We start from the raw sequence: 131,342 nt of genomic DNA on the forward strand, positions 1-131,342 counted from the left end.
AATATTAATATGTATGTGTATATGAGTATATTATAATAATAATATATGTGTATCTATCTATATGTATTTATATATTATATATGTATATATGTGTTTATATATATATGTATATACGTGTATATATGTACATTAATATATAATATAATATATATTACATATATACATGTATGCTATTATTATAATATTAATATGTATGTGTATATGAGTATATTATAATAATAATATATGTGTATATATCTATATGTATTTATATATATATTATATATGTATATATGTGTTTATATATATATATATATTTATGTATATACATGTATATGTGTATATTCATGTATATATGTACATTATAGTATATGTGTATGTAATAATAATAATAATAATAATAATAATAATAATAATAATAATAATAATAATAATAATAGTAATATATGTTATTAGTATTACAATATAATATATGCATCTTATACATTGGTGAACATAGGACTAGCTAATCCTCCCTTTCTATATGGGCTTAGTAGTCCCCTCCTAATGAGGTGTTTTTGGTGGGCCCGGTATTAGCAATCTCATCTAAGACTAGAATTAAATGAAACAAACATGGTACTAAATTTAGTCCAAGCCAGTCCAAGCCAAGCCTGTGTACCAAACGACCCCTTTGTGGTTTATTTCTATGTTCTTTTGGTTTCTTGCTGTTTTGTATGTTTTCTTGGTTTATTTTGTATTTTAATTTGTGTTGGGTTGTTTTAGCCGGTTTTCTTTACTTCTCTAATTTGCAGTTTTTCTTTTCTTTTTCTTGTCCATATATGATTGTGTTATTTTACTATCTCTTTGTTTTTTGAAAGTTTTTTCTTAATTTTTTTGTTCTTCTTGACAATTTCTGTTGCTGGCAAAGCCACTTTGGGTGTGCAACATGTAGGGGTGTTCTGGTTTCCTTTTTCTTTTTTCTTTTCTTTGTTTTTTCGTAATTAGTTCAGGGCGCGAATCTTTTTTCAGATTACGCTTTTGTTCATGGCTCTTACGTTGGGTTTCATCCTATCATTTGTGTAAGTGCTTCTCAATGGCGGACCTAGGAATTTTTTTAGGGGTGGGGTAATTTTTTTTTTTTTTTTTTTGGGGAAGATCTTTTATAACCAAGAATTTTTGGAATAATTAATATTATATGTTAGGATTATATATGTAATAACCCAAAACAAAATATCTAAAAAGAAAGAAAATATCTAAAAAGTAAGGAAAATCTCTTTTAGCAAAAAGACAAGTTTGCCCTTGCATATTTTAATGGGGGAAAATTTGACTTTTTAATGAAGAAAGAATTTGGGAATTCCGCTTACGTCATTGCGTAGAGCGCGGCGAAACGAGTTCGTAGACACGGAGTAGACCCGAATCGGAGCTGTAACGAAGAAGTTATGGTCTAAAAACCGCGAAGGGCAAAACGGTAATTTGGTCAAAAAGTCAGATTTTTTTTTTCTCTCTCTCTCCTCTCCCCCGTCAGTTCCCTCTCTCTCCTCCCGAAGCCACCCCGCCCGCGACCTCCGCCCCTTTAAGTCGTTGCCCCGGCTACCACAGGCAGTCTTGATCTCCGCCGTGGGTACCGTTGGAATCGTGACACACCCGCTGTTCTTTTCCGACCAACACCAGCCGGGGGGGCGCTGGAATCTGCCATTGTTGCCGACTTTCGTGTTCGAACTTCCAGCTCGAATTTCTCCTTCAATTCTCCACCAAATCGATCGAGTAAGGTATGGTTTCTCAGCTATTTTTCGTGTTCTAGCTGATGGATGTATGGGTTTCGATCGATTTTAGCTCTAAAGCGATCAATTTTCGACTTGAATTCTGGCTGAAACTTAGGCCATCAAAAACTACTATTTCGGGTCACTTTTTGGGGTTTGTCCAAGAACAAAAGTGACTCCAAATGGGGTGTTTTACCTAGGATAGGAGTTTGGAGTTTTGGTTCCGAGATTTTTCGGCCACCCGGAATCGCTCAAGACACCCAAATTTGACCGCGCATGCTGGGACGCGTGGGCGAGGGTAGTGAAGTAATTCTGTACAGTTTAGTGACCCTCGTGTCGTCACGAGTGCGTAGGATTTCGCGGATCTCAATTTGGAGTCCGTTTAAGCCCCGAACGGATTTTCCATATCGCGCGATCCGTGGGTGCAGTGTCGTCAAATCATTGGATCACGCTGAATTTCGGAAATATCGGTCTACATGATGTCAGGATCGTGTAGGATTTGGCGGATTGCGAATCGGAGTCCCGGATACTCCGGAATCGCGAACCCTGGGGCTAGGGTTTGGATTTTAAGTGATAACGCGATTTTGGCTAATCCGACCGTCCGTTTCGGACCAAATTCGCGGAACATGGTTCCTTCTCTATGAGGAACATTTAGAGAAGCCCAGATTGGCCATCGGAGGCCGTGGACCCGTGGGGTCCCGAATCGGCCGATCTGGCAGTTTATCGCTTAATAAGGCTTCGAGTCTTTTAAGGGCGGAATAATTGACTAAAAAGCTAATATGGGCATAAGAGTAACTCTAAAATGAATGCACGTATTTCTAGGAGCCGGGGGCAGGGTGTTTAATTTAATTCTTTTATTCAGCGGTTTATTAATTTATTATTTATGGATAATCAGGCATCAGAGGTCCGGTTGACCCGCAGCCGGGACCTTCGAAGGGTCCAATTAGCTCGGACCATCTGTGAGTGGACTTTCTTTCATGAATGATTTTAAATAAATGCGTTATATAGAGGATTTCTATAAATAAGATTTCATAAGTGATTTTATATTGATTTTATATAAATAAGTTTATATAAATGAGTTTATTTGAATAAATTTCTTTATTTGATCTTGAGTAAGTTTTATTATGGTTCCGAACATGATTAGTACAGTAATAGTTCTATAAGTCTGTGCTGCTTATTTACAAGTTATAGAAACAGAGTTTGAGGTTGGAATCAGATGAGACAGCAGCACAATTTGAGCTTTATAGTTATTAATCAGATATTTTTCTAAAGGAATTTATTTCAAAACCACCACGTACCCATTTTTATTTGGTGATTACCCTCAGACGGACCGATGTCTACGGACATCTAGTCTGTTTACAGTTCAGTCAGTGCATTTGACTTTGCCTCACAAGTTTCGGGGACGCTCGGACCGTGAGTGCCAGGATTTTCGGCTCGGCAAACTTGGTGTCCCGAGACCTGCCAGGATTGCGGCTCAGCTGACTCTGTGTCCCCGAGACCTGCCAGGATTGCGGATCAGGCTGACTACGGTCCCCTGCATCTTGCCTGAGCGACTCGAGCTGACTTGGTGTCATCGAGGACCTGCCGGCAGATCAGGCTGATCATAGTCCCCTGATTTCGCCAGTTTGCGGCTCGGGTAGACTGCGTGGCACCCGAGACCTGCCAAGGGAATTGACGGATATGACAAGGGTACAAATAGGTGGTATTTTCAAAGGATTTTGAGTTTCTTTATTTAATTATGATTTTCAGTTATTTTATATCAGCTTCTCTGATTTTTCAGGCATTGATACCTTTATATTGATTTTTCAGGCATAGATACCTTTATATATTTGTTCAGTTATGCAAGGTTTGAGTACAGAGCTTTTATACAAGTTTGATTTCAGTGTTTTATGCAAGCTTTGATTTCAGTGCTTTTATGCGAAACTTTTCGAGCTTGAATATGATTTATATAGAATGCCTTGAGTGTAATATGCTTTAAACGGAGAATACGTACTTAGTTCAATTTAACTATTTTTACAATGGGAGTTATTATGGTTATAAAGTTGTTTCTAAGAACCTTACTTTTGTCCACTCACATTTTTCAACCTGTTTTTCGCCCCCAGGCCCTAGAAGTGCACGGGATCCACCACCGGGCCATTCAAAGTTTCCGCGCCACCACGTAAGGTAGAGTTTCCTAGAAAACCCTTGAAACCCTAAAAAACTTATAAAAATGCTCTGATATCTAGTTGAAACTGAGAAACTAGAGTTAAGATTGGTTATTTGAGATATTCTGGCAGTTGGTGTGAATTTATTGATTGTTTAACAGGTGAAAAATTTTTCGGATTGGTCAAAATACAGGGGAGACTCTGCCGAAATTTCGGCAGAAGTCTAAGGAAAATCTGGAAAGAATTTAAGACGAGAAGGGTAAAAAGGTCTTTTGTGCCCGACATTCGCCAGATGTCGGACACGCACAGGATTCGACTCGAATTCCAAAGCGAAAATTGGGTCGGGTCCTGTCAATTTGGTATCAGAGCATAGGTTTATACTTCCTGTAGACTTCGCACCTTGTGCACCCCGGTTTTCCTTTCGAGTTGGGCCCAAATGGTGGTGGTATCCGTAGGGAACTTAGACAGAATTCCCGATGTAAGGGGATGAGATTCCCAAGTCAGACAGGAACTGCACCGGTATCTGAACCGGCAGAGAAATCTTTTGTAAGAGGCTTGTCAGGAGCCGTACCTACTGTACTTAGTAGGCAGGGAGATCCTAACACTCAGTAGACCCTGGAGGTGTTAGCTCAAGCTTTAGTCAGCTAGAGATCCATCAGTGAGATGGGTGGATCCAGTTAAAAGGATTGAGAGTTATAAATTGGAATAATGGTGGTACCGAGTAGTAAAAAGAGGATTAAATTAAAGGAGTAGAGTAGATTTGGGAAGTTCTGGTTGTTTCACAAAAGAGTAGAGTATTGATGGAATTTGGCTAAGAACGATACTAGAACTCTTTGACTCGTATGAGACAAGCATTTCAGAGCGGGATGCGATAGTCAGTCCTATCTACAAGTCTACAGACGGTGTGAATGCAGTAGTTTTTGCAGCAGAATAGAGGATAATGACTGGATCAGAATATGAGAAAAAGATTTTACGTATGGTTTTCTACTCATAGAGAGTGGAAAGTAAGAGGCAGTACCTAGTTGTGATAAGGCTAAAAGCCTCCATACAAGGTATTGTATTCAGTTAGTAGCTAGACAATTTTGGTGCCATGGTGAGGTCTGCTCCAGCCAAATAATGGGCAGACCATGGGGTGCACTTTGTGCACAGTATTTGGAAATAGGTAATCTGAATCAGAAAGAGTTTAAGAAAGGTATCTACAGTAGTGAATAAAGAGGAGAAGAATATTTATATTATATATATAGGAAAGTTATTGGCACCCATAAAAAGTTAGGGTTAATCTCTCAAACGTTAGTGTCATTTTAAATTAGCAAATCATAAAGAATTTAACTATTTTATTATCATCTTGAATATTTTCATTATCTATTAAAAAAAAAATTGTGTTTGTGTTTATTTGATCACACCTAAATGACAAAATGTTGTCTAATTTGGCGAACTTTTTACAAAGGTGATCTTTGAATGATGAACTAAAAATCGGTTTGGATCATGAGATGATGTTGTGGAGTAAGCCCAAATGAATGATTAGCATCATCTTATCTTACCAACCAATTAGCGCTTGAGCACTCATATATATAAAAAGAAAAAGAAAATGATAGGGAGACCAAGTTTAAATACCAACTTGTGTACCATCTCTCTAATAGAGGTGTGACCTATTGTATTGGTAGGCTCCAGCTCTATTAGAAAATAGTACACTAATTGGTATCTAAAGTTGGTCTCCTTAGTATGTCTCGAAAATAAAATAGAGATATTTAGTCATATACTTTCTTAGCACTAAAGCTATAAATAAACTCTACACTATTTAATTTCTATAAACAAACCCAAAAAATGACAACTGACCCTATTGAATTTAATTTTGATTATTAAATTAATTTGATTCCCTATTGAGTGTTTTGGGCTTTTTTATGAGGTTTTGGAGTTAAGTTTGTTAAGAAATCAATGACAGTTTTGTAATTATAAAAGCTTTTTTGTTATGTTATAAATAAACTTTGGGTATATTTCTAAAGTCCATTTCATATAAGATGTTTTTATAATTTAAGCTCTTATATTGAATATAATAATGAATCTCGTAATAAAATATACATATACACATAGAGTTTTTGTATGTTAAGGATGTCATAATTTTAACAAAAGTGCACACATCCTTCCTTTGGCTACTTATATATAAGCTATTTATACGTACTACTTTAGCAAGGATTTCAAGAAAGTGCTCCAGTGCTGCATAAAGTATTGGGCCGTGAGCTTCTGTGAAGTCTGATTGATGAGAGGCTTTCCAATTTGCAATCCAGTAAAAGGTTGCAATTTTGTTTCCATGACAGGACCCAGTTTATCCTCAACCTTGACTCGAAGATATATGAACAAGAACTTTGTGCTACTAAAATTCAACAATACAATATTTTTACGAAATCATCGACAGCTTTGCAAAGTCATCAATTGCCGCCAAAACTAACCTCCAAACTAACTATTAAGCAATCCCTAATCATATCAAACAGACTAACAGCCATATCATCACATGACACATGGACCGAGTACAATCGAACACTTGTACAAATTTCTATCACTCTCTATCTATAAATCAACCACGCATAGAGAGTTTTTGTTATATACTTTTATTGAATGCAAACTTCAATTCAATGGAACACAGTAAGTAAAAAAGAAACTTTAAATTTATTTATTTACAAGGATAGATTCCAAAGTTCAACAGTACACTTTTGACACAACTTCAACTCAGCAAATCAAAGCGCATTGTAGCAAATCTAAGGCGAGGATCAATAAACCCTAAAAACCAGCTGTGATTGGGAGTTATGGATCTACTCAACCAAATTAATGCTGCTTTATTGACAAACAAAGATTTATTTATGAACCTTATAACATGCCTGCAACATATACTACCACAGGCAAATTATAGGTTTATATCTAATTCTCTATTTCACTCTCAGCAGCACCATGTCCCCATTTTCCGTGGCAGCCATGGCCACAATGCTCCCAGTGTCCGTGGCAATGGCCATGCTCCCAAAGTCCATGCTCGTGGCAGTGAAAATGGTCACCATAGTTATCCTTCTCTACATTTTCCTCTGAAAGAAAAAAAAAGAAAAAAAGAAAGAAAAGGAAAATAACATAAAAAGAAAAACGTTATATATGTCGAAAAGTTGCAAATTAAGCCATGCAGGCACATCATTTAGCTAAAGAAATCTTAACCATTCATTTCTTTACAAGTCACATATATAAATACGAATTAATTCGTATCATTAAAAATTGTCATGATCTATCCTGCACCACATATAGAATGTGCCTCGAAAAGTTTACGAATTCATACTAGAATAAAAGAAACAAAAGATTTATTTGAGAAAGAAAGAAACTGACGAGTTTGAGCAGTAGTCGGAACCAGCTCGCGAGCTGAGACGATCTCAGAGGAGACGAGGACAACAGCAAAGACAAGACCAAGAAGAAGAAAAGTTTTCGAAGATGCCATATGGTAATCAGCACAAGGTGAACACAAATAATGTACGAAGGGTAGATGATTTCTGCTGAGTGAACATAATGTGGCACTTGGCTCTCTATTTATAGACCTTTAAGATTTTTTTTTTCTCACCAAAAGAAAAAGGCAGAACCTAGTTTAAATCAAGATGCTTTGTTTGATTTTGATAGGTTGATAAGACTGCGTATTTAAGTTAGTGATCAGCAAAATTTCATTTGAGTTTTGTTTGTGTGCAAGATGTGATTAGTAATGTGGTCAGATTGGTGTAGATGGCTCTTTCCTTATGCGCAAAATGTAAGGAGCAATAACTAAAGTCAACAGAGTTTGGTTTGAGTGTGGTTATACGATTGATTATGAAAATGACGAATAGCTAAGTCAAAAGTTGGTTAGATAGCGTGATTGATAGCTAGCATCTTAAGATGCATATCAAATTGTTGGGTGATTATGAAAGATAATATTTCAATTGATTAGATATTAAAGATAATATTTCATACATTTGGGCTGAGAAAGAGGAGTCATAAATGAGATTGTATTACAAACAAACAAATGGTAAACATTATCTCTCTGTTTGACTCGGGGGATTGTATCACTTAACCCATGACACTAGTTTACAATTCTTCAGGTCCACATTTCAATATCATTTGCATTAGAATATAGTTGAATTTTTTCGGCTGTACTATCCTTACAACATTTGCTCTCAAAAATTTGGAAACTCCAAATCCCACCCAAAGTCAAAATAAAATTAGTAATTAGGTGGAAGGGGTAAATTTAAATGCTGATAAGATAGACCATAGATTAGACGTATCAACAAAGTAATCCTAGAAAATATATGACTATTCAACAACTAGTCATAGATCTAAGAACACATAACAGAAGATACACATTCACTTATCAATCAATATTCAAATCCATGCAAACTTAGAAGATGATTAAAGTGAGAGGTCTTATCAATCTAGGCACTCAGAAGGACCTGTCAATTTAGACATCTCTTGTGTTAGCAACAACTAAAGTGAGAGGTGTGTGAAGATTCTTCAACATTACAGAGATAACATATATAGTATGACTAGTCATAGTAATTAGATCAACACACAAGAAATGTTCACCCAAAAACCCATCATTTGAAAAAAAAAAAACTGGAGGTTATCCCTCCAAATCAAGAGGATTCTTACAAGTAAAAGTAATCACCAGCTCAAATAATGCCCATGCAAATCTAATGTGTGCGGTGAAACATCATTTAAACACTAGAACATACTAAAGTGTCTTCTTACCCTATGCAAATCTAATGTGTGCTTTACGTGAGACAAAAACTGAATCTTTCAACCCTCTTCATAAATTGTTGTTGATGTCCAAAATTGGATGCAACTCTAAAGGGAGCTGATCTTCAAAACTTTGCCTCATGCAGCCTTCGGCAAGTGTAGGATGACCTGTGAGGAAGATAATTGGTGAAATATTAACACCAGTCTAGCATCGACCGAAGGCTCTCTGATACTTAAATTAGCTAAATGTAAAGTTTGAAATGACTTTGACAGAGTAATGGTAGCATTGATTAATTATCTTCCATTTTGGGAATAGTGTATAGACAAATGGGTAGGGGATATTTGCACATTTTCTTCAATGTGGGACTTCCTGTCAATTGTTGTGGTAATGGCATGTGTCCTAAAGCTGACATGACAGCCTTGTTTGGATCCTTCTTCGGCAAGCAGGATACCTAGTGGTTGAGAAGCACACAGGGACGGATCCAGGAATTTTCCTTGCAGGGGTCAACGTCTAAAAGGGTAAAAACTTTCTATACAAAATAAACCCATAAAAATGAAACGATAATTTATAATTCATAATTAATAGAAAAAACCACATTACAATTGTCCACGACGAGTTTTCATATTCTGAAAACGTCCCATTATAGTTTCATTATCAATACAAACAAACACGTCTTTCTCAATATAAACAAGTAAGCTATCACTCAACCATTGATCTCCCATTCGGTTGTGAAGTGGACCTTTGATAACATTCATAGCAGAAAATGCTCTCTCCACTGAAGCAGTTGCAACTGGTAAAGTTAAGGCTAATGTCAGAAGCAAATAGACATAATTAAATGTTCTATGCAACCCTTTCTCCACCATTTTTCTTGCAAGGGCACCAATCCCTTTCAATTGAGAAAATTCGCTTCTCGTACGCATATGATGAATATAAATCCCAAGTTGATCTTCAAGTGCCAAGAGGTCTCGGGGTGTAAATTCTTGAGGATAAAATTCAGCAAAACGAAGAAGCTTTTGTTTGTCAAAAGCTATGAATGAATCATTCGGACTCAAACATGCCAAACAAATAAGCAACTCAGTATTTACCTCACTAAAGCGATGATTTAATTCTGCAAGTTGCCACTCAATGATTTGAATGAAGATGTCCACACGATAATGATGGATTTGTGTTATTCTAGGAGCTCTGCGATGTGATCTCCACTGAGCTACATATGCATCATCCATACTTGGAACCTCAATATCATGTTTGCCACAAAAGGAAAATACTTGATCAAGCAAGGCTTCAAATCCATTATCTCTCATATCTTTAGTGTGTCCTTGCAATCTTTGACTAAAGACATTGCATTCCCAATATCTTGGTCTTTTCTTTGTAATGCTTGTGACAAATCATTTGTGGCTCCCAATAAAGATCTCATAAAAAATAGGTGAAATACAAACTCAAAAGATTGTATTTCTCTCAAAGACCTATTTGCTTCACCTATATTATCAGTGGAGCCATCCTCAATAATCAATTTAAGCACTTTCACCACAGATTTGAACATGGAAATGATACTAAGTAATGTACCATAATGTGAGTTCCAACGTGTATCACCGGCACGCTTGAGAGAAGTTTCTTGATTTAAGCCTCGCCCTGTTGGAAGATCATCATTTTCAAGAGCTTCTGTAATATTCTTCTGTAGTTGATCTCTAAGCATGTCACGTCGCCTACACGATGCTCCAACAATATTAACCAAGCTATTGCAAGATGTGAAGAAAGTTGCAACATCAGCATTTCCCTTTGCCACAGCCACAAGAGCTAATTGAAGTTGATGTGCAAAACAATGAATATAATAGGCATAAGGATTTTCTCTCAAAATCTGTGTTTTAAGACCATTGAACTCACCCTTCATATTACTAGCTCCATCATATCCTTGTCCTCTTAGCATGGAAATGCTCAATTCTTCTCTTGAAAACAATGTGTCAATAGCCTCTTTTAGTGAGTTTGATGTAGTGTCACTAACATGTTGAATGCCCACAAACCTTTCAATTACATACCCTCTTTTGTCCACATAACGAAACACCACCGCCATTTGTTCTTTGACTGATATATCACGTGATTCATCAACTAATAAGGAGAAGAAGGCACCATCCATATCCTTAATGATTTTCTTAATAGTTTCAGTTGCACAAGCATTCACAAGATCTTTTTGAATTGTTGGAGCTATGAGCTTGAGATTCCCTGGAGCATTTTCTAACACAACAGCCTTAACTTTCTCATCATGATCAGCAAGAAATTGTAAGAGTTCTACATAATTCCCCTTGTTGTTTGAAGTGTCACTCTCATCATTGCCACGAAAAGGAAGACCTTGCTTCAACAAAAATCTCACACAATCAAGAGAAGCTGTCAAGCAAATACGATAATCAATGCGAGCTTGGTCTGATTGCTTTATCAAAACTGTTTGGATGTGTTGCTTTTGATTCATAAGATCCACACAATATTGTCTAGATTGATTATGAACACTCCCAACACCTCCAACATGTTGCCTAATTTTATCTTTCTTCTTCCAATTTGTAAAACCCACCTCGGTGAAGACATCGCTACAGCCTTGACCAATTTTGAAATTGGATTTGAAGAGATAACAATAAAGGCAAAATGCAGCATCTTTACTAATACTGTACTCCAACCAGTCAAACTCATCAAACCACTTGACATTAAAGCGTCGATCATACCCTGAAAGATCGGTTTGTGGAAATGTGTGATCCTTAGGTTGACATGGACCCTTCTGTAGATATGCTCTTCGAACTTCGTCTCGAATGTTAGGATCATAATCCAACATTTGAGGTCGAAGTCCAGGGTCTGCAGGAAGATTAGCCAATACATCTTGCAACTCACTTTCTTTCGAACTACCCACCACATCTCTTGAAATACCCACATCTCTTACACTTGAACTACCCACATTATCTGAACTAGAGGTAGTTGATGAAAACTTTCTCTTAAAATATCGTTCCATAACCTGTTTGGGTAGAAATAATCAATAAAGCATACAATCTAACTAACAAATACAAATAAAATCTATTTAAAAAAAATCCCTAATTTATTCAAACAACCAAAATAAAATCACAACAACCAATAAAACAAAAATATACAAGAATCTTCAGTAATTAACAAACACAAAAACTAATCCAATATACCAAGATATAATCTAACTAAAGCATATACAATCTAATTACATAAAAAAAATAACCCTAATTTATTCAAATTAACTAACCAAAATAAAACCTCAACAAAATAACTAATCAAGAGAATATCAAACATATAAGAATATTTATTAATTTGTTAAAGCATAAAGAGATTAGAAATTAGGATAACATACTTTCAAATTTGAGAGACAATGAAAAATCCACCTTTGAAATCAAATTGAATTTGGGGCTGATTTTTTTGCTTTGTTGTTGCCACCACTATGAGGTTGGTGTTGCTGCTGGCAGATGGAGATGGAGTGGTTGGATTGGATTAGTTGAAGTTGAAGGTTGGTTCAATATGATTTGGGGTTTGAACTTTGAGGATATAGGGTTTGGCAATTGAAAAAAAAGACATGAAACTGATTTGGGAGAGAGGAGAGCAGCGGGCTCTCTGTTTTAGAGTCTGTCCCGTTTTTTTTTTTTTTTTTTCCCAGGTTTAAAAAAAAAAAAAAAAAACCCTTTAGTAGAACGACGTCGTTTTGACGTCGGGGGGAGAAAAAAAAACACAGAAGCGCGCAGGCGCTGCGCGCAAGGCGCTGTGCACAAGCAGCTGGAGCAAGCCTCTTTGGGGACTTTTATCAAACACTTTGCAGGGGTCAATTTTCTCCTCTTTAATGGCAGATTTCAGAGGTTGCAGGGGTCAATTGACCACCCTTGCTCCTCTGTAGATCCGTCCCTGTGGAAGATACTAATGAAAATAATTCAGATTTATTTTTTTAATCCTCAAGTAGAGGATCAACATGTATCAAAAATTGTTCACGAGTTTGAATCACTTGAGGATGCCTATAACTTATATAACAACTATGCAAAACAAGCGGGATTTAGTGTTCAAAGTTATTGTCAGCAAAGGAGTAAAACTTCTATAATGAGATATTAAGAAAAGGATATGTGTGCTACAAAGAGGGAGTATATTCCAAAGAAGTTTCTAATGGAAGTGAAAGGCGGTGAGGTGTATTACGAAGTGGGTGTAAGACTAAGATTGCGTTTCTAAAGGTAAGAGAAGGAACAAAATACATAATTTCTAACTTTGTGGAGGGCAACAATCATGCATTGACAGCCCCTCAAATGGTACATTTGTTGAGATCGCATCGCAAAATTTCTGAAGTTAATAAAGCATACAACAAATTTGGTGATGTTAATATCCCAACACATCAACAATTTAGTCTTCTTGAAGTGCAAGCAAGAGGGATGCAAAACATTGGATATACAAAGAAAGATTTATATAACTACAAAAGACAATTGCAGAGAAAGATGAAGGGGCATGATGCACAAATGTTGAATGAGCATTTTATTGGTGAGCAAGCAAAAAATGAATCTTTCTTTTTTATGATAGAGGCTGACGATGATGATAGGCTTAAACATTGTTTTTGGGCTGATCCAACATCTAGAAGAGCTCATAAGTTTTATGGTGATGTGGTTGTATTTGATACCACTTACAATACTAATCGGTATGGTATGGTATAGTATTTGCCCCATTGGTAGGGGTTAATAACCATGGTCAAACTATTCTTTTTGGTTGTGGGTTCTTGAGCAATGAGACCACTGAGTCTTTTCTTTTGTTGTTTGAGCAGTTTAAGAAAGCTATGCCTGCTGGTCCACCCAAAATAATTATTATAGATCAAGATCCAGCGATGGGAAATGCTATTTCACAAGCTTTTCCAGGTGTATTTTATAGATATTGCATTTGGCACATTCTGGATAAGTTTTCTCAAAAGATAAACACGTGCATTTATAAAGATGTGTTGGGTTTTAGAGAACAAAAAAGTGATTTTATTTATTCAACAATAGATGGGTACAAGGCTTTAGAGCATTTCCGACAAGGGGACCAAGAGGGGGGAAAGGGGGGGGGGGGGGGTGGTGCAAGCCCAAAATGCTGTTTCTAACAACAAAAGTGGCCCGGGCAAGGAGTGGGACCCAACGAACTGGGCTAGCCCCAGGGGAAGGCTGGCCCGAGCGCCAACCAGCGTTTTGGAGATGACTTCAGTGAGTTGACGTCACAATGATGCGCCCGCTACAGTCCCCCAAAGGCTAACTTCCACGTGGCGCGCTGGGCTCTCCGATAAGACTTTTTCCAGCAATCCAAAGGCAGCCAATTTTTGTGCAATTAAAAAATGAAAAAAAAAAAAAACCAAAAAATTACTGATTTTTTTTTTCTTTATACCTTATTTCCATTTTCAACATTTAAGTAAATGTCGAAAGTACCCCCCATTTGGATTCAAATAAAAATACTAGAAAATCAAAATATGAAAAATCCGTTTTAGTGCAAAATACGATTTAGGCTAAAAATGATGGCTTTAAAAAGTCAATATATACTTCATATTAAAATCCCATAAAATCAAGTTTTCTTATTTGATGTGTAAAGAATAAAAGCCGCCAAAAATTATCTTGAGAAAATGATTATTCCGAAAAACCATTTTTCATACTTAGTCAATATTGCACCTCCGCTAAAAAAATTCTGGGTTCGCCAGTGTAAATACCAACCAATACTATTCACTTTTAACACCAAATCCTCATAGTTTTTTTTTTCTTCTATAAATACCAACCAATACAACTAATAAAATAAAATCTTATCCGAAAATATTATCCGATATGAATAGTATTGACACGTAGGAACCCAAAAATCTTATCCGAAGATATTATCCAAATTAATAATTTAAGAAAAAAAGTTGTGAAAAAAAATAAAATAAAATGAATAGTATTTGCCATGGCAAAGGGTAATTGCTGGAAACACATTTTGGTTTGGAGGGGGCGGGAGGGCTAGGGCAGTCACTATTCATATGAATAGTAGCTGCCCTAGGACTCCCCTTGCCATGACAAGAGGCAAACTACTAAAAATGCTCTTATAGAGGACCAGGCTTATTGGTAGAAAGGGCTTCTTGATAGTCTTCGGACATACCACATATGCCTCAATAAAGCCAAACATGCTATCTAAGTCCTTGCCTTCCAGATTTCCATGCCAACAACTAGAAACTGTTTGCTAGGCTTATTGGCCTTCAACAACTAGAAAGAAACTATTTGCTAGGCTTATTGGCCTTTTGGCTTATTGGCCTATTCTCTCTCTTTTTGCTGGCTATTTGGCCTGTTCTCACTCTCTTTGCTCGCTATTTGGCCTGTTCTTACTCTCTTGGCTTTGTACAAGAGACAACAACATCTATTTATACACTAAAGCTGCCGCCATTCTCCAAGTCGGTGGACTTGGCTTCTTCACCTAGCCACTACGTTATAATATAATATTACCTTATCACAAGATTTTTATTAGGACTTTTCTAGAGTTTACAATAATCCTCTCTAAAAACTTGATTTTGTCAAAGTTAGTAAACTTCCTTGAGTTTTCTAATTTCTTCTAGATTTTTCTATATTCTTCAAGTGTGTATTAAATTTAACAAGATGAAAATAGAGAACTTCAAAATTGTGTGTGGGTATCAGACGCAAAGGAAGAATTTGAGTCAAAGTGGATGGATGTGGTCCACAAAGGTAAACTAAATGATGATGAGTAGCTATCTTCAATCTATAGAATACGTTCAAGATGGGTGCCAGCATATGTGGAAGATATTTTTTCAGCAGGAATATGTCAAGTAGCCAACGAGTAGAGGGTGTTCATGCATTTTTCAAGCTCTATATTTCAAAAAGAAATTCTTTAATGGATTTCATACTACGGTTTAATAGAGCGCTTGCCCAGCAACGTCATGAAGAGATAATTGATGATCGTGTTGATATCAATGAGCAGCCTATGTTGAAATCCCCATTGATAATGGAGAAGCAAATGGTTGTCATTTATACTCGTAAAATTTTCTACAAGTTTCAAAAAGAGTTGTGGAAATGTTTGGCATGTGTACTTCAACTTGCGAGAGAGGATGACAATTTATGCTTTTATACGGTAATGGAGAGGAAAAAAGACGGTAGCTTCAAGTTGAAAGTGCGAGAAGTCATGGTTGACAAAGTTGCAGACTATGCTCCATGTATATGTAAGAAATTTGAATTTGAAGGAATACATGAAAATGAAACAAATTGAGTATTTGTCAAATAAATATATATTAAAGAGGTGGACATGAGCCGCAAAATTTGACATAGTTGTGGAAGAGGGTGAAAGGCAAGTAACTGAAAGTTGTGATAATTCATTATTAATGAGGCAAACAAGATTGTCTAAACTTTCTTTTGAGCTTATTGATGGTGCCTTGGTATCTCAAGAGGCAAGTAAAGTTCTACTAGAAAGTTTTGAAGGTATGCGAGAAAAGATAAATTTTGTGGTGCATAGTAGTAACAATATATGTGGAGGCAATAATGAAAATGCAACTAGTAGTTATATGTCACCACATTTGAATGACCCTCTTCAAGTAAGGGCGAAGGGCTGCTGTAAAAGATTGAAGGGAGGAAAAGAGAAAGCAATGAATAAGAGTAAACATCATTGCCATGGGTGTGGACAAATAGGACACGACAGAAGAACTTGTACAACTCACATTAATCAATAAGAAACTAGGTTGAATTTTTTATTTCAATTTATTCGATCATTTTATTTTAAATATGTAATTTCTTATTTCTTATGCAGGTCCTCTTTGTGCAAGGATGCAGAAAATATTTCACCCAATATCAATAATCGTTCTGTGAAGTAATAGTCGATGCTCGTGGAAATTGAACTTTGAATATAGTTGTGGCTGGATTAGTTCATTATTGTTCAAGCTATAATTTTGTATGAAGCTGAAATTTTGTACTTGTACCCACAACGTCAATTATGTTTGTAGCTTCAATTCCTTTCTCTTGTAATGGACCATTCAATCATTTATCTGTTTATATCTTTTCTAAACTTTTGAAGATATCCTGTATACAAACTATGCAAATCATCCGAAGAAGGCATGACTCTTCGAATCATATCAGGAGATCATAGGTAGCTTCAATATCCCCATCTGCAAATGAAATATAGTTAGTAATTGTAAACATCAGATAAATACATAGTATAATTAAACAACAGATCAGCCAAGGTCAATAAAACAATCCCACCTAGCAGTACAACACCTCACCAATCTCAAAACAAAACAAAAGTGAGCCAAGTTCATACGAAGACCAAGTAAAACCCAAAGCCAAATCAGCGAGGATATCGTTATAAAAAGAAACAGAAAATCAATGTAGAGAAGAAGGGAAATGACGTATTGCATATACAGAGTCACAAATAGCAATTGATGAAAGCATCAGATGAAGGCACAGGGAAGAGAAGGTGTTGTGGTGGAAGAAAGAAACAGAGGTTAGTAGATTGGAGGTGTAAGCGCGGGAAATTTTGGCTCTTACCAAAAGACTGAAAAGCTCTTATAGAAATAGTTCTCGATGATGTTTTAAATCTACAGCATACAAGGAATTTGATGGTCACAAATAGAAGTCCGCATCCACTCCGCACGCTTGCACTTCGCAATAGAGAAAGTCCCTACTATTTAAATATTCTGATATATGTAAAAAGGGTAGCCGCTCGGCTATTCATAAAAAGAAAAATAAAAAAATAGTATAGTCGTATGGCTATACTATACTTTAAAATAAAAAATAGTATAGCAGTTCGGCTATACTATTTAAATGTTCGAATATATTTAAAACGCATCAGAGCCTCCCCTTGCTTTTGTTTGCGTTTGCTCTCTCCCATGGCGCCCCAAACCGTGGCCAGCCTTGCAGAAAAATTTCATGCGTTCCAAGACAAAGTTTCTGACGATATCACTGGCATAGAAACCCAACTCTCCAAACTCAGCGTTGACCTCAAAGACGAGTTGGTACAGGCTCCCACACATCGTGCAAAGACGGACTTGGCCATCACCAAACTCCAAGACTCCGTTCAGTTGCTTATCAATCACTTTCGGGCTGGACATGCTGAACCTTCTTCTACCTCCGCATTGCTCTCAAGTTCCTCTACGCCAACACCAAAAAGTGGCCTTCTGCCCAATCCACCCGTGGATCAAAAACTCAAGGCCGTGCCATACGGCATGCCTCATAGCTCCACTGGGCTCTCGCTTGATGATCCCAAGGCTCAATTGGAGCCCCCCTTTTCTTTTGGGTCTCTGCCACCGCCCCATTATACCCAACACACAACGGGCCCTTCTACAGTTCCACATGATCATGGCACTCATCCCCCTCGCCAATTTGACAATGATGTCATCCGCCACATCAAGCCTACCGCTCCTACTTTTGATGGTCGTGGGGATCCTACGATGTTTCTTGACTGGGTTCAAGCCATGGAAGATTATTTTGCCTGGTACAACTTGACAGATGCTCATAAACTTCGCATTGGTAAGATGACGCTACAGGGAGCCGCTAGACAATATTGGAATTCGGTGGAGGAGCAACTATATCAATTTGGACAGCCGCCTGTGACTCTATGGGACGAGATGAAATTAAAGCTTCGCGAACAATATCTTCCCACCTTTTATCGCCATCAATTGTATGATCAATTATGGACCCTTTCACAAGGAAGTTTGACTGTTACTGAATTCCACGCTCGTTTTATTGAACACAAGATACGTGCAGGGATTCGTGAAGAACCCGACATCACTATGTCTCGCTTTATCCATGGTCTTCGTGACGATATCAAGCGTGAAGTTCGTCGATTCCGTCCGCATATCTTGGAAGATGCATATTGCCATGCACTGGAAGTTGAAACTTTTTTGGGCCCACAACGTAGATATACTGGGTATTCCGGGCTCTCTTCCATTCCTACTCCAAATCGTAGTACTCCTAGCTCCACATATGGCGTTGCCGGTCCACCTGCTCCTACGGTACCCACAATAGAAAAAGGACCAGCCCCATACACAGCTGCTCACATCGAATGCTATCGTTGCCATGCTAAGGGTCACATCGCCTCCCGTTGTCCACACCGAACTTTAACCATTAGCTCCCTCAATGAGGACTCTTGTGTGGACGTGTATGTGGAGCCCCTTGAACCTATTTATGATCCAGAACTTGATAATTGCTGTGAGGAGGTGTTTCACCAAGTGAGTGTCATGCGTTGTATTTATTCAACATCTACACCTCCACCTCCTGATTCATGGAAACGCACAAGTATTTTTCAAACCTATGTCCCTTGCGGTACCAATAGATGCCAACTAGTTATTGATGGGGGAAGTACACTGAATGTTATCTCTAAAGCTGCTGTCGATCGCCTTCACCTTCAGGCCGAGCCCCATCCCCATCCTTTTCATGTTTGCTGGGTAGATAACACCAAGTTACCTGTTACCGAAAGATGTCTTGTTCCTCTTCAATTGGGTCCCTGTCATGAGCGACTTTATTGTGATATCCTACCCATGAGTGTCGCACATGTGCTACTAGGCCGACCATGGCTTTACGACCACTGTGTGAGAAGTTGCGGTAGAGAGAACACATATACTTTTCAACATGAGGGAAAGAACATAACGCTAACACCTTCCAATCCTGCCGTCAAACCAACTAAGGATGTTCAACCAACTCTGTTACTTAGAGAGAAGGCTTCGGAGCATCGATTGAGTAGTTTATCATCTATAGACTTTGCACACGACTTGCAAGACACTGGTGTGTCCTTTGCTCTATTGCTTAAATCGGAATCTGACAGCAACCCCACACCACTTGCCAAACCCATACATCAGTTCCTCCCTGAATTCTCTAATATCATACCTGATGACTTACCAGATGAACTACCTCCAACAAGAGAGATTCAGCTTGCCATTGACCTTATTCCTGGTTTCATTCCTCCTCCGATGCTGCGTAGTCCCTCTCCTAGTTCTGACCCTACATATCAAATTGAGGACATCTCAGATCATGAAGTTTTGGCCTCGTCTCCTGGAGATTCTACCCGCTCTCTGGTTCATTGGGTTGGAAGGCTTGCTACTGCGAATACTTGGATTACAGAAGTTGAATTTCGCCAGTTGGATTCCACTCTTCTACACAATTATCAGGATTCTCTTCATGGTCTTGATTTGGCTGCCTCCCGTCCTCCCATCATCCATACTTACAAACATCGTCGTCATCCTTAATCTTGGTTTACTCGCCGGTGTCGAGTTCTTTTTCAATGGGGGAGAATGATGCAGAATGCATATTATTAGTTTTCCTAATTCTACTTGGATTAGTTTTCCTATCTCTTATTAGTTTAATTTGTTTTCCTAATTCTTAAAGATTCCTTCTTGTTAAAAGGATCTCTTATTAGTTAATTTGCTTTCCTATTTCTTAAAGTTTACTTTTCCTTTTCCTAGATTAAAAAGGGTTTTACCTCTATAAATAGAGTTGTTTGTAATCTTTTAAGGGAGACTTGATTAATGATAAACTTCCTTGCTTTAAACTCTCTGATTCCTTCCCTTTCCCTTCGTCTCTTCGATCTCTAATTCTTCTCCTCGATCCCTTATTTCTTCTCTGTTCTATTGCTCAAGCGTTTACTCTAACCTCAAGGGCTGTTTACTCTAAACCTACGGGCTGTTCTACATCAATTGGTGCGTTACGTTTAAAAAAAGGTAGTATAGCCGCACGGCTATACTATACTTATAAATTAATAATTAATTCAAGAGTGTTGTTATTTCTATCCCCTTGTCCTATTTCTCCACTCACCTTATCTTCCCACCTATCCTATAAATTTGAATAAACACAAACCTATCTTTCCACCCACCATTATTCCTAAAATACCCTTTAATTGTATTTCCATATTTGCTATTGCTATTACAATTAAAAAAAATTTCTATAAAAAATTCTATAAAAAAAAATTATTCAATTAGCCTATCCCCACCCCACCTTACAAACATTTAACTCTCCTTCTTCAACCAAAGAAAAACTCTCCTTCTACTGCCAACAAAAAAATAAACCACTCCCCTTCCTATCACCCACAAAAATAAAACTCACAATGATTACTCTATCTGTTCCAGAAAATGAAAACACATTTGCTTAATTTTATTTTTAATTTCAGACTGCAATAGAGGTGTTATTTGAGTTTGAAATTAAAAGGAAAGAAAGAGACAAAGGAAGAAAAGGAAATGGCTATGGGTTTCTGTCAGTTTTAGAGTTGCCCAAAAGCTCAAAGTCGATGTAATTATAGGACTACTTGAGCTTTAGAGTTAGAGAAGAAAGAAAAACGATTGGATTATGTGTGACTGAAAATAAAATTGGGGTTATGAATTTGTAAGTTTAGGTTTTCTTCTGGTTCCTAATTTCTGAAGAACAAAGGGAGAGAAAGATGTTGATTTTGTTTTTTTTGGTGGGTTGGGTATGAAGATGGGTGTGGATTTCGATCAAAAAGAAAAAGAAAAGGAAAATATGGGTGTGGGTGCGTGTGTGAGAGATTGAGAATTGTTCTCATAAGTCATTTTACAAAGGAGTAAATTTATTTTTAACATTTTGAAAATAAGGTGGGTGCGAAAATAGAATAGGTGGGTAGAAATAGCAGCACTCTTAATTCAAACAAAGAATTTATGAATTCAATGAATCTAGCCAAGATCAATGGAGGGGTGCCTAGTCAAGTACTTACATTCTGATATCCAATTATGGATGAGCCACTTATGGATTCAAAGAATTACTGCACAATTGGGAAGGCCTGATAAGCAATTTACTTCAAAAATTGCAACCTGTAACTGAGTAGTTGACCATTTTAATAGAACAACCTCTAGTAGATGCATCTTAAAGCATTTAGTGCAAACTAAAAGCTACTAGTAATTGGAATCATGACGGAATATCGGTATTAGTAGAGGTGCTGGCTGGGGCTGCCATATTTCTTCCATGACTTGACCGAAAATTTATGACGAACATTTACCGAAAAATTGGAATCATGACGAACATTTACCGAAAAATGACTTGACATGAAGTGCCATTAACGACAGTCTACATATGCATCTTTGTCATGTCAAAAGCACACATGTTCTAAAAGAAAATCTCTCCATCCTCACTGGTTTACACAAGTTATGAAATATATGATCATTGATGCATAAATGTGCTCCAACTACTACAGTTTGTTTTGGAAATTTTGAGTTCGATTATTCACATAGGTGCAGTCATTAAGTTATCAGCCCTAATTTTACATTATGTGGCGCTTCTGTAGTTTAGCCTTTGCTTCATTTTTTTAAACATGATACGAAGGGAACTAAATTTTCATGGCTGTTGTGAAGGTTTCTGAAAATGGTATTAAGGTAGAAGAATTTGATTACAAAACATTTCCTTTGTTGATATATTTTCTTGTTTTTCAAGATTACTGTAGTTAGAGATATGCTTTTCAAATATAAGTTGGCAAGTGTTGGCGAAGTTTGTAAGATTATTAATTGTAGAAGTTAATAGGAAGCAATGCATTTCCTGTAAAGAATAAACAGGACTAGTTCAAATGCTAGTGGACCTGTAACAACTGATATAGCATGGAATTGTGGGTATAGCTCAATCTTGAGTTTGATAAAATATCTATATCATTGAGTGTTAATATCAAACTTTTTTTGTTACAAAAAGTATAATATCAGCTGTTCCTGTTCCTTGTTAAATTCTCTCTCTCTCTCTCTCTCTCTCTCTGAGGCACTAAATTAAAATTGGTTACTAGTTTAATGAATGAACCTTTCTAGCTATCATTTGACCAAAAAAAGTTAAAACAAACAGATGATGATGATCCATATAGTTGGATAGGGTTAGCCATTGGCTTGAGTGAGTGAGTCGATCAGTCCACTACAACCAGAGATTGATAGGCTAGGGGGGAGATTCCTGCTTCCATGGTCTGTTCGGGATCCCTTTCCAGGATTTCCCCATCAGTGTCCAAGAACCACTTGACCAACTTGCGGTTCTCGGAGTAGGAGGAGTCGATCACATCCAAATACTCTTATCTGTGGTACCACATCCCCTTACCCTTTTTCCTTGAACTTGCTCTGTATTGCCTCATAATCACTCTCCCATGGATGTGCCCAAGCCTCGTCTTCCTTCTGTAACTCCCTCTGTAATATTCTCTTAACTTGAAGCCATGATAGTAGATAAGATGCTTGGAAAATATCTTATTGCACCACTTAAGAATCTTCCCTTTACATGTTCAATGAAATCCAATGGGGGATATGATTTTGGGCTACAAGTTCTCGGATTTTCATGTTCTCGGATCTAAAGTTCAATTTGAGATTGTCCCACCCATCATGGAACCCGTTAAAATGAGAATACTTCTCTCATCAGGTCTCTTGTTACATATTACAATATAAGTTGGTTCAAATCGAATTTTGGTTGGATCGTTTATAAAGTTGGAAGCCAAGCTATTGAATTGCCAAAACGACTCCATTTTTTATCAGGTTCGATCCAAAAGTATCAAACTCAAGAAGTTCTGAGTTAGTGAAAAATATTCCCTTAGTCCAAATAAAGGTTAAGACAACTTATTCTTTTTCTAAGAGAATTGGAAGGAGAGTTGCAGAGGAGAAAAATGACTTGCTTCAATGAAGAAGACAGATCTTGGCCAAAAAAAACAAAAAACAAAAAACAAAAAAGAAACAAAAATTGAGCTTAGACCCTTAAAATTCAATTTAAATCACTTCCCTTTATTTTTCTATTTAAAATACAACATTAACATATTAGTAATCTATAGGTAATTAACGTTTTGGTTTATTTAATAAAAAATTATGTTGTTTTCCTTTTATGAATTATACAACTTTTAATCTATTTTATTATAGTTTTATGAATAATAATGTATATTCTAATTATGTTGAAAAATAATTTGATAATCTATTTATTGTTTGTTTTTTGAAAATAAAGAATTCAGAAAATCTAATACTAATAAAATAAAAAAAGAAGAAGGAATCGCTGAAATGTTGCTTGATCTTCTTTGGGAACTTGAGGCTGCAATCACAAGCAAGTTATTGAATGGGTGGGGGGCTCCGAAAGCACATGCGGGATAAGCAGGTGTTTCAAGAGACGGTCTAGGAGCCCCTTTTCTTTCATCGGAACTAGTAGTTGGGTCTGGCTTTTCTCAATATGCGAAATCGAAGGAAGGGGCTCATATTTATATAAACCTATGTTTTCTCTAAATAAAGCATCTATTACTTGTTTTATGAAAAGTGTTATCTACTATAGACGTCCCTGAACTTGGTCCCCAATTGCAATTGGATCCGTGAACTTTTGTTTGTGTCAATAACATCCTTTAATTGGACAAATAGTGCCAATTAGGTCCTACCGTCCAACTCTGTCAATTTGTCTGTCAAAATAAGGGGGTAAAAACGTCCTTTCGGGCTCTTCATCTAGCATTGAACCCAACTCCACATTCTTCTTCCATCATCAACCCAACAACCCCACCTCAAGAATCTGACTATTTTGGACAAATAGTTCTTGTGGTTTTCACCTTTTCTTTTGCTTTCATTTGTGTTCATCAGTCTCCCTCTCTGTCTCTCCCTCTCTCTCCTGCAACCTATTCCCCCCTCCTCCTTCAAAACCCAGATCCCAACCCAACCTGCAAAAACTTCTTTGCCAAAAACCATAGTTTGGGTACCTCAAGGAGATGCTTTTCTGGTCAAGAAGAAGACACAAAACACAACACTCTATTTCACATAATGTACAAAACCCAAAATCCCAAGTAGACAACTTCAATATGTCTTAACGTAAGGACTGTGGAGGGCATGGTAGAGTACGTTCTTTGGCTTTTTCTCATTGGTTTTAAGGGGGTTGGGTTGGGATCTGGGTTTTGAGTGGGTGGGATAAGGAGGAGGGGTAATGGTTACGGGAGAGAGAGAGAGAGAGAGAGAGAGAGAGACAAAGAGGGAGAGCTGAGAGAGAGCGGAAGAGAGAGAGAGAGAGAGAGAGAGAGAGAGATGGATTTGGGTTTGGATTTTTTATTTTTAAGTTTATTTATTTAATTAAATACAATTTAATTATTCAATTTTTAAAATATAAAAATATTTTAATTTAGATGGACGGTTTTAGCCCTCAAATTAACGGCTAAATTGATGGAAGGACTCAATTAGAATGGATGAGAGAGTTGGATGACCTAATTGCCTAAATAAAAAAGTTCACAGACCCAATTGCAATTGGGGGCCAAGTTCTGGGACGTCTACAGTAGATAACCCTTTATGAAAAATAATTTGATCATCTTTTTATTGTTTGTTTTATGAAAACAAATTTTTTTTTTTTAAATGAACCTATTTTTTCTCTCCAAATAATGTCTTTTTTTTTTTCTCTCTAAAATGTACCTAGTAAAACAATTTACCTAGAATAATGAACCTATTTTTTTGGCTAAATTTTGTATCTATTTTTTTTCTCTAAATAATGTACCTATTACTTGTTTTATGAAAAATAATTTGATAATCTATTTATTTTTTGTTTGATGAATTTTGTTTTTAAATGAGCCTATTTTTTCCTCTAAATAATGTATCTATTTTTTTCTCTAATAATATATACCTAGTATAATGAACTTATTTTTTTCTTCTAAATAATGTACTTATTTTTAATTTATAAAAAAATGTGCATAAATTTCAATTATACAACGTAACTATTTTCTATAAATTACTGTGTACCTATTTTTAATTTATGAAAAATGTACGAAAATTTCAATTACAAAGTAACTAACCTAGTCTTTTTTAAAAAAAAAATGGTAAATAATGTACCTATATTTTTATGTTTATATTTGTCATATGTAAATCATTGGATATGTAATTTATGTATATATATATTTTTGGATATGTACAATTATGACAGTTAATGAAATGCTTGGAATAAATTATAAACAAAATATGAAGTTTGATAGCAACGATGTTTAAACATAGGAATACTATGACCTCTGATATCCTACTGTTCATTTAAGTTTGAAATTAGGTTTTACACATAGATTTATAGAATGATGGGTATATGTCTAGAAAACAGAATTGTAGGGACCTATATTGGACAAGCCAAAAAAAAAAAAATTGAAGTAGAGGGAAATGGAAAATCAAAAGAGGAGAGAGAGAAGTTTTGAGAACATAAATTCATCTTCCCGAAAAAGGAGTAGTAGTATTTTGTTTTATATTTTTTTTAAGTAAAAAAGTTATGTCAGCATTCATCCCCAATCGTTGAAAGTGGTCAGATCTAAGAGTTTTAAAAGTGTGTTAAATTGTGTGCTTTTCATGTGTCTCTCTATCCTGACCTTACACATTTTTACACGACACACATTTTTAACCATTAGATTGAAGAGCTTTAAATGGCTAAGATTGCATAAAAGAACCATTAATACACATTGGAAATAACAGCAGACTTATTATTATTATTTTTAAAAATATTTTTATATTTTCTCTCTCCTCTCTTACACAAAGGAAATAAAAATAAAAGAAGTGCTCTCTCTCTCTCTCTCTCTCTCTCTCTCTCTCTCTCTCTCTCTCTCTCTCTCTCCATTTTCTTCCACGAACACGACCACCACAATCCCTTTAAAGAAATAGTATAGCAGATCGGCTATGCTTAAAAATAAAAATAAAACAATAGTATATCCGCAAAAAAAATTAAAAAAATAGTATAGCTGCGCGGCTATACTATTTAAATGTTTGAAAATATTTAAAACGCATCGCAGCGCCGCCATCCTTAAAACTAAAAAAAAATTAAATCAGTATAGCCACGAGGCTATACGTAAAAATAAAAATAAAAATAAAAAATTAGTACAACCCGGCTATACTTAAAATGCATAGCCTCGCCATGCAGCTATACGTAAAAATAAAAGTTAATAATAGTATAGCCAAGCAGCTATACTTGATTTTTAACATTTTTTTTCCTTACTTCATCTTTTGGCCTTTCTTGAGATGAAGTTTGTTCTATATGAAGGAAAATAAGATTGTTTTATAAAACTAATAGACTAGTTTAAAGGATTGTTGTGGCTTTACTCATTAAGTAATACTAAGAGTAATTTATAAAACGTAATCATCTTTCAATTTGATTTTAGAAGTCGACAAGGAAATTCGAATGGTGGGAAAAAAAAAAAAAAAAGTCCAACTGAACTATATATTTAATTAGTTGAGGCTTAAACTAGCAATTAGTTCTCGTTTGATGACTAATATTGTATTGGATTGGATAACTCCTTATATTTAAAGCATATGTTTACGGAACTATTGGAAGTTTGAATGAAGTTCACAAACTTTTGTCCCACATTGGTAGAAAGAAGAAAAATTGAAGTCTTTATAAGTGCAGTAGTCCCACTTAACAATTGGAGGTTGGTCCAAGCAGAAACCAATTGGACTTCAAATTCGATAAGTCCATTAAATATTAATTGGAGGTTGATCCATTATCTAAATTTTCTTTTAATTTTAATTTTTTTAAATATGAAAAACTGTGAATTTATCATATTATCCTCATTTAATTAATAATTTCAATTCTTAAATTTTCCATTAACCAAATGCATTTTCTGGTATTTGGAATGTTTTACCATTCTTTGTCTTTTACTTTATATATATAGATAATATTTAATATTTAATTATCAAAAAGATAGGCCTTGGGCCTTGGGGTGCTTGAGCACTTCAGATTTAAATTGTATAAGATGGATACTCATGAAGAAAACTTATCCCATATAATGCCCACAAAATGCTAGGATAGCAACACTTTATAATTAATTCCTCCTAATCCCCCCAAAATGGAAAATCATTCACATCTACCTTCATTTCCTCCTTCACAAAAGTGGGGAATTTAAGATGAGAAATTGACAATTCCCTTGTTTGGCAACTTAAGCACATAATTTATTAAATGACATGAGGAAAAAATCATGGAAATTTGGCCATCAAACTGAGTTTAATTTCCCCCAAAATAGGCATCATTTCACAATTCTCATCGTGCCATTTATAAAATTCTGTCGTTTACAAAATTTGACATACATAAATCGAAACACTGAAATTTTCAATTGCCATAAATTGAAATGATGTAATTTTTGATTCTTTATCCAAATGGAAGGTAGTATACCAAGGATTGAACGTAAAAATTCATTAGTTTTCGTTGGAATATCAAACATCCACAATAAATCCCAACTCATCTTTTCAAGAAAACTCTTGGTTTTTATACTCTGATGCAAGAGCAAAATCATGAATTTTTCAACAGGTAAGCTAGCTAAAGTTATTGGCTTAAAATCTAATCATAATTTTTCTTGTACTTAAAGCATATGAATGACGTTAGTTTATAACTCCATTGACTAATTTTCAATAAGCATTAACATAAAATAAATACATGCAAAATGCACCCAAAAACACACATAGTATCAAATGAAAATATGTTCAACATAATTGAAATTATATATATATATATGTTCACGTGGAGGGGTAATTTAGTATTGACAAGACCCACCCCGAATTCCTCAGAATCCGAGACGAATCTTGTGGAAATTTTGACATCAAACCGATGTCGGGCCCACTTACTAAAAATCGAGACTTTCTACCAAAATTTTGGCAGAGTCTCCCATGTAAATTAAACAATCCCAACATAGTCACTAAACTCAAATAACGGTCATTCTAGTACTCTTCAAAGGCGAAACTACCTCAAAAGACTCACGGTCAATCGAGGGGTCAAACTATTCAAACTTGGTGAAACGGGCCCATGGAACCCACGACCTCCGTTTTACGATTCGAAGTTCCTATGAGTTCCACAAGGATTAGGATGCACGTCTTGCAAGACTGGTCCGAATCGGACGGTCGGATCACTCGTGACGTACATAGGATGATTATTGTAGACCACCAACTTTAAGTTATTAAATCGGAACATCCGGGCTCCGATCCACGATTCGTGAATTCCAACACGATCCTAGGAATGCCTAGATTAACATATATTAAATTCAAGACTATCCAACGGTTCAAACCTATTGAACCTGGATAACGCACAATAGGTGAAATCCGTTCGGGACTCATACGGTATCCAAATTGAAATCCGAGCACCCCTACACACTCATGAGGACCAGAAGGTCACATCGGGACACACTGCACTTTTTCTATAGTGCCCACGCGCCGCCACACGTGCCGGTAGCGCGGAGGTGTCCAAAGCAATAACACATCGCCGGAAAAACTTCAAATCACGGCTCAAGACTCCTACCCTAGGTGTAACATCCTATTTGGAGTCACTTTTGTTCTCGGGCCTACCCCAAAAAGTGACCGTAAGTGGCCGGAATTGCGATCCCAAAATTTGCCGAATTTCAATTTGAAATCGAACTATCAACACTCAAAATTAATGAAATCCTACCCAACCATCAGCTAGATCATGAAAAATAGGTGAGAAAGCATGCCTCATTTGCCGGAATTGGTGGCCGGATGATGGCGAACGAAGCCAACGAAAATCCAGCGAAAACCTGTCGTTTCTCAGCTTTTTCCGGTGACTACAGCTGCGGACCGAGGCGGTGAAGGGCTGGGGCTAGAAGAGGACGGTGGCCCTGTCATTTTGGTACCGGCCCCGTCAGCTTTGGTGGCCGGACGAGAGAACGGCCAACCAAAACGTGGCCGGCTGTGCGCTGCTGTCGCGAGAGAAGAGAGAGAGAGAGAGAGAGAGAGAGAGAGAGAGAGAGAGAGAAATTAGATTTTATCAAACCCTTCTTGCAAAAATTGTGATGATGCCACTGGTGATGTTTTGCTCGTAACTTCTTCGTTACAACTCCGATTTGAGCCCACTACATGTCTACGGACTCATCTCAATACGATCCACGTAATGGTACCAGCCACTGCCCATAAATCCTTTCGGATTAAAAATGACCCAATTACCCCTACTCTCGAGGGCAAAATTGGAATTTCCAATTTAAATTAATTTAATAATTTAGTTGGATAAATAAATCAGGGTCGGGGTGTTACAACTATAATAATCATGCCATGCTTAGGAGTATTCCAAGGTGGCTCTCCTTTCATTCTAAATTAAAATTGATTTTGGGGATTTCCTTTGGTTAGGGTTCTTGAAATAAATAAATAAAAGATTTCTGATTTGGTTCAAAGGGTGCAAATTGAGGGCAAAGAGAGGATGAGAAATTCTTCATGCAGAAGTTGAAGGAGTGGTTGTGCCGGAAATAACAAAGTAAAGCTTACCAGCATTACCATGCATATCAAATTCACATCTCCAGCCAGGTAAGTGCCCTTCCACATTACCCACCATGCTTCTTCAAATCCAGGAAGCTCATCTACAAGAAGACTAGCAGCATCAGTTTATTTATTTATTTTTTTGTTGTTGTCAAACTGTTTTAATTTTCTCACATGTGAGACATAATGCATAGAACTACCATGCATATCAAGAAGTGCTTGTGCGGACCCAAATGAAGAAATTTATATATATAAAGCAAAAGGCAGAGAATGATGAAACATTCAAAATACTAGAAAATGCTATTGGTTAATTCAAACATTAAGAATTAAAATTATTAATTAAATGAGGATAGTATGGTAAATTCACATCTTTATATTAAAAAATTAAAATTAAAAACAAAATCAGATAATATGTCATACTTTTATGGAATATAACCACCCATATTATCTTTTCTTAATTCTAAAAATAAAATAAAATAGAAAAAAGAAAACCAATTGGCACATTCGTGAGCTTGTGCCAAGGGGCTAGTGGTTAATAGTAAGCATATTTGCCATTGAATGAAGAATTTCTCACCCTCTCATTGCCCTCACTTTGAAACCTCTATTGAGTCAAATCAAAACCCAGAAATCAAATTTTTTCAAGAACCCTAACCACAAAAAATCCCCAAAATCGATTTTAATTAGGAACGTAGGAGAGCCAGCTCGGCATATCCCTAAACATGGCATGATTTGATGGAATTGTCCCTCCATGTGAGGGGCACGTAACCAAAAAAGTAACGGAAATTAGAGACATTTGACAAAAATTGACGATTGTCCTTCAATTACAAGAAATTAAAAATTATGTGGACAAGATTGATCAAATTGAAACAACAGGGACCAAAATAATAAAAGTGACAAATTATATGGACCAACTCCCTAAAAAAACGAAAAATAAAAATAAAAATAAAAAACCGACCGGTCGCTTAAAAACGAAGATTCAAAAGAAACCACCAGTCATAAATAAACATTTTTAAACCATCAAAATAATTTCCCTCCACTCTCTCTCTCCCGCTCCACACTCACAATGACTGACGCATACAGCACTGCTCCGTACTCAAATCCAAACTGCAAACCCAGCAAACCCTAATTTGTTCAATCAATCTCTCTTCGATTCCTCCATTGTCGATGGCCTCCAATGTCCCCGAGGATCCGCCCTGCAACTCCGAGAGCGAAGCCGAGACCATAGCCCTCAGAATCAAGCAGAAGCGCTCTCGGCGCGTGAGCTTCGCCGACACCGAGATCACCTCCGTTCACATCTTCAACCGCGACGAGGACTACGACACCCCTCCCGACCCTAAGCCCCAAGACAGCTCTCAAAACGAATCCGCTGGTCCCGAGAACGAGGTCATAGGGTTTTTTAGGGACTTGGGCGGTGACAGCTACGATTTCAAGGACTCCGATGACGATGATGAAGACGACGATGGGAGGAAGTCATTTTTTAGGCCAATTGGGTCGCCCTCTCCTGGGAGTAGTGTTCCAGGCTCTGCTACCTCCAATGACGGTAAGCTATAGATTACTTGTATTTTTCTATTAATTAATTGTTTTAGCTTATTGTTTGGTTATTGGGAAAATAAATTGTACACATATCAAAGAATGGAAAGTTCTCGAGAGGATGCTAATTCTTCATGGCTTATGTAATTGTTGCATTACCGGCTTACTTGATGTGTGCTTTAAAATACTCTAATAGGATTCCTGTAATTCAGTTTGTTAACCGTCTAGTTGAGCTTGTTGAATGTGTTAATTTCACGTGTCTGAGCCAACAAAATTTAGCGCTTTTTCTGATTTCTTTTTGCAGAAGACAATTTCTTTGGCCCTGTTTCGGCCAATTTCATTAGACCAGGACGGTTATCTGATTCCGCAGCCTCGGATCACATTCATGAAGCTACATTGGATACTACAGCATTTTCAATGCATTACCGTAGCCTTGCAAGGTCAGACACTGGAGGAGATCTCAAGACCCCAACTGCAGTTCGCCTTGCCTTTGAAGAGAAGACGCCAACCCATAATACCAACCCAACTGATTCTGGAAGCCTCATGTCTCTAACAAAACCAAAGATGCTTAGTCCTCAGTCTTTAGCGTCTGTTGATAAGGTCAGAAGTGGTGAAGATTCGAATGACATGAGTATTGTAGAAGAAAACCCTCATAAGTATGATTATGGAAGACTGTCTCCCACACTAGATGCAATTTTGGCAGAAGGCAGCAAGGATCTGCATGCTGACTCTGTTAGTGCCCTTGCCAATTCAATGCCATCAAAGGGGGTTGAGGTTTCTGCATTAGAAGAAAATGGGATTGGCCACATGGATCCAAGACCAAGAAATGGTAGAATTACCGAACTGGGCAATTTTGGCACTCATGATATGCCCGCTGAGGCAGATTCTGTTTCTCGTTTCAAGTTGAATATGGGAAATGATGGTGACATCTCATCTAAAAGAAGTCATTATCCATCTGTTGGTGACTCCGTTGATGGCCAAGTCCAGATCCCAAATCAGTTAAGCAAAGTAAGAATATCTGTTTGAATTAAGATTTTGATAGTACTGTTGCCACTTTGGTGCTGTCTCATCCATTTGTTATGTTAAATGAATGTTTTGATATGTTTTCTATATGTTTTGATATGTTATTAATAGCATCAGCTTAGAGTTATCATGCTTGAAAATTCATGACTGTTCCTATTCCTACCGACTGTTTAGTTGCATAATAAGGCAATTTTTGTGCTTGCATTCTAGTATAATATTCTTCTATTATCTTACCTGTTTATTAACAGTACCGAAATGCTAAAATTAAATAATCGTGGGTGTTTTAAGGGTGAACTGAAGCACAGATTTATTTGTTTTTGCAGGTGAATAAGGAATCTTCTGAAGATGCATTTCCAAAGGGTACGGAAAAATTGGAGTTAGCTGCTGTTAATGGCAATGCCCTACCAAATACCAATAGCAAAGCACATCAGTTTGGTGTGTTTGCCCAGAATGAACCTGCTTATCAACAGTCAAGTCAACCCTTGGTACAGGAACATTCTTCTAATGAGAACATATACAAGTTTAATAGTGATCAGCATTCTGAACAACAATATGGATCACCAATCGAGGGGTCCATGTTCTTGTTATCTGGTAGACGGCAACAATCGGTTTTGAGTACTCCTAATTTAGCAAGAGATTCGGGGATGGTGACTCCTTCCTCAAAACAACCAGGTTCTCTACTAAATAAGGAACACACAAAACATGATGAGTGGGTTTCATCAATTCAGAAAAACATTTCCAGGTTCACGATTCCTGAGCCTTCTCCCTGTGCTTCTAGTCTCAAAGAGGGAATTGACAAATTAAAATGTAGATTATTGAGTTACTCATCTGTGAATTCTCCCTTAAAAAAACCTGTTCTGGCTGATGTTAGCGAAGATCTTGAATGCAAATTTTCCAATTCTCCTACTACTTGTTTAGAGAAGGAATTAGCTACACCTGATCTGAACAGTGGACATAAAATTTTGTTTAACATAGATAGCAATGGAAATGAGAACCCAGTAGATATCAGTAAGTTGGGGCAGGGTAAAGAGACCACAGACCTTGCTAAAGATGAAGAGTCTCTGCATAACATGCTTACAGACACTCTTTCGAAGGATAAATTTTGTAAACCAAGAAAAGCAGTGGCTTCACAGTCTCAGCTGTCATCATCAGCAAGTGAAAGGATACAGCATCTCTTGATGTCAGAAAATCCCACAGATGGAACATTGGTTTCTTCTGAAAGTGATTCCCTATTGGCAGATGAGCGAGAAGATAATGTTCCCCATCTGCAAATTGAATCTGAAAAGAAATTCCAATCCCCTTCAAGGGGTGCAGTCATTCTGAAAAGCCCAGATAAAAAATTTCAAGCTGGACCTGAAACACCACATTTTAAACCATATGTCTGCAGAAGTATGAGTCAACCATCCCTTCAGGTCAGTCTCTGTATATTTCCTCACTTCTTAACAGACATGGGCATTGCGCCTACATTTTATACTACCCAGCTTTGCTTGGGATTGTGCATGGACTGGTCATGTGAAGCATTCCATGCTAATTCCAATCCTAGTAGGCTGGGCGATGGGCTAAGTTTCACTCAAATTTGACAATTGCTTTGTTACAGTTTCCCATGCATCAGTTAGCTGCAGTTAATACTAGGCTGTTCGATATAAAAATATCATTATTAGTTGTTCTGTTGGTGTTTAGAAATTTGACATTTTGTTTGGCAAATGGTTAATGTAGAGCCCTTCGAGTAAAGAGTCAGCCCAGAACTCCTCCATGAAGGGGACAACTCAGAGTCCACCCCGGGAAAATCCAATTCGAAGTCCTTCCTGGAGAAAGGCAATTCAGAGGCCCTCCATGAAAGTGCCAAGTCAGAGTCTCTGCAGGCGAGAACCAACTCAGAGTCCTTCCAGGAAAGAGCTTACTCAGAGTCCTAGAAGAGAACCAATTCGTAGTCCCCTCGTGAAAGAGCCAATTCAAAGTCCCATCTCGAGAGAGGCAGTTCGAAGTTCCATTGCAAGAGAGCCAATTGGTAGTCCTGCCATGAAAGAGCCAACTCGAAGTCCTTCAAGAAAAGAGCCATCTCAGAGTCCCTCAAGAAAAGAGCCAACCTGGAGTCCCTCAAGAAAAGAGCCAACCTGGAGTCCCTCAAGAAAAGAGCCAACACAGAGCCCCTTCAGGCTGGTTTCATCTTATGCAGTAGACACTGAGAATATGCAACGCTTTGTTGGGAAAGACCTAGTATCTCATGGGTCAAATTCAAATGGGCATGATGATTGTTATAGGGGACTACATATTTCGCAAAGTCCATTTTCTGAACAAGATGCAGAGAATTCTGTTGGACGGAAACGAAAAAACCTAGGAATAATTCTTGATGATGGAGACTCTATATATAAGACCCCCAGAATCCAGAGTCCGAAAGTTCACAGAAATGAGAACTATGATCCAGAGTTCATGTTGGGTCAGTCAAATATAGATCACAATGACAGAGAGAAGTTTGGGGCAGATACAACATGGAAGTGCTGGACTGATGTGTGTGTACTATTTCCTGATTTGCGCTAGTCTGCTTGAATAGCCAGGTTTTCTGGTAGAGATATATAAAACCATTTATTTTCATTTTATATTTTTGACTTCTGAGTTTATCTTGCAGATTTTGGTAAAATTCTCCGGAGATACAGAGCAACTTCTTTCTCCATTGACAAGCAAACTAAGTTTAAGAGCAGTATGTGCCTTCTTTTTTTATACATTACTTCCTTCCAAGCAAGATTTAAACTAGGTGATAGAGTTAGCCATCGCATGCTCAATTTTCCCTATGTTTTCTTGTAGTCTCATTATTGTTTTATCATTATCAATGTAGATTGGTGTGCTTGAAGATATGTTGGTTCAGCTACTGAAGGCTAACAAATATGAGGCACTTTGTTCTAAAGTCCAGTCTCAGGTTTGCTGAACTAAATGATAAATGAGGTTCTGCCATGAACATATTTAGATATTATACTTGGAACACTGCATCCTATAAAGCTAATATAACTTCTAATTTTTCCCTTTTCTGCTAACACTGATATTTTATATCTGTGTACAGAAGGTCGACTACATCAGTGTTGGACATAAAAGGTGGTGTCGTTTATCCATGAATGTTTTGACTACATAGTTTGGGTTTTCACCTGTCCTGGGATATTGTCTAGCTTAATAAGCATTGACATTAACCTTTGCAGGGCAGCTGAAGCAAGATTACTGCTTTCTAAATTAGTGTATGAAAAGGCAAAGTTGCAGTTAATGCACGTGAAGCGCGATAAGTTACAGGTTAACAAAACAAATTAAGTTGGTTCTCTAATGTTTTTCATATCTACATATGCATACAGCTTGTCACATGGCCTCATACTTTCCTGCAGAGTAGAGTTCAGCTCTTAAGCTCTGCAGTTCAGAAGTGTCAAATGCTGAAATTGAGTTACACCCAGTGTCAGTCTAAACCTGGTAAACCGGAGACTCATGTTGATGGTAGTCATCGTCAATCCTCTTTAGTTAGTTCTGAGGGTGAACAAGAGGTAACCATCAATTTTGAGATTCTGGATCTCTTTTCTGTTTCCATTGCTCTGGAAATTTTTTGTCTGGTATAATTTTTTAACAAGAGGGATATTAAATACGTTGAGAAAACTGTTGCAAAGATTATAACTAAGAATAAAAGCTAGGGATCTTATTATAACTAAGAATAAAAGCAAGTTTGCTTCCCATGTTGGGGAATTTGAAGCTTTGAAGCAAGGACATAGGGCACACAAAATGACAGAATCCTAAACAAATTGTCCTGAACATTGTGAGAAGATGAGAGTAAATGAATTTTTTAAGTATTTTTAACTATCACTCGTAATATTGTTTTTCTGTTGTAGAAATTTGATTTTAGTAATTTGTATACAGATCCTACTTTATTGGGAATAAATCAACGGTGTTACAAGTACTGTTGTTTTAAGTTTTCTTGTGAACCAAACAGAGCATATTCACTAAGATGCATAAACAAATTTTACGAAAGATGCAGTAAATAAAACTATTAGTGGAATTTGAAGAAAGTAACATGTTTCTGCTATAAATAGTTCCAGAAAATTAAATAAGATGAATACAGCCTAAGAGAATGATAATATAATAGGCTGTGGATGCTCTCCTTCCTTTGTTTTTGTCAAACAACGAGTTCAGCTTATAGATGCCATAAAAAATTTATGTGAAGATAACCTAGTTATTTCAAGTTATGAATTTTTGTTTGTGTATATCTTTTATTTGTCAGGGCTTCTGTAATAATGTGAGCACAATGAGGCAGGAAATTAAAGCTTTAGATAGACAAATAAAGAGCTTAATCAATTTCTTTCACACCCATATCAAGTTGAAAGGAGAACCAAGTTGTGCCGATACTATTGCTTTAGTTAATCATCATCTCGAGACAAGAACGTGTTGCAGGTTTATACATCAGGATTTGCAGGTATTTCTTATTCATGCTAGGATTTTCTTGAGACCAAAATAAATGTCTTATCTCACTAAGAGACACCTGTTATTTCAACAGCTATGGAATGTTGATCATTTTGAGGTTAAGAATGGCCATTACAACATTCATCTCAGCTATCATGGTTACATCAACCAAAGGTCTTTTCTTTGTTCCTTTTTCTTGGTTTTCTTTTCTTTATTCTATTATATTCATTCTTGAGGCTAAGTTACTTTTTATTTATTTATTACCAAATTCAAGTATTACTTGTGTTTTCATCTGTAAATAGGTTTATGGGTACAGTGGGTCCAGCACCAAACATAGTCCTCTCAAACAAATTGAATGATGTAAAAATCAGAAAGGTAATGAAGTCAACAAGTTCTCTCTTCTTCTTTTTTCTTTCTTTTCTTAAGGGTTTAATTTTTCTTTTCTTTTGTACATCAGAACTTCCCAAACATGGATGCTCAAGTTGCATTTGCTTTTGTACTAAATTCTGAGGCCACCAAGAAAAGTGTTGATTCGAGATATTTGGCACAAGAAACACAAGTATGTTGTCATTTAGTGAATGGAATTTTAGGTGCATTAATTTATAGGAGATTGTTATGCTGCATTTTTGTTCCTATAGGTTGTGGACTATGTATGGCTGTCAAATTGGATAATATGTGTCTAACTCCACATTCTAGGCTGCTCTTTACTTCACTCTATTCTGTAATGCAGGTAACCCGTTCATTGCTATGTAATTTGCTAGATGTGGTTGAGGAAGTGGACCTGGCACGATCTGAGATTTATAATTTGATCCAGACAAGTTTTCAAACTCCATCCGGTAACAAATATGTTCTCATTATGAATGATAATCAATTTGTTTATCTGAACTTTCATCATCATTCACTGAATTAGTTTTAACCCACCTTAAATACTTAAATTTTAGTATACATTCTTGTTTTGTAGCTGAGCAGCTTGATATGCAGCTTTGTTTCCTTAACTGTAAGAGCGGTAGAAAGGAGACACTGACTCTTGACATGACATGTTTGAATAGGTACAGTCCTGTCCAACTTCATTAATTATCTTTGTTGCTTATTTAATTTGGCAATTTATGCCATTTAAATTGTCTTGATATCTTACTTGGTGAATGGTTCGTATAATAAGCAATGCATGTCGCTGCTGCAAATTTCTATTGGCCTTTTAGTTTTTGGGCCCATATATCTTTTGTTTGTCACCTGTATACATTTTTACTTGGTCCAACAAAGACATTCAAATTCTATACAACACTATTCTCTGCTGGTTTTTGTTAAGTTTTTTACATGGCGACTTGTTGGTATCATCATGTATATGTGTCTGCTTCCTAGGCCCTCAATGTGATGGAGAACTCTCTGCTTCTGTAGAAACCAATGTGAAACTACTTATGATTGTATACAAATGTTTGTTGTTGCTTTGAGCCTTGTTTATTGTCGGTTGAAAAAACAGCTTGCTGGGATTGAGTCTGTCAACATTCTCTATGCCATTCGTACCTCGATGTGCTTTATATGTCGATATATGTGTTACATTGTTTCGAATACATAGTGACATGTTTGTCGGTGTCTGGACAGTGGGATTTATCCTTCGGAGATCCTTCCGCATCAGATACAGCCTTCCGTATCTGCAGCAAAAGTGGTGCTTCCACAGCCACTTTTAGCTGAAATACGAGCTGCAGCTGAGAGCCTTGAATCTGGACATATGAGGATAATGAGGCTCTGTAAGTGTATTTCCCAAGTGGTGGAACTTCACACAGACGATAATTCCCGATAGAGGTCAAAGGTGGCACCAACACATCGCTGGATTTTTTGCATGCCTGGACTATGATTTGTTTGTTTTCTCTTTAGATATTATGTTGAGGTGACCCTGTATATTTTAGCTGAAGATAGTTTCCATTACTTTTATTATCCACAGAAGCTTAAGAGGCTTTCACGTTTCAATGAGACTCAAATAGGTAAATGTATGCACAACCATCCTGATGTGCTTCTCCTATCAAGCATTTACAAGTAGAATTAAGATTCATAAGGTATAACAATTATAAATAAACCAAAAACTCCAAAAGTATTTACCCCAAACGCATAATTAGAATAGGGAAATGAAAAAGTATAGGTTCCGTGTTGAGTTAGCTGCCCTGACCAGAGGCATACAAATTGTACAGTTGAAGGAACCATCTGTTTAAGTTGGTGCATGGCATGATCCCTCGCCTCTTCTTCCTCCTTGACATCTTTAATTTTCCGATTAAAACTGGTAGGATAATGACACCAACACCTTACAGGATCAATAACAAGTTTCTCGAGTGCAACAACATTTTCTATGTAATGACACCAACACCTTACAGGATCAATAACAAGTTTCTCGAGTGCAACAACATTTTCTAACATTTTCTATCAAGTACATGACATGCTCAACAACATTTATACGACCACGATACCCTACTATTTCTAATATCTTGAGGTTACGATGCGGGCATTCAGGAGCTTTTAACATCTTCGGTGGCTCAAATAGTAAGATTCTCAACTCCTCCCGTAACTCGCATGATAATAATTGCAACTTCTCCTCCAGTGGCTTGCATGGTGGTGGTGGTGGTGGTGGTGAGAATTCCAACTGCATCGACAAATAAAACAATTTATTAATCAAGGCATATATCAAACGTACAACAAACGTTCATCAACAAATTCATAAACCCTTCAAGGAATATCTAGCTACCTTAAGCACAAGTCTCTGCAAGGTAGGAGATGCTTTCAAGAAAGAATTTAAATTATTAAGAGCCCATTGATCATCGGCTGGGACTATTAGCTCCAAATGCTTCAGATTTGGTAATGTAGGAACAGAGAACGCGCAGCTATACTGAAAGAAAGCCAAACACAGGGTAATTAAAAGGGACACATAATCCAACAAAAAGAAAAGAAAACAACACATCATAATTAAAAAATACTACATCTCCATTGATATTCAACATGAGGGTCTCTAGTTGAGAAAGAAAGCATGAAAGTTGGGTGAAGGCAAGACTCAGAAAATCAGCACCACTGGAACATTCCGAAAACTCATAAAGGGATACCTCAACAAGCAAGGGCATGTTACTGAGAAGCACGTTTATCTTGAGTCCAACATAGACAAATGACACAAGGTTTGCGTCATAAATCTCAATGCTATCAAGGCGAAGACAATGTTTTATCGATAAGAACTTCAATGAAATTGATGGACGGACAACTCTTAAATCAACCAAGTTTGTGGCACTATGTATTGATAATCGTTCGAGAGTTGGACAATTGGACATGAAGTACTCAACAACAAATGAAGAACCCCGAGGAGCTCGAAACCACCGTATCCGCAACGAAATGGCGTCAAGGAGGACCCCTTTTCCTTTTCATCAAGACCTAACAGTGTGCATGGAAAAGCATAGGAATCCTCGTACAAAACACCATACAGTATCAAAAAGTCCAACACAAACACTCGAACTCTCTTTTTCATTGCAAATTGAATCCATTTATCAATGGAACTTGCAAAACGACTATCTAGATCAAAGCAAACTCTGAATTGTTCAATATTTGAGCCTCTATGTTGTTTCAACACATGGTCGACCCAATTGACGTATCTACAACTTTTTTGGTTTTTAAATTCCCGTTTGAGGGCACGGAAGTCGCGCAATGTATCATCACTATCAAAATAGAGATTTGTAGTAAAGCACCACTCATAACGCCATCGCTTAGAAAGAATACCAGTAGCTGCAGCTTCCTTCAGAGGCAACATAGATAATATGCTACCACCAAGGATGTCATGTGGCAATTCACTGATTCTATCGGTTAGGTTGGACGCATCCTGGACAAGAAAACATTAATAAAAAAATACTAGTAATTTTCATGGTTACATTAAATTAGTAATTATTATTTTACAAAAACCAAAGAAAAAAAAACTAACCAAACCAAATTTTGCACCAGTTAGATATCTAGAAATTATATATATTTATATAAGAAAAAATTGGAATTAGCTATCTTGGGAAATTAAAAAGAAAACAAAAGTTGAATAACAGTTTTTCATACGTACTTTACGTGTTAGATTATATATATACACACACGTAAATATGGGTAAAATAATTTGTTCTTATTATAAAGACAATACCTCCATTGCAATTTTGCAATCTGCAAATGGGTGATGGCTGGCTTTGGCTTTCTGGGGAGCGAGGAGACGAAGGCCGCGTCGAGGCGTGGCGTGTGAGAGTGAAAAACTGTTTGTTGTGAGCCAATCGAATAGTTTGCATCCATCTATTGTGTCTTGCGTTTTTGTCTCTTTATATATATATCGGTCGGTCGTCTCTTGACCCACAGGAGTCCAAGAGATTGTGGTCACTCACCGTTGAATATTAATCCAATGGTTCAAAATGATATATATAAATGCAATATGACATAAATGATTATTACCCGATTCAAGTCAACCGTTGAATTTACATCCAACGGTGAGTGACCATAAATCTCTTGAACTACAGGGGTCCAAGAGATCAGGAATTATATATATCTCATCAATATATATATATATATATATGAGTAATGCTATTTAGACACACAATATTGACCACCTTAGCTGACCCCTTTATGTGGCAGTTGATGTGTCTTGCCATGTCAATTAATGAATGTTGCCATGTGTATTCTATTTTTTCTTTTTCTTTTTTCAATAATTCTTAAAAAAACAAAAACATTAAAAATTAAAAATCAAATTAAAAAACCCTAACGTCCCTGGCAAGTGGCCTCACGTCGTTCTCAATTCTTCCTCGTGTCTCCATAGCACTCCGTTCCTCCATTGTTGCTGCACTCTGATAAGAGTATCACTAGAACGTGGCTGAGAGTTGGTGCCCCCTCAATTACCGTATTCTCTACCCTGCTTCTCTCATTCTGCTTCTCATTATCTACTATCTTTTCTCAATAAGAATGAAATTTGCAGTCCTAGGCAATTGGGTGGGTTGAAGAATGGAGAGGTTCACTGGTCTATTCTTCTCCAAAAGCCTGTCTGACAGAGAGGTTGAAGATTGAGGTACATACCCAATGTTTAGTGTAATTTTGTTGTAAAAATTGTTGTACAGGTTCTTAACTTTGTGCTCCCTGCTGTTATTAATAACAGATGCCTATAATGCCTTGAATAATCAGCCTTATAGACGCCAAAAGGACAAGGAATTTACAGGTACCTTACGAACAAGGAATTTTAGCTACCTCAAGATTTTTATCTTAAAAATTGTCATCTACAGTAAAATTCATGTTTGCTTGTCTTCTTTATTTTCCTTTTTCCTGTTGAAGAAACATGCATGGAATGAACAAGTATTTATACTTTGTGAATGAATGAGGTTTTGTTATTCTTAGTCTGTATTTTATTTTCTGGTTATTATTTAGATACCATAAAGACGACTCTACGATCTGATGAAATTTTGAGTCACTGAGTTTAGATACTATTGCAAATTACTGTTGCTGAACAATCACTTACTAGGTATGTTTGCTGAATGTGTATTATTGCAATTTGTTGGGGTCTAGCTAGCGTGTAGTTCATGGGTACTGGTTACTATAATGTCAACTGAATGTGTATTATTGCATATGTATTATAGGAAGTTTATATTAATATTTGGAATCTTCAAGAAGCCATTCAAATTTGGAGATGAGTGAAGAAAATGATGAGGTTGAGATTGGTGAGACTGGACTGAAAAATACAATGAGCCCGGAAGAAACAACACAAGAACCTAAGGTAAATATGATTTTTAACACAGCTGATGAGGTGCTTGATTTTTATAAAAAAATATGCAAATCGAGTAGGTTTCCCAATGAAGAAGAGATCATCGAAGAAAGGAGATTGTGGGGAGTTGAAATATGTTACTTTATCATGTTCTCGATCAGGGATCCCGCAAAGTACTGCAAGCAATGTCTTAAAGCCATATCCAAGCATAAAAGGCAATTGCAAGGCTCAAAATGCACAGGATAGTCATGGTGGTATGGATGATGATTAATACCCCTACATTTCCCATTCAAAATGTGAGTTGTGAAAAGATTCATCTGATGTTGTTCTATTACTTTTGTATTTAATTGTTTGATTTTTAAATTAGTGATGTATTTGAAATTATTTGGTTACTGGATTTGTTTATGGAGTTTGCTCAAGCAGATCGTCCACATCACTTGAATGGAGAGTATATGATAGAAAGCACACGACACTCTCCTGTTGTTTATTTACAACCTCACGAACACATGAAATAAGGAAGTGCTCAAGTCCCATTTTGGTGTCCAGAAGTAATGGAGTTGATCTTGTACTCAACCACAAAATTAGTTTTTTTTTTCTTTTTCCTTTTCATTCATATATATCACTATTGTAGCAATTTAATCTACATGGTACTGTTAATCATGTCCATTCGTGGATTGGAAATATCATTATTAATTTCTATAGTTATTCTTCCAATATTAGTGTTGTCTAATTACTTCCAGCATTTCTATTAAGAGTTACTTGGGCCTCCCTGCATTGTTGCCTAAGAGTAGGATGGTTATCATCCAGTCAAAAAGAACCTCATTCAAAGAAACGCCAATACTGATCCAAAAAACCAAAACATATAATTCAATGAATTTCCTTACAAAAATATATGAGTATAGCCACTTATTCATCAGTGAGCATTTACAATCAAGACAGAGAAACCTATCTGCAATTGTAGGAAAAAAAACAAAAAAACAAAACTTGGGGTTGCAGAATTTGGACTTGTAAAATCACTCAATTTCCTTGTCATTGTAGACCAAGCTATGCAACGTTCAGATTACAGAATGTAAATATACTGCTTCAGAATCCAGTGTCACCTGAGCGACCCCTTGTGTGTAAATATACTGCTACAGAATCCAGTGTCACCTGGATTGAAGTAGAACTTTTCCTGGTAGCCTGCAGCAGAAAAATAGTGGCTTTTATCATAATCAAAAGATGAGATCAAATAAGAGGAACATTATGCAACTTGAAAGAAACTAACTGAGTTGTAATGGGCATTATTTGCCTCTTCAAAGAAACTAACTGGTATTACCACACCCAACTCTTTTGCAAGTTTTTGCATCCTACAGAGCAAGCAATAAAATACATAAGTATTACTGCCAAAAAAGTGTTCCCAAGTCAATTAAGAACCTAATTTTTTTTCCTCCATTTTTCTTTCTAAAGGTTCTCCTGGTATGTTACTAGCACGATGAAGAATCCAGGATGAGGACAGCTAGGAAGATCAAACCAAAATTGAAAAGCTATTGCCCAATGCTTTCACCTAAGAATTGTTGGATGATCTTTGTAAGGCTTTGCTCGCTGAAAGAAGTCCTCCCTTTGTGCCTGACAGAAGTAATGTCCCTCAAAAAGTTCCTGCAACAATCCAGCACCAATAAAAAGAAAAGACCACATATAAACTATCACAATTTGCATTCAATCACAAGTGTTATGATCTTTATAATTCAAATATTATCACATTCAGTGACATTATAGCCACCCAGTACCCACGAACTACATGCTAGCAAGACCCAACTAATTACACTAATCAATTTTTACAACAAATTGCAGATTCAAGAAACAAAAACTAAGAACCTGTACAACAATTTTTACAACAAAATTACTCTAAAAATTGGGTATGCTCCTCAATCTTCAACCTCTCTGTCAGATAGGCTTTTGGAGAAGAATAGACAAGTGAACCTCTCCATTCTTCAACCCACCCAATCGCCCAGGACTGCAAATTTCATTCTTTTTTAGAAAACTCTTAACTCTCACCAACAACAGTGGAGGATGGGGATGGATAAATTTGGTGGAGGAAGGGAGGCAATGAGAGAAGCAAAGTAGAGAATACGGGGGGACTCCAACTCTCAGCCACGTTTTAGTGATTCTCTTATTAGAGTGCAGCAACAATGGAGGAAGGGAGTGCTGTAGAGACGCGATGAAGAATTGAGAACGACGTGAGGCCACTTGCAAGGGACGTTAGGGTTTTTTAACTTGATTTTTAATTTTTAATGTTTTTGTTTTTTTAAGGATTATTGAAAAAAGAAAAATAAAAAATAATTTCATATTGCATTTATATATATCATTTTGAATCATTGGATTAATATCCAACGGTGGGTGACCACAATCTCTTGGACTCCTGTGGTCCAAGAGATCGGGACTGTATATATATATATATATATATATATTTTTTTTTCTATGTGGGCTTCTAGTCCTACGCCGTGGTTTTAGAGCCGTGGGCCCATCCTTCTTTGTTTCTTTCTTTATGTTGGGTTCTGAGGTCTTACATGACATTGCATGGCATACTACCGTACGCACCCAAAGAAAAGAAAAAGAAAAAGAAAAAAGTTCCTGGTTTTTAATATGCAGCAACTTGGAAGCCAAATGGGAAATTATGGATAACACTCGAACTAGTGGGTGTTTTGCAAATTGTTTCATGTTTGAGGCTCTATGTTGTTTCACTGCATGATTGGTCCAATTGATATATCTATGATTTTTCTAGTCTTTTAAATGTTGTCATTAAAGCTGCCACATGACAGAATTCCCTAGAAAGAAAAAAATAATACTAGTATATATGCTGTTAACAAGATCGGTGTTCTCAGGGATTAATGTTTGATTGGATGCAGCTTGCTTCTTTCTCCAATCAGTGTCCTTGTGAGAGGTTGGATTTCCTACGCTTGTGAGATACAAGAGAGGTATTGCACTTTTCTCCCCTATTTACATTCGGAATTTCAAATGCAAATATGTAAGAATGAGATGCTACTTCTCATCCAACACATGTTTTTTGAAATCTTATTTAGAATAGTTCGTATATCAATGCCATATGACCTATGATGTCTTCAATTTATTTCAGAACAGAGCTGCAAACTTCTCTTCGTTGTCTCATTAGAAGGGACTCAATTAGCACTAGTAATATAGGGATTACGAGACTTAGGGGACAAGGTAAAGAAAAGATTAGAGTCCAAAGTCATATGATCAGTTGCACCAGTATTAATTATCCATGTAGTGAAGCGTCTACTCGAGTTCGGGTTGGAGTCATAGAGGAAATTATGAGATGAGGAAACATTAGAAGTCACAATACAAGCAGCTTTGGGAGCCAAGTTGTGGGTCTTGAGTGCATACCACCACTCGGGATAACAATGGAGCTTAAAAGCACTTCTCAACAAGGTGATCACCATCATAATGGGTGAAGTTTCGAGTCCCCTTTGCATCATCAGGTTTGGGACCACGAGTAGTCAAGCTGGAGGACACACAATGGGGAGCCATGATGGGGCTTGACTGCCATGGCACTTCCATAGAGGATTAGTGATGATCTTCCTTAACCACAAGTGCATAAGCTTCAAGGACAGGTGGAGCCGGGTTCATAGCAAGAATCCGACTACAAACTGGATGGGGATCGAGTCCCCCTAAGAAATCGTCCACACGATCAACATCAAGTGCTTGTTGGTGAAGAGCCATACCATCAAGATTGGTGTGCTTTCAGGGACAAAGGTTATCTATTTCCTACCATACTAAATGCATTTTTTTTCATAGAAAACATTCACATGCTCACCATTCTGAGAGGTGGTAACAAACTAACGACGGAGTTGGTACAACTTGGAGCTATTCTGAGTGACAATATAGGTCTTCCAAGTTGTTTTCCACACCGCATAAGCCTTCGGGCAGTGATCAAATAAGGCACGTACATTCCTAGCCATGGAGTTGAGAAGCCAGGACTGCATAAAACAATTGTCTTCTTCCCAAGAATCATAGTCGAAGTCATCAACGACAGGGGTAAGTTTTTTGCAATTAATGAAACCAGCCATGCGACACCCAGTGATGGCCAAACAAACACTACGAGACTATGCAGGGTAGTTTGACCAATCCAACTTATTTGGGGTAATTTGAGAGGAGTAGTCGTGAGGGGAACGAGCTAGTGGAATTGTGGTATTAGTCTTGGTGGAGTTGGTGGCGTCACCCATGGGAGATGTAGGAGTAATGCAGCGGAGGTATTATAGCAACAAAAATATAAGAAACAACAAGGCAAGCAAAAACACAATAAGGATAATATCACAGCAAAGACAAGGGCATAGTTGTGGACAATATAAGAGTAAAGCAAGGGCAAGGTTAAGTAGAGACAACGCAAGTAAAGTAAGGTCAAGGATAAGTAGAGACAAGGCAAAAACAAGGTTATGCAGAGGCAACCAAAATCGATTGCTCTGATTCCATTGAGAGTATGAGAGAGTATTTTGGTTTCAATTGATGTGATTTCTTTGTAATACTAACATTAGAATTTATGCAAGTAGAGAAGGCTTGCTAACCAATCTCAATATTAATTAAAATAATTAGCTGGTGACAGGTGACAGCTGATGCCATTAATGTCATTTTGGGTTCTAAGCAGTCTCTTAAAGTCAGCAGCTTTTAATGCATTAACAAGATTTTTACAAGCCAACATATTAGTGAATTTAAGTCATTTTAAGAGAGGTGATATGTCAATAAAATCAATTTTTTTTTCCTTTAAGTTCAAGTGTCCAAAAAAGTTCATACGTAACAAAATGGGGGTCATGGAAGAGTAATGGTTGCAGCACAGCTCATCAACTATTCTTCAAATGTCACTGAAATCAATAGATTGTGTAAACTTTAAATGAGTATTAGTATACATAAACACAAAATCTCTGCAAAATTCAATTATTGTTTGTCTGACTTCAAAAACAAAACCAAGGAACAAAGCAACATAGACAAACAATGGGGAAAAAAAAAAAAAATAACAAAATAAATTGTGAGAGATTATTTGATGAGGCACTTTTTTCCTCAAAACCAATTCGTACACTAAAAAGATCATGACATTGAACTTATTAATCGCAAAAGTTTCGAACATGCTAAAAGAAACAGAATTTTCAACACACAAAAACAAAAATTTTGCCTTAGAGATATCTAAGCAGTCACTGCTTGCTTGTTAGCAAATGCAATACCATTCTCAATGCTTGATTTCAGTTCTCGCTTAAGTGCTTCCAAAGCTTTTTGTTCATACTTTTTCAAACCTTGGAGGTCATATATGTTACCAAAGCTTCAACCCCATTCCTTCCAAGCTTAACCCTCGATGCAAAGAATGTAAGTTCAATCAGATCAGACTCCACATAAGAGTATTCATAGATATCTCCATCTCCATCCAGAGCCCGCAGAGATGACTCGATGAATCTAGCTGCTGCATATACCATGGACAATGTAGCAGACCCAACACCACCCTTCTCCTCTACAACCTCAGTTCCAGCATTTTGAATCTTCACGGTCAGATTTTCAACTTTTCATCATTGAGGCTGCCCGAGGGTTTTTTCTTTGATAGAAGGGATGGTTATCTTAGCATGTCCACCAACAACCGGGACGTCAACATTAATGGGTTTCAGATTATTCTCCTGAGCAACAAAAGTGTTTGCCCTCACAATATCCAAGGTAGTAACACTAAACAACTTCTTTGGTTATAAACACCCTTCTATTTCAGAACTTTCACAACAAATGACACTGTGGAGTTCATCGAATTACTAATAATGTGGATGAGGGCCTTAGGACAGTTATCCGCCACAGCCTCGACAAATTTCTTCACAATGTTGGCGTTGATGTTGAAGAGGTCATCACAAGTCATCATCGGGAGCATCACAATATTTGGAACCTGTGCAGCTATGACCACCACATCCACACATTTCAATGAATTGGCTAGCTAAGAAGCTCCAGCAAAATCCAGAACCTGAGCGGGAATGTCGCAGTGACTGAGATTAACAACAACACCCGTCACATTTTTCACGTCATATAAATGGAGGGCAGAGACATCTTGATCAAAAGCGCCAGAAGTTCACGTATCTCACTAGCAGCTGTAAGAAGAGCTACTTTATAAGATGGGGCCTAGGAAAAGGTAGCTGCTGCTGATGTTGTCCCTATATCACAGTCTTTGTGTCAATCAATCAAAGATTATACAATGATAAAAGCATAATTGAAAATATAGAATCCCAACCCCAAAATCAATCCCTGATCTCCAAACTCAATGACAAAAGCACAAACAAACATCTTAATCAACGTGTACTTTCCAAATTCACCCAATCAAAGATTATACAAAGAATGATGTTGGTGCTGTCACTAACCGAGCAATTAGCTAAGCAAGATCAGCCACATGCCATGATTTAAGAGGTTATCACCTTAGCCAAAGAAGTCTTACCAAAATTCACAACTCTAAGCAAGGGAAGGAGTACCACATTGGAAGACTACAAAAGATGGAGACTCCCCTTCACTTATAAACAAAGACCACTCTCCACTTAGAAAAGGGTCTTGCTCCTTAGGTCTTGGATATTGGATCATCATCTTAGGCCTTAGACTCTCTCTCATCTTCCCTTTATCTTTGGGTCATGCCACTTGTACAAATGTAAACACATGTTATTATAATGACAACATCCTTCTCCGTAGACGTAGCCCATCATTCGGGTGACCACATACATATGTCTCATGCATGCTTACTTACCTTACTTATACTGACAGTCACAACTTGCCGAAGACCTTCACTACCACTAACATGCCGAAGGTCTTCACCTTCACTCAACTTGCATAAGGTAGTTTCTTACCTTGCCTCCTAAAGGCACATATTCCTACTGAAAGCCCAAGCCTTCACACATCATCCATGACACATCTATCTAAGTTGAACCTAATTTTAGACATCAATAGTTTGGCTCCGTCTGTAAGAATCGACACAAAAAACTTTTATCGTTCTCCCCTTCTTCCTTTCCCTTTGTCACTCTCTCAATCAGCATCTCATAATTGTCATTTGATTCCCTTATTTAATTCCCTTTGATCATGTTATGTTGTCAAATGGATTTAAGATCAATGAGAGTGACAAATACGTATATGTGAAGAGTTTTAAGAACTCATGTGTCATAGTATGTTTATACATTGATGACATGCAGATAATGGGAACTAACAAAGATGTTATCAATTCTACAAAGAAAATATTGTGTTCCAGTTTTGACATGAAGGACCTAGGACTTGCATATATCATACTTGGAATTAGAGTTCAAAGAACTAAACACAATTATTTTTTTACTCAGTCCCATTATCCATAAAAAGTACTTAGAAAATTTGGTCATTTTGATTACCCGTCTGTTGTGACCCTTTTTGATCCATCAGTTCATATAGCTAAAAATAGTGGAGATGCAGTATCTCAGCTAGAATATTCACAAGTAATTGGGAGCTTAATGTATATGATGAATAGTACAAGGTCGGATTCATATGATGTATGCATGCTTAGCATTATACTAGCAACCCATCTGATGATCATTGGAAAGCTTTGATTAGAGTGTTACAATTTATAAAAGGCACAATGAATCATGGATTGCATTACACAAGTTATCTACCAGTTTTAGAAGGATATATTGATGCAAATTGGATTTATGGTGAAAGTGAAACAAAATCCACTAGTGGCTATGTTTTTGTGTGTGGAGGGGCAGTAGTAGCTTGGAAATCAACCAAGAAAACATGTACAGCACAGTCAACTATGGAATCTGAATTCATAACTTTGGGCAAGGCTGCTGAAGAAGCAAAATGGCTTCAAAACTTTATGGAAGATATACCATTATTGTCTAACCAATAACTACAACATGTATTCATTGTGATAACATGACAGCTATTGCAAGAGCCAAAAATAAGATATACAATGGCACATCAAGGCATATAAGGCGAAGACATAGCACTATTAGACATTTGCTCAAAGATGGAATAATCTCATTAGATTATGTAAAGTCAAAGGAAAACATAGCTAATCTTTTGACAAAGGCCTACCTAGAGAGCAAATTAAATATATGCATAGAGGGGAATGGGTTTAATGTCAATTTCACAATGAGCTAAATTGATGGAACCCTAACCTAGCTGATTGGAGATCCCATGGTCTAGGTTCAATAGACAAACTAGTTGAGAACGGCTCAAGGTATGAACACACTATTTACTCATTCCTATGATCAAAGTGTGTTGTTTGCAAAAGTTTATAGGGTATGTTTTGTACAAACATTTAATGACGTTAATATTTTGATATTCAAAAGAAGTATGGCAGAATACTTTTAATTAACGTTACCTATATAGGAGTAAATGTGGGGTCGCATTTATGAGAATTGCATGGCTACATTCTCTAAAGCTCCTATGAAATCGGGATTTGTTCAGGACCAAAATGAACACAATCGCATGAACTTAAGTGTGTATACATTTAATACATGTCTGACGTATTGTCTCGATTTACTACAAAACAATGAACAGTTCAAGGTTATGAATTCCACTGATTCATAAAGTAGATCCTATACGTCTACACTAGGGAAAGTTCAAGTTCAAAAGACACTTATCTTGATGTATATTTTATCTAATTTCTTCTCCAGTTTTTGAGTCTGCATATATTTTTAAAAATTTGCATTTCAATTGTGGGGTATAATTGTTGGAAGTTTGAAAGCAAATTATCCCACATCAGAGGAAACAAATGGTTTAACATGCTTTATGAGCATGATACTTTGACACCAATTAAATAAGATTGGTGGGCTAATGGCTTGGTAGTGAAAGCTATACATGGTTAACTTGATTAATAATATTTAATTAATCAAGACTTGGGCCTCGGCTCTTAGGGCTCTTGGGCTCTTTGGAAAAACTACTAAAGACATCCAGCCTGAAAATAAAATTATTTTATTTTATTTTATAGGGTTTTTTATAGCAAAAGTTAAATTCAAACCAAAAGTCTTATTCTTTTGTTTGAATTTGAACATGTATAACTGATAATAACTCTATTTTGAAGGGGTGCAATTGTGTTATAAAACTATAAGTCCTAAGCCATTAAAAATCATCTTTTTTCAAACTATTCATACTCCTTTATAAAGTTACATACTATATTGGAGAGAGAAGCACACCAACATTCACAAGAGTTCAAGGATTCGGTGTTGGATCCTTGAGTTATAGATAGTTGAATTCTGGGAGATAGACGCCTATTGAACTTCAAGCACTTAGGAGGGGCGAAATTCTATCTTTAGGACATTGCAAATCCGCAAGCCTCTATCTTCAATAAAATTCAATGTTCTGCACTTAATTTCTACTTACACATTTATGCAAGTTTGTATTTTTGTTTCTGTCTACACTTATTGCTTCGTGTATTAATATAGTGATCAATATTATAAATCATTACTGATTTTTTCCTAACAAGTTGTTTGCAAATTGTTTGATGTTTGAGGCTCTATGTTGTTTCACTGCATGACAGAATTCCCTAGAAAAAAAAAAAATATACTAGTATATATGTTGCTAACAAGATCTGCGTTCTCAAGGATTAATGTATGAATGGATGTTGCTTGCTTCTTTATCAAATCGACTTCCTCATGAAAGGTTGGATCTCATACGCTTGTAAGATACAAGAGAGGTATTGCACTTTTCTCAACAAAATATTTAAACGTACAAGTGCATTTGCGTGGTATTTTGTAGTAATCCTCTTCAGAATTTAGAGAGAATACTAGCTAATTTCACAGAGAGGAGAAACCATAGAAAAGCAGAACGCAGTGATGACTTTGATTGCACACTATTCTTGAAATTACTATATGAACCTGTCACAACTCCTTGTGGTTATGGGCATTCTTTTTGTCATTCATGCCTATTTCAGTCAATGGATCGAGGTGATTGTTTTGCTGTTACTGATTCTATTTAATCTTCTAATCCCTTTTTTGTCCTTTACTTTTGTTAATTTTCCTAGGTAACGAATGTCCTTTGTGCCCAACAGTTCTTTTCATTAGTCCTTAGAACATGTGCAATAATATTTTGGCTTCAATGTTGAAATGGTCCCTGTGTTTTACCTTATCGGCTAATTTAGTTCTTGTGTTATTAATTTAGCCAATTTAGTTCCTGTGTTTGTATCTGTTAACAAATTTGATCCTTTACGTCAAAATTATGTTAAAACCTAAAAAAAGAACATTTAAAATTAATTTAAAAATTTGTAATTAATTATAAAGATTTAAACTCAAATAATAATAATGCTAAAATGATTAAAACCCACACAACCTCAACCTCCAATGGTCTCGATTCCTGTAGAAAAAAAAAAGGGTTCTTAGTAGAATTGATGCCTACTCTTTTCTTGCTGCAAATTTTCTTCTATTTTATGTTTAAGATTTTCTCATACTCTACCCTTGATCTCTCTCTCCTCTCCGATCCATTGGTTGAATGTCGTTGGCTTTTGCTGCAGCCAAGATGATCAATTGGCGGTAGAGCCGTCAAGCTTACGGTGACCAGCTATGATGATCTTCAAGATTTGTTAGAGAGAGAGAGAGAGGTTGTAGTTTAGGTGGGGTTGGAATGGTGGTGAGGGTGGCTATGGTTTTGGAGTTGGAGTGGTGCTGGTGAGGGTGGCTGGGTTTGGGAGGTGGTTGAGGCGTGTGCGCGAAATTGGGAAAGGTGAAATTTAAAAGAAATATATTCCATTTTCAGTTTGAATTTAAAATTTTATAATCAATTATAGCTTTTTTTTATAATTAATTTTATATTTTTAAAGGAATGGATCACATTGACTAATATATACAAACACAATGACCAAATTGGCCAAATTGATTACACATGGACTAAATTGACCTATGAGATAAAACACAGGGACCATTTTAACATTTAAGCCTAATATTTATAGGTTTGTCAGCATGATATGTGCTTTCTAATTTTTTGTGCTTAATTAGTGTTATAGCTTTCAGAGTTTACCAAGATTGTTTGCTTCAATTCTGTGGTCTACCTTCAATATCTTCGTTTCGTTTTTACCAGTGTGACACTTCCCAGAGGAATTTGCCGAAAGGAAGTTGGAGAATGATACAATGACAAACTTTGGTGTTGATTTGATGTCACTCTTTGTAATGGATGTTGTCCTCCCATTTCAGAAGTTTCCGCTACACATTTTTTAACCTCTCGGTATAGACTTATGGTAAGTTAATTGGTTAGCAGTTTATATTTTTGACAGATGACATTCATAAAATATTTAAACGTACAAGTGCATTTGCTGCAAAAGAACTATGTTGACATACTTATCTGGCAAGTTTTGTATACCTACTTGGTACATTCCTGCAGTCCATGTGATCCATTTCCCGTTGAGAGCAGTCTGAGGGAACAGTTGCACAATCTTACCTGGACATATTTATTCCGTAGACTGGTATGGTTTTGATCACATGACTACATCATTGAGGACTCAAACCTTCTACAAAACCACAAATAAGAAAATTCCAGGTGTTAATATCATTGAGGATCTGCAGCCTTTTCCACCATCGAAATGAAATTAAAACTTCAGCAAAAGGACAGCGGAAAGTCTCGCTCTTTAGACATCAAACTGGTGTAGACCAATTTCAGGCAAAACAAATCAAGAGCGTTTACACCGCGTTTCGCTAAGGTAAAAACTTCTTCTTGTTCTAAACTAGTAATGGGAAACCAAACTAAGCTTCAGATTCTCTTTTACAGGTGAAAAACGAAGCATGGTGGTTGGTCCTTGGGAACACCTCAACATGGGAATTATGAGAGTATCTTTCTCTGATCACTTGGTTACTCACATGGAGTTGACCATCAGCTCCTAATACTCTCCAGGTACTATGTGGCTTTTTCTTGCTTTGCTTGCTAACATTTGTTTTACCGTGCTTTACAGGCGATGAAATTGACTTTAATTTCAGATTGTTATCCGGGCTTCGAGCAAGAGCACTTTATTTCACAACTTATTGAACGGCATGCAGTAACCAAAGCAGGATATATTATCAGTAGATGCATTGGACCTTAAGGTGTATATTTATACATAGTTTTAAAAAAGTTATCTATACATTGGACCTTAGGTTTAAAATATTCGAATATATGACTATACTCTTTAAATATATCGCAGTCACGGCTATTTCGCTTCTCTATAAGTGCTTCCAAGCATCGAAGGCTTGGTATTGAGCCTCTCTATCAACTCAAGCTTCAAATTATTATTTTTTACTCAATGTTGGTCGAGGCAGAGCCTTCGTCCTCCGGGTTCGGCACCTACGTTCCTGGTGACGTGGACGACTACATTTCGGTGAGTGTGGTTTCTCTTGTTTGGCTGCTGAGAAAATGTGGGGAAACCAGGAAGAAATTGAGTATTATATATAGGCGTACACATGTTGGTTGGTCTAGTCTTATCAACATCTGGCTTTCTGGTTGTTATTCTGACTAGAGAGTTGTAGTGTGATGGCGAGCTAGGGGAGATCTCTGATTCCAAACATATATGTTAATATTGACTTTATGGATGGAGCTATTATAGGCTTTGTTCTTCTCAGCATGAAAATTTGTGCTGATTTTTGTGAAAAGTTGTACGTGAAATGGCTGAAGAACCACAGGAATCAAACACCACCTGTCACCTGCCCTCCCTCTTAAGACATTATTGATAATAAATAAAGCCCCATAAATAAATGTAACATAAAACAAGGAACAAGATTCTATCATATATTGTTGGGAGTTCCATTTCATCCAATTTTGGCTGTTTGAACATAAAAAATCACTTAGGGAAAATTGAGCGGCATTGAATGCATATCTTTTATGATCATTTTGTCTCCATTAACAACACAAAATTACAATAAATGTAATTTTTTAAGATTAAAATAAAATTCATATGAGTATAATTGGAAAATTAAACAACTTTGTTTTACATTCTTAAGCAAACCAAATATGAGAAAAGAAATAAAGTGGTATTTCCTGGTTACTTTCTTAGCAATACCAAACATGGGAAAGAGATATTTCATTTCTCATCCCTTAGAAAAAAAAAAACATGGAAAATTATTTCCCAAAAAAAAAAAAAATTCATGAACCAAATGAGGCCTTAAGTTACAACAGATTTTTATTTTGTGCTAGGTAATGCACGAAAAGCTTTCTAGATGCAAGAATTGTTATAGTTTAAGTATACCCCTTATAAATCGGAAGGGAGATATTGAATTGGAATGAGTACAATCTAAATTCTTTAGGTCCTGTTTGGTTCACAAAACATATTTCAGGGAAAATCACTTCTCATGTTATTTTTCAAGGGATGGAAAATGGAGATTCTTTTTTCATTTTTGGTAATCCTCGGAAAGTAACCAAGAAATACCACTTTATTTCCTTTCACATGTTTGGTTTGTGTAAGAATGTAAAACTGTTGAGGCCCAAAAAATCCAAGGCTGGGCCCAAATATATTTCTAGCCCAATACGACATATAACTTGGGAAGAAACCCAACTTTGATACTGTAAGAACCCAAAACAAAATATCAAAAAAAGAAAGAAATATCTAGAAAGGTAAGGAAAATATCTTTTAGCAAAATGACCAAATTGCCCTCGCATATTTTAATGGGGGAAAATTTGACTTTTTGATCGAGAAAGAATTTGGGAATTTCGCTTACGCCATTGCGTAGAGCGCGGCGAAAGGAGTTCGTAGACACGGAGTAGGCCCGAATCGGAGCCGTAACGAAGAAGTTATGGTCTAAAAACCGCGAAGGGTAAAATGGTAATTTGGCCAAAAAGTCAGATTTTATACCCCCTCTCTCTCTTCTCCCCGTCACTTTCTCTCTCCTCCCTCTCTCTCCTTCGCGCGATTTGGGGTCGTGCGACCCTTCGCCTTCCAAGGGACGGCCCGGCCACCACAGGCCGAGCCGATCTCCGCCGTTGGTACCTACGGGTCCACCTTCGTGTCGTCGTCACAACCTGACCGATCTCAACCCCGGGGATGCCCTGAGTTGGCCGGAAAACCATGTTTTCCGACGGAGGTTCCTGCAAAGCCACCGGAACTTCCAGCTCGAAATTCTTCTTCGTTTCCCCACCAAATCGATCGAGTAAGGTATGGTTTCTCATCTATTTTTCGTGCTCTAGCTGATGGGTATATGGGCTTCGATCGATTTTAGCGATAAGAGGTTCGATTTTCGACTTGAAGTTTGGCCGAAACTTCGGCCCTTCGAAACTACGGTTTCTGGTCACTTTTTTGGGGTGGTCCAAGAACAAAAGTGACTCCAAATGGGGTGTTTTACCTAGGGTAGGAGTTTGGAGTCTTGGTTCCGAGATTTTTCGGCCACTCGGTATCGCTTTGGACACCCAAAGCTGCCCGCGCGTGCTGGAGCGCGTGTGCGAGGGTAATGGTATAATTATGTGCAGATTTGTGACCCTCGTGTCGTCACGAGCGTGTGGAATTTCGCGGATCTCGATTCGAAGTCCGTTTGAGCCCCGAACGGATTTTCCATATCGCGCGATAAGTGAGTGCTGTGTCGTTAAATAGTCGGATCGAGCTGAATTTCGGATATGTCGGTGTACGTGATTTCAGAATCGTGTAGGATTCGACGGATTGCGAATCGGAGTCCCGGATACTCCAGAATCGCGAACCCTGGGGCTAGGGTTAGGGTTTTAAGAGATAACGCGATTTTGGCCGATCCGACCGTCCGATTCGGACCAAATTCGCAGAATATGGTTCCCGCTGTATGAGAAACCTTCAGGGAAGCCCAGATTGGCCATCGGAGGCCGTGGACCCGCGGGGTCCCGGGTCGGCCGGTCGGATAGCTTATCGCTTCAGTAAGCGTCGGGTCTTCCAAATCTGGCCTAAGAGTCTAAAAAGCTAAGGTGGGCATAGGAGTAACCTGAAACGAGTGAACGTATTTCTAGGAGCCGGGGGCAGGGTGTTTAGTTGAAATTCTTTTTATTCAGCAGTTTATTAATTTAATCTTTATGGATAATCAGGCATCAGGGCCGCCGATGCAGGAAGCTTCAAAGGGTCAAATTAGCTTGGACCATCTGTGAGTGGACCTTCTTTCATAAATCAGATTTCATGAATGAATTGATGTGCTTTTATATGAATTGATGTGCTTTTATATAAAATAGATTTTATAAATGATTTTATATAAATGAGTTTTATATTTGAGTTTATTTGAGTAAGTTTCTTCATTCAGTCTTTGAGTAAGTTTTAATACGATTTTGAATATGAGCAGTACAGTAATAATTCTATAAGTCGGTGCTGCTTATTTACCAGTTACAGAAACAGAGTTTGAGTTTTGAATCAGTTAAGACCGCAGCACGACTTGAGTTTTACAGTTATTATTCAGATATTTCTTTTTACAAGGACTTTATTTTAAAACCACCTCGTACCCGTTTTTCTTTATGGTGATTACCCAGAGTCGGACCGATGTCTACGGACATCCAGTCTGATTATAGTTCAGTCAGTGCACTTGACTTGCCTCACGAGTTTCGGGGACGCTCGGACCGTGAGTGCCAGGATTTGCGGCTCGGCAGACTTTGGTGTCCCGAGACCTGCCAGGATTGCGGCTCGGCTGACTTTATGTCCCCGAGACCTGCCAGGATTGCGGATCAGGCTGACTACGGTCCCCTGCATCCTGCCAGAGCGACTCGAGTTGACTTGGTGTCATCGAGGAATCTGCCGGCGGGACAGGCTGATCATAGTCCCCTGATTTCGCCAGTTTGCGGCTCGGGTAAGTCTGTGTGACGCCCGAGACCTGCCAGGGAATTGACGGAAATGACAGGGGTACATACCGGTGGTATTTTCAAAGGATTCTGAGTTTCTTTATTAAATGTTGATTTTCAGCTATTATAAATCAGTTTTTCTGATTTTTCGGATATAGATCCCTTTATATTTGTTCAGTTATGAAAGATCTGAGTACAGAGTTTTTATACGCGTTGGATTTCAGTACTTTTATGAAAGCTTTGAATTCAGTGGTTTGTATGAAACTTTCAAGTTTGACTATGACTGATATAGAATGCCTTGAATTGACTACGCGTGATATAATAAGTAAGTATTCAGTTTTATTTAGCTAAATTTATTTTACCATGGGGGATATTATGTTTATGAGAATTGTTTTGAAGAACATTATTGTTGCTTTGGTCCACTCACATTTTCAACCTGTTTTTCGCCCCCAGGCCGTAGAAGGACGCGGGATCCACCACCGGGCCAATCATAGTTTCCGCGCCAAGGTAAAGTTTTGCAGAATCCTTGCAACCTTGAAAACCCTAGAAAATGCTCTGATATCATGTTGAACATAAGGAACTGAGGTTGGAATCTGTTTGTTGACTTAGTCTGGCTGTTGGTAGGGTTTCTGAGATTGTTTGACAGGTGAAAAGTTTTGGGGTTGGTCAAAATACAGGGGAGACTCTGCCGAATTTTCGGCAGAAGTCTAAGGAAAATTTAAAGAAAAATTGAAGTAAGAAGGGTAAAAAGGTCATTTGTGCCCGACATTCGCCAGGTGTCGGACACGCACAGGACTTGGCTCGAATTCCAAAGTGGAAATTGGGTCGGGTCCTGTCGATACACAAGAGTTCGTCATATATTCTTGCACACGTGCCACGCCAAGCAAATAAGCAACACGCCACGCTACAAGCTTAAGTAGGCCCAAGCCACACGAATCTCTGGGGCTTGTTGAACGGGTTGTGGTATGGATGGTTACGAGTATTTGATAAGACCATCTATTTCCTTAGGTTTTGTAGGAGAATTAGATTTAAAAATGGCTTATTACTTTACTTTTCTGATTTTAACTTTTCTACGTTCTTAGAAGGTTTTTAAGGGAAAATCAACTTTTCGGAGGAATTTTAGTGCAAGGCTAATTGGAGATGAAAGCTAACATCTTGAAGTTAAATCTATGATTTTTCTAGAATTTTCTACTGAGCCAATTGGTACAGTATTACAAGTAAATTTAGCCCACATGCAGACAGGACAGTTTCGTACATGTTACGTGAATGTAAAGAAACGAAAGCCTTCCCGAATTTTTCAAGTTGCATGCTATATATGGTTGGAAAGATAAGACATTTATCTTTCTAAAATATATTTTTATTGATTTTTCTAGAAGGCTGATGATCCCCAAATCGTGTGACAATTGGGCTGAGCTGTATTTCCTTGTGGAGTTAGGAATTGTGATTTTTACTTTCCTATTTGGATTCCTTGTTTACCAAGACTTCTTGGACGACTTTTCAGACAATTTTAGGGTTTAGAACTCCGATATAAGTCATATAAAAGGCCAGCCAAGGCCCCGCAAAACAGGCATTCACGTCCTAAGGAGATAAACCTTGCAAGAGGAGAAAGCTGCCAACGAGTTCTTTCTTTTCCTTCCTTCTTTTAATTTTCAGTTCTTATGTATTTATTTTTGATTTCATCCAAGAACATGAGTAACTAATTTCTTGTTAGTTAGGGCTTAATCTTGAAGCCCTAAACATGATTTCAATTTTATAAACAAGTTTGAATGGATTTTCAGTTTCTACAAGCGTGATGATTTCGGTTTCTCTATGTTATGTGAATTCTGATATTTTGTTTCTTTGAGTAGCTAACTTAGAAGCATGTATTGGAATTAAATTGTTGTAGAACATAGGTCAATTGCCATATTGAATGTGTTCTTGTTTGCAACGAATAATTGGGTTAAGAACTAGTTATGAGAAATCGATTCTTGAATTCCTAATAACAAATGCCATGTTTTAGGTTTTTTGTGACACTCATATTCTCTTTGATCTTAATGGATTCTTGATTGTTAATTTGAGTAAATGCCATACTAGATTTCAATTAAGAATACATGTATTGATGTAAATGCCATACACTTTACATACACTTAAGAGAGAATCATACAACTCGAGTCAAATGCCATGATCTTGTTGTGAGTGTCGTCATCATATGCTTGCTAGAAATTGATTATCTATTGTTGTTTATGGATTGATTGATTGTTTGGAGGTGGATAGTAAGTCCTAGCTATTGTTCTTGATTGATTTTAAACCAATTTCTCTTAAACTCTAATTTAAATTCTGTTTTGTTTTCTTTTCCTTATTTTGTTTTATTCACAAAATGAAATCAAAACCCCCCTTGGTGTTGGCGTGTGTGTGGAAGTCCTTGTGGTTTCAATCTTTATTTTGTTTTCGTGTTTAATTGTATTTTAGTTTTCATTGTGTGACATTGATAAACATCATTTTAGATCACAATCTCTGTGGGATCGACCCTTGCTTGCTTACTATATTATCATTTGATTTATGCACTTACAAGGTTTTAATATTGTTGTTAAAATTACCAACAGTATTTATGAGACCTATTGATGCGCTGAGAAATTGAAGTTTTGGGCTGCTTAGGAGCCTCAAAACTCAAACCCATTTCTTGAGCCCAAATATATGGATAAGCATAAAGAAGAGAAAATAGCCCAATACTCTAGGAAATTAGCCCATTCCCTTAATGGGTTAACCCATCACCTTAGAATGGCCCAAATGACCTATACAATATCTGAAAGTCTCCAGCACATGGCTGGAAACAAAACAACTACAAAAGCCAAAGGTTACCTATGTATGCAGGCTGCTGGGAATCTCCAGCACATGGCCAAAGACAAATCCCAAAAAAATCAATGGATACTTGAGCAAAACACCTTTTAGACCACTGCCATTACCCACTCATTTCTCCTACCAACTCTTGCCATGAAATAAGGGAGGAAAGAAGGCGAGATAGTAGCCAAAAATAGGAGTTTAACATTGAAGTAGCTGCGGGAAGGCCTTAGGCTCCCAAAAATCTTGTCTTTATGTTTTTGGATAGAGGAAGGTTTCATAAAATAGGTTGAATCGAAGGAAGAGAAGAGAAATGGAGGAGAAGACTTAGTAAAATTGGAGATAACCAACTAGGATTTTCTTGGGAAAAATGAGCTTCTAGCACCTATAAAAGGGATGCACCTTCTACCCAACAAAACAACTCAAAAAAGGGCAAGCAACCCACATCCTGAGAGCAAGCTTCATCTCTCATCCCTTAAACCTATGCAATTTCGAGCCTCATTTCTCTATCTTCTCCCATTTTCTCCTCTGGTAAATCATTCCAGGGCTTGACAGAGCTTTCGTCAAGCTGCCGGAAACTACTCAACACACCCATTGTTATTCCCTCATCTCTCTTTCTCTCTCTCTTCAACAAACCCTCTTGGAATCTCTTCCCCCTTGCCTTAAAAACTCTGTTTCTCATAGGAAAGCGCAGCTCTTTCTCTCTCTCATGCTAAACTCATGAATGTTCAGCTTCCATACCACAAGCTATTCATGCCAAGCCAAGAATTTATCTGTAAGTGACTGTTGCTTTTTGTAGGTGAAGATAACCAGGGTGCTTCCTAATGCTTCACTACCCTTTCGAAGCATTCTTGGGGTTTGATTCTCGAACTCAGACACTGGGGGTAATTTCACTCATTTGGTCCTTACAGTAGTCCAGCCCATTTGTAGCTTTCGGAACGAAAAAACCCCTACAAAAATAAAGTTTGTTTAATTTTCTAATTCTACTCATATGAAATCAAATAAAAAAAGAATGCATTTAATGCTATATTGTAATTTTAAATTGTTAATGGGAATGTTAGCTCCCAAACTTTCTCATGAGGAGGAAAACTAAAATTCAAAGGGGGAGGAGGGCTTCACTTTCCCCCTACTTACACATGTGCAAGGCAACGATTTCTCATGATTGGAGTTACCAAACATGAGAAAGCAATTGATTTCTCATCCCCAAGCCTCATTTCCAATGAACCAAATGAGGCCTTAGAGCAGTTCCACCGGTCCCTTTTGCCAAAGGGCGCTGCCTTGAAAAAAATGCCCACACCAAGCACAAATGGTTCGAGTAGCAGTGGGCCCTACCCAAGCCTGGGCGAGCCCAAAGGCAAGATTTGCATTGGTTGTTACCTGGGCAAGCTGACCTCATGATTATGTCATTGTGACGTTAGCGGCCAATTTAAATACCAAAATTTTAAATTTAAAAATACAAAGAAATTCAAAACCTTTTTTTATAAATACCTAACCATGTTTTTCACTTCTCATACCAAAACTCCATATAAATTCCTCTCCTCATATCTCATGTGAATAGTTGTTGACATGGCAATAGGTGGCAATGCATCAAAAAATTACTAAGGCATGTATTATTTGTGTGAACAGTAATTGCCCCTTGCCTTCCCTTGTCTTTTGAGCATGACAAATGAGTGGAAGTGCTCTTAATAAAAAAGAGATATTGTTTTAGACTAAAATAAAATAAAAATTTTATGTGAAAATCAAGTTTTGGAAGTGAGACTTTTTTTAAGAGCAAAAATAATATTTTTACTACCTTTTTCTCTATCAGATTTTTTTTTTTTTTTTGGCTGGATCTGTCAGAATTTTGGTGGTGCAAAGTCGACTAGATATTTCTAAAAATACAAATTGACAGTTAATCTGTCTTGGCAGCTTACTAAAAGCTACAAGATATTTTCTTGGTCTATCTCAGAAATATCTTGGTTGATTAGTCAATGGCTCTCCACCTGTTTCAATCTGTAGTTGCCTCAGTGGACCATTTACTCTTATTTGATGGGAAATTCTATTTACGGGTCACTACAAAGTGCCTTGGGCAGAGATCTTTTCAAGGATCTAGTTGAAATTTCCACTTTGCCAAATCCCAAACTGCAGGATTTTTGTTCTTTTTTCTTTTTTCCATTGGATAACTCATAACTGTCAACGAGCCCCATCTTCATTTTCCCTCAATACTGTTCGTGCATGACAAAAATATATTTGTTTTCATTCGCTTTTTCACAAAATAAAATAGTAAATTTGAGTTTTGTGTTAAAGATTAGCATGTAATTGCTAATCGGATCTAGTTCAATAGAAAATGACTTTGATTTGCAGGTGAGTGATTTTATGTTCGAATCTTCATAACACTTTAATAATGTATGTGAGAAAAACTTTTATCCCCTTTATATCTTTTTTTATTATTTTTTTATTTTTTAAAGTTATGGAATGTGAATTTAGGTCAACTGTTTTATTTTCTCTTTGCTAGACTTCAATGCCATGCTGGCTGTCTTTTGACCTTTATCTATGGCATGACTGGGAGATAGTCCAGGGAGGGAGGAAGGGAAGGGAAGGGAAGGGAAGGGAAGGAGGATATTATCCTATTATGGGGGACCACGTGGCAGGAGGTGAGGGAGTCAATTAAGCAAGAGGAAGGGTAGTTGGGTAAATATCCCAACATAATATTAAGATAGGAAAAAGGGTAGCACTTTTTGTGAAAGTGGGGTTGAATCTCACAGGTCCTTTCTTTGTCCATTCAAGTGGGCTTTTGATTACGTACACAAAGCCATTTTCACAGCCTTATCTGTCCACATAGTATATTGCTTCATAGCATCTCTCCTTCCTTCATCATATCCTTCTATACTCTCCTCCTCCTCCACTATGCATTATTATTACTCAACTTCCTAAACACTGCCATCTGCCATTTTTCTTGTTGCTTCCAACTTCTTTGGGATTTGCCCATTTGTAAGAAAACAATTGGGGATGAGAAGACGAAAGCTAATAGATGCATGCTCTCTTCAATTTCCATCTTTATATTAATCAATTGATAATGACGGACAACTCTAATTCAACCATTATATACGTGAGATTTGAATATCATTAATAGTCAGAAATGATTCATAATCTTAGAAAATTTTCATAACGTCATATCGAGAAAAGGATATATAATTTACACACCAAGTTATATAAACCCACAAATAACCTTAAGAGTACCATCCAATTCATCATGTACGACTTGTTTCTTGAGATTTTTTTTTAAAACTATAATTAGCATGTTTAATATGCAATACATGGCAAGCAATGTGATAGTGATGCACCAAAGTTATGGTACAAGTAAAAGTGTATTATTTGTAGGGTATTTTTGTGGGTTCTTATATTATGTCATGGAGTTATGACGGGATGATAATCATTATCCACCTATTATTGTTGAATGCCATATGAGACTTTATTTTCACTTTTTGAGAGTCTTGTTGGTGCCATGTTGCCTCATCGACACTCATTGAGGTTTCTAGAGCTTTAAGGATCGGATTTATGGGATGTTAGCATTAAGAGAGTACGAAAGAAAAGTACCCATTTGGATATGGGATTGGATGGGCGCCTATCAAATGGATACCTTAAAAGGAAAAGAAAAAAAAGAGATGAAAAAAATAAACATAAACAAAGAAAACATCAAAAGCAAACGATAAACAAAAAATTAAGACCAAAGGAAAAACCAAAAACAAAAGACTATGGAGGGACAGATGTAAAAGAAGGGATTGGGACACATGACAAACCACTTAATGAGAATTAGGCCACATATTTTTTTTATAATGAGGAATTAGGCCACATATTTTTTTTATAATGAGGAATTAGGCCAATAGATTTTTTATATGATGAGGAATTAGGCAATGGATTTTATTTTGTTTTAGATGAGGAATTAGGCAATAGATTTGTTGTTTTCTTTTTTATGAGGAATTAGGCAATATATTTTTTTTATAAACAGGAAATAGGCAATAGATTTTGATTTAATTTAATTTTAGATGAGGAATTAGGCAATAGATTTTCATTTTTTATTTTCTTTTTAATGAGGAATTAGGCCAATAGATTGGAAAGACCATGTGGATGTACCTTTTAACAGCTTCACCTTATTTCTATTCCCAAATGGAAAAAAATAATGTCAAAAATAGAAAACAGAGAATCAGAGAGATATGAGAGTAGCTTGCAAAATTTAATATGATTTATAATGATGGACATGGAGGGACCTGGAAAAGGGAAAGGCCTAACTTTTCCTTTCACTGGGAAAAGGACATGGACCCACATAAGTAATGCACTTTTTATCAACTTTGCTGAAGTCACCATCTTTGGCCTCTGACAAAAAACATTATGCTTATGCTCACACCCACCCCTCAACCCAAACCATATCCAGTCTTTCTATCTTTTCCATCTCACATAGAAATTTTTGGAAAAAACCTCCTATCCTAGGGTTCCTTTGCCCTGTAGAGTTTTTATTAAATCTCCAACTCTTAATTAGTGAGTTAAAAGAAAAATCGAAAGCTGTCTACCGATCTTATCCTCCCTCTCATGCCACGGTAAAGTTTCCTGAATGCACTCTGTGTCTGTTAAATTTTCTGTTGCTACTTTTCAGGCTTATTTCTAGTTCAAAGCTTTTCTGGGTTCTGTAATAGATTTCTTCTGAGTTTTTCCTATGTTGGTGGGTCTGTTGATATGCTAGACATGGCGAGAGATTGGTCCTTAAATTACCCTTTTCTTCATTTTGGTTCCATGAGAAGTATGAAGCTAATCTTTGTGATTTAGTCCTTCAATTCTGTTTTCTTTTTGTGGGGCTGGAAACTTGTTATTCTGTTCGCTAAAAAGCTCATCTCTTTTGTTTCTGGGTGATGCAAAGTTGTCAAATTTGTTCACTTTTTTTTACTTGCTGCTTTCATTTCTTTGTTTTCCAATATCTGCAAATTTTGTTTGTTTTATTTTTTCGATGAAAATTTCTTTGCTTATCTTTATTACTAAAAATAAACTTATTTGTGAAGCTGTTTTTTGAAATCATGTTTTTTGTTTCCTTCACATAATTTTTTTTTGTGTTATCATTTCATATGCTGAAGCTGAAATAATTTTGGATCCTTATTCACTGTGTTTGGCAAAATCATTTTTCTTTTTTTAAATTCATTTTCAAGTTTTCAGATTAGTACTCGAACCATCTCTTAGACGAGAAAAAGTTGATCTGGAAAGTTTTATGCGCGGCCATGAGGTCTAGAATTGACATAGTAACCTCCTTGTTTCAATTTCAATAGGAAACAGGAAAAAGAACATTTTTGTTGTTTAAATTTCCTTTTCCACAAAAAACTTATTCGTCTTCTTCCTCTAAGATATTTTGACAGTAATAATACTGAATATCTCTCTATGACGTTGTTTGAAGGTTGCACTAAGACACACTCAGCAGAATTGTGGTCTTTCTGAAAAGCTGGTTTCAGTTAGATTGATAAATTGTTTGGACAAAACTGGACAAGTTTTGATTAGAAGAGGAGAGAAAGAGTCAGTCGAAACATGGGTTACATATGCGATTTTTGTGGGGATCAAAGGTCCATGGTGTATTGCCGGTCTGATGCGGCGTGCTTATGTTTATCATGTGACCGAAATGTCCACTCTGCAAATGCCCTGTCTAGGCGTCATTCAAGAACACTTCTTTGTGAAAGATGCAATTCACAACCCGCATTAGTAAGATGCACAGAAGAAAGAGTGTCTCTTTGTCAGAATTGTGATTGGATGGGTCATGGAACATCTACCTCAGCTTCAGCACATAAGAGGCAAACGCTCAATTGTTACTCTGGCTGCCCATCAGCTTCTGAACTGTCTTCTATCTGGTCATTCGTTTTAGATTTACCTGCTGCAGGCGAATCTGCTTGCGAGCAGGAAATGGGATTGATGAGCATCGCAGAGAACAGCACTGGAAGTGCTTGGAGCCCTCCAGAAAGTAACACTAAACAAAATGCATCTGGTATAGTTGAAGTGAATGGTGTACGTTCCGTTGATAAGTCCGGTGTTCTTGTTGGTTCCTCTTCGGTGCCTGAACTTAACCCTGCTACTCATGTTGTTGGCCAGCAGGCCGGATCTGAAAATGCAACCTTGCCTAAGGTAATTATGAGTCTCAAAATTATTATCTTAATGCAACATTGGCTATAAAAAAAATTCTTCTCTAAGTCTGTGTGTGATTTGTTCTAAGTTTGATAGTGTTTTCATCAATGACCTTTATTTCATGTTATTAATATACAGTTATTCTGTCATGGGACCAAAGGTCCTGCAATCCCTGAAGATGATGACCTTTATGATGATTTCGATATGGATGAAATGGATTTGAATCTTGAAAATTATGAAGAATTATTTGGTGTATCTCTGAATCACTCTGAAGAGCTTTTTAAGAATGGTGGGATTGATAGCTTGTTTGGGGCAAAGAACATGTCCAGGGGTAATTCCAATTATCAGGATGTGGGTGCTGCTGAGGTAATTTCATCTCATTTTTATTGCTTTATGTTACTTGGACTTTCTTGAACTGCTTTTGTTTATTGCTTAGGCCCTTGTCCTGAACTTTGTTACTGTATAACTGGAAATTGCTCTCTTATGTAGCTAGAAAACTAACTATGCCATATTACTTTGAAATAATCAACTACAGAACTACATTATGTCAAACAAAAAATAGTGATTATTGGTAGAGTCCATTGATGTTTCTAATTCTCACAGCAGCCTCATTACGTATGCTATTTTTTTATCTGCAGAACTTTGGACTGGCTTAAGTATAAAGTATGTGTGGCTTTTCCATTAGTAAAGTAGGCTTTTTACCATTTTTTAAATGTGTATGTGAGTATACTGGAGAAGAAGTGTAATTCTTTAGTCTGAACAAAGCCATACTGTCAGTTGCTCTTCCAACTGATGCCGGAAAATGCATTTGGAAAACTATTGTATCAATAATGGTTTGATGAAATGAGGAAAAATAATCTTGTGATGGCAGTTGGAATTTACTATTAGAAATCATTTCATCAAACTATTGTTTATTGTACTTGTCAAAAGAGAAAAAGTGTATTTTTAAACTAGTCGTGTATAAAATGAGTGCTTTGGCTACCAAAGTTTTGTCTTTTAAGGCAAGTGGCCATACTAAACTTTGTTGTTTTTTCCTTCTTTCCTTTTTTTATTAATAAATACTTCCTACTGTTGAACTGTTGTTATTAAAGCATGTCTAAAATGGAGTTTATGAAATGTACTTGTGGTTAACTATTAGTGCTTTTTTCCAGGGGTCTTCAGTTGGACTGGTAAATGCTTTACAGCCAGCATGCAGTAATGCTGCATCTGCTGATTCTGTAATGAGTACGAAAACTGACCCAATTATTTGTTTTCCGGCAAAACAAGCACAATCAAACCTTTCATTTTCGGGTGTTACTGGAGAGAGTAGTGCTGGAGATTGTCAAGACTGTGGGGCTTCCTCAATGCTTCTCATGGGAGAGCCGCCATGGTGTCCTCCATGCCCTGAGAGTTCCATGCAATCAGCTAACCGTAGTAATGCTGTTATGCGTTACAAGGAAAAGAAGAAGGCACGCAAGTAAGTGTACTTCCAGAAGTTAGATATATTAATGTGCAAGCATGCACATACACACACTATATGCCCGTGTGTAATGATTCTTTATTCATTTATTACCAAGTTGCATTGTTTTTCTAGTCTCTTTGTATGACCACTACCCGGGGTAGACTTGTATGTTTGTTTCTAATTATTTCCCATTTATGGTAGATTGAATGATACAGTGTATCTTGATTTTCTTCTGCACTCTCCTCTGGCTGAAGTCGTTGCACTTTCACAGAATTCTTATCTGGTCATGAAATACTTTTGCTTGCTGTTCTGTCTTTTAAACATCTGTTTTTTTTGGTTTGTCTTTTCAATAGGTTTGACAAAAGGGTGAGGTATGCTTCTCGCAAAGCAAGGGCTGATGTAAGAAAGCGTGTGAAAGGGCGCTTCATTAAAGCTGGTGAAGCTTATGATTATGACCCCTTGAACCAGGCCAGAACCAGAAGCTACTGAGTACAATTTTTAACTATGTTTTATAAAGCAAAAGAAACACTTGCCTGTTTGATTGGAAAGACTTACTTATTGTCACTTAATAATGAATGAAATTAATGCGTCTTTTCCTTGTGCAGTGATAAGCTGTATGATTGTATCACAGGGCCTTGGTTTCCATCGGGAGAAGAGGGTTGATGCAAAAAGCCAGGTTCTGGTGCTTCACTAATGAAGTGGAGGAGCAGATTTCTGACTCCACATCACCATAACAGATTGACAGATAATGACATTATCCGGATCGCAAAAGCCTGCCCTGTCCTTTAAGCTATGAGCTTTCCTCACCTGTTCTGTTTCTCTGGGCAAAGTTCATCTGTTCAATCATTCTCCAGGGAGGATTCATGTTGGTCTTCCAGCCATAATATGCTTCGTGTTGATTATCTCAGTTATTATATTTTTGTCCTGCTGGTCTGATGACCTCTATAAAAAATGCCTGCCATGACATCTTGGGTGGCCAAACTTGTAATTGCCTTGTCAGTAGAATAGCCTGCAATTATTTCCTTCGCTTTTTCTGTTCATTTGACATGCACAGGATCTGTATGTATGCCAGTTGAGTGTTATGAGATCTGACCTAAAACCATTGTTGGGCAGACTTTAAACTTGAAGTTGTAAATTGCAGTTTCTTTTTTGTGGACCTGGTTACACAGGAACAGAGGATGGTTACTCATGCAGTTAGGGGAGAATAGTTTGTAATATCTTTATACCAATAGGGGAGGGGGTGTTATTTGTTTTTGTTGCCATCAATGTAAAAGGTTTTTTCAATTGGAATACAGTTCACCTTGTAACTCTAGTGGTTATAGCTGCTTTATTGTCGGGATCCAGATCCTCTGTTTTGTTTTTTCTGTGTCATTACATGCTTGATCCGGATCCCTGATCAAATATACTAGAAATTGTCAATTTTGCGTTTTGCTAAGGTTGTAGGCCACAGATGCCTAGGACATGATAATTTTTCATCATCCAGCTCTATGACTGACAGGCTTACTAGTCTCGATTGTTACAAAGGTCGATGCTACCACATCGAGCCCGTTGTTGTATCCAAGAGCCCAACCCTTAGACCAGGTGTGATGGTAGAAATGCCTAAAAATGTGTAAAATTAAAATACCGATTCGCTGTTCCTGTAAGTTGCTGGGCCAAAAAATTCTAAAGGTAAAAGGTAAACTAGCACAAATGAAAAGAAGCCAGAAAAAGAAACTGAAACAGGAGAAGAGAGTGATCATGTACATACTTTGGCCATCGCATCTTGAAGCAGTGATTCATAACAATTAATAAAAATGGAAAACAAAATTCCTATGCAGTAGCAACAAGGAAAACATATTAAGTGGACAAAAATTCCGCCTAACAAACAATAGGCATGTAGCTGTTTGAGCAGTTCCACAGCATTAATCATCATCAGAACTATCTTCAGATACTCTTCCAATGTCATCTCCCACAACTGTGTCCTGTACATAGATTGCAGAGCAAATGTCACTGGAAACAATAATACCTAATAGATGCCCATGCACCCTTAGTGTGTGTGTGAGGGAGAGAGAGAGAGAGAGAGAGCCCTTGACAAGAGTAACATTTAACAAGATGCGATTAAAGATCCTTACCGGCATCTTATCCCAGTCCTTCAACTTGGAATTTGTGAGCATGTAATTATCTTGTAATGGAGCCCAGGCAGGCCCTTCACCATCCACCGGGCCTTTAGATGTATGAGACTGCATGTTAAATCATTCTCATATATAAAACCCACAAGAAAGATGATTGAAAAATATATTGGCAATTTGGCACTACCGAAGATGTTTGCATCTTAGTTTAGGTCTACCATCACAATTTCACAGAACCATGGGGTAGGAATATAATTATATTTCAGATTATTCCACCAAACAAATTACGGAGCAACAATATATGATGGTTAAAATATTTGAATGTAAGAAACAAGAATGTCTACAAGCATTCCTTCCACCTGTAAGAAACGTCAAGATGCTAAAAAGCTGTGGCATAATGCAAGAAACTGATAAAGGAAAAAGGAACCAACCTTTGCAGAAGCACTAGCACCTCGGGAGGACGTTTTGCCCAACTCTGAAAAGAAGGCTTCTTTTCTCCGCTTTTTTATCACTGGAAACATTTAGACAACAATGACTAGATTAAACACACAAGTGGAACCAAGGTTTCCACATTATAAACTCAAACATAGCCACTGACTAGCAAAACATGTGTTCAACGAGTCTCCCAAACAAATATGGGACTAATCAACTTGTCCCAAAATGGGACTAAGATGCATGGGAATAAGGAAATATTTCATATACAAAAATGATGATAAGCTAGATTCATGCCATCCTAGTTTCAAGGCTTGTAGGTACATATGACAAGGCATTGCAATTTTTGTCTCAGGTGAGATAAGTCAAAAGATGGACATGATGACATGGCACTTCAAAATAAGCAGAACATAACTTGCCATAATATGGATTATTTACAGATGTTGAGTGCTTATGGTGATTTTGTGTGCACCTGGTATCCTGAATTCAAACCAACATTTTTAAAGGCAACCAAGATATGAGAAACAATAGAATACCTCAAGAAAAAGTAACAAATCCGACAATGATATGAAGTATGAGATGTGTTTGTGTGTGGGTGTGTGGGTGTGTGTGTGTGTGTGTGTGTGTGTGTGTGTGTGCGTGTGAGAGAGAGAGAGAGGGATGGGAGGGGGGTCGAGGAGAAAAGTTTATATTGATATGATGACAAGTATGCTTCCAATCTCACATTAGACTGTAATACCAACATATTACTTTCAATTTCAGTTAAAAATTTAAAACCAACTTAAGTCCATAGTTGATATCTGAAAACCTAACAACGTAAACTGGCAAGAAGAATGAGGGTTCTCAAATTGTAGCTGCAGTACTAAAAGCACACCTTTTGCATCTTTAAACTTGGAAGGATTCAGTCCTTTCTGAGCATTTTGTGCCTTGTTGACCTGCATTAGACACCAATAGGAACTCACGATTCAATGTGGCAGCAGAATACAATCTTATCAAAACAAAATTTAAGTTTTGAAAACAAGCAAACAAGATTAGATTCTCATAAAGCAACTTACAGCATTGAACAACTTGACCACTGAGCGTCCAGCATTGCACATGGTAAATGTGAACTAAGTCAGTATGAGAAAGAAATTTGATAATGCCCATAAGAGAAATAACCTCTGATCACATATATCTTAACCAAGCGGATAAAAATGGGGTACCTCCTTTCGTAGCAACACCAATTAGAAACTTTTCATGCGAGTCCAAATAGTTGGCAGGCTTCACATGCCCCTTTTCTATTACCTATTAAATTAAAAGGAACTAACAATTAAGCATTAAACCATAAACATACAGTTGCAGATACATTCATACACATTACAATAAAAACATATTGAAGATATGAATTACCAATTGTTTTTCCTTCTTAGCCTCACCCTTGACGTTGCGCTCATTCTCCTCTTCAGCAAGCTTCTCTGCAACAAGTTTCTTTTGCCCCGACAACACCGGCCCCTGCGAAGCACTCGAAAGTTCGTTACTTTAAACACACACAAAAATCCCAAAACCTAAACAATTAGACATTAGAGTTCAATTCTATTACTCACCAATACATCTTCAGGAACAGTCTTCTTTATTATACTCCTGAATGCCAACCTAAACGCATTGCTACCCTCCGTAAATCTCATGATTCCGGGCAGAATCTCACCGTGCTCCTCATCATCTGAGAACCCATTATCCACATTCCTTTCACTGTGGTCGTCACCTTTCTCTGCTTCTTCTCCTGAAGAAGACCCACCAATCAGCTCGTCCTCATTGTTGCCCAAAGGTGTAGCGTTGTCTTGTTCGGACTCGTCCTCTGAATTGTAGTCTCGGGCTCGTTTCCGATACAGTTTCTGCATTTTCTTGTCAATCTTCTTAGGCTTCATGGCTCTAATGCCTTCCGCTGACTGTAACATCTTTGCTTTCTTCTTAGCCTTGGAGCCCTTCTTCTTCCCAATTTTCCTCTTCCTTGGTTCTCTAGCTGCTTCTGCCATATGGGTTTCTTCGGCCATGGCTTTTTGTGCTTCAAACCGAATCAAGGTTTAATCTTTTGGCTGCTGCTAATGGGGGAGAGTTCAAAATTTGATTGCTTGTGACAATTAATTGCAGAGCCTCAGAGACTTTTGGACAAGGAATGAAAACCGGAAACGATGGAGATAGTGCTAGGGTTTTACCTGGCCGGTTGGGCTGCAAAGAGTAAAAGCTTTGCTAGGTTAGCGAGGTTTTACGAAAAAACCCCTTTCTTTCTTTCTTCTTCTTTTTTCACCAAAATATCTGTAGAAATCCTTATTTATCAATTTAAAAATAAAAAAGGCTGTCACAAGTTTAAAAACAATTGAAAAATATACTTTTCTTTTTGGTAATTAGTGACAAATAGCGATAATTATGGTAGGCATACAAGACAGCACAAGTGTGACGTATTTTAAGAAAGAAGGTTTAAGTATTTTTTATTTTTTATTATTAATTTTCAGTCTACTTGGATGCTACGTCAACACAAAAATTGAGATTCACTATTAAGTTGGGGTATCAGTCAAACGGGTCTATAAAAATTGAGTATGAATTTTTATTAACTCCATAATTTGGAGATAAACTGTAGTTGATCCAAATAAGCAGTGGCAGACGCACGTTGGGACAAGACGGGTCACACGACCCTTTGGGATGCCGAAAATCTAGTCGTGGACTCCACCGGCGACCCCTTGGCCGTTATCTAAGCAACCCCTTGTGTGCATGATGTTGATCCAAATAAGCAGTGGCAGACGCACGTTGGGACAACGGGTCACACGACCCTTTTGGATGCCGAAAATCTAGTCGTGGACTCAACCGGCGACCCCTTGGCCGTTATCTAAGCAACCCCTTGTATGCATGATGCTCAATGAAAGTCCCTTGTTGGCTTGCCTTGTGCTGTTCTCTAAACTTCTTCTAGACGCATCTGCTCTACTCTGGTAGCACCACGACTTGATTTTATTTATTTTTGGTTGTAGAGGCAGCCAAGATGATGATGTTGGTGATTTTGCCTAGTTTATGCCTCATTTTAGTTGAAACTCACCGTTTCACTAGTTGTAGGTTTTTTTAAAATGTATGTGCCATGTATAAGTATGGCCCAAAGTTTTATTAATAACTTGTATGTCTTCTTAAAAAGTCTGGGCCAAATGTTTATTAATAAAACCCCTTTAACCTTTTAGTCCATACTCAGTGATATATTTAACTAATATATTAATACAATAATAATTTCTAAGAATTAATAAATCTATTATTTTAATTTTGGTATAGGTGTCGTACTTATATCATAATTTTTGGAGAATTGAATAAATGTCTTATCTTTATGCTTTTTAGTGTTATTTTTTATTTTTTATTTAAAAAATTTCAACATTTTTACACTGTAACCCTTTGAACTCAGAATCTTGAATCTGCCACTGCAAATAAGTATTAGAAAACTGAGGAAAAAGACCAGAATTTAAGAAAAGTATGCATTTGTTGCGTGTCACTCTGTCTAACATTTTTCTTTTTCTTTTGATACGGTCATTTTTAACTATTATATTTTTAGTTACGAACGAGATGGAAAAGAAGGAAATATTCAATTTGTAGTAATCAATATAAAGATTAATGCTCAATGCTCGTGTCATGCCACTCTCTCAGCTTAAGTGCTCAAACACTATTACCAATGCTAACCTTTGACACTTGGATTTAGTGGTCATATATTAGTCATGGATGTAAATATGAAATGCTCTGCCTATGCAGTTAGGGCCTAACTAATAGAACTTATTAGGAAAATGTGTTTCAACCATATCTTACTCTTAGAATAAATCAACATCTTTGTCAATGAAGTCTAATTTAGTAAAAAAAGACCTTGATTTGTATATCAGTGGTCTCAATTTCGAATTCCCGAGACACCTTAGCTCGTGTGCGTATGTGAGTAACCCCTCATTTAGACTATCACATATATATATATATATATATATATATATATATATATATAAAGACTTGGGATATAACCTTCTTAAAGATCTCCCCTTATGTTATCTTTGTTAAACTTTAAAGAGACCGGTCAACGGTCCACTATTAGCACCAATGTTATTATCCCTAATTTAATCACTTACAAATCTCAGTAGGTGTGGGGTTTTCTCATAAAAGGCATCGGTGATATTAGTAATGGAACTATTTATTATATGTTATATTTTATTTAGTCAAGTTTCCGAAGTGGAACTTACATTCTTCAACACACCCCTTTATGTGGGACCACCACTTAGTGTGCCACACATAGAGCCAAGTCTACATCGGAATTAAACATTAAACCCAACATGTGAGCACTGCGTATTGGGTAAGGGATAAGAGTAAACATTCAAGCCTAACATGTGAACACCACATGTTGGGTAAGGGTAAAGTCCCAGTCAATCAACTTGCTTTGATACCATGTTAAATTTCAAAGAGACGGACCATCAATCCACTACTAGCAACATCGATATTGTCCCCAACTTAACCACCTACAAAGCCTAGTATGTATGGGGTTTTATCACAAAAGGTTCGGGTGATATTAGTAGTGAAACCATTTATTATAGGTTGTATTTTATTTAGTTAAGTTTTCAATGCGGGACTTATACATGGCACCATGTTATTCGTAATGGGTATTTGAGCCCTTGTTTGAATTCATACAATGAGTTTCAGCTCTCTTATCAAAAAGAAAAATTTAGGAAACATCTAGGAGTTTCTAAGTATAAGGAGATAGAGAGTAGTTCTAACCACATTAGAGTGAACTAGTGTTTGGGCCAAAATTTTGCGCACCCAGCCCAAACGCTACAGAGCCCACAATAACAAAGACAACAACGTTGGGCCCAAGAAGTCTGGACTCTGAAAATAAACATGAACCAAAGGTCCAAAATCCAACAAAATCCCGGCCCAGAACCTATCTCAGACTTGGGCTTCGAAGAAACTAAATTGGGCTTGGCATGATTAAAGTAAAAAGTAGAAACCTAAAAGGAAACAAACCCACGTGATTGTTTTTCTCTGACTTAGAAAAGTCAAACAAAATCAACTAGGTTGATAAGAAAGTTGACAGAGGCAGGCAGAAAGAAAAGGACATCTCTAAAATCTCTACCACTACAAAGATCAAAACCCTTTTATATATTTAGAGATATTGTTTCTACTCCAAAGAAAGCACCATCTTTCAAGGGATACACAGGCTAAAGTTCTCAAAAAAAAATATAAGCAGGAAAACAGGGAGTTGTCCAAACCGGAAAAGGGGCAGTTGGAATTAAAGAGGGGTTAGGTTCTCTTTCAAAAAAAAATAGAGAAGTGATTGGTCTTAAAAAGAACTGACTATCGAAAGCCTATCTGCCAGAAATTAATAAAAACTTATTCTTCTTTGTATAGAAAAATGAAAGATCTTTTTGAGAATTTTTTGCCGCCCATTATTAAAAGAAAGAAACCCTACTTCAAAGCACTTCTTATAAATATAGGAGAAGTTGAACACTTAAGAGGGCAATCAATTCAACAATCAATCAAACAATAAAAAATAAAAAAAAATCAACCAGAGGCAAAAAAAAACTCAAAATGATCACTTGATCATTGAGAACCTTCAAAACGAACTGGAGCAACCAAAAGCTCATTTGAGCCACAAAAGAAGCCAGCTGTAGATCAAAACTTCCAAGTTCAAACTCATAGAAATAAGTCATTCGAAACGAGACTCCTCTCGTTACAAATTTGGTTCAGCAAAAGCCAAGATAAGTAGAGCTTGAGTTTTCATAAATATGAAAACCTGAACAAATTTTACAGTGTAGTTTCAGCTCATTTAGTCCTCAAGTTCAACCACTTCTACCTCTTCAGACTAAAGAAACTGCAGTTCTACCCGCTTAAAAGCCTCCCAAGGCTTTAAGTAGATTAAAACTCTGCCAAAATTGAATTTTGGTATCGCTTTACAGTTGAAGCTAAGCTGTCGAAATTGTTAATAGCTCAGTCCAGCCTAGATGAGAAGTTTCTACCCAGGCAGAAATGGGATTCCAGCCATATTTTTTTTTGTCTTTTTAGAGTTGGTTTTTCCTTCTTAACTTTGTAAAAGGCAGTTCTGCCTAAAACAGTCCACTTTATTATCATCTATTCTGCCCAGAACTGCCAATTTTATACTGTGATAAATTATGAAGTCATCGCCAGCCTGAGGCAGGAAAAGAACTTACTTGGGAGATATTTCTCATCCAAATTCATAATCGCTTGTTTAGAAATTAGTAATTTGGGGCGCAAGTTATCTATTTCAAAGAAGTTTGCTAGGATTTTTCATTGCTAGCAGTGGCACGCTTGCACACCAAAAAAAGTTGGCTTGCTGACCAATCAATGATTTTCAAGGCAATGGGGAACTTTGCCCTTCCATCACAGGAATAAAAACAAAATGGATGAACAACTAGCTATCTTACTCCTATAATAGTAACAACTAGGAGTTCCTAAATTTAAGAAGATAATAGCACCTTGTTAAGTACTTGTTTGGGCCTAAATTTGGCACACCCAAAAGAAATCCAAGAAGAAGGCCCGTGGTAAGAAACACATACCCAAAACCCAAAAAGCCCAAAGCATGGAAAGCCGACATTTGGGCTTTAAAAAGATCAGCCCACAAAATTTGTTTGGATTCAAGCCCAAGAAACTAAACAAATATATCTCCCACGTGGCTACCTCAGCTATTGAGAGGGTCAACATTTTCAACTAGAATTTTTATGGGAAGGGACGTCTCCGGAGAACTGCTGACAGGAAATCAAGAAGCCCACCTGTTTTCAGAGATTTGTTTTGCCCCGAAGACAATAGTCCATCTTTTTCAAAAGGATTCACAGGCCATGCCTTCTCAATTAGAACAGGAAATAAGGAATTATTCAGAAAGTACAGAAGAAAACCAAACCGCCATGAAAAGCACACACAAGCGTTGGCGTTGGTTGAAACAAAAAGCAGTCACCCAGGGAACTAGGGAAGGGATCACTGGAGACTATTGAGAACTTGTCTGCCACGGTTGATAAAGATCTTTTCTGAGAGATCTTTTTGCCGCCCATTTAAAGTTTAGAAAACACCTCCAGAAGAGGATCTCTTATAAAAACAGAAGCAGGCAAGAAAGAAAAGGACAATCAACTCATCAATCAAAAACACAACACCAAGAAAAAGCCAAGAGCTCACTTGAATTCCAAAATTCAGACTTAGAAGACAAGTCTTCTAGAACGAGACACCTCGTTACAAATTTGGTTCAGCAAAAGCCAAGACAAGCAGAGTTTGAGTTTTCACAAACGTGGAGACCCCAGAAAAACTCAGGACGAGCCTTGTTCAAACAGAACAACTCTCGCGGTACGATCCTTAGCTCATCACACCATCGAGAATAGCCACTTCTGTCCCTTTCAAGCAGGAGAAGTTGCAGTTCTGCCTATTCAAAAGGCCTCATGAAGCGTGAAGAAAACGTAAAGCTCTGCCAAAATCCAACTTTGGTATCGATTTGCAGGTCAGCCTAGCATTTGAAGTCACAAAGCAGTACGGACCAACCCAGATATGTCCAGTCCAGCCTACAGCAGAATCTTCCATTCAAGCGGAAACGAAGTTCCGACAGTCTTTTAACTTGTCTAGAGTTAAATATGTGTACTTATTGTCTTGCAAAAGGCAGTTCTGCCCGAACCAGTCCACTTCTATCAAACACTTCTGGCCAGAACAGCCGTTTTTTTATATACTGAGATAAATTATGAAAGTCCTTACCAGTCTAAGGCAAGAAAAGAACTTACTTGGGAGATATTCCTCACCCAAATTCACAATCGTTTGATTTTTAGAAGTCAGTAACTTGGGGCGCAAGTTATCTATTCTAAAAAAAAGTCTGCTAGAATTCACGTTGCTAGCAGTGGCACGCTCGCACACCAAAGAAAGCTGACTCGCTTGACCAGTACATGGTCTCCAAGCCAGTGGGGAACTTCGCCCTTCCATCACAGGAGCTAAACGCTAAAACGGGTGAACAGTACTTTTTGGTGTAACAATACTTTCAATATATTTCAAAAGCATGGTTTTAAATGCAATAGCCCTTGAACTTATACTTGGGTGTTTCATTTTGGTCCTCTACTTAATTTTCATTCCATTTTTGTCATCCAACCATTTCATTTGTGCCAATTCAGTCATTTCATCACATTTATGATCAATTTTAATCATGCAATGACACGTGACGTACTTTTTAAGAGCAAACCTAACTTTTGAGTCCATTAGGCCATCTCCAACCTAAGAGGTGGAAACCTAAGTTCTGAGTTTTGAGTCCAAAAATCTTCTCCAACCCTGTATTTTGGGAGGTGAAAATTTGAGAAATCTCAAATGTTGAGTGGAATTCCAGTCCAAGTATTGCATGGACTGGTATTTTAAGTGGGCCCAAACTCAGCTAATTTTTTTTCCTGGCCTAGAAAATGTTTAATGTCTGGCCATCAACAGCTGGGCTCCTCGTGAAATGTTGGCTTGTGCAAGTTGATACCAACAACGGCTATATTTTCAAAAGTTGTGTTGTGCTGATTTTTTATTTATTTTAATTTTATATAATTATTTATAATTCCGACAACTATATTTTATAATTATCCCTTTGTTTTCCTTTCTCCCTTTTATATATTTTCTCCCTTTTATTTATAATTATCGTTTATCTTTATTATCATTGTCGTTTATTTTTTTTAAAATTCAATAATAAACCACATAATTCATTAAAATCACACAACCACTTTTATAATTTATTCCAGGCATACGTATGGTGTTGTACTTGTTTTTATGTTTAAGTGAAATTCTATTATGTTTTGGAATTTTAATTTTTTTAGGTTAAAATGTTTAGAAAATTAAATCACGAATGTTGAAAAAAAAATAATGTCAAGAAAAATTAACGAGAAAAAAAAATTATGGGTTAATCATTCTTAAACAATTTAATAAAGTTGCGGACTCAAATTATGAGTCTGAAAGGTTAGAGGAAATTTTTTTTTGAATCCTAAAAATACATGAATAGTTGTATTTTGGAGGGTGCAAATTTGAGTTTAGCCCCAACATGGTTGGAGATGGCCTTATAAGCTCCATAGACAAAATTAGGGCTAAATTGAGGTTTTATTGACAGGTTATGGTTCAAATTTGGGGATTTTGGTGAATTAAGGTTTCAATTTTAGGGAAATGAAATAGATAGGTGAAATAAAGCTTCAATTTGGGGGAAAATGGGTAATAGAGAGCTGGGTAGGTCGTTTTAGAAGATATTGATTGTCAAATTGACTTTTAAATTGGCGGAATGTAACATAATGACTTAATTGTCATGAACGAGAGAGTTAGAGGACTTGAGATGAAAATTGACTTTTACCTTTCACTTCTTATTTTGAATTTTATGAAGTGCTTAAAATAAAGAATACAGTTAAAGTAAACAATTTCCAAAGTGATGTTCTAGCAATTTTGAGTACACTTCACATGAACATTTTAGTTTAGAAATATTATCCCACCACACTCTCTGATCCAATACAAGTATAGCAATTAAAGAGGGAAAAAAAATAATTACACAAAGCACACACGCAAAGGGGATTTGAATTTCTGCCATTTCACTTTTCCAACTCCTTAACCACCAAGTTGTTTATGTTTTTGTGATAATACACAAAGGGAAACTCTATATGGTACTAAGTTACTCATGTATCTTACTATGTAATGTATAAAATGTAAAATATTGTAGTAAATCATTATGTATAAATGATTATGGTGTGTTTAATCTTCTTTCATTAATTACTACATATTTTCTACACTCACAGTTTTTGTTAGCTCACTATATAATCAACTTAAATCAGTTAAATCTATCATGCAATGTATTTCCTTCCAATTTTTTGTAATAAACTAATAGATAATTGACTAAATAAACATCCTCCAAAGTTTCAATAAAAATTTTCAAGTTTTTCTTACAATTTCGGTGGTTTTTATTCAATTTTAATCGATACGATAATATCTATATATTTTTATCAAAATTTCCGTGTTTTTAAACTACCGATATTTTCAATACTATCGATATTTTAGACATTGGTTTGGATAAATGATATGAATAAATAATGTGTGAGAGTGAAGAGTGTCCGTCCACAGGCAGGCAAGCAGCCAAGATGGTAACAACTTACAAGACGTGAGCTTTATAAATGGGTAATGGACAAGAAGTATTAGATAAGAAAGATGGATGAGCACGTGAAATTCACCTGATACCATATCATTATCAGGCTTTTCCTATCACCTCCTTAGCCAGATGTTCGATTCAATGAACTAGGCACTACACTGCACGACTCTCACTTTTTCTTCTTCTTCTTTTACCTTTTCTCTTGTAAGTAATACTACGATATTGAGACAACGAAACTGAACACGGGATTTCGATGCATGTGTAATTATTCTTCATCACTTTACTTACAATTCATTATCCTAAATTTCATGTTTTATAATACTTTTCGAAACCCTTTGATGATTTAAAAATCTGTGACATGAAAAATGTAATCTAGTTTATGATCAGAATTCAGGTTTAGGGTTTAGAGTGTGCATGCAATGCAATATTGTGCATAGCATTTATCATCATGTTGTATTTGTAAGAGATTTAGAGTCTTGGTGGAGAATGAGACACCCAAAAATCTCGATTCTCCACTCCTTTATTCATGACCACGAGACAAATAAATGCGTACCTATATATATATATATATACACATATGTGTGTATATCATCATCAATTTTGTTCTTGATGCACGTCGGATCTGTAACTTTGTCAGGCTTTAATATATTTTGTTTCCAGATTATGTATACATGTCACACACTGTGCATGTGCAAGGCCATGTCCATTTGTGGGCGTACCAGCAAATAGCCATTAATTGGAGTCACCAACAATGTTCATGTATGGTAACAAGTAATATTATTTCAAGAAAGGTAAAAATACAATACATCCAAATTTCATGAAAGGTACGGATTTAAGTCAGTGTACTGTCTTTTTATACATGAGCTTGAATTTCTCCATAAATAAAAGCACCTTAAAATATCGCATTGGTAATCTACGTAATTATAATAATATCACTATCAATCATAATTGGGAAGCTGGCATTTTCAAAGACGAAGTTATCTACGTAATGTTCTTGAAAGTTTGGGAGTTGGATCGATGTGTCCACATCATAATCATAATTTAGCAGTTTCAAAGTATGGTGAGCAGCGTTAAAATCATTCCAAAATCACTTACAATCAAAGCTGTCTAAGCAATTTTGAATTGATTGGTGATTGATTTTCTGATTTCGTGAGCAAGATCAGTAATGACATGTGGTTGCATATTTTACAGGTGTATATTGTATATAGTGCGAAACCTAAAAACTCCATTTATTTTTCTCTCAGTTTATGCGCTGTTTCTTTCAACCCACACTGTAGACACAGAAATTTTGGTGTAATGAATTCTATTGACAAGAAAATAATTAGGGTTCGGTGGATTAAATCGTGGGCCCCGTAATTCACCCATGTGGCGTGTGACTCATCAAAATTGGATTAATTGTCAAAAAATGACAAATGGCGACATCCGACGGAGTGCATCAAACAGTTCAAGATGAAGACAAAATTAAAGGAAAGAATCTTCTGTGATTGACTTTGATTTAAATCAAATATTAATCAGGTTAATCAATTGAAGATAATCTGGTTAAATTGCCAGATTATGGGAATTGATTTAAATCAAATCAAATCCCACAAATCAAGGAAAGTTATTTAGGTCAAGCATCCGACAAAAGCCTATAAATAGGAGGCCTCAAGACGAAAGAAGAGGTCGGAGAAAAAACCTAGCACTCAGAAGAAACAGAAAACTCTCTGCATTCTTCACCCTACCTTGGAAGAGCCACCAAGCACAACAAATACGTGCCGGTTCCTTCACCATAAAAATCTCAAACACCAAACAAGCTTCGTGCTACCCGTTTGATCAAGATCAAGTCTCTACGACCCTTGTATCAAACACAAATTTTCTTTAAACACTTTGGAGATCGAATCAGAGGATTCAATACAGAGATTGTAACCCTAAATTTCATAAATACAATATTATTTTGTACACGTGTTCTTGTCTCATTTGTCGCAGGAAATTCGTGTTTACACACACAAATAAAAAGTGTTGTGAAGAGATATGACTTTAGTGGTAGAGTATTTTACGCCTGCATGCATAGAAAGAATTAATTCACCTTCGTGTTAACATTATGTGCATATGAAACACATTCCTTGCATGTGGACAAAACATTTTGATATGTGGGGCAAGTGACCATATATATATTCATATAGTTTCGGTCTTTCTTTTTATTTTATTTTTTGTTGAAAAAAGGTTTAGGGGGAGATTGGCTACTCTCACCATCAGCGTCATGGCAGACTCACAATCTCTAGCCGTAAGGACTTACATGTGACATTCAACTGTTAACTGCCATCAGTATGAATTTATATAGAAAATTACAGATTGTACACCAATGAAGACGGCTAGCAGCGGAATTCAAACACTACTGGAACTACACAGTGTAGAGGACCTTATTAACTGAACCAATCCTCATTGACAGTTTTAGTCTTTCTTTGCGTACAAGCATAAACCACCACATAGTCCATCTTTACCAAACCAAAGGATAATATTTTGTCATTCTTATGGGATCAGCTCAGATTCCATATTCAAAAGGCGTCTAACACAAAATGTAACTTACAAGACACTCTCTCTCTTTTCTTGGTGACCAAATTGGAAAAAGAGAATCTACAAGATGTGAAAGTTCAAGCCCTCAAGAAAAAAAGAAAAGCCTAAAGCCTAAGAGGGAAGGCTCCTCTTCATCTTCATCCAAACTGCATATATCCAAGCCCTATGGTCCATGCATGGTCCATGGCTACATTATCTGGCTTTTCTTTAACCAAACACGTTGTCCCAGAAACAGTTCACTGCCCATTTGCCACCTGGACAATGGTGCTGATGATTGGGGTACTCCTTTGGCCCACTACCCATGTCGTTTTTCCAGCCTTCCTCAGAAAAACCGACACGTAGGCTAGGGCTGGATTTCAGTGAGAGGGTGAGTCCAACAAACGCAAGGAAATGAAGACACATACATACACACCCAGTGTGACTGAGAGATTGTACAAATGGGACACGTTGGCTTCGCGACAATTGGTGAAAAGATGACATGTAATCAGACGTTCAATGACACATGTCCATATGAGAAATGTGGGATCATGCTACTCATCTCAGCTATTCGATAGCATGGTAAAATGGTCCACAAATTTTTTATTCTTCGCAATTCAGTTTTATTCTTTATATCAATATTATATAATTACATATTTATCTCTCTCATGTTGTAAAAACAAATTATTTTTTTTTGGTCATAAATCGTAAAGTTTCCTATGTGATGAGAGAGATGGACACATAGCCGTTTGAAAGAATTAGTCAGCATGCATACCCATTTGATTTTTTAAAAATAATTTATTCAAGAATGCAACTTTTGAGCATGTATTCATACACCCGAACATCCTATAATGAATCTCTCTTGTCAATTGTATAAGAAAAAAATATATGAAGAGGGTCTGTTTTACATAAAAATGAAGAGTGTAAACCAGTTAGGTAAAATCACACCCTTTGCGAACTTTACTATTAAGTTTTCCATTACATCATCCTGTATTAAAATTATACCATTCTAGGTAGGTAAATTGAACACAGAGGTATGAAAAAAAAAGGGCGTGTAACTAGAATGTTACCAAAAGAAGACATGTAAGTTAAGATATGCAAATGGAAAAGAAGGTTAAAAAGCCTGTAAACAGAAGGTGTTGATATAAAGTAACCATGGTTAAGAGAAAATTGGAGTCCGCAAAAGACGGGAGTCTAACCATGATTAGACAACATGGGTTAGTTTGCCGGTAATCGTAGGTGTGGAGGCTTTGCCATTATATATAAACAGATTAAGCAGAGCAGCCATTGTCAAACAAAACTATATATATTTTTATGTGGGTGTGTGTGACTGCTGCCTAATTCCCAAGAATCTCTTCTTCTTCTTCAGCTCCTCTGGGTGGTATTCTGTTTCTATCTGGACCCAAAAGCTTAAGCTCCAAAAATCTCACTCTCTGTAAGTCTGATGAAGCTCAGCTACAGTTAAAGCTCTAGTATTTATTTTCTATTTATGTATTCATTTTTTCTTTTTCTGGGTTCTTTTGAAAATGATTTATTTTTTCTGTTAGCAATCAAAAGAAGGTATTTTTAAAGTTTTTGGAAGGATTAGTAGGAAGAATTATAGATCTCAAGTTGCCTTATGATACATTTGGTTGCTGGGGTTTATTTGTCCAGGAAATTGGGTTGTGTGTTGAGATCAAGTTGCTTGTTCTATCTTTCTACTCTTTAATTTCGTATTGATCTTCTATTTTGACCGTGTTGAGCTTCGTCAAGGTCACAGTTTTGTTAGATCTTGATGATAAAAAAAAGCCTTTTGAATGGTTTTTCTGTTCCTCTCTATCCAATTTTGGCATTGGTTTCTTATTCATTGCATTACAAGGTTTCGAAAATAGGATCCATTTTTGTTTCTACATGCTCATCTTCTGCTTCCTTCCAATTTTTATCGACTGCTGCTGGGTTTGAGGGAATATAGTTTCTACTCTTCATCAATCCCACTGACCATTTTGAACATTTTAGTTATTTCAGTTTTATTTTAAAAACATTTCATTAACATTAGAAAATATTGAATTTCAGTTTTAGTGCACAGGTTGCATGAACCTGTATTTTGTGGGTTTGCTGCAGATCGGTAGAATTATATCCCATTGGTTGCATCTTCATGATCTCACAGCTATCATTTTTTTATTAAGATCGTTTTCACTTTTTTCAAATTTTGTTTGTGCTTGATACCAATTGTTTGTATAGTGAAATTTTGAGCTTTATGCTTAATCTGTTTGTTCTCGGTTTCATCATTCTTTCTTCTCTATTATATAAAATTCTAATACCTTCCCTTTGTTGTATTGCAGGTTGGATATCGAGAAGATTTTGGTGACATATTATCTTTACATGACTCAACTCCTACTCATCAAACTGATATAATAAATTATCTCCCCTTTTGTGTCTCTGCCAGTTCATTCTGGTTTCCCTGTCCCTAAACAATCTTTGACTTGTTTGAGCTGAGTTTGGACCGTCCAGTGTTTAAAATACATTTGTAGTTACAAATCTGATCCCCTTTGAACTTCTGTTTTGATCAAAATGGGACTCTCAAGTCTACCAGCTCCATCAGAAGGAGTTCTATGTGTGCTTTTAGTAAACACAGCCCTGTCAATCTCCATTGTCAAAGGCATAATCCGATCAGTCCTGCATATAGTTGGTATCCGTCTCTCATCATCATCATCCTCAACGTCGTCCTCAGCATCGTCACCCCCATCAACAGACTCCACTGAAATCGCCTCAGAATCATTTGAGTTCCATCTCAGTCCATCGGCTAGTTGCATCGAGGAGATCAGGAGCCGAATCCCAGCAATTCGGTTTGACACTGTGTGTAGTTTCAAGCAGCCAGAACATGAATGCCCAGTTTGCCTGTCTGAGTTTGAGCCCGAATCAGAGATAAACCACTTGTCTTGCGGCCATCTTTTCCACAAAACTTGCTTGGAAAAGTGGTTGAACTACTGGAACATTACATGCCCTCTTTGTAGGACTCCTTTAATGCCTGGGGAGGACACACCCTGCGTTTGGTGAGCAGTTACAAGCATGAAAGTCCAGGAGATTTCATGTACAGCGTTTAGTGTACAGGTATTTTACAAGAATGCTCGGCTGGACATAGTGTTGTTATACCTATGTTATGCGTGAGTTAAACCGTGATAATACGTTGATGGGTCTCAGTGACCAAAATTTTTACTATTGTACATATTATGAAGTTACTGGAGTATAACATATCTACTTTCAGCTTTGAGTTTATTGAATCTTCTGAGTTTTATTTGTGTGATGATGATTAAGTTGGATAGGCCATATATTGTTTAATCATATGCTTAACTCGGCTGCCATGAATGAATTTCAATGTGATGAACAGCATATATTGTGTTTAGTGATGAATCCCGGACATTTCCATCCACCCATTAGTTTAACAGAAGCATGTTCAAGCAACCAAGTTCCTCGACAAGTCTTTTCTTGTATATGGAAGGGAAAACATTAGTTTCCAACTCACAAGGGGCAAGGTAGTTTTTGCTTGTACTTTGTATGGGGTAAATTTTGCTTCTCTCTTGCCAGTCCCCTCGTTAGTTGTAACGTGTTGGCTTTGTGTACCAAAGGTTAGCATGTCTTGGGTTCGACTGGAACCCGGATCAGCGAGTCATTACCAGAACTTTTGCTTCTTTCTCAATGAAAGTGGTCTGAAACAGTGAATGAGGTTTCATTTTCTTAGCTCCCTTTGAGTTAACATCATGGAAAGTGAAACTAGAGGGAGGGCTTGATGGACCATTCAGAGATAAAATAACTACAAGACAATACAGAGATGTAGATGTGGGTTGATCAAAGGCAGGACCGCCTGAAAGAACGTTATTATAGTGGTCCCTTTTGTTTGTAAGTTAGCAATGTGTTCTCTTGTGATTTTCTGAACCAAAAGGAAGGGGATAAAAATAGTAATAAATTCGTTTCCTTTCAAGCACATTCCAGTGCGGTGGAATTCCATCATCATGCCAAAGGACTTGATGGTGGCAGAGCAGAGGGATCATCAGGAATATTATGGGCATATTGAAAGTTGGATGGTTGAACTTGGTTTAACATGAACCTGTTTGAAGTTATGAGCCAACCCTATGAAGACATGATATAATTAATATTTTTGATATTATATCAAATAATAGTTAAGCCAAAAGGAAAAAACTTAAGTTGTATTTTGTTAAACCCACAAGTTGAATCCATGAGCTAGGTTGAATACTCATGTTGGCCTTCCAAACCCCTCAGTTCTTTTGAATTGCACCATAATTATTAGCAGAAGAGTTTGTTGGAGTTGCCAAATTTTGTTTCCGTCAATGGCTCACAGTTACCTGCGGACGTGATTCACAGATGCTAGCATAATTCGGAAGACAAATGAACTCTTAACTCACACATGAATGGTGAAGTGTTTGCCAAATGCAGGAAGTTAGAAGATGAGAATGGCCATAAAGCACCTTGAGTACCCGCATCTTATTCCATGTTCTCATTCTTTTGGCAAACTTTAAAATAAAGTGATTATGGGTCTCCATGGGCAGTTGCAACAAGAATGGGAGCCATCATTAGTCATGCCCTTTTCCAATCTCTGATTATTCATGTGAAGTCTCTACCTTGAACTAACTGCCAAGGGAAGGACTAGCACCAAATCCAAACTTGGTAGTTGATACTCCTCAGACTCAAAGAAGGGATTGTCACCAGATTAAGTTCACCTTCTTTGCAATTAAGGAGACCAACAAAGGGTGCAAATGATTTACTGGACATGTCAAAATGCAGGTCAGCCTCAAGCTTCTCAATCATTTATTGAGAAGTAATTACCCACCATGGACTGGAAATTGGTCTTTGAGAAAGTAGGGTTGAAAATATAATGGAAAATTTTGTCTTTGTTGGACAATTTGACATGTTATATTGTCAGACAATCTAACATGTTATGTTGTCAGACTGTGAATCTAATTTGAAAATGAACGATAATATCAGTTTGACAATATAAAATAAAAAGGTAAAGTATGCCAGTTTCCAAGCCAATGTAACTTCCATTTAACCCATAAAATTATTTACAACAAATAAAAAGGTAAATGCTCCATTTGTAGCAATCTTTTTTAATAGAACAAAAAAACTAAAAAAACTAAAAAACACAGCAAAATTATCCACACACTCGCACACACTCACACGTGGGAGAGAAGGCGCCAAGCCAAAAACACCTAGTATCATTCTATCTTCTCATCACAACTCAGAAGCAAAATTCATTCTACCAGTATCCACAGTCCCAAAGTCGAAGGCTTTGAAGCTCATACCCATTAAATGACGGAAGTGCCCCTCCTGCCAGTCCTAATTTACCAACCCAGGACCTCCCTTTATGGCATCTCTGCTTCGCTGTCCCTGCTCCACTGAAGCACTGGAGGCTAGGCGGCTCATGGACGTTCCTGAAGCTCATGCTCGTCCTCGGCGCCACAACCATCTTCTCGCCCAACGAACCCACTTCTCCTCTTTGCCCGTGAGCCTGAGATTTCTATCGCCGTACGTTTCATACTCATTGGCACACATATGCTTTTCAAGTTTTCTTATTGCTTCTGCTTTGTTTGGGTTTTATTAGTTTCGAATGAATTACAATATAAACGCATTTAATTCAATGTCTTTGTTGTGTATGGAGATGCTAAAGCTTGCGTCTTGTATGTAACTATGTTCTAGAGCCGAGTTTTATTTGCTGCAGCCCCAAGTCGTGTAAATGGTCCTTCTAATTTTCAGCATTGCTAAACTCACAATGTATATAAAAATCGAATTTCAGTACAAACTTGGAAATCACAATGATGAGAAATTGTATTTGATTCAAACCACTTTTGTTGATAGATGAAATCTTATCGAAAGATGAATATGGGCTTGCCAAATTAAATACCAGTTGTAGTAGTTCCTCTAACCCCTATTTGTGCTTGCTATGAAAACTTTAGCATTTATGTGTCAAAAGAAGATGAAAAATGATATGGAGATGCTGTAAATGATACTTTGTTAAGTCTGATATCTTCCTACTTCGAATTCTCTGTCTCTGTCTCTGTCTCTCTGTCTCTCTCTCTCTCTCTCTCTCTCTCTCTCTCTGTGTGGAAATAATTAATACATTATAGTATCAAAGCAGGTACATATGCCATCACATACCCCTCAGAAATGAATTCAGATTCACTCTTTGTATGGCGAAGCATAGTTCGTTCCTAAGATCCCCTATGATGTCCATGGAGAGAGGTAACACAAAAAATCCTGTTTTTGAACCTCTTAGTTATTCATGTTTCTACACATTATAAGGAAAACCATACCTCCCCTCTTTTTCCAACACTAAAATAAACAAGGATTTTAAGAGAAGGCCTCTCTGTTCCGTAAAGGATAAACTACTACAGTCATTAAGGTTTCACATCATCCTTTCTAGAAGCACTCCTATAGTTTAAAATGGCTTATGGATCTAAGACATTCTGGTTTCGCAGGAAAGTCAAATGCTGTTGTTAAAGGAATGTGCAAGATAGTCTGGACTATAGAGGCTGATCTGGCAGCTGGTGAGTTTCTGTATATAACTGGGGATCCTACTATTCTTGGCTGCTGGGAACCGGAGATTGCTATGCTAATGTCTCCTACAGAACATACGAACTTATGGAAGGCTGAAGTCAGGGTAATTTTGCAATCTGCGCAAAGTAGCACATGATTATGTTGGTTATTTATGAAGCATGAAATGATGTATGAATCTGTCAAACATCAATTTTATTTATTTGTTATGGTAGCTTAGACAACTGAAAACAAACAACAAAATCCAATCAAAGGTTTCTAATATGATAAAATTAGTAGTTGAAGATTTCCCTTTAGACATAGCACTAACTAGAGATACTTGCCCAGGGAAAAGAATAAAGATAGACAGAGAGATATTCTATGCGGTTGATTTTCAGTTATTTATTTTATTGTGCTGTAAGGTCCTGTCCTCCCTTATTCATCTTTTACTGCTTGGCAGATTTCTGGTGGTGTAAATTTCAAGTATAACTATTTTATAAAGAGAGAAATGTGGCCTCCATCTGACATCATTTGGAGACCTGGACCTGAATTCTCTCTATCAGTTCCCCTACCTGTCAAACAAGGTGGAAGAATTGGAGTGAGGGATTCATGGATGAGGCCCGATACCACAATGTCTCCAATTATTTCGTGGGGATCATGGATAGAGGAGGCATATCTTCCAATACCACCTTTATTCTCAGCTCCAGCTAGAGGTAAATCTCCATCTTAATTCCTAAGTATATGAAATGTCCTTCCTTGAAATGTTTCTGAACACTCAAATGCTTCCAGTGGTTTGACAGATGAAGATGAGATTATGAAATACCTTAAAAGTGATATAATAGAACCAAAGCCAGTCTTAAATCTTCCTATGGAGAAGCGCATGTTATACTCTGATAGAGAACTTACTGCAAGTGCTACCCACAAGGGCTTCATTTCCAATACTGACATACTAGAGTTGAACCCATCTTTAAATGAACCTATGGAGGATAACGTGTACTCTGATGGCGACCGTATAGTGAATACCAGTCAGAGGGGGTTAATTTCTAATAGTTTTTCAACTGAAAGACATCATCCTATTGAGGAACCCTGGTTACTCCAATCACCTCTCTTCTTTCTTGTGTCCAACGATAAGATGGGTTCTGATATGTCCAAAAAGAATGGCGGCATGAAAGATTGTGTGGCAAATTTGGACAACGCAGGACAATCGTTGCCTGAAGAAAGAAATAATCTAATTTCGAATGAACCTGTGTCTACCATTATACTGATTAATTCTTCTATATGTACCATGCAAAGGATAGCTCTACTGGAATATGGGAAATTGGTTGAGTTACTACTGGAACCCGTTAAAAGTACAGTCCAGTGTGATAGTGTGTATCTAGGGGTGGTTACAAAACTTGTCCCCCATATGGGTGGTGCATTTGTAAATATTGGGAGTTCTAGACCCTCACTAATGGACATTAAACAAAACAGAGAACCATTCATATTCCCGCCATTCCGTAGGACAAAGAAAATGGAAGCCAATGGTTATATGCTTGATGATCGCGTGAATGCATATGGAAATGAACGCATGCCACTTGATTATGAAGTGACTGACGACATCATTGAAATCAGCTCTCAGGATGATTTTGTAAAATCCATTCACGATGTTGATGATGATGATGATGATGATGATGATGAACATGAAATTGAGGATGAATTTGATGTTTCAGATGTTAAGGAAAACGTGAATGGTAGTATGCTTGACACTGGTGATGTGGGAAATGATTATCTAAAAGGTGACACTAGTGCTATTCCTGTTGCCATAAATGGTTCTAGCAGTTCTCAAATGTCTCACCTCCAAAATAAGAAGAATGATGCAAATATTATCGCTAATGAGAATAAGTGGGCTCGAGTTCAGAAAGGCACCAAAGTTCTTGTACAAGTTGTCAAAGAGGGGTTGGGTTCAAAAGGTCCCACACTGACTGCTTATCCAAAATTGAAAAGCAGATTCTGGGTATGTTGTGATTCACCATTATCCTCCTTATTAAACTCTAACCATTCCTAAATCTTTATTTTTATGAATATATAAACACCTCTGAATCCCTTGGCTTGCAGATATTATTAACTCGTTGTGATAGAATTGGAATCTCCAAAAAAATTGGCGGTGTTGAGCGTACACGATTAAAAGTCATAGCAAAAACTTTGCAGCCTCTGGGTTTTGGTTTGACTGTAAGGACTGTTGCTGCTGGCCATTCTTTAGAGGAGCTGCAAAAGGATTTGGAAGGTCTAGTTTCAACTTGGAAAAGTATTACGGAACATGCAAAATCTGCAGCACTTGCTGCAGATGAAGGTGTGGCAGGGGCCATTCCTGTTATTCTACACCGGGCAATGGGTCAGACGCTTTCAGTTGTCCAGGATTATTTTAATGAGACGGTGACTTTCCATCATTTATATCAAAGTCATTGTGCCAATTGTTTGTTTCATTTTTCATGATTTGTTTTACATCAAAGTTTACAAGAATCTTTAAGTCTTATCCCCTAAATTGCATTCTTTATTATGGATATTTCAGGTTGAGAAAATGGTTGTTGACTCTCCAAGGACATATCATGAGGTATGGCATAAACTGTTAGATAGGACTATTTTAGTGGACTGAAAATTGTGCGTTCAATTTTTGAGATGAGAGGAATGTGTGTGTGCATGTGTAGCATCATATGTTTCCAGAATAAGTTGGTTGGTTCTATATCTCTAATGATTTAACCTTTTCTAATTGCACAAGTCTAGTCACTTGGTTTCTGAAGATCTTTTGTACTTAATTTTATTATTTTCTTTTAAATTACTAAGAAGTCAACTTTTACCACACTTTCCAGGTTACCAGTTACCTTCAGGAGATTGCCCCTGATCTTTGTGATCGAGTTGAGTTGTACAACAAAAGAATTCCTCTTTTTGATGAATTTAACATTGAAGAAGAGATCAACAACATGCTTAGTAAAAGGTGAGGGGCAGACAATATTATTTATGTTGGCAGTTGTCACATTTTCTAGCTCTGCAGATGCCTATTAAGCCACTTGTTAATGTTTGTTCTATGATTTCTTCATATTTCTTGGCTTACAGGGTTCCACTTGCTAAGGGAGGCTCTTTAGTGATCGAGCAAACTGAGGCATTAGTCTCTGTCGATGTGAATGGAGGACATGGGATGTTTGGTCAAGGGACTTCACAGGAGAAAGCTATTTTAGAAGTCAACCTTGCAGCTGCTAAACAAGTATGCTAGATGCTGAACTCTAATTACCACTTTTGGCATTGTTTTCCTTGTACGGACAAGCAATTTATACATTTCCCTGTAGATGATAGCATACTGATCTGTTGCCCCTCTGTGGGTTTCTTCTTTTTCTATGTCAAATTATAACATGGTAACTTGCTCTGTTACCATGTTATAACTCATTCTTCAAAACTGGCATAGATTCTCCTATTTATCCATCTAAATGGTGAATCTTTGCAGTACTTGTTTGACAGAGAAAACTGTGTTTCAGATTGCAAGGGAGTTACGACTGAGAGATATCGGTGGCATAATTGTGGTAGATTTCATCGATATGGCTGATGAATGTAAGTCGAAGTCTCTCCCTCTCTTGAAGGTGTGTGTGCATGATTGACATATTTAGGCATGGCCCATGCATGGGAGTAATTTGTTTTCAAATGCTTGAAACTTACGCAGCCTATGACGTTTCAGCCTAATTCTGTTCCACTTTAGGATTGATATCAAGGCTATTCACATTAACTTGTAGAGAATCTGCATACCAGCTGCCAGACATATGCCCTTAAAAGTCAAACTGAATGAGGCTTAAACTATAAAACTAAAGAAATGCCCAATCAACAGTCATGTTGCTCTGTTAATAAATTTTGCAGGAGGTTGCAACACAAACATGTACGATAGAATTTTCTACAAATATAAATAATAGCAAGGTCGATATTTAAGGTTACCTTACTATCCTTTTATCAAACTTAGAAGGCATGATGTATGGTCCAGGGAAACTTCTAAAAGGTTTGATATACATAACTGAGTTGGTCCTTAAGATTGAAAGAAACTTAGAGATCTTCATGTTTGTATGGGGAAAGGGAGGCATTTTTAGAAACTTTTTCTTAAATTTCTATCATTCTATTTTGAGAACTGCAATATTTACTGATGAATTCTATTTGGCACTGCCTTATTTTCAGCAAATAAGAGATTGGTCTATGAAGAAGCTAAGAAGGCTGTTGAGAGAGATAGATCAATGGTTAAAGTCTCTGAACTTTCGAGGCATGGACTTATGGAAATAACAAGAAAGCGAGTATGTTGCATTAACGCGGCTCACACTTTCCTGCTACTTTTCATCTGCAGTAAAATTTTAAAGAGTAATATGAAATTACAAATAAATAGAGTATTCAATATTCATTAATTTAAATCATGGGGGCAACATGAAAATCTTCACAAGGTTTATATATCAACTGGAGAAACTTGGCTCAATGATTTTTGAGATCGATCCGGCTCAATTGTTTTATCTGATGATAGATTGCATCATGTTGGACAGGTACGACCTAGTGTGACATTTATGATTAGTGAACCATGCACCTGCTGCCATGCCACTGGAAGAGTAGAAGCATTGGAGACCTCCTTCTCCAAAATTGAACAAGAAATTTCTCGATTACTGGTACGTGAAGTTGTAGACTAATAGGCATACGTTGCTTTGTATGCATATAAATTTGAGAAATGCAGCACCAGAAACACTTGGAAAGAAACCTACTAGTAATTCCATGTAATTGCAATTCTTCCAATTTATAATTTTCCACTTAAGGAAATTATTTTTGAAACTTTTATCAGGCGATGATGGAACAGAGACCAGACCCAGAGAACCCTAAATCCTGGCCAAAATTTATTCTGAGAATTGACCATCACATGTGTGACTACTTAACTTCTGGGAAAAGGACAAAACTTGCATTCTTGAGCAGTTCCCTCAAAGTTTGGATTCTACTAAAGGTATGTATGATTGGAGGGTGTTCTTGATTCAGATTCTGAGTTTCTGTTCAAGGTATGCATGAATGATTCCAATGACACTACCCTCTTATGAGAAGTGACCTCTGTAGTATGCAAAGTGCATGAGCGAATAACGGTTAAAAGTTGCTTTTCTTAATTGTCCACAGATCATTTAAATTGAAATTTAAGTTGCTAGTATAGGAGAAACTTTTGCTTTATCACTGATTGTCAGAGGTAATCTCTTCAGGTTGCTAGAGGTTTCACCAGGGGTGCATTTGAAGTGAAACCATTTACAGATGAAAAGGCACAAAAAGATCAGCGGCAAGTAACCATTCCGATGTTACGGCCTACAGAAACCAGAACTAACAATCCTGGCAGAAAAGTGACCTTGTTTCCAGTCAAAAAGTGGAAGGCCGGTGGAAAATGATATTTGCCACATTGACGTGCATTTGTTTTGTGAACAGACCAGAACCATTTCTTTTTTATTGTTTGATGTTATTATATAAGAGGAGGATGTAGAGAGAGGAGAAAGAGGAGAGGAGAAGGTTGGCATTGACCTGTTTCACTAGATGGCATTTTGTTGATAATAGCCTGTATTTTGCTTGGGTCAGCTGGTCCATCCAATATGAACTTCAGACCTACTTAGTTCACATTGTAGGAATGCTAGGCCAAGTAGTTTTGTTACCGGGAAATAGTAGCATTTTCAAAAGTAAAGCTATATATTGTCACGCAAATTCTTGTTGGTTACTGGAGAACTCATTTACTTTGTTCAGTCTTTTTCGTCTACACTAATATTTCAACAAACTCAAAGAAAAAAAATACAAAACCCAATATGAAATTATTCAATACACAGAGGGGTAGAGATTGACATCAAATAAAACTAAAGTTCAACTTGAGACTTGTAAAATTCGAAGTGATGAAATATTGATAGTTGCTTTTTCTACAAGTAAAAAACTCATGACAAAGCTACTTAATGCTAAAACTATCAGTAGAGGCTTACAATTTCTCAAATGCAACACATAAAAATAGCTAAACAGTACACGTGGATATCGGCAATGTAGCAAATGGCAAAGTCTCAAACTAATCTATGGGGATTAACTGGTCGCAGTGCTGCAGGTGTTGATGCCATCCTTGCAATCATTGGTGAGATCATTGAATGTTTCTATCTGCTTTTTCCCTCTCAAGAACACCTCTGTATCAACTGACACTCTCATGTAACCATCAAATTCAACTGGAACTCCATTGTTAAGCTTTGTGGTGTCGAAGTACCACTCACTGTTTTCATCCCAAAGATCCTTGTACTCGTCAAGGAAATGAGTGATATACTTGTCTTTCAAAGGGTCAAAGAAAGATGTATCTGGTTCGTTTGTTGCAATGTAAAGGTTCCTTCCATCTTCAATTTTGTCCTGCAGGGTTGAGAGAAGTGCATTAGGTGAAGTATCTGCATCAAGGTTAGGCCAAAGCTCCTTGTTATGTGCCTTCTCTCCTCTTTCAATATGCACAGAATCATAATCCCAGTTCAATTTTGATGAGATTGCAGACACTATATCCATTAACCTTCTCGATTTCCATATCAAATGCCATGGTCGTTGAACAACAGACTCCGTTTCCCCTTCACACACCCTATACCAATAATTGTCTGGCTCCACGGACCCGAACTTTCTCATAATCAAAGCATCCTTGACGTCATTAAGTTTCATAGGTGTGACCCTAAAATCCTCCACAAGATGAAGATTCAACCCATCTTTCTTCTGCCACTTCTCCCAATCTGACCAGAACTGCTTTGCGTCTAATACAGATGCAGACTCTCTTAAATGCTCAAAGTCAAAGTAAAACCTGAAATCCTTCCCTTCCTCATCTTGATTCGACAAAGTGTACATGGACGACAGACAAATATTCAATTCCATGACCAAAGTTCGGTTCAGGTATTGCGCTTCACCTAAAGCACACAAGAAACTCCACAAGTAATGGTTCATGCTCTTGCACCTATCTCCACCACCCATGTAAACTAAGTACTTCCCATGACTAAATGAACCTTCAGACTCAACCACCGGAAGGGTATCATTCACAATCTCCCCCACAACTGGCAAAGAATTCACCTCCTTCTTCCCATTCTTCTCAAACCCAGGCTTCTGATTCTTCTTCCTCTTCCTGGCATTTACTCCAGTATGGTACTCTCCAATGTCACCAACACTAAGAGTACAATTTTCAGACTTCAAAATAGTAAACCTCCTGTAATCCTTGTAAAAGGAAGCAGTCTTCCCTTCCTTAGGCCTAAACCGCCAAGCCATGTCACAACTGTTATCATCCGAACCCCGCACAGGTTTCCCAAACCGGTAAAAATGAATATCCTTAAACTTTTCAATGGTGGCCCTCATCAACAAATGGAACACTTCCGGGTCCCGGCAATCTATTGGACCCTCACAGCTAGAAGATGCGGCAGCGTCAGAAGCATCACTGATCGTGTTATCACCCTCGCTTAAGTTAACAACATCAGTCATATTGATAAAGGTTGCAAATTCAGTTTGATTGGGAGCCATGAAATTCTCACCAGTCCTGACCACAGTGTCATCGGATTTGAAAGTGGCATTGGATTTGGATGTGAGGAAAGTGGTGATCTTGGTTGATGGGTGAAACAAAGGGTCTTCAGGTTCATAGGTGGCGGCAATAATGGTGAAGATCAACACTCCGAGCACAAAAAACGTGAAGCAAAGGTTTCCAATCAAGGCAAGGGCATTTGGGCCCAAATTCTCAGGCCTAAAGCTTCCAGTTCTGGAAAATGAGGACCGACCCAACATGTTTTGGAACCAGAAGCTTAAGCTACAACCACCCAAATCTACTATCTAGCAGAAAACAAAAGTACCCAGATAGCCAAATCGCCTAAGAATGAAGAAATGGTCAAAGAACTATGGTTTTTAGATATTGGGATTGAAAAAGAAGAGATTCTTTTTTATTTGACTTGTTTATTTTCAGATCTTGAAGCTAATGCGAAATGGGATTTGAGAGATCTACCAATTGAAGAAATGTATGAAGCCAAAAACTAGCAGATAAGTGACTGTCAGAAAAAAGAGAGTTTATAGATTTGTCAGGATTACCTTCTGTTTCATATGAAGGTGAAGCAAAAACCATCAAGAAAGTTTCATCACCATTTTTGTCTTCTCTATCAACTTCGCTTCTCCGTGTCTCCAGTGTGAGTGTGGTGTGGGTGTGAGCTGTAGGCAGCTGCTAGATTTCTCAAAGTCTGAGACTGGTGAGCTTAGTCAAAAACACAGATTGTTAGAGTGCGCAAGGGGCGCACTGCGCCTATCCACTACGATGTTTCCACGTGGAAGATACGACTACGTGGAAGGAGATGACTGGGTTGGCGTATTGCGCGTCCTGGTTAACAATTAGTTTTTATGCGGTTTTTATGACGAGATTTATGAAATGAAGATTAGGAAAATATACAAAAGTGCCGGCTTTAAGTAGTTCGGTGTCTACTTCATAACAACTGCAGACACACCGACAGTGGCAAAGATGTAATTAGATTGTTGGAGACTTCACTGCAAATCTCACACTTGGCTACTTTAATAATGTTAAAAAAGTTTGTTTAGAGATGGAAATTTACCGAGGGAAATGGCTTGTTTAATAATTGATGAAATATTTTAAGCTCCAACATGTCAAACCTTACAGGAATTTTTGTTTTGAAAGGAAAGCATAGGAGTTTTCCTAAATTGGATGGATCATGGGGATGGGTGTCACATGGTAGGTTGGTTATTCACTCTCTTTAATGTGATGGTGGATAAGGATTATGTGGTACTAAATAGAAAACAGCCCTTCAGCTAAAGTACATAAAGAATGGGCTCCAGCCTACCATATGAGTCAGAAGCCCATCTCCAATTTTGCAGAAAAACTTGTGTTAAACGGGGATAGCAGTGTTTTATTACTCCAGGTCAATCACAGTATGTTAAGTGAAAAATTTATCACGTGTCATACCGTAATTGACTGAAATAACAAAATAGTGTTATCCATGTTCACACAAGTGTTTCTCCTAATTTTGGGGTTGCTCTGAATACAAGGTTTGCTCAAGTTTTGCACATGTGATGTGATTGCCACCCAGGCACAGCCTTTATTTTCACTTGTGGTAAGAAGAAATGTGCAGTAAAATAGCAGAGTAAATTTTTATATATACATGACCAAAGTTGAGAGATATACAATGGACCCCCATAATGCCACTTGATCACCCCCTAATCTAATCCAAGATTTCAACCCCAGTGATTTAGCAGGGTGCAGAGTTTTAACTGCCCAAACAAATACATAGATTCAGATTAAAACTCTAACCCAGTGTTTTGTGAAACTCCTACAGCCAAAAAGATATACATTATGTAGACTGCGTATTGGAAGGTGTACAAGATGCAGCTCTCTGCTGGATGCGGCTCATGCTATGCTCCATGCTTCTTTTAACCATGTCTTGCAGTAACCTCTTTGCAGTTTCAGCAGCTTTATCAGCTCCATCAACCCTTGTGGCAATGTCATATACAATTCTCTCCAAAACTGAGGACGCCAATTGCTTTTGCTGGGGAGAATCTCTAAGCAAATCTAGCAGTGTACGAGCTCTCTCCCGAGCTTCAGCTGTGCCGTCTACAGTCAATCGAAGCAGGCCTGGGACTGCACCTTCATTAAGAATGAGTTCCCGGTATTTATCTCGGCAGCTCTGACACATAGAAAGCAAAGCTCCAACCGCGTGTTCTGTGCTCATAAGAGATCCATCTTCAACGGTTTCTACTAAGGTTAATATCCCACCATCTGAGTTTGAGATTGCAATACGCCCTTCTTCAGAGTTGGATAGGATTTCAAGAAGGGCAGTAGTTTTTTCGGCAAACTTGGAATACTTTTTGCATTCTTTGAGAAGGTTGATAAGAGGGGGAACGGCTGTAGCATCCAGAATATCAGTTGAGTTCTCTTGACAGCTAGAGAGGTTGTGTAGGGCAGTCACAGCATCAACTTTTCCTTGAACACTTCCAGAGCTGAGGATCTCAACCAGGAGAGGTGCAGCTCCAGAATCTGCAATAATTGGCTTGTTCAGTGCAGCAGCTGAGAGTGTTAAGATTGCTGCAGTGGCTAAATCCCTTAAACTACCATTTTGGAACTTGAGGAGCTCAACAAGAGGAGGGACGGCTCCAGCTGTCACAATTTTGACCTTGTTTCTAATAAACATCAAACAAGGACCCAATCAGACATACTGACAACTTATTTGAATATTTTACTAGTAAAAGCCATTACCTAAGATGAGAGTAATGGGCAGAGAGCAAAAGATTGCAGAACTAGTGAGCACTTAAAATTCACATATAATAATGTAACAACACCTATCACACTGAAGCTCACATGATACACAGTTAAGAAGAATCCTGACATTAACGAGAAAAAACAAAAGGACTGGAGGCCAGATTTATTTGGCATCAGAATGCTCGTGCAGCATTAAGAGAGAAATAATAGTATGGGAGTTTCCCAAATTCAGAACCTGATTCCGAAAACTTAAACAGCATTAAAATACAAAGATTTATACTTTGATAAGAAAGTTCTCTCCATCAACTACCACATAGATATTCATTTCCATATTTACAAAGAAAAACAAACGAAGACAAAATTAAAACGAGAACGAAACTTGACTGCCTCACCCCCTTCAACAGAAATTTTATCCTAACAAAGCTCCATCTCATTTGCCGCATAACAAATCCTCCAAAAGAAAGGGTAGGAATCAAGATCCAGTTGGATCTTCCAGTGTATCAGTAACGCGAAGATGAAAAATGGTTGAAAATATGTTCTCTTTCTCAAGTAGTTTGGCATACTAAAGTACTGTCCTTTCTCTCAATTTTTCCTTAATGACCAAAATGGCAGAAATTTCACTAAATTGGATTGAAAGGAGCTAATTCTTCCCTCAAGTAGCAACTTTTACTAGTATCAAATCTTTTGCCCAACCCCAACTTCCTCAGTAACTAAACAGAGGACAAAATCACTATTATCTACATTTCCTACATCTCTCTCTCCCTCAGCTAGTAAATAAAGAAGTGATCAAATCCACATAATTATGGACCGCGAGGACTTATTGAATCCAGAAGCTCAATCGAGAAAACACCAAATGCAAAACCACCTCATCAAAATCCATTTGGTTGCTAGGAAATGTGAACAATTCTTTTCATTTTTGTTATCAAAATCAAGAATTAGCAACCCCATGTAAGAAAAACAAAATGCCCATATCATATCATCTGATTTCATCTCCAATAAAACAAAAAGACAATCCCAGAACACAAAAAGTTTCGCACTTTCCCTTGTTACCATTTCACAGCAACAAAATGAGCAAAAAGATGCAAAAACCCATCAACAAAATTAGCATAAACCAGTCCCTCACAGCCCATCAGTGAATAAAACACAAAGAAATCTGAAGCCATGGAAACAAAATTACCGTTCATTGCGGACAGCGAGGTTGAGGAGAGCGAGGAGAGAGACTTGGCGTGCATCTGGGTTAGGAGAGCACAGCATCAACACCAAAGGTGATATCACACCAGCCGCGCCCAACTTTGACCGGGTCTTGGAAGACGAAGACGGTGACGAAGAAGAAGACTTTCTGACCAAGTTTCTGATATCTCTGGCGGCTTCAATCTTGGCCTCCAGATCACCATGGATGAGCTTTGAGGAGATTTCAAGTATAAGGGTTTGCTTCATTTGGTTCCATGTCTCTACCTCCTCCTTCTCTACCACTTCTCTTGTTTCTTCTTCTTCTTCTCCCACTCCCACTGAGCTTTGCTCCTCCTGTCCCATCTCTCTCTCTGACGCTCTTCCTTCGTCTCCCTGTCTCTTATGTTTAGAATAAGAGGAGTCTTTTTATTTTCTGATATTTTTGAATTTTCTTTTTCTTTTATGATCTTTTTGGATTTTCTTTTTCAGATTCATAACATTCCTGCAACCAAAACCAAACGAATCATTTCACCAAAAAACCATATGATCTATAACATTATTTTCCATTTTAACATTAGTAACGAACTAAAGAGATTTGCTAACATTAGTTGTTTATACATGTATAATCAAATAATTTATACCGTTTTAAAAATATACACTCGTAAATATAAAAATACTCGATGAATACATTTCCTTTTGAAACTTTTTATTTCATGTGAGTACGAGTATGAATCCTTGAGTGGAAGAGAAGTTTACTTCACACAAGCTCAAAAATGATTACTGAATATTGATTAAGTATTAAGACAAAAATTAATGTAGGCATGGTGATGGTGAGTAGGATTATAAAAAATAAGGTGGTGGTCTACAAAATATTCTGCGGTCGCAATAATATATGGAGGGAAGACCAAACACCCGAGCCAGGACAACCACTACATGTCCAAATTACACCTGCCAAAGAAATACCCACAACTCTTGGTCATTTTAAAATCATGCAAAAGAAGAAAACTATTTTAATCCACTTGTTTTCTGTGAAGAATTTATTTGGAATATTTTCTTGTCCTTTTTTGTATAAAAATCTAAAAAAATGTACACTGACCATAACGTTTTTGTCTATACAGTAACTTTTTTGTTTTTCCTTTTTATTGTTTTATCTGGTAAAACCATTGGTTTGGCTGTAAACCAGTGCAGTCAATAGTAAATACCAGTTGATGCCAAATATCTTTTTTTTTTTAAAAAAAAAAAAAGATATTTCTTATTGTGAGGGGCGATAATATATTAAACTTACACACATTATACGGATGTTAGGACTCGAATCTTGGACCTTACCTGAAGGAGTAAATACTCTAAAACCACTACACTAATGTTTTTTGCATGCCAAAAACCTTCTAAAAACATGCATTTACTGTTAGTAAAAGATATGAGAAATTAAAACATAATTTATGTGTTATACCGCATATCCCGTTGTTAAGATGCCCAAATGATTATTTCTTGTTTAAAATTACGAGGAAAAGGTTTAAAATTTTACATAAAAATATGTTTTCTTTTGGAAGATCTATGTATATTTTGTCATATGTCTGGTTTTCTGTGTTGTTAGACTGAAATTTCCACTATCTTGTCTTCAGGAAGATAAATTACATGATATTGAATTGTTTTACCAAAATATATGTGTGTTCATAAAAAACATCTTATAATTTCAAAAAATAAAAATAAAAACATGTAGCTAATCTGTTGTAGTAATTAAGTACAAACAAGTTACATGATTTGGGATCAAAGAAAAACATCACTCATATTTCATGACATGATCAGCCCCCCGAGCTTCAGTGATGGCTGTAAGGGAGGGCTGCCATGTCATGGCACTTCTCACCGTTCTCTTCCTCCCTTGAGATTGAGAACTTGAGCTCTCACTTGAAGTTGAGGGCTCCATTTCACCAGCCTTGTACCTGTGCTTCACATCAATGCCAGTAAATGTCACATGTTTCTTCCCAACACTTTTTTGTCTTCCAATGCTGCTGCAAGTAGAAGAAGAGTCACTCAGCTCACCAACTGCACCTTGTTTCCGTTGCGAAATTGTGTGACTTGAGACTTCCACGGAAGACTGAGATACATAAGAATTGACAGAAAATTCTTTGTTGGGTTTTCTTATTCTGCGCCGGAGCTTCCTCACAGTTCGACGAGGAACTAGGAGGACCTTTTGGCCAGGAGTGAGGATCTCGTCAGCCTTCACTACCAAATCCCAGTGCCGCCTGAAGACTTCAGGCCTGGCTAGCAAGAAAGAGGGGTACTTCTCCAGTATCTTGGCTGCAGGAATAGCCATGTAGTAGCCACCTGCATGGACAATCTTCAAGATAGAAGTACCACCGTCCTCTGGCCATGACTGTGGCTGTGTTGCCGGGGCTTGCTTAGGCAGCGCATACCGCACAAATGGCTTGAGTTTATGTACATTAAGCAACTTATGGAGCATGTCTACTTAGCTCTGGTTCTACAGTTAGAAATTTATGGTAGCAGTCTAGCACAGAAACACTTTGCTTCCTTTTAAGTTTGAACATAATGCACATAGATGAACACAAGAAGCAAAGCTTAGTATTTCTTCTGATTGGGCCGAGTTAAAGTTAACAATGTTAATAAAGTAAAGGATAAATCCAGGCAGGATAGCGACGGATAGTGAGTGGGTGGCTTTGGCTTCGGCTTCGTTTTGCAATCTGTCGGCCAATAGTTTCATATCAAATCAAAACATTGGCCTGCAGCTCATCTCAAGAGGCAAGCATGTCACAAAGAACAGTTCATACTGTTAAGTTGGCAGTCATTTGGTATAATTAGGCCACAAAACATCAAACTAATCGCACTGCTTGTACTCATTTGCACAAACTTACTGATCAAATAGTCACTCATCCCCGAGTTCGACCAATCAAGCATGACACTCTTCAATCATAAACCTTTTTGCGTGTGTAAAATTGCATCTGTACACACTCAATTCCGCACATGGAATATGGGTCACCATGACGATAAGTGGTCTAAATTAGTGGATATTACAAAGAAAGTAGAACGCATATATCAAAAAGGGGATATTCTGCACTGATATCAGAATCCAACTACATATTTTTCCTTCGAACACAAGAGATTCACCTCAAAACCCTGCAAACTACGAGATGCCTCAGCAATGCCAGAGTCAACTAATACAATTGACATGTTTGTTTCTGTTATACCAAATACAACAGTCCAATACAGATTTTTCTTGCTATCAAAATTCACTTTACAGGTAAGACAACAGAGAGACAAGAACAATGGAATGGAAATTCTTCACCAGCCTATATCTTACCTTCCAAAACCTATAAAACCTCAGATATAGAAGAGAAAGAATGAAAGAGATTCTCACCACTCGAAAGTAAATTCTAAGTTCAAAAACTTCAAAAAAGATAAGTAGAAAAAACAGAGAGACAGGAAGGGGAAGAGACGAGAGAGGACTTCAAACTATAAAATGGGAAAAATGGCAACACCATAAAGCAGCAGAAAGAAAGAGAAGATCTGCCATGCCTACCTTGACTAACTAAAACGGTCAATATCAGTTACAGGTGGATTGCACCTTTTATGTCCTCAACCCAAACAATCAGAAGATGCTATTGGCAATTTTTTTTTTCCAGCCTCCTTTAACAGATTTACACTCAAATCTAAGCCAACTTTGTATCTTCTTGATGTCTTCCTCAATCCAAACTAGTTGGAGTTGTCCAAAAGAATTCCCAAGATTGGACTTGCAATTCTTGTTTTGAAGTTTACAAAAACTCAAATTTTTGTTTCAGTAGTTACTCGGCCAGTTGATTTGTGCATGCTGAGGCTGCTGATAAACACTGCCCCCAGGTCCCACCATGTCAACAGCCCCAGCCATGGTCTGGGACTGTTGCAGAAGTGGATGAACAGTGGCTGCTGTTACTGCTTGTGCAGGGTGGTAGATACCAGCAAAAGTGCCGTGGCCAGCCTGTGTTGGGGTGAAAGTCACATGCTGACCCTGTTGGGGAAGGTTGTAAAAAGAACTTGTTAAGCTGGACATTTCTCGGCCAGGTGCAGCAACCCACACAGAAGATCCTTCACTCTGTAGAAAAGCAATTTGTAAATGTCAAGCAAGCAATGATATCAAGGGGGAAAATGGAAGGACTAGATGCTCTAATAAACATGAAAGGAAGATGGGAAAATCCAGTACTCTCTAAGACTAATAACTATTTGTACCACTTAGGAATGATGAGCCTCTACAAATTCATCGGAAAGAAAGAAGTAGAGATATTTAAAACCCAAGCACAAAGAAAGTATAGAGGAGCACCAAAACATGCACACAAAAAAAGTCCCAAAAAAGTAAGAAGCAGAGATATTAAGAAAAAGGCATCCCCAGGAATAAATCCTTTTATCTGTATTAACCAAAAGTTCCGCTTTGTAAAACATCCTATTGTCCCTTTCCATCCAAATTCACCAACAAAGTAAACAAATTAAGGAAAAGCAGGCTCTGACTTTTATTGCTATTATTTAACATCCGGCAACAACAACAAAAAAGGTACGGAAAAGATAAAAACCAACCTGCTGGCCCGTCATGTATACGTTACTTTCCTTGAACTGAGATGTGCTCAGATCCTCATTAGCAGTAGAGTTTCCCGCTGTTGTGGCAGAACTGGGATTATAACCAGCTGGGGAGGAGCCATATGGTCCATAACCACTTGCCATTCCGATATGAGCAGAGTTCCCTGTATTAGTCCCCGTTTTGTATTGTGGCAGTGAGTATTTGACTCCTGTGGCAGCTGCTGGAGGAGCTGGATAGACACCACCAGCTTGAGGTTGCTGAGGAAATGCACCATTGCCCAAAAATTGGTGGATGGCTGGAGGTGGAACATAGAATGGGGAAAAATAGTGACTGTAGGGAATGTAATTAGGAGCATAATGAGATATGTGCATCCCGGCTGGCGGTCGAAAGACAGGAACTTGCTGCTGAGTTACACCTATCGAGCTTTGCACAAGCCCAGAAGCCTGTGTCACCAATGGTGTTGGGCCAGCTGCAGATAGAACCCCACCCTGCAAATAGCCATATAGTAGCATCAAAATAAAGGAAGCATCTATAAAACTAACTCGTCACCTAGGTGTGTTAGTAATGCAAACCTCTTGTGGAGACTGAGAACTTGGAGGCAATACTGCAACATTCCCATTGTACTTGGAGGAAACCCCAGGAGAAGGAAAAGGAGAAAGGCGGCCATCACCATCAGCACCTGAGCGGTAAAATTGGGCATAATAACTTGCTGGGTCAAAGGGTGGTTGTACCTATGGACACATAGTTATGATCGCCATCAAATGATTGTAAAATCAAAGAAAAGTCAATCAAGAAGGAACATCTAATAAAAAGTAAAGAATATATATATATATATATTAAAACTATTCTCTAGTGCGGACGTCCGGATACTTCTTAATGTCCGAACTCGTTTTTTTTTTTTTTTTTTGCATGATCAGAATTCATTCATTCATTCATTCAATGGGAAGGAAACCATTTCCAATTTGTTTTGTGTACCTCTCTTCTTTTCAATATTGTTGTCATTAAAAAAAAGACATTGAAGCACATAAAAAACCTCCCAGTTCTCTCTACAGGCCATCAATGAAGGAAAAGCCCAATCTAGAGGTGATGTTTGACTTTTTGGTATTAGCAGAGCATGGTTTCTATTCTACTAGTACCAAGAATAGTGAGAAAAGTGTTTGAGTTGATTTATTAGCACAAAGAATGCAAAAAAACAAGTAGTCCAAACATTAGAAAAAATAAGGATATCCGCATTAGAGAAGAGGGTTTAGGGAAGCTTAAGTTTGAGAGCTGTTTTATTATATAAGCAGTTACAGTATAGGAAGGTCTCATAAAATGGGAAGCTAAGTTTGAGAGCTCACCACAAAGCTTGGAAGGCGTGAAATATCTCGTGGTTGAGACTCGGAGTTTTCAAATGGCGCAAGCTGACTCCCCAAAATTGGGGGCACAAACCCAAAACTGTAGTTTGGGGAAGTATGAGCCACAGAGAACTGATGGCCTCCAGACGGCAATGCAGTGTCATGCTTGGATTCATTCTGTCCTTGGGTTGCACTGGATGAGACGTCACCCTCACCAGATGATATATTTTCAGGTACGTGAGTAGGTGATTGTGGATGATCAGGATAATCATCCTCATTGGCAGTTGCCAATGCATTTTGATTGCTGGATCCAAGATATAAAAAATAGCAATAATAAAACAGCATCAGCACAATTTTGCTACAGAGAGATTATATACCACAGTAGATAAAAATGCCAGGATCAGAAATATGTTTGTTGTCAAAGTTACAAGCAGTACACTATAATTGCTCAAACCTGAACAGAGGCTACACAATTACTTTCTTGAAAATGAGCTTTATTGCATAATTAGGGTCTGATAAAGGTTATTAGTTTACCAAAATCCCAAAGCACAAGCTGTTAGGATGTGAGTCAGCAATAATTTTATATTCTGACACACCCCTTCAAATTTGGGCCTCTCTCTACAACTAAAGTCCAACACCAATTGCAAGGATTTGAACTCAAGATTTCCTGCTCTGATGCCATGATAAGGTTTGGTGGTTTACCATTATTCCCAAAAGCTTAATTTGAAAGGGAAAAGGTCAACTATCAATATCAAGCCAGGTCAAATACAAGCCAAAAAGCTTTGATGAGACAAAATGCGCCAAAAATATGAGGGCAATAATTCAATTTTCTACATCCAAAAAGTTCCTTGCAGATGAGCTACCCTTATTTTTATTGACACCCTAGTATTCGACAGAATGATTTTCCTGATACTACTAGTTTTATTAATGTTGTATTGCCTGAGGAGAAGAAGTAGAGAATTTAACCAATAAGGGAGGTCAAAATAAAAACAATGCACCTAGTCTCAGGCAAACTTAAATATACAGCATTGATATGATACAGTAAAGTAAATAATCATCATTACAAACCTTGATAACTGTTCCTCCACAGCTTCTTCAATAACCTGAGAAGTTTCAGACCGAGGTGTTGAGCTCTTATCAGTCTCAGGACCACTGACATAGCCAGTAGTCACGGCAAAGGTAGCACCAAAACTTCCAAAACTCAACTTGGTTCTTTCAGATTCAGGAACATGGATGTGATTTGGAAGAATAACTGTTTTGCGCTGGGGAAGGTGCAACTCTTCTAGCTTCCTCTGCAATTTTGAAGTTGCTTCTTCTGAATCAAGGATGCTTGAAACAGATTGTGACTGGGAAGGGGCCTTTACAGAATCAGCAGGAACCTCAGATGCGACAGCAGTACCAGCTGTTCCTTGACCTTGAACAACAGTAGAATTTACAGGTTTTGGTTTCCACTCCTTGTTGGTACCAACTGCTGAAGACAATCATATATCACACAAAGTTTGCACAGGTCAAAAACTATCATAAACATTCAAGAAATTATAAACATCAAGTCATCAGGTGTTTTTTTTAACAACAAGGCAAATAGATATAGCTTTTCTATTAGGCAGAAAATTATCCTGTGTGACAATACAAATTATCTCCAAAATTACAAAAGACTGGACTAACTCCGATTTCTCTCTTTGCAAAGGAGAAATGAAATATCTAACAGTGAACTACCCAATACTGACCAAAGCAAAGCAGAGAGACAACACACTATTCGTCAAGCAGAAAATCATGTTCAAATTTCAAAGAATGTCAGCCAACCATTCTAAGTGTACCTTTGTTAAGTAGATTCTCTTGTGTAAGAATCAAAAGTTATTACCAACAGAGAGACACATAACGACCGATAGTGCAAGGACAATTATCAATGTTTTGAATGCTTCAAACAGATTAGAACAACTTCAATATTAAGTTGAGAGATTTTGTAACAAAAAGCAAAAGGCGGGTCATCATGTTTTCCTCTCTTTTTTTCCTCTTTTCTTATGGAAGCTGCTTGGGTTGGAGGTGAAGTCTAACTATTAACACAATGCCTAATGTCTCAAAAGCCCATATGAACTCTTGACAGTTTCAAGTACCCAACATAATTATTAAGACAATATATATATATATAGGGGAATACACACAACAAACAAAACCAGTATCATACCTTTTTGAGTGCCAACTGATTGTTGAGACCGGCTACTGTAATTAGATGATGGCCGACTACCTGAACTGCCATGAGTTGATGTAGATGAAGGGTGTGAAAGATCAGCAAGCTGACTTTTCCCAACTCCCTGTGTTTTGCTTGCCACTTTTCCTTGTGCTTGAGAGCTACCAATCTCAGAAGCTGCAATAGCATCATTCAAAAATGCTAAGACAAGTTATAATTCAATACTCGCTGCGCGGGGGATAGTCTATCAAACTAAACTGAATTTCTAAAATTCTAGATCAGCAATTAAATTCATCTCAACAGTTGCATTTGACTCACCAGAAGGATGATGACTCCCTACTTCACGTTTAATTGTGCCCACTGAACTTGGGAGCCGTGAATCATTAGATGGCACAAGTACAGGATCTGAAGAAGAGAAACAAACTGCCAATGTAGATGCTGGGGGTGGCAACACCAAGCTACTACTGGAGCTTGGTGCAGGCTGCTCATGCAAGTCCTCATTTCCAAATTTAACAGTGGTGTTCTTGTTTGCATCCACTGGGGGGACCGAACTTCCCAAATTATCCCCAACCAATGACAAACTTATATCAGGACCACTTCCAGCAGATACATGGGAGGGATGCACAACACTAGTACTTCCAGAAACCACATTGGTAGGACCATCCACAATGACCGATACAGAGCTGCAAATGATATTTAAACATATAAGTTAAATACCAAACATAAACTGCATCAAGATGAATGGCCACGGAAATTACAAAAAGGCATTTGGTTTAAAACTATAGCCACCTTGTTACCAGACTTCGCTCTTTATTTTTTGTCTCACGAGAGGTTGGCAAAGAGGGAGCACCACCTTTCTCTGCAACCTGACTGGGTCCATTCTCAGTTCCAGGAGCAGTACTTCTACCACCACCAGCATCTGACAAAAAGTACACAGAATAAAGTTAGCTTGGCTGGTATGACTTAAGCTTGGTGGCACAATAAGATTCAAACTGTTACAACAGTAAAGCAGGTGTAAGCAAACATTTTCAAATCTACAAATCTAAAAACTCCACTCATATTGGGGAGAAGGGGAAGATATAATTTTTCCCTTATTTCCGCCCAAGCCAAAGATACCAAGAAAATTAAAAAAGGTGTAGCTTACTAGACTAGGCAACCTTTTACAGAACTGTTAAATTAACACAAGGGAAATAGTAGTAGGAGAAAAAAGTTATACAGTTATAGACAGTAGAAACAGATAAAATTTTGCTAATCGGCAAACATAATTAAGTCATATAATTGAACCCAGGATTTTGGCAAGGGTAAAAAGAAAAAGTACAGGCAATAGCGACCTTCAAACACATTCTAATTTGAGTGTCACTTACCATAACGAGGTGAGAAATTCACCCGCCCACCCCTACCCCCTCGTCCCTGCATTCCAGGTCTCCACCGCGACTCTGCAGACTCTCTATTGTTCAGATTCTGCAAGATATAAGACAACTAATTGGTATTCAAATTTAAAAAACCATAATTAAATACGAATCAGGAGGAAAATAATACCAAAGACAAACAACACATGTTTGTAAAGAAACCACATTATAAATTTTCTTTTTGAAAAATAAAAATTGTTGCTTCATGATAGGACATATTAAAAATCCACTCCCTTACATACCAGTTTCCCAAATTAACTGATTTGGCTGACGGTAAAAATCAGCCATAATTAGAATCTCTTACCTCTTTTCTCTTGTCACGTTTCCTTTTGACCTCATGAAATGGATCTGCAGATCGATACATAAGAGTATTATTTCACTTAAAGAAAAAGAACAAATAGACGGAGCAATAAGTCCATATATAGTTGGAATTTAGATGGTACAAAACCTTGGACAAGAAATCCACCGCAAACATACATCATAGACCTACATAACCTCATTTGGAACATGTGCAACTCCAAGACAAGACTAGACTAAAAACCAGTTAGTGCATAGCAGGCCCTCCAATCTAACACAATAGTAGAGAAAAAAATTTGAATCCCTAAACCCTACTGATACAGATGCCCACAACAAAGCTGGAAATCCAACCCTATTCCAGAGATCCTCCACCTCCTGAATAGTCTTTAATTTTCATTTTTCCAGGAAAAGACCACTTCACTGTGCTCACTGAAAAATATTTCAACAACGATGTTGCTTTCAAAAATATTAAAATAAAACAACACTGAATTCTAAAGTTATTTTCCTTTTCACCTTTATTCCGAACTTACCAAATGGAGGATTAATTCCAAAACAAGCACATTAACTTCAATAAACCTTTTTTCTTTTAAGGCAAGCTAGAGCATACTTCTGGACCCCCAAAATAACCACAAGTTTATGCTAGAATTAAAACCTAATTATAAAATTAATCTAAATCTTCTAATTTTACACAAATTTATCTCACTATTGGCATAGTCACTCTGAAATGTCTGAACATGATTGCTATGAACCAACAAAGTACGAACTCAATTCCTAAGATGATATCAGAATCCAACTAAGCCACACAAAGTCACGAACAGTGAAAACACATCATAGCAAATCAAAAACCCAACTCAATTCCCACATAATCAAAATCAAATCAACCCACATGAAACACCAAATAACCAGAACAAAAAACAAGAACTTTAACACGCGGATCACGTCGAATCACCGAAAGGAAAACAAGGTAACCAAGCCGAGGCAACCAAAATAAAAAGAACAAACAAAGGAGCAGTTGTAGGTACCCTGGAAGAGAAGCTTCTGAGCCGTCTCGTTGGGATCCATATTACATTCCTTGAGCATTGCATAGATTTCCTCCTCACTATGATTGCCCGTGATCTCCTTGATGTCCTGGATCGTCTTCCTCACACTGTTTGGGATTGAAACCCTAAACCCACCACCACTCATCTTTGCAAACCCCACAAAGCCAAAAGACCCAAGACTGAGTGAAAATGTGGAAACAGGACAAAGGAAACAGATGGAGAATATGAATTGCTGGGTAGAGAGGATTGGGCTTTAAATGACTCTATATGATCATATACTAAAAGATGAAAAATTTAAAATGAAAGGAACAAAATGAGCTTTTTATGGGTATTTGAATTGATCTACGACAAGTAGACAGACAGAATGAGAACGAGAACAAGAAGAAAGGAGGAGGAGAATTGAGAGAGAGAGAGAGAGAGAGAGAGAGAGAGAGAGAGAAGGGGGGAGGGAGCTAAATGAAAGTGTTTTTGGAGTGTAGGGCTTTTTGGTTGATTTGCCTTATTTTTTTTGTTTTTTATTTTAATTATTTTTACAAATTAAAATTATTTTTTTGTTCCTTGATTCCATTTCTCAAATGCAAAGACTACTAGCCTACTAGTCTTTGCTTTTGATATTTTGATATGTTTTGCTAGGCCTACTCATCACTGTCCACTTTTCAGAATGTGTGTGATCCCTAGCTCAATCATAGTATCATGCCACTACCTTTACACTCAGATCCAAAAAAAATACCATCATATTCACTGCTCCACAATGATAGTTCTTTTTTCCTTTTCCTAATAAATTTATGTTTTACTTTTTTTTTCTTTCCAAATTTATAAAATGAGGAATTTGAACTTTGAGATTTCTTTTAATATTATAAAGCTAATTGATTACCGATATTTAAACTTTAATACTCGACAATTCAATAGCGTGTTTTTGAATAAGACAATGTAACGGCGTAAAGCAGTTTATTCTACACCTAAAGCAATGTATGCGTATATTTTTAATAATAAAATACATAATAATACATGTACGTATGTGTATTTTGTTTGTAGTAATTATTCTACTATAATAACTGATATTTTTTCTTCTGGGTATTCTCTACTTCTGTCCATTTCTAAATATTTCAAAAACTGTATAGCTCTCCAATTATTAGTCAATTGGAATATAAAAGTACTTGGTAGATGAGTTCGTTTCAAATCCTCCCCCTTTTTTGTTTTTTTTATGAAAAAAAAATTTAAGGAGAGATTGGTTACTCTCATCACCAGCGCCATGGCTGCCCTTTCTAATATTTAACTCATAACCTATTAGACATAATTTTGTAAAATCTTTTTTCTTAAAAAAACAAAAACAAAAAAAAATTTAGACATAAATATTTAATCATGCATTTGAATAAAACTGCAAAGCATTCGTATTTTCTATATTAAAATAAATATTATATGGACTCGTGAAAATTTGGTGCAAAGATTGATTGTTTAGCTTATCCTAGACCAATTGCAGTTCATGTAATGAGAATATACTTGAGTTGCTAAAAGGTATCGTTTAAGAATATACAGCCAGTATGTTAATCTATTAGCAAAGTCGATGTTTCTAAATCATTAGCATTACTGAGTCCTAAATCATCTAATAATGCCCTAACTTTTGTATTAACTTTTTTAACTGTATGATTAATTGGATGGATATTTGGTTTGACCAGTCTATTTCTTTAGTTCGTGTGTTGACCATGTGTCCCCCTTTCATAATTATTTTAAGACCAAATGGCAAGTGTCAAGTCAATGCAATGTTGATTCAAGCCAAACATCACAATTTTGGAAGTAACATGTAGGAATAGGAAGGGGAATGGGGGGGTGGGTGTGTTTTAGGTATGAAATAGTTCATTGAATTAATAATGCATCACAGTCTAGTTTGGTTAGATTCACGACCAATTAATTCACTTAGTAACGAGTTGCCTTGATTGGTTTAGAAGGTTTAAAAGCATTTTTTAACAACAACAATAACTTATGATTGAGTTTCATGAAACGATTTAAAAATGTTTATGCACTTTTAAATTATTTTTTTAGAGAAGTAACAAATATGGTCAAGTTTGGCATTTGATAAACTTTTTGTTAAGAGAGTGTTGTTAGTACTGATTTGCATATAATCAGAAAATGATTCCCGCATAATCATTAAATCCAGTGCTTCTTCGAAATTGATTCCCGCATAATCAGAAAATAAAAGCACCTCATTAGCTGCTTTCCCTTATAGCTTTCTCTCACAGTAATTTTTAAAAATAAGTGATTTTCTCAAAGTTTACCAAACGAGCTGGGTTTTTTTAAAAACCACTTATCACCCTAAATAAATAATGTCAAACGGGCACTTATGATTTCTTAGAAAGCACTTAAATTTTTAACAAAAAATTCGACATTATTTTGGCATTAAATGGTTGATATAGAATTATGGGATGAAAAAAAATAAAAACCCCATCAACAATTATGTTCACTGCTTATATTTAAAAAAAAAAAAACAATTATGTTCAATGCCAACGTGAGCTTTTGGTCTTGGACTCGGCCTAAGGCAACATATTGGATCAAAATTGGGGCAATATGTTTGGCCCAAACCCAACCCTAGCTTTGTTTGCTCTATTCACCGCCTTCAAAATTGCCTTGCTTGTTTTGGCACTCTGTTTATTTAGTTATTACTTGTTGGCACTCCAAAACCAAAATCGCTGATACATCCCAAAACCCAAACCAAATCAGACGAACATGGCTTCGAAGAAGAGTAACCATAACCCTCACTCAGGCGACGGTGCTAGCCCTGGGTTCGTCCTCAATCTCTCTCTTTCTCTCTCCAAAGAGTTGAATTATCTGTAGCTGCGATTATGCTAATTGGTTATTGTTTTTGTGTGTTTTTTTGTTGTTGCAGAAAGATATTCATCGGTGGCTTAGCTAAAGACACCACCTTAGGTAAGATTTCTTCTATTAAATTTTATGGGTATTCTTTAATTCCGCGATATTATGGTTTTTAAGCTTTTGTTAACAGTGTATATCATGATTATGATCCATCAAAATCTTAATGGGTGTTTTTCGTTTCTGAGAAATTGTGGATTTTTGCTTTCCAGTCTTTAGTTTTAGTTTTAACAACTTCTCATTGTAATTCTGTATGCAAACTCGGGTGGGTATGTTCTTCAAGTCAGTGAAATCGATGCTCTATGGACTTTGTTAACAGCTTCCAACTTTGCTTTGCTGTGAAATTTTGATGTGTTTTTTTCAATTTTCTCATATCTACGTGCAATGTGTTTGTTGAATTATCCGGTCACAGATACCTTCGTTAAGTACTTTGAGAAGTATGGGGAGATAATAGACTCTGTGATCATGAAAGACCGGCAAACTGGTCGACCTAGGGGATTTGGGTTCATCACCTATGCGGATCCTTCAGTTGTTGACCAAGTTATGGAAGAGACTCATGTAATCAATGACAAGCAGGTAATTGTCATCCTCTTCCTCCATTTGTTAATATACTAGCCTCTCTGCGCCCTCCCGCGCCTGTGAGAGGGTTTTTTTTTTTTTTTTTTTCCTACTATGCTTGACTCTCCAAGTGTTTTATTAGTACATAAGCATTGCATAAATCACGGAGGTCTTTTATTCTGCCACTTGCACTTCGCATGACTTTCCAAGTGTTTAATTAATACATAATCATTGTGTTTTTTTGCAATATCGAAGACATGATTTCATACATTTGAAGCTTCGTTCAATTGGTTAAACTACACATCACTTTCTTCCTTTGCAAGTACAAAATTAAATGAAAAAAAAAAGTTAAGAGAAATATGAACCACAAAAAAAAAAAACTGATCAGTCAATTCTTAATGAAAAAAAAGAAGACAAAAATGAACAAAAACAGATCTGTGCTTCAATTAAGAAAAGAAAAGCTACATGAATGTTTCTTTTTCTTGCTACTGGCAATGGCATAAATGTTTGTAAATCAATTATATGAAGCAAGCAGTGGGACTTCATCATATGCCCCTGAACAACAAGCATGACCGCCTTCTATCTCTTCCCCAAAATCCTACAAAACAATAGAAGAAAACAAACAACATAAGAAAGCTAGGCTTTGAATCACAACTTATAGCTCTTTCACATGTTATAATATATGAAGAAATAGCTGCAATGCAACCGGACTGAACCATTTAACTATTTTTTATTCTTTTCCTACAGCTTCTCAGAAGCCAAACAGAGATTTGAGCAAACTAAAATCAAAGGCCTAAATTAAATTGATTAGTTCAACTAATTGTAGAATAATTTGTTGGGTTATTTTCGTTGTTTTCTTGAGAATGAAATCAATGGATATTATATGGATTTGATGTTCCTTTCAATAGTCCGAAAATGGGGAATTGTGTCTTTTATTGGTATGCTATGATATGAAATAGGCATGTTACAGTTCAATTAGTAAATTTTGAGCTTAATTTTAATCAAGTTTTGATAGTTGATATTGAGTTTCTATTCAGGTATTTAGCTCTTATGATGTTTCTCCCGTTAAATTTTAATTGAACTGTTCTTTTCGAGAATTTTCTTTTATGTAACGTTGTGTCCAGTAATTTGATTGTGACTAGTGGCATGAATTTTTCACCAGGTTGAGATAAAGAGAACCATTCCAAAGGGTTCTGGACAGGGAAATGATTTCAAAACAAAGAAAATTTTTGTTGGCGGGATTCCAACCACAGTTACTGAAGGTTTGTTGTATTATTTTTGTCCATTGGTTGTATTCTGATGCTATGTTTATTGTTGCACAACTGATGAATTGTTTCTTCTCCCTCAACTTTTTTATTTGAACATCAGATGAGTTCAAAAGTTTCTTTTCACAATTTGGAAAGGTGGTGGAGCATGAGATCATACGTGATCATGTCACTAAGCGCTCTCGAGGTTTTGGATTTGTTGTATTTGACAACGAAAAAGTTGTTGATAATGTTCTTGCAAATGGAAATAGGATTGATATGGCTGGTACACAGGTGAGTTATTGGCAATGTTCATTTAAGGTGTTCGGTGTATATGGACATGTTATGTATAGAGGAATATTTGAAGGTTTTCCTTCAAAGTATTCTCAGAATTGTAAGAATTTTGTTGTATATTTGTATCATAGTTTCAGTCAACTTACTTTTTCACTATCCATATTTCATTAGTAGTGGACTTAATGCAGAGGTTTTCTTCCTCTACCTAAATCCGGGTCTCACAAAAGGTTTGCGAAGTATAAGCCTAGGTTAACTCACTTCTTTATTGTAGGTTGAGATCAAGAAGGCTGAACCAAAGAAGGCCTCAAACCCAGCACATGTTCCTGCATTTGGTAGTGACTCTAGGGCACACCCTTACAATGATAGTTTCGGTGGATTTGGAGACTCCATGAGTGGTTTCGGTCCAGGTGGTTATGGTGCTGGAGGTTATGGCCCTGCTTCTTATAGGTCATTGGGAGGTTTTGGCAGTAGGTTTGGTGATTATGGTGGATATCCAGATGGTAATGATTTTGGAGGTGGTTTTGGGGGCTTTGGTGGTGGTGGTGGTGGTGCTTTTTCTGGTTATCGTGGAGAGTCGTCATTCGGTTATTCTAGTCGCTTTGGTTCTTATGGTGGAGGGATTGGTGGGGGATATGGTGGTAGTGGGTTAGGTGCATATGGCCGTGAAGCTAGGGGCTATGGTGGTTATGATGGTTCAGGCTCTGCTGATGGTTATGATTCAGGACCTGGTGCTAGTTATGGTGGACCTCGAAGCTTGTATGGTAGTAGGGCAGGTTATGGCGGCAGTAGTCGTTACCACCCTTACGGAAGGTAGACATATACTTAAGCTTCCCAATAGAAGTTGCACGCAGGTTCCAATATCGCTCTTTGCGTCCTATGGTTCCATTGTCACTAGGCACTACTGCAAGAGGCACTAAGCTAGAAGATGAGATGAACCATTAGTTTGCCTCTCGGTCTACTCTGTGGCATGGACATCCAAAGTTAGATTATCACTAATTTAGAGACTTTGTCAATTATTGGCTTGTGATTCTAGTTAGGCATCTTTTATGTGCTCTGTATGAATGATTGTCATCATATATTGAGACTTAGACACTTACTGTTTTGTGATCAGCCTAGAGTATGAGATATATTCAAACATAGTTCTATTCTTTTGTTAACATTTCTACTTCTCTGTTGGCAAGACTATCAATCAAGACTGCACATTGTGTTTAGATAAATTACACGATTTTATCGATCAATCTGATCGATGAACTGATTGATAGTTCAATGTTTATATTTATGCGCTTCTCTTGCTAGCAGATAGCACAAGAATTAGAAGAAGACTCTTAGAATCATCTGCTTGGTTATGTAGGGGTCAATTGCAATGTATGTTTCATTAGCTTCCACCATGCTTGCAAATGCACCACCTTTTCGTCTTCCGTCACATGATTAAGTATTTACCATAACAAAACCAATGCCATGATAACATTTCAACAAAGGAAAAGTATTTTAACTCAGTATTATTTGAGATGCAAATAGCACATGGAGTTGCACTACAGTGAAAAAATGGGCTAAATTCTCCCCAAGTGAACCCGAGTTTGATTCACATAGGAGATAATCTTGAGACAACCTTATAAATTATAATATATTAATACTCCTCCTCCTAATTAAAAAAAAAACATTATTTAGTATTTATTGTGAACTAAAAATGATTATTGTAGTGCTTGCTACACTGCCATTCTATAAAATGAACCGCTGTCCATCAATCATATGAAACGAAACGAAGAAAACCGAAGTAATAAAGTCGGATTACAGATTACGTAATCGCTCACGTGCCACTTTCTCAAGACGTCACAGATTACGCCATTTGTCCAAGCTTGCACGTGACATATGCATAATCAGCATGCTGACTCGTTATTCTTGCGCCTCGTTGAAGCAGGGAGCTCGATTCTGGAAGTTTTAATTTTCTGAAATATCTCGATTTTGAAAGTTCTAAACTTGGACCGTGCGGTTATGACAAGTAAAATACCGAAACCAACCCTCACTGAGATTGGTCATCATTCCAAAGTCTATTAAATCAGACATGTCGTTTTGGATAATTTGTTAATATATCTGGGGGTATATACGTAAATGCATCCCCAACCTTTGTCTTGCTGCCACCTTCATATGCTTTGCTTTGCTTTTTTCAAGCTCAAAGATCGAGTCTTTTTGATAGCATCCAAGGATTCGCTGGCTTTGAACTCAGAGAGGTGAATTTTTCGGCAAACCCACCCCTGTTTTTATGCTATTTTCTTGTGGTGATGATCACTGTGTGTTATTTGTGATAGGTGGTGTTTTTTACAAGACTTGTTTTTAATTTTGTTTCAAGGTTGATTTTTTCTTGTTGATGAATAACATTTTCATAGTCTTTTATGGATTTGGTGGTAATTGGAGTTTCTGTTTGATGTTTCACATTCAAATTTGTTCCTTGTGTTAGCTTATAGTGTGGTGGCTGTTCATCTTCATCATGTGCGACGAGTGAGTATTTTGATCGAACCCAAAAGTTTTGCAGCATGGGGTTTGTGTTGTATTTGCTTTTCAGTTTTGAGAATTTCTTTTTTTTGTGATAACTCTCTGACTGATCCTACCTAACGATTGAAATGTTCTGACATCTGGGTTTCGATTAGTGGTGGTGTTGCTCTCGGAAGTTTCAAATTTTTTTTGGTTGAAATTAGAAGTATGATCATCGTCTCGTCAGATATTTATTTTCCCAGAAGTGTTGTTCGTTAATGAAGAATCGATTTATTTCCTTAGTTTGATCATGAAGAATACGTTAAGTTTTTATTTTTATTTTCTACAGAATAAGATGCGTTTCAAAGCTGGAAGTTGTTTGAAATCTGAATTCTGTTTGATATTTCGTAACCTGAAAGTCACAGAATTGTGATGACAGTTATCAATTTTCATTGACGATGATGTTATACTTCACATGCGTGCATTTCCTTATTTATTTATTTATTTATTTTTTTCATTTTGCCTGATTTAGTCATGTAGTGTATGTGCATATGTTAGTTCTACACATAACTGTAGTTATACTAAAGATTAGACACTGCAATTGTTTCGAACATTAAAAATGATTTCCTTATTTAACAGTATCATCTATTTTAGGTAACAATTTGGTCTATTCAGAAGGAATAAATTCATATTAATAAATATTCAGTGATGGAAAATTCTGAAGAGATTTTGTTTAACTCACCTGCGCAAGACGATTTGGTTGTTGGAGATCAATTGTCCATTCTGAAAGGCTATGGGACATATGGCATTGTTGGTGCTGTTATTGTTGCCGTGCTTATACCTGTCTTGCTGTCCCCTATTTTCATGGGAAAGAAAAGGGGGAAGCAAAGGGGTGTTCCAGCGGAAGTTGGTGGCGAGGCAGGTTACGCAATGCGCAATGCTCGGGTAACTGAGTTGATTGAAGTTCCTCAGAAAGGAGCCACAACTATGGCAGCCCTGTTTGAACTATCCTGTAAAAAGTATTCACAGAATCAATTTCTTGGAACAAGGAAGTTTATGGGAAGGGAATTTGTCACAGCTAGTGATGGACGGAAGTTTGAGAAGCTTCACTTGGGAGATTATGAATGGCAAACTTACAGAGAAGTGTTTGATCGTGCTTGCAACTTTGCATCTGGGCTTATTAATCTAGGTCATAATGTGGATAGCCGTGCTGCAATTTTTTCAGATACTCGCGCAGAGTGGTTTATAGCCTTTCAGGTCAATTTTTTTTAATGCCTGATTTGTGGTGTCTGTTGTCGTTTCTTTTATTTTTGTGTATGAAGTTGTGAGTGCACAGGCAGTTCTAAAAATAGTTGGTTTTGGATTCCAGGGATGCTTCCGGCAGAATGTTACTGTTGTTACTATTTATTCTTCACTAGGAGAGGACGCCCTAATTCACTCCCTCAATGAGGTTGGTGGTAAAATCACTGCTTTCCTGTTCTTCATGAGTTTATTTAACCATGAACATATGGGTGATTTATATTATAAAAATTACACTGTATACCTATAAAAAAAAGAAACTCCTCATTAGTGCTTTTTAACAGACCCAGGTATCGACATTGATCTGTGATGCCAAGCAGTTGAAAAAGCTGGCCGCAATAAGCTCAAGCCTAAACACTATTCAAAATGTTATTTATTTTGAAGATGAGGGAAGTTCAGATACTAGCATTTCTGGAAGTATGAGCAGTTGGAAAGTTGCATCCTTTTCTGAAGTTGAGAAGCTTGGACAGAAGAGTATGGTTCATCCAAGGTTACCTTCCAAAAATGATATTGCTGTTGTCATGTATACAAGTGGCAGTACAGGTCTACCAAAGGTTTGTTTCGCTTCCTGACCCTTATTGCAAATCTGTTGTTTGCTATTTGAGATCCAGAACAATCATATTTTGTAAATCTGTCCGTTTGGCCATCTGTTGAAAATAGTATGTTGCTTTCTTTTGGATTGCAGATTCCCAAAGACAACATAGTTTAGAAACTTGAGTACTTTACTTACTATGATGTAAGAACTCGTATGCAAATCCTTCTCCATGTATTCACAAGTCTTATCTATCTGGCCATGTGCCCATTCTCAAATCAACATTAGTTGAATAATGTACTGTAAAATATTGGAGCATGACTAGTTATTTCCTATTACCCAATGTTGTTCATTTTCCTTTAAATGATTTTAGTTTATAATGATGTAGGGTGTCATGATAACTCATGGGAACATTGTAGCCACTACTGCAGCTGTCATGACAGTGGTTCCAAGTCTGGGTAGCACTGATGTATACTTGGCGTACTTGCCCCTAGCTCACGTTTTCGAATTGGCTGCTGAGGTACCTTTGTTTTAATATTTGTATTACTACTTTACATTTATTAAATTGTAATTATGATGTGCTTGTCCAGTCTGTGATGCTGGCTGCAGGTTGTTCAATTGGTTATGGTTCAGCATTGACTTTCACAGACACTTCAAATAAAATTAAGAAAGGAACCAAGGGAGATGCAACTATGTTAAAGCCAACCATCATGACAGCAGTTCCTGCTATTTTAGATCGTGTTCGAGATGGAGTTCTGAAAAAGGTGAAGTGGATATTATTCACCTTGTATGTGGTTGTTTAGCATCTGTGATTCAACCATATAGGTCTAGTATCCTTTCTAGGCTAATCACTTTGAAGTATTGTAGGTTGAGGAGAAAGGTGGGCTAGCAAAGAATCTTTTTAACTTCGGATTTAGACGGCGACTGGCAGCTGTAGAAGGAAGCTGGTTTGGGGCTTGGGGTTTGGAAAGGATGGTGTGGGATGCCGTTGTCTTCACAAAGATACGCTCAATACTCGGAGGACGCATTCGCTTTATGCTTTGTGGTGGTGCTCCATTGTCTGCTGAGTCACAGCGGTTCATCAATATCTGCATGGGGTAAGTGCATTCTCATCTTGAGATAACCAGATAGTTGAACAAATAACCTCTCTTTTTTTCTTCATAGATATTAATGCCAATAATTGAAGTGAGCCCTCTATTTGATTAGGGCAAATGCATTTTCTGGGTGGAAAGTGCTTATGTGCTTATAATGTGTTGGGAGTAGTATCTGTACCTATTTGTTTATCATTGTACAATTCATATTGTCACAAGTGTGCTGTTGATTCTAATCATGTGTAAAATGTAGTTAATTTTGCATGCCATGGTTTTTAAACAGGGCTCCTATTGGGCAAGGATATGGCTTGACAGAAACATTTGCTGGAGCTACATTTTCTGAGTGGGATGACACAACAGTGGGCCGTGTTGGCCCACCCCTTCCTTGTGGCTACATTAAGGTATATTAAATTACTTATTTTCTGGGAAAAAAGTTACTGAAAATTTATGACCAGAGCAGGATTTTTTAAAAGGAGAATATTATCTGAGTGTCATGCCCAGCACATTATTCAGTTATTCTAGCTTTTGTTCTGAGAGTACTGTCTTCCTTTTTATTCTTAGATGATTAGTCCTAATTGACTACTTCCTATGAGTATGAGAATATATGTTTATATCTGACTTTTAGTTTCAATTTCTGCAAGTTTCACTGAACAAAGGAAGACGTGATATTGTACATCTTATCAGGAATTTATGCTGTATATGTGTGTGATATACTAGGTAGGATTTAGAGTTGAATATTAAAGCTGTCTTTTATTTGATGATGCAGCTTGTTTCTTGGAAAGAAGGAGGATACTTGGCATCTGACAAGCCTATGCCTCGTGGGGAGATTGTAGTAGGGGGATTTAGTGTAACTGCTGGTTACTTTAAGAATCAAGAAAAGACTGATGAGGTGTACAAGGTGAATTCTCTAATGGACCTGTATGCTTTTTTCTGTATATGTGCATGTGTTTCATCATGATCTTCATTCATCGCAGCCTCTAGATAGGGGCACTGAACTGATGATTGGTGACTCATTACATGCTACAGGTTGATGAGAAGGGCATGCGCTGGTTTTATACGGGTGACATTGGAATGTTTCATCCTGATGGATGCCTTGAAATTATAGATAGGAAGAAGGATATCGTTAAACTCCAGCATGGAGAGTACATTTCCCTTGGAAAGGTGCGTTTAAAATTTATATATTATTTCTGGTAAATTATGTTGCCAGACAAAGCACCCTGTAACTTTCTGTGGGATGCTAAATACATTGGTTGCTGCCTTGCTTGCAGGTTGAGGCTTCGTTACAATCAAGTAATTACGTGGATAATATTATGGCATATGCAGATCCCTCCCACAACTACTGCATAGCTTTAGTTGTCCCTGCACGTCAGGCCCTCGAGAAGTGGGCCCAAGAAGCCGACATCAAATACAATGATTTTTCTGAGCTGTGTGGAAAAGCTGAAACAGTCACTGAGGTTCAGCAATCCCTCTCTAAGGTCTGTTCATCTTTACTTAATATCCACTAGATGATTGCTGAAAGTTGAGAGCCTTTTTGTCCGATCTAAATATGAAAAATCTTGTACAGGTAGCAAAGGCAGCAAAATTGGACAAGTTTGAAACTCCTGCAAAGATTCAGTTGCTAGCCGATCCATGGACACCCGAGTCTGGATTGGTTACTGCTGCTATGAAGATTAAGAGGGAACAGATCAAGTCCAAGTTCAAAAATGAGCTGCAGAAGTTGTATGCGTGAACAAGAATGGTTTATGTGTTTCCCTAGGTTGCGCTATATATTTTGGTATTTGTTGGTCCAAAATTTTCTATATCTCAGTAATTTCAACGCTATTACTTTTGCACCTGAAATCATCTGTTCCGATCCCCCTACCCTGATATCGCTTGTATAAAAAAATGCGGCTACTTCTAAGTTTTAGTTTGATGCGGTTGAATGGCATGAAAGAGGGAGCAAGCATGTTTCACATGATAGTTGGGAAGAATAATATGCTAGAGCACAACTGCTGCCTAAGATAACTGAAAAGATTCTTGGTGCCTAATTACAATGACCACAAAAAGTATAAAACGGAAATGAGTTTCATATCCTTCAAACTTGGACATTGTTGGTAGAAACTACGTTGTTTAAATGGTAATTACAACATGCATCTAAAGCAATGTGAAAATCCTAATTCTTCGATGTGTTAAGCTACATCAAGCTTCAAGCATCTAATAAGTCTCCCATCAGAAGAAAGATCTGAGTTCCACTTGTATGAGAAGCTAATTGTGGTATGTATAACTGGGATAACATTAAAAATGTTCCTGAATGATTGTATACGTTCCTTGCCTGTAGAGTAAGCTTCATCCATCTTCTTCATGGTGCAATTTCGGATCAGTAGGGCTCGGTGAATTAGCTTCTGTTGATAGAGATGGCCGTAAGGCAAGATACAGAGCAGGGCCTATGAGTGGCACCAATGACACAAAGAGAAGCCAAAAACCTTTGTCAAACCTGCAAAAGAGCGTGTGAATATTGCGCCACAATAACCATTGCTAGAGGACTTTTGAACAGAAACTTAGGAGAAATATAAAAATAAAAACAATCACCATTTCCGGGACGTCATATCGTTATAGACCCAGAATGGAGCAAATGCAGATAGCAGAGTGAAATCAAGGCTCATCACATGGATCTGCATCATGAAGTTCCCAAATGTGGGACATTTTAGTGAGGTCTTACATGTTTGCATTAAACTAATAATGATGAAAAAGAAGCACTTGAGCACGTAAGTTATAGGAAAATGCAGACGTTCAATGTGTTGCATGATAGCCATCCTTTTCAAATATAAGAAACTAAAGAAATTCCGGTGAAATATGTGTTAATGGTTGAGTTACTTACAAATTTACTTCCATTGAAGTACTGATAATATTCCTTCCAGTCAGCCCCATCGGCTAGACCTGCATAGATAACGATGCCCAGTCCTGCAGCAAGTGATATCTGATGTGTAATGGAGTTACTTGCATTTTCCAAAACAAAGTGAAAAATCGATGTTACTGCAGTTATATTCAGCTATCATTAGTACAGCAACAATAACAGCTGCATGTTTAAATCAATCTTTTGATATATCACAAACAACATAAAAGCATGAAGAAGAAGTGAGAAGTTTCTTACCCAAGCAGTTAATTTAGATTCAAGAAAGTTGAGAGGCCATTTTGTCAGCTCACTTTCATCAACAGGAGGTGGTGGTGGTCTCCAAAGCACAAAATAGGGAAGAAGAGCATAAGCCCCACCAAAGAATGAAAGTATCAAGAAAGGCCAGACAGGAACTTTGCTTTTTGAGCTACAAATAAAAGGATGGATAATTCAGATAAAATCCGATTGTGAAATATTGATGGACAGGAAACTTAAAGAACATTGCCACAGCTTCAGATACAAGGGTGGAAATTCCTCCAAGAAAATACTGAATATATTAAGGGTGGAAATATCCAAGATTCATCTCAGATACACTACAAACAGAAATTAGAATCCTAATCACAAAACAAAAGGAAAATGGGGGCACAAGAAGTACATAACATCATCAAAGAATTGAATGAGAAGCAAAGAAAATAACATTACCTTCTCCCTGTTGGAAGCAGCAACATGCTATACACCAAAGGCCACAAACCCATTATGTACCAGACGGACACGAGAACTTCATTCATTCTGAAACCATCATCTCCCTTCAAATTCAAGAGTTTCTTTAAGAAATACATGTCCTGTGACTGAAAATATTAAAGGACCATCCGTTAAGAATACGAAATGTGGGATGATAGAAAAGCTTGTTTTGTAGTCGTTGCAAAGATCAAATGAATAACAGGGACTTCAAATGTTTGTGGACGTGCTCTCACTGTCTCACACCAGTTTACTTAGAAGAAAGAAATAGTTCAATAAAAAATTTACTCCAGCTAGGGATTATTGGTTTTTCCATATTCACGATTTAGGACAGCAGAATGAAGGAGAACCAGAAGCTTTAATTCATCTTAGGAAGGACAGTCAGCCATGATAGTGTCTTAGACATTTGAACAGTTTCACTTGTTGCTTTTAATAGTGTCTTAGACATAAGTAATCATTTCAGATCGGAACATTATTCTCTCAATACAAGAAATTAAACCTTCTAAAGGTAATTTAGTCAACACAAAAAAAATAAGCAGAACAACAACAAAAGCATAAATTGCAATGAAATGTCTTTGCTCCTAGCTACAACTACTTCAACAAAGCAGATCGAATTCTGGCTTATTAAGTTGCAAAGAAATGAAATACTAAACAAAAGAACTTATATATATATATATATATATATATATATTAAAAATTCATAATTCTACAATACCGGGGTCTGGTCTGGAGCAAGATTGAACACATAGTACAGCAGTGCACCCCACAACACAAAGAGCAAAACTGAGGTTGTCCAGCTCCCTCCATCAGCACCATTTTCACTCTTACCAAGTTCACTTTCCAAGGAAGCACTCTCGTTCAGAACTGGGTCTTCTGGTTTCTGACTATTTAAGGTACTCTGACAAATTTGAAGAGGACCCTTTTGAAATGTAAAGATTGAAGTTTTACCATTGTGGGTTCCAGAAAAGATTGAAACTTTTGAGGTTGTTTTGGAATGTGAAATTCTGGCCTTTAGGTTTTGGGTTTGTAATGAAGTTCTGAAAGTTGGGTTTTTGAGAGGAAGAGATGGGAAGGTGGAGAAGAAGTTGCAGCAGATGAGGTTGGCATTAGCCAACATGTTGGAAGATTGAAAGATTATAGGATTTTGATATTCCAATTCATGCTGTAGCTTTTTAGTAGTGAGCTGAGTCTACCAAAACGGTGTCGTCTCAAGGTTTCAGACCATGACAAGAAAGGTCATAGCGCGCCTTTAATAACTGCAAAAACGACCACAAACCAATAACCTCAGATAAGGCACTTCTTTTTACTCTGGCTTTGGATAGCCATGGCTGAAGCTTCAAGAGTTCTGCAAACCACTCTCATTCCCAGTTTCCATTCACAACACAAAGTCTCACATTTCAAAATTTCCGTAGAAACCCAAATTCAGTGCTCAGTCTCCACATGTGACAGCACCAGAAACAGAGTGACCCAGAAGATCCATGGGCCTGTGACATTGATTCCTTGTAAAACGCTTCTCCTTTGCAGAAATGGCTGACTGTGTCAGGCTGTCCACCCCAGAAAATAGCCATATACAAAGTTGAAGAGGGGGAGAGAGGACTTGTGCTGTGCCTCCTATTTTTTATTTATTTATATTTTTACTTTTGATCACTGCAGAATCAGTAAGATTTTTTTTAAAGAAAATTTGTTGGAGAGTTACTCACTTTCTTTTTCTCTTAATTAGAAAAGTGATTTGGCAGCCAGTAATTATGTGCACTGTGGGAGCAAATTTCCCCACGAGAATATTCGCCCAAGATTCCTTCGTCTTCTCCGCCTCTCTTTCTCTCTGCAAAACAGATCGGAGTAAAAGGACCACACCCGGGGGTGTTGGCCAAAGGCCCTCCGATGCCTAAGTTAGGTAGGGTAATTCAAGGAAAACCGGGTGGCTGGAGCAGTGTGTGGTGGCCGGAGCCTTGTGTGAGAGAGAGAAAGAGAGGAGGTGGTTAGAGTTTTTGAGAAATAATTTCTGCAGAGTTTTAGTAGGAATTTAGACGTACCTCATCCTTGTGCGTAACCAGGTATTTATAGTGGCCTTGGAGAGGTTGGTGGGGTTGGTGTAGTTGGTGAGGTTGGTGTGGTTGGTGGGGTTGGTGCATTTAGGGATTATGGATTTAACCAAATCCCTAATTAAATTGGGGATCAAGTAACCCCCAATTTGATTAGGTAATTCCCAATTAGGTTAAGTAACTCCTAATTAGGTCAAATAATTCCCAAATTGATTGGCCTAATTAATTGACCTAGGGTTTTGATTTAATTAGGTTCCCACAAATGCCCCCCCAGCTTCTGCATGACGCGTGGTGGCATGTAGGAGATGTAAATTATCCGTTGGGCTGTCCAGTTGTAACTGGGCTTCCTTCGTGGACTTGGGCTCTCGCGTAGAGGAGGCTTTTTACTCGGGTTGTCCAGCTGTAACTAGGCTGGAGGTGAGCGATCTGCCGCTGGAGCAGGTGGCAGTTTGGGTCGTCTTTTTTGTGGTTGATCCAAATTGCTTCAATTCCTTCTTCTTTTTGTGCCATGAACTAGGATCAGTATGAGTCAAGGCGATCATGTGCGAAGCACGAACGTGTTGAAAGTCAGCGGCAGATAGGAAGAGAAGGTTGGCGACGGTCCGCTCGTTCTTCTCACCTATTGTGATGGTAAGTTGCATCCTTTTGATATGCTACAGTTGCCATGGAATTCTTTGTTGTGTATCTGACTAACTTCCATCTTCTGCTTGCAGAGAATGACATCTGCAAGAAACTCGATCTCAGCCCGAACATGACCAAGGTTCAGTAAGCTCTGAACATCCCTATCAGGTTCCTTGAATGGCACTGGTTGCTGAGCAAACATCGAAAGGAGGTTGGTGGTCTGCCCCCTGTCGGAGATGTTGGAAGATGGAAGCTGTATGGCTCGGGCCTAGATGATCTGCTAGTTGAGCAGGTGGAGTCCTCGACCGAACTTCCTCCTTCTGCCACTAGCAAGTCTTCTTTAATGGGGGGTCTAATGTGCTGAGAAGGTCCCCATGGGAGTTGCTCCTTTTTCATCTGCTGGGAAGCAAGGTTTGGGTTGTCTGTGCTGATCTGGGAATCAAGCTGAGAGGACTGTACCTCTGCCTTGCAACCGCGAAGGTTTGGGTTATCTATGCTCCACGAACAGTCAAGCGCGGGGCTGACTCAATGTTGCAAGTTGCAGCCAAAAGAGCTAAAGAGTCGTCTGCTCGAGCAAAATGTCCTTCAGTTGCACGAATTGCCGGTCCAGGAGTTGGTGACACTTTGCTGGTCAATTTTGGTACTTATGTTGAAGCCACGGAGGCGTCCAAGCATGAAATTTCTGCTAATGCATACAAGCTGGGATACTTGGACTGCAGGAACGGTGCTTTTCCTTGTTGCCCTCTCGAACATGAGGATGGTGAGTAGCTCTATCTCGACTTGCTGCTCAAAGTGAGCAGATCAATGCCGTGAATGTAGAAGCAGTTGAAGAGCAGGTGGCAGATGAAGCTGCAATGGAGGAAGACAACGCCAAAGGTGGTGCGGCTAATGAGGTTTAGGGCAGATGCGGAGGAGCAGGCAGCTGAGCAGATGGTGCCGGTTGAGCAAAATGAGGCTTATTTCTTGTTGAACTTGGCTGATTGGCCGTTTTGTTATGGAATTTTCAGTTGTCTTTCGAACTTCAATTCTCATTGTATCTTGTAAGTGTGCATCCGGAGACATAGCACTTGAAAGAGACTCCATTGAGTTTGTACTTGTGAAGTAGCTTGCCTGCAATGGGGAGAAGGCTCGTCGCCTGTGTGTGTATATCAGGGACATAACGCATGAAAATGACTCCATTGAGTTTGTGCTCCTGGGAGCAGCTTGTCTGCAATGAAGGTAAGGCTTGCTGCCTGTATGTCGGGGACATAGCGCTTGGAAAAAAGACTCCATTGAGTTCGTGCTCCGGGGAGCAGCTTGTCTGCAATGGAGGTATGGCTTGTCGCCTACGAGCGTATGTCGGGGACATAGCTCTTAAAAAAAAAGACTCCATTGAGTTCGTGCTCCGGGGAGCAGCTTGTCTGCAATGGAGGTAAGGCTTGTCGCCTACGAGCGTATGTCGGGGACATAGCTCTTAAAAAGACTCCATTGAGGTCGTGCTCCGGGGAGCAGCTTGTCTGCAATGGAGGTAAGGCTTGTCGCCTACGAGCGTATGTCGGGGACATAGCTCTTAAAAAGACTCCATTGAGTTCGTGCTTCGGGGAGCAGCTTGTCTGCAATGGAGATAAGGCTTGTCGCCTGTGAGGGATGTCGGGGACATAGCTCTTAAAAAAGACTCCATTGAGTTCGTGCTCCGGGGAGCAGCTTGTCTGCAATGGAGGTGAGGCTTGTCGCCTGTGAGCGTATGTCGGGGACATAGCTCTTGAAGAAGACTCCATTGAGTTTGTGCTCCGAGGAGCAGCTTGTCTGCAATGGAGGTGAGGCTTGTCGTCTGTGTGCGTATGTCGGGGACATAGCGCTTGAAAAAGACTTCATTGAGTTTGTGCTTCGAGGAGCAGCTTGTTTGCAATGGAGGTATGGTTTGCCGCCTGTGCGCGTATGTCGGGGACATAGCGCTTGAAAAAGACTCCATTGAGTTTGTGCTCCGAGGAGCAGCTTGTCTGCAATGGAGGTATGGCTTTCCGCCTGCTTGGAGTCAAGCTGGTAAGCTGCCACTCGAACAATGGCCTTCTTGTTGTGGTAAGATGTGAGCTGCTGCTAGTAAGTTGCAACTCGAACAACGACCTTCTTATTATAGCAAGATGTGAGCTACTGCTGGTGAGCTACAACTCGAACAATGGCCTTCTTGTTGGGGCAAGATGTTAGCTGCTGCTCGAACAATGGCCTTCTTGTTGTGGTAAGATGTGAGCTCTGCAACAAAGTC

At 37.5% G+C, this 131,342-nt stretch overlaps 13 protein-coding genes, 1 long non-coding RNA gene and 2 pseudogenes across 22 annotated transcripts; 7 read left to right on the top strand and 9 right to left on the bottom strand.

Moving 5' to 3' along the window:
* Window positions 1–9,891: 9,891 nt before the first annotated feature.
* On the bottom strand, window positions 9,892–11,583 carry LOC117621903 (zinc finger MYM-type protein 1-like). Its single transcript, XM_034352433.1, has one exon. The coding sequence runs from the start codon at window positions 11,581–11,583 to the stop codon at window positions 9,892–9,894; it is 1,692 nt and encodes a 563-aa protein (XP_034208324.1).
* Window positions 11,584–17,426: 5,843 nt separating this feature from the next.
* Window positions 17,427–19,788, top strand: LOC117621904. Its single transcript, XM_034352435.1, has 2 exons — window positions 17,427–17,796; window positions 18,130–19,788. Exons 1-2 carry the CDS (start codon window positions 17,434–17,436, stop codon window positions 19,786–19,788), a joined length of 2,022 nt encoding a protein of 673 aa, XP_034208326.1. The 5' UTR covers window positions 17,427–17,433.
* A 10,964-nt stretch (window positions 19,789–30,752) lies between these two features.
* LOC117622729 lies at window positions 30,753–38,664 on the top strand. The gene is made up of 16 exons (XM_034353494.1): window positions 30,753–31,261; window positions 31,556–32,259; window positions 32,598–33,686; window positions 33,991–34,782; window positions 34,901–34,972; window positions 35,108–35,188; window positions 35,330–35,361; window positions 35,463–35,550; window positions 35,640–35,792; window positions 36,521–36,712; window positions 36,794–36,873; window positions 37,002–37,074; window positions 37,157–37,258; window positions 37,430–37,535; window positions 37,661–37,748; window positions 38,299–38,664. The coding sequence occupies exons 1-16, from the start codon at window positions 30,886–30,888 to the stop codon at window positions 38,495–38,497; spliced, it is 4,227 nt and encodes a 1,408-aa protein (XP_034209385.1). The 5' UTR covers window positions 30,753–30,885; the 3' UTR covers window positions 38,498–38,664.
* A 52-nt stretch (window positions 38,665–38,716) lies between these two features.
* On the bottom strand, window positions 38,717–40,969 carry LOC117622731 (annotated as a pseudogene).
* Window positions 40,970–43,311: 2,342 nt separating this feature from the next.
* Window positions 43,312–44,070, bottom strand: LOC117623191. The gene is made up of 2 exons (XR_004585091.1): window positions 43,980–44,070; window positions 43,312–43,615 (listed from the first exon to the last, which is right to left on the bottom strand). It is a non-coding gene; the product is annotated as an uncharacterized LOC117623191 (long non-coding RNA).
* Window positions 44,071–47,603: 3,533 nt separating this feature from the next.
* LOC117621905 lies at window positions 47,604–48,733 on the bottom strand (annotated as a pseudogene).
* Window positions 48,734–65,282: 16,549 nt separating this feature from the next.
* LOC117622168 (zinc finger protein CONSTANS-LIKE 9-like) lies at window positions 65,283–69,840 on the top strand. Of its 3 annotated transcripts, none has more exons than XM_034352746.1 (6): window positions 65,283–65,520; window positions 66,363–67,078; window positions 67,217–67,444; window positions 68,230–68,534; window positions 68,873–69,008; window positions 69,125–69,840. In XM_034352746.1, the coding sequence occupies exons 2-5, from the start codon at window positions 66,491–66,493 to the stop codon at window positions 69,006–69,008; spliced, it is 1,257 nt and encodes a 418-aa protein (XP_034208637.1). In that variant the 5' UTR covers window positions 65,283–65,520; window positions 66,363–66,490; the 3' UTR covers window positions 69,125–69,840. The 3 variants fall into 3 exon arrangements, with proteins under 3 accessions (XP_034208637.1, XP_034208638.1, XP_034208639.1); XM_034352748.1 differs by having other exon boundaries at window positions 65,292–65,520; window positions 69,151–69,840; XM_034352747.1 differs by having other exon boundaries at window positions 65,291–65,520; window positions 68,873–69,840.
* Window positions 69,841–70,227: 387 nt separating this feature from the next.
* LOC117623625 (RRP15-like protein) lies at window positions 70,228–73,323 on the bottom strand. Its single transcript, XM_034354680.1, has 8 exons — window positions 72,643–73,323; window positions 72,449–72,550; window positions 72,262–72,343; window positions 72,115–72,134; window positions 71,934–71,994; window positions 71,059–71,138; window positions 70,631–70,738; window positions 70,228–70,480 (listed from the first exon to the last, which is right to left on the bottom strand). Exons 1-8 carry the CDS (start codon window positions 73,087–73,089, stop codon window positions 70,421–70,423), a joined length of 960 nt encoding a protein of 319 aa, XP_034210571.1. The 5' UTR covers window positions 73,090–73,323; the 3' UTR covers window positions 70,228–70,420.
* An 11,658-nt stretch (window positions 73,324–84,981) lies between these two features.
* LOC117623328 (probable E3 ubiquitin-protein ligase XERICO) lies at window positions 84,982–86,982 on the top strand. The gene is made up of 2 exons (XM_034354267.1): window positions 84,982–85,134; window positions 86,021–86,982. The coding sequence occupies exon 2, from the start codon at window positions 86,250–86,252 to the stop codon at window positions 86,733–86,735; it is 486 nt and encodes a 161-aa protein (XP_034210158.1). The 5' UTR covers window positions 84,982–85,134; window positions 86,021–86,249; the 3' UTR covers window positions 86,736–86,982.
* A 1,822-nt stretch (window positions 86,983–88,804) lies between these two features.
* LOC117620632 (ribonuclease E/G-like protein, chloroplastic) lies at window positions 88,805–95,955 on the top strand. 5 transcript variants are annotated; one of them, XM_034350755.1, is made up of 14 exons: window positions 88,805–89,219; window positions 89,830–89,933; window positions 90,170–90,351; window positions 90,685–90,937; window positions 91,025–92,217; window positions 92,319–92,636; window positions 92,773–92,814; window positions 93,071–93,195; window positions 93,315–93,462; window positions 93,731–93,803; window positions 94,413–94,525; window positions 94,766–94,885; window positions 95,056–95,211; window positions 95,456–95,955. In XM_034350755.1, exons 1-14 carry the CDS (start codon window positions 89,059–89,061, stop codon window positions 95,633–95,635), a joined length of 3,168 nt encoding a protein of 1,055 aa, XP_034206646.1. In that variant the 5' UTR covers window positions 88,805–89,058; the 3' UTR covers window positions 95,636–95,955. The 5 variants fall into 5 exon arrangements, 4 of the variants coding, with proteins under 4 accessions (XP_034206646.1, XP_034206647.1, XP_034206648.1 ...); XR_004584827.1 differs by having other exon boundaries at window positions 88,939–89,219; window positions 93,731–93,832; XM_034350757.1 differs by having other exon boundaries at window positions 89,124–89,219; window positions 89,819–89,933.
* A 74-nt stretch (window positions 95,956–96,029) lies between these two features.
* On the bottom strand, window positions 96,030–98,457 carry LOC117620633. Its single transcript, XM_034350759.1, has 2 exons — window positions 98,304–98,457; window positions 96,030–98,088 (listed from the first exon to the last, which is right to left on the bottom strand). The coding sequence occupies exon 2, from the start codon at window positions 98,004–98,006 to the stop codon at window positions 96,303–96,305; it is 1,704 nt and encodes a 567-aa protein (XP_034206650.1). The 5' UTR covers window positions 98,007–98,088; window positions 98,304–98,457; the 3' UTR covers window positions 96,030–96,302.
* An 885-nt stretch (window positions 98,458–99,342) lies between these two features.
* LOC117623078 (U-box domain-containing protein 3) lies at window positions 99,343–102,133 on the bottom strand. Its single transcript, XM_034353929.1, has 2 exons — window positions 101,651–102,133; window positions 99,343–100,394 (listed from the first exon to the last, which is right to left on the bottom strand). The coding sequence occupies exons 1-2, from the start codon at window positions 102,004–102,006 to the stop codon at window positions 99,569–99,571; spliced, it is 1,182 nt and encodes a 393-aa protein (XP_034209820.1). The 5' UTR covers window positions 102,007–102,133; the 3' UTR covers window positions 99,343–99,568.
* A 2,591-nt stretch (window positions 102,134–104,724) lies between these two features.
* LOC117621447 (mucin-12) lies at window positions 104,725–112,896 on the bottom strand. Of its 2 annotated transcripts, none has more exons than XM_034351929.1 (11): window positions 112,458–112,896; window positions 111,443–111,486; window positions 111,094–111,190; window positions 110,519–110,648; window positions 110,048–110,412; window positions 109,727–109,906; window positions 108,610–109,012; window positions 107,545–107,845; window positions 106,777–106,935; window positions 106,204–106,692; window positions 104,725–105,727 (listed from the first exon to the last, which is right to left on the bottom strand). In XM_034351929.1, exons 1-11 carry the CDS (start codon window positions 112,618–112,620, stop codon window positions 105,434–105,436), a joined length of 2,625 nt encoding a protein of 874 aa, XP_034207820.1. In that variant the 5' UTR covers window positions 112,621–112,896; the 3' UTR covers window positions 104,725–105,433. The 2 variants fall into 2 exon arrangements, with proteins under 2 accessions (XP_034207820.1, XP_034207821.1); XM_034351930.1 differs by having other exon boundaries at window positions 104,815–105,727; window positions 108,610–109,009.
* Window positions 112,897–115,116: 2,220 nt separating this feature from the next.
* Window positions 115,117–118,595, top strand: LOC117623238 (heterogeneous nuclear ribonucleoprotein 1-like). The gene is made up of 6 exons (XM_034354144.1): window positions 115,117–115,252; window positions 115,357–115,397; window positions 115,753–115,916; window positions 117,061–117,160; window positions 117,267–117,436; window positions 117,708–118,595. Exons 1-6 carry the CDS (start codon window positions 115,197–115,199, stop codon window positions 118,248–118,250), a joined length of 1,074 nt encoding a protein of 357 aa, XP_034210035.1. The 5' UTR covers window positions 115,117–115,196; the 3' UTR covers window positions 118,251–118,595.
* A 967-nt stretch (window positions 118,596–119,562) lies between these two features.
* LOC117622078 (long chain acyl-CoA synthetase 8) lies at window positions 119,563–124,666 on the top strand. 2 transcript variants are annotated; one of them, XM_034352608.1, is made up of 12 exons: window positions 119,563–119,664; window positions 120,560–121,162; window positions 121,275–121,355; window positions 121,489–121,758; window positions 122,125–122,256; window positions 122,327–122,500; window positions 122,604–122,833; window positions 123,111–123,228; window positions 123,594–123,725; window positions 123,854–123,988; window positions 124,096–124,302; window positions 124,392–124,666. In XM_034352608.1, exons 2-12 carry the CDS (start codon window positions 120,614–120,616, stop codon window positions 124,554–124,556), a joined length of 2,193 nt encoding a protein of 730 aa, XP_034208499.1. In that variant the 5' UTR covers window positions 119,563–119,664; window positions 120,560–120,613; the 3' UTR covers window positions 124,557–124,666. The 2 variants fall into 2 exon arrangements, with proteins under 2 accessions (XP_034208499.1, XP_034208500.1); XM_034352609.1 differs by lacking the exon at window positions 119,563–119,664 and adding an exon at window positions 119,904–119,932.
* Window positions 124,667–124,875: 209 nt separating this feature from the next.
* Window positions 124,876–127,632, bottom strand: LOC117622079. The gene is made up of 6 exons (XM_034352611.1): window positions 127,153–127,632; window positions 126,402–126,547; window positions 125,958–126,126; window positions 125,685–125,783; window positions 125,396–125,478; window positions 124,876–125,300 (listed from the first exon to the last, which is right to left on the bottom strand). The coding sequence occupies exons 1-6, from the start codon at window positions 127,552–127,554 to the stop codon at window positions 125,153–125,155; spliced, it is 1,047 nt and encodes a 348-aa protein (XP_034208502.1). The 5' UTR covers window positions 127,555–127,632; the 3' UTR covers window positions 124,876–125,152.
* Between the last annotated feature and the right edge of the window lie 3,710 nt (window positions 127,633–131,342).

The sequence above is a fragment of the Prunus dulcis genome, chromosome 3, assembly GCF_902201215.1.
Source record: "Prunus dulcis chromosome 3, ALMONDv2, whole genome shotgun sequence".
Lineage (NCBI taxonomy): Eukaryota > Viridiplantae > Streptophyta > Magnoliopsida > Rosales > Rosaceae > Prunus > Prunus dulcis.

Excerpts from the sequence above, each read along its gene's own strand:
- LOC117621903 (XM_034352433.1), bottom strand. The coding sequence starts at position 11,583 with ATGGAACGATATTTTAAGAGAAAGTTTTCATCAACTACCTCTAGTTCA.
- LOC117621904 (XM_034352435.1), top strand. The coding sequence starts at position 17,434 with ATGGCGCCCCAAACCGTGGCCAGCCTTGCAGAAAAATTTCATGCGTTC. Across the intron at positions 17,797-18,129 it reads ATAGCTCCACTGGGCTCTCG|CTATATCAATTTGGACAGCC; the intron begins CTTGATGATCCC and ends GTGGAGGAGCAA.
- LOC117622729 (XM_034353494.1), top strand. The coding sequence starts at position 30,886 with ATGGCCTCCAATGTCCCCGAGGATCCGCCCTGCAACTCCGAGAGCGAA. Across the intron at positions 31,262-31,555 it reads CTCTGCTACCTCCAATGACG|AAGACAATTTCTTTGGCCCT; the intron begins GTAAGCTATAGA and ends TTCTTTTTGCAG. Across the intron at positions 37,749-38,298 it reads GACATGACATGTTTGAATAG|TGGGATTTATCCTTCGGAGA; the intron begins GTACAGTCCTGT and ends GTGTCTGGACAG.
- LOC117622168 (XM_034352746.1), top strand. The coding sequence starts at position 66,491 with ATGGGTTACATATGCGATTTTTGTGGGGATCAAAGGTCCATGGTGTAT. Across the intron at positions 67,079-67,216 it reads AAAATGCAACCTTGCCTAAG|TTATTCTGTCATGGGACCAA; the intron begins GTAATTATGAGT and ends ATTAATATACAG. Across the intron at positions 68,535-68,872 it reads GAAAAGAAGAAGGCACGCAA|GTTTGACAAAAGGGTGAGGT; the intron begins GTAAGTGTACTT and ends TCTTTTCAATAG.
- LOC117623625 (XM_034354680.1), bottom strand. The coding sequence starts at position 73,089 with ATGGCCGAAGAAACCCATATGGCAGAAGCAGCTAGAGAACCAAGGAAG. Across the intron at positions 72,551-72,642 it reads CTGTTCCTGAAGATGTATTG|GGGCCGGTGTTGTCGGGGCA; the intron begins GTGAGTAATAGA and ends AGTGCTTCGCAG. Across the intron at positions 71,139-71,933 it reads CAAGTTTAAAGATGCAAAAG|TGATAAAAAAGCGGAGAAAA; the intron begins GTGTGCTTTTAG and ends AAATGTTTCCAG.
- LOC117623328 (XM_034354267.1), top strand. The coding sequence starts at position 86,250 with ATGGGACTCTCAAGTCTACCAGCTCCATCAGAAGGAGTTCTATGTGTG.
- LOC117620632 (XM_034350755.1), top strand. The coding sequence starts at position 89,059 with ATGGCATCTCTGCTTCGCTGTCCCTGCTCCACTGAAGCACTGGAGGCT. Across the intron at positions 92,218-92,318 it reads AATTGAAAAGCAGATTCTGG|ATATTATTAACTCGTTGTGA; the intron begins GTATGTTGTGAT and ends CTTGGCTTGCAG. Across the intron at positions 94,886-95,055 it reads AAGAAATTTCTCGATTACTG|GCGATGATGGAACAGAGACC; the intron begins GTACGTGAAGTT and ends AACTTTTATCAG.
- LOC117620633 (XM_034350759.1), bottom strand. The coding sequence starts at position 98,006 with ATGTTGGGTCGGTCCTCATTTTCCAGAACTGGAAGCTTTAGGCCTGAG.
- LOC117623078 (XM_034353929.1), bottom strand. The coding sequence starts at position 102,006 with ATGGGACAGGAGGAGCAAAGCTCAGTGGGAGTGGGAGAAGAAGAAGAA. Across the intron at positions 100,395-101,650 it reads CTCGCTGTCCGCAATGAACG|AAACAAGGTCAAAATTGTGA; the intron begins GTAATTTTGTTT and ends GATGTTTATTAG.
- LOC117621447 (XM_034351929.1), bottom strand. The coding sequence starts at position 112,620 with ATGAGTGGTGGTGGGTTTAGGGTTTCAATCCCAAACAGTGTGAGGAAG. Across the intron at positions 109,907-110,047 it reads AGGGAGTCATCATCCTTCTG|CTTCTGAGATTGGTAGCTCT; the intron begins GTGAGTCAAATG and ends ATGCTATTGCAG. Across the intron at positions 106,693-106,776 it reads GTTCTCAGTCTCCACAAGAG|GGTGGGGTTCTATCTGCAGC; the intron begins GTTTGCATTACT and ends GGCTATTTGCAG.
- LOC117623238 (XM_034354144.1), top strand. The coding sequence starts at position 115,197 with ATGGCTTCGAAGAAGAGTAACCATAACCCTCACTCAGGCGACGGTGCT. Across the intron at positions 117,161-117,266 it reads TCCAACCACAGTTACTGAAG|ATGAGTTCAAAAGTTTCTTT; the intron begins GTTTGTTGTATT and ends TTTGAACATCAG. Across the intron at positions 117,437-117,707 it reads TTGATATGGCTGGTACACAG|GTTGAGATCAAGAAGGCTGA; the intron begins GTGAGTTATTGG and ends TCTTTATTGTAG.
- LOC117622078 (XM_034352608.1), top strand. The coding sequence starts at position 120,614 with ATGGAAAATTCTGAAGAGATTTTGTTTAACTCACCTGCGCAAGACGAT. Across the intron at positions 121,163-121,274 it reads AGTGGTTTATAGCCTTTCAG|GGATGCTTCCGGCAGAATGT; the intron begins GTCAATTTTTTT and ends TTTGGATTCCAG. Across the intron at positions 121,356-121,488 it reads TAATTCACTCCCTCAATGAG|ACCCAGGTATCGACATTGAT; the intron begins GTTGGTGGTAAA and ends GCTTTTTAACAG.
- LOC117622079 (XM_034352611.1), bottom strand. The coding sequence starts at position 127,554 with ATGTTGGCTAATGCCAACCTCATCTGCTGCAACTTCTTCTCCACCTTC. Across the intron at positions 126,127-126,401 it reads CTGCTTCCAACAGGGAGAAG|CTCAAAAAGCAAAGTTCCTG; the intron begins GTAATGTTATTT and ends TTTTATTTGTAG. Across the intron at positions 125,301-125,395 it reads GATATGACGTCCCGGAAATG|GTTTGACAAAGGTTTTTGGC; the intron begins GTGATTGTTTTT and ends GCTCTTTTGCAG.